This window comes from Atractosteus spatula, chromosome 17 (assembly GCF_055471065.1).
Source record: "Atractosteus spatula isolate fAtrSpa1 chromosome 17, fAtrSpa1.hap1, whole genome shotgun sequence".
NCBI classification, from domain to species: domain Eukaryota; kingdom Metazoa; phylum Chordata; class Actinopteri; order Semionotiformes; family Lepisosteidae; genus Atractosteus; species Atractosteus spatula.
In genome coordinates, this window is record NC_142722.1 from 8,202,729 (window position 1) to 8,342,824 (window position 140,096).

At 37.1% G+C, this 140,096-nt stretch overlaps 4 protein-coding genes across 8 annotated transcripts; 2 read left to right on the forward strand and 2 right to left on the reverse strand.

Annotated features, from left to right (window-relative positions):
* Positions 1-319: 319 nt before the first annotated feature.
* Positions 320-25,580, forward strand: fbxw8 (F-box and WD repeat domain containing 8). 3 transcript variants are annotated; one of them, XM_088936154.1, is made up of 14 exons: positions 2,728-2,778; positions 3,017-3,345; positions 3,503-3,607; positions 3,764-3,928; positions 4,666-4,754; positions 7,933-8,090; positions 11,711-11,907; positions 12,333-12,542; positions 16,275-16,402; positions 19,243-19,416; positions 20,244-20,360; positions 20,706-20,858; positions 23,448-23,497; positions 25,502-25,580. In XM_088936154.1, the coding sequence occupies exons 2-13, from the start codon at positions 3,085-3,087 to the stop codon at positions 23,488-23,490; spliced, it is 1,800 nt and encodes a 599-aa protein (XP_088792280.1). In that variant the 5' UTR covers positions 2,728-2,778; positions 3,017-3,084; the 3' UTR covers positions 23,491-23,497; positions 25,502-25,580. The 3 variants fall into 3 exon arrangements, with proteins under 3 accessions (XP_088792278.1, XP_088792279.1, XP_088792280.1); XM_088936152.1 differs by having other exon boundaries at positions 320-3,345; XM_088936153.1 differs by lacking the exons at positions 23,448-23,497; positions 25,502-25,580 and having other exon boundaries at positions 320-3,345; positions 20,706-21,310.
* tesca (tescalcin a) lies at positions 21,543-33,781 on the reverse strand. The gene is made up of 8 exons (XM_088936155.1): positions 33,449-33,781; positions 28,836-28,905; positions 27,402-27,482; positions 26,686-26,825; positions 25,912-25,973; positions 24,830-24,937; positions 24,107-24,154; positions 21,543-23,459 (listed from the first exon to the last, which is right to left on the reverse strand). Exons 1-8 carry the CDS (start codon positions 33,510-33,512, stop codon positions 23,382-23,384), a joined length of 651 nt encoding a protein of 216 aa, XP_088792281.1. The 5' UTR covers positions 33,513-33,781; the 3' UTR covers positions 21,543-23,381.
* Positions 33,782-36,342: 2,561 nt separating this feature from the next.
* On the reverse strand, positions 36,343-43,618 carry fbxo21 (F-box protein 21). Of its 2 annotated transcripts, none has more exons than XM_088935610.1 (12): positions 43,308-43,618; positions 42,325-42,460; positions 41,635-41,744; positions 41,115-41,236; positions 40,578-40,724; positions 40,186-40,322; positions 39,229-39,365; positions 38,788-38,967; positions 38,559-38,691; positions 38,135-38,325; positions 37,366-37,523; positions 36,343-36,837 (listed from the first exon to the last, which is right to left on the reverse strand). In XM_088935610.1, exons 1-12 carry the CDS (start codon positions 43,529-43,531, stop codon positions 36,605-36,607), a joined length of 1,908 nt encoding a protein of 635 aa, XP_088791736.1. In that variant the 5' UTR covers positions 43,532-43,618; the 3' UTR covers positions 36,343-36,604. The 2 variants fall into 2 exon arrangements, with proteins under 2 accessions (XP_088791736.1, XP_088791737.1); XM_088935611.1 differs by having other exon boundaries at positions 41,635-41,729; positions 43,308-43,568.
* Positions 43,619-44,537: 919 nt separating this feature from the next.
* nf2a (NF2, moesin-ezrin-radixin like (MERLIN) tumor suppressor a) lies at positions 44,538-72,874 on the forward strand. Of its 2 annotated transcripts, XM_088935612.1 has the most exons (16): positions 44,538-45,592; positions 51,970-52,095; positions 52,957-53,079; positions 57,204-57,287; positions 60,667-60,735; positions 62,191-62,273; positions 63,359-63,434; positions 64,127-64,261; positions 64,372-64,446; positions 64,973-65,086; positions 65,469-65,591; positions 66,016-66,233; positions 66,504-66,609; positions 66,810-66,937; positions 67,557-67,716; positions 72,234-72,874. In XM_088935612.1, the coding sequence occupies exons 1-16, from the start codon at positions 45,479-45,481 to the stop codon at positions 72,282-72,284; spliced, it is 1,785 nt and encodes a 594-aa protein (XP_088791738.1). In that variant the 5' UTR covers positions 44,538-45,478; the 3' UTR covers positions 72,285-72,874. The 2 variants fall into 2 exon arrangements, with proteins under 2 accessions (XP_088791738.1, XP_088791739.1); XM_088935613.1 differs by lacking the exon at positions 57,204-57,287 and having other exon boundaries at positions 44,539-45,592.
* The last annotated feature ends 67,222 nt before the right edge of the window (positions 72,875-140,096 follow it).

A 140,096-nucleotide genomic window follows, 5' to 3' on the forward strand; every position in this document is an offset into this window, starting at 1 on the left:
TCTGGTCTTCCTGCTCTGTCATCCCAGTACTGAGCAGTCCAGGCCTTGCTTATCTTCAGAAATCTACAGAAATCAGGCTACAAGGTGATAATCCTGCAGTCTAAATGTTTTGTACAGTATTTATGATAGTTCTATTATATAACATATCAAATATAGGTTGTTAATAGTTTTCTTAACTAATAAACTGTTTGGTGAAAATAAAGCATCCTGTCGCAGATAATAAACATCATTATATAAGTGTTATAATCAGTGTCTGAGTTACTATTGTGTTGAAGCTTCAAATAAAACATGAATGTAAATAAAAAAAACACTCTTTTTATATTATGTTTATTAACTTTTCTTCCTTCATAACAAGAGATGTACCCAGAAATACATGGATGTCTTTTACAGATACCGTATGCATGAACTCAGGAGACAGACACACATGGTAAATAAAGGCGAGCTTATCACATCACGTGAATCCTCTCATCAGTATGGCTGAAAGGTTCCCACTTGCTACAAAGTCATGTCGTTTAAAGTGGAATAGACAAATAATGTGATCTGAAGGGACATACTCCAGTATAATCCTATGCCAACTTGCCATAGTAGTAAAAAGGACATTTTTCCTTGCACAGAATGTTAGCATATTGTAAAGCCTTTTATTAGGAATATTATTCATTAGGTTACTTGGAAGGCCAGCGAAGTAAGGGAGGCACTGTCCCTCAAATGGGACCATAGACAGTGAGTGAGACTGCCTATGTCTTTATCTCACTCATGACACAGTGGAGAGAAACCTGAATTTGCTTTGATGACTTGAAGATATATGTATACTGTGTATTACCTGAAGCTGAAACGTTTTTGTCCCGTTTAAGACCTTTCTCCACAGGCCCTCTGTTATTCCTACATTCAACTCACTCTCCCAGGTTCTCCACAGGCCCTGAGTACTGGTATTAGTGTAGTCCTTCAGTATAGCATAAAAAACACTAATAGAGCTGTAACGTCTTGTGAGAAAAAAACTCTCTCAACAGATAAGAAAAGGAAATTGTGAGCAGTGAGGTTTTTGTACTTATCTGCAAGTAGTGGAAAAAATCTTGTCTAGGGTTGTTGTACGTCTCTATAACCTGATTTTAGGACATCAGTGTTGAACCATCAAACAAATCACTAAGATTAACAATCCCTCTTCACACCCATAGAGTAAAAACAGAATCCGTAATGCCTGGTCAGAAGTCATTAAATACAGAAGCTAGCCCTGTATTTACTCCCCTCAACATGCCAAACAACTCTCTATGCCTTGGCTGTATTGATTGGTATTGGGTTTTCACAACAATCTCTGACAGATTTTAAATTCTTAAGGAGCAAGACATTTGGATTGTGAGGTTTACAAAATGAGGAGGGATCATTGCGCACCAAGCTGTACTGTGGACTGAACACATGCACTTAACAGTTTTTTTTAAGTCTGGGAGATCTAGGCCTCCCTTGATACTTTGTAGGCACAACACTGCCATTTTAAGTCAGGGTCTCCACTTACACCATAAAAAAGAGCTGAAGCAGCTATTTATGTTTTTCAATATTTTGTGAGATATAACAGGAAACACTTGAGTAGGACAATTTATTTTCAGAATGGCTCAGCCAGGATATGGGAGTGTGTTCCACTCTTCAAGGTCCTGCCTAATTCTGTCAAAGAGGGGAATGAAGTTAACCTTACACATCTGACTAAATCTCATCTGACTAACATCTTGGTGTGACAAATATGGTTGAGCCTCATTCAAATTCTGAAGAGGCCAAGCTATTGTAGAGTTCATCTTGATTGGACTGATTGAGTTGACTGTTGTATAGGACCTTTGTCAACTGAAGAAAGCTGTCATTCAAACCAAATTTATAGTAATATAATAATAAACTATTCCTTCTCATAGTGCTTACATTTGCATAGAGTATAGAAAAGGTAAGACCATTCAACACAGTCAAATATCTTCCTGGCTATGTATTGCTTGCTTCTGAAATACCTGAAAAACATTAAGCCTTCAGACATTGTTAGTCGAGTTGTGGCCTTTAATGAAGCCAGTCTAATCTTCATTAATTATCAAAGACAGCAGCCCCTCAGGGTCTGTAGCTATTTATTTTGGCAGAAGCTTGAGGTCCACATTTAAAACTGTAATTGGTCTGTAAGAGGCACACTGTTCTGGACACTTCCCCTGTTTAAGAGGTAAGGAAATATTAGCCTTTCTCAATGATTATGGCAAAAGGTTATTGTGATATTTTTTAAAACAAATTATCAAACATAAATTGGCAATTTCTCCCCTTTAAGAGCCCCTTCAATGATTAACTAACGTTCACATTTTTATTTTTATGCAATTAAATAGTTTAAAGGGTAAGTCATTCTGCACTAAGATGAAAAAAGTCCGTTTAAAATATTTTTTTAAAATTTTATTCTGAAAAGGTATACACACGTATTTATTTTCTTATTCGCTTTGTATATCTTATCTGTGGAGTATACTATAAGGCTTTGGATGTGTTCAAGTACTCAACCTTCCTATGACCTCTTCAGTGTGGAACCCATGTGCTGTTATTTCAAGACTAGGAGTTCCAGTCGGGCTGTTTTTGTTGTAGGACTGTCACGTATAGATGCAAAGAAGCAAACGGGGTCTGAGAACGTTTTTTTCTTTCATTGTAAGTATGGAAGATCTGTGTTTTTTGTGTGCTTATTAAGCTGAAATGGGAGATGCTGAGCTGCAAGAGTTTAGACAACGATGGAAGGAGGAGTTGGAGAAAAACAACACGACCATTAGACAAGGAGCTGGCGTGAGTAAATTGGAGACGTGCCATTACCCACTACAGGCACTTTCTGAAACGACTTTAACTCCTAATTTTAAAGACTGCGGACACACCGAAAGTGCCCGAGTGAAAAGTAAAGCAGAGCAAGAGGGACCATCTGACTCCATTGGTGATGCTCGTGGGCATGAAACATCAAGTTGCTCACATTTTCTCAGCGAAAAAGCTGGGAAGTCGGCGAATGACGCTGGGTCTTATTCTTTCCTAGCACAAGGAAACTCCGATACAACTAAATCATATGTGGAGTACCCACCGTCTGCATCGCAGTCCTGTTCGATGCGGGCTGATGTCAGCAGGAGCGAAGACCGTCAGCCAAGCGCCCAGCCGTCGAGCATTAAGGATCAGCCCGGTTACGTTTCAATTGCGGAGGGCTTGCTGGATGGAAGGGCTAGCCCCTTGTTGGACAGAATTCAAGCGGAGACTTCACGGAGAAAAAGGGCTCATGCAAAGGGCACGGCAAAAAGACATGTTCAACAGCAGCCTCCGCAGAAGGTGCACAAGAAGGAAACGTTATTGGATCAGTTAATACAGGACTTGGTAATTATTATTTGTGATAGTAGTGATTAAAATATTTACAACTACTAATTGTATTAATATTTTTTTAAAAAAACGTTTCTTATTTTTCTCTCATTCGGAAGAGGCTTCGCCCTTTCTCACGAGTCCTTTCTTGTGTGTATTTTTTTTTCATCCACAGAATGAATTAAATGAAATTCCATTTTTTGATGTGGAACTTCCATATGAATTGGCACTGAAGATATTCCAGTACCTCAACAGGACAGAACTTGGACGGTGTGCACAGGTAAACCCGATTCCAGAAAATCTGAAGTGGGGCATGTAAAGCAGCAGAGTATGTACGTAGATGGTTCACTAGCACTGTTTGAGATCTGTCCCAGGCAATGTCCGTCATGTACTCCTGGTGTTATTGGAGCCTGCTTGTTGGTTCTTCTGGTCATAGGTGAGCAAGCCGTGGAAAGCTCTGGCTGAAGATGAAGTTCTGTGGTACAGACTGTGCATGAAGGAAGGCTACCTCACTGGGGCGAGTGTTTCTGACTCCCCCTGCTGGAAGGGCACTTTGCGATACTGCAGAAATGTGGAGCACACTCTGAGGTACAATTGGAAGGTAAGAATCATAGGTACAACATGTATATTGCAACGCTGATTGGTAAAATTAAAGTGTGGTGTTTAAGGGACTTTAAGCAGACCATACAAATCCGGTTTATACTGGACTTTGTAGCTTATTAGTAGTTCAGGTGGGTAGCTGCGTCAGCATGCGTAGGCTCTAAAGGAACAAGTAATAGGTTTATTCCATGCTGAAAAGAGTATAAAGAAAACACAACGTTTCGGCTGTGGAGCCTTCTTCGGGTGTAAGAAGGATAGGGCAGTCAGCAAAGATAATGTAAAGGAACAAGTAATAGGTTTATTCCATGCTGAAAAAAAGAAGAAAGAGAACACAACGTTACGGCCGTGGAAACACAAGCCAGGAGAGAGGAGGAGGCGCGAGCAGGGGAGAGACAGAGTGACCAATCAGGTGGTGTGAGGTCGAGAGAGGTGAGGAGAGGTGTGAAACGAAACATTGTGTTTTCTTTCTTCTCTTTTCAGCATGGAATAAACCTATTACTTGTTCCATTGTGGCTTATTTATTGGCTTTATGTACATGTTCTCTTTGAAGTACCTTTATTGCTCTCCCTGCTAAAATATCACAATAGCGAGCATTAGTACAACAAAGAGCTGGTTTCTGCCTGCCTTGAAGATTGAGCTCAGTTTTGGCTTGGGAATATTAAGAATCCACCTTAACTGTGTCTTGTTGTCTTTGTTAAATGTAGCATCCTTCACTTTACGTGGTCTTTTCTCCCGCAGAACCGTGTTGGATCCGTCACCCATCTGCAGTACGAACTTGGCAAAGTGCTGTGTGACGTCAGCTCCTGTGACGGTTTGGTAATAGCTGGGTAAGCGATTCAGCGGTTTCCTCAAACACAGCCTCTCCTTAAAAACTGTAGTGCATGAGTAAATATAATCAAGATTACTAAGGGTATGAATAGGCAAGCAGTTTGAGTGGAGGCTTGAGTGAACATGACACATTAGCATAGCAGGGGATAGGGCTGAGATTAGTCTGCCAGAACTCTCTCATCTCCCAGTTAAAGAGTGACCGCTGGTGAATTTAGACTCCTGTGTTTCACGATAATGTTACTGAAGTACCTACCTCTTCTCCACTCAGCACATCTTGTAGTGTGTCAATTTCAGCTCTGTGGGTGGGGATGGTTTGGCTCCAGGAATAACTATTAGGCGGAACGTACCATGTAAGAAGTGGAGCCACACTGAACATATTGGTATGGTCTGGTATTTGCTTTTGTAGCTGTTAACTCTGGTGTCATTAATGGAGCTGATCCCATTTATTGATCTTGTAACTGTTTTATTGAAATATCTTTTATCAACATTGGTTGTCACAGGTGCATCAATACAGTGTGCAAAATGAACATTGTAGGGTTTTGGTGGACTGGTGAAAAGAGCCCATTCTCTCCATGTTGGTACAGGGGTCATTGCTTTGAGTCCAGCCATAAAAGCATGTAGCAGTTTTAAATTGGGTAGGCATGTAATAACATCACTGGTTAAAAAGAGAACTCACATCCATCTTGATCACAGCAGACCTGAAAACCAACACAACATGAAGTGTAACCTGGAAGTCCCGCTTTGTAAAGAATGTTATGTGGCATGTAAAAACATTTATCTTTTTTGACCTACTCTAAAAGACATTTGTGTAATAGCATTTTGGTTGAGTAGTTAACCTCTGAATACTTTTATTTCCCTTAAATCTATAATGTCGGCTTAGGACTTGCAAAAGGTTATTCCTACCAGTTAGTTTCTCAGTCACTGAGGTGAAATTTTAAAACTTTGCTCATATTTAAAGGAGTATTATGTCATCTAAAATCTGTACATATTGGCTCCAGGTACTTCTTAGATATTGCTAGTCAGTGTATTAAATATTTAACTGACGTCCCCTTGAGCACTGGAGCAAAGCAGTTAAGTGTTGTAGTGCACAAGGTGACCATTTGTACTTTAAAATAAGATAAATGGAAACAATTATACAGATTGCTGGAAAAACCTAAGCATGGTGTTTATGTTGCTTCGCCTTATTGATTGAAAGTGAGGTAACCCCTCAGCTCCCCCAAATGGATGTAGGTCTGAGGACTTCCTGAACAAGCCTTGTAACCACTTTATCAAGCAGCTGTCCTCTAGAGACCATCTTGAGCATTATTAGTTATATGAGGCATCAGGCCACACATAGTAATTTATTATTATGAGAATTACCATGTTTGTCCTACGTACCTTATGTACCAAGTTGTCCAGGATGGAAACATTGGTTTTAGCTGTCATGGATTATTTAAAAAAATGTCTTCCACAACTGCAGTGGGATTTGATGCTGCCTTTGTCTGTTTATGTTTTAAAACGATCACATCTTTTGGAATCGTGTTTAAGGAACCAGTCATATTGGTAATAAACAAGCACCTATATTTTGGTCCGGGCTTTCATATTACACAAAACCTCTTATTCTTTCTTCTTCAGTTGAGGATGAATGTCTTCCGCAATTGTCATGTCTGTGGGTCTGAAGTTAACTGGTGAGCATAATCCAGGATGGACAGATGTTGTCACTGCTTGGTTACATATGTCAGAGAGGAATAAGTGGTCCCAGGCAGGCCATACATTGAGTAGTTTGGCCCCACTGCGAATGGAAGTGTGTCAGTGATCAGAAGTAGCATTTTGGTAAGAAATATTAAGAACAGGGCTGGGAAACGATGCAATCTTGTTTAACCTCTTTGGCGTTAAAGGGGTTTGTGATGGATCCGACAATCACCATTTGCATATCATCTCATGGGGCAGTGGGATAATGTTAATAAATTCTGGGAGGCATCCTTACTTCAGAAGGATTCTCTTCTCAGGTGGAAGGATTGTTGTGTATGCATCTGACTGTCTAATGCCATTCGTAGCCTCCAGAGAAACAACTTCTGTAAAATAAAACCAGTCATCTTAAACACAGCGACTACCACCGTGACTTTAAGAGCTGCCTGAACATAACAGTAGGACCCAAGCTGATCTCTGCGTGCTAAAACAAAGTGTCAGAATTGAAATGGCACGTATTTCAATCCTTAGTGCTGTTGACAGGTTAATTCAATTAATGCCAGGGTGGAATCAAAGTCCTGGACTGGATTGGTAGTATAGCAGTATGTGTTTACCTCGGTGTGTGTAGTTACTCTTTGTGTTTTGAGAGGTCGCTCGGGGCTCCCTGCTTCTCTTTCGTCCGTCCCTTTCTTCGGTCCGAAGGCACACGGGGGGGTGGGGGGGCAAAGGCAACCACAGCAGCAACACGTGTGGTTACAAAAGGCTGCAAACGTTGCGCCGGGAGAAGTCAACAAAAGGGATCAGCTGGCAGCTCCTGTTTCCTTCTCACTCCAGCAGCCCAGGGCTGATTTTGAGTGCCGTCCAGGAGGCGTCCTTCCGAGCCGTAAGCATCTGGCATGGAGGTGGCTCGTTACAGGCCCACTGTGCGGGCCTCAGCTGCTAGCTGGGCCTAGTAAAAGCTTTTACATGCAAACACTCACACATGCGCGCACATAGTAAGTCACCTCGTTTCATTTTCACCTCCAGTTTTCTTTTTCTTTGTTTTGTGGCTTGCTTCAGTTACAGTGTGAAAAATCTCTTCCTTTTTTCCCCGTGAGGTTTAGCTGAAGGCTGGAGGAAGAAAAAAAAGTGAGGATTTTTTTTTTTTATCCACGATGTGGCCTTGTTTTTTAATTATTCCTAGTAAGAGGTCGTAAGAAACGCTTGGGGGTTACAGTTCTGTATGTTCTGTCTCCTGTCGAAAACCAAGAATCCTGCTGTTCCTGGACTCCTTGTGTTCAGTTTGAGGATGTAGGTGGTCCAAAAGGCACTTTGAATTCAGCCCTTTCCGTGACTCCCCCAAACCAGAAAATGCGGCTGTTGAATTTTCAGTTTGAGGTGGAAAAAATGTGGTAACGCGAGTTAGCAGAATAAATGTCTGATGGGATTAAATTTAATAAATGTAACCCTTTTGTTGAGATTTGCCCAATTATGATCATTTGAGTACCTTTTAGTCTAACTGTTTTTCAGGTACACGTCAGGTGATGTCAGACTGTGGGATACTCTGCACTGGGACTCTGGCGCCTCCTACCTGCGGCCCAGTCATGTTGCCATGGAAACAGCATTAAGGCCACACATAAGCCATGTCCAAATAAACAGAACTGTGGCAGTTGCAGCCTATGAGGATGGTAAGATTAGGGGCTGTAGGTAGAAATGTGACCTGCTCATCTCTCACTGAATCCTTGCATATTACATGCATGCCGACAGCTACCTTTGCTTTATTTTCTTTGAAACAAGCTGAGGTCAATTCAGTGCTGAAAAGTAGAAAGAAAAACATTTTTTAGCTGTGGAGTTTTCTTTCTGTGCTTATGGGCCTTTCTAGTCCATATGATAATTTTTTTTCTGCTTTTTGTTGACTGTCATTTATATATCTGCATTTGCAGTAGACTGCTGTCTGACTCAAGTGGTAATGCATTCTTCAGGTCAGTAACTAAGGAACAAAAAATAGAAATTATGAGGCTGTAATAATTGCTAGAAAAAAATCTGCAACAAAACAAAAACAGGAAAACAATTTTGAGAATGGTTATTTAACTAATACCTGTATATTCCTGTGGTTTCCTAAAGAAAATCTTGTTCTAGATTTGCCCTGGTTAGTGACGGGCTGTGTTAATGTTTGCTAACCTTCTGGTTCCTCTTCCCTCCTTTAAGATGCTTTAATAGTATCAAATGTTGTGTGTGACACATCAGATTTATATCTCTCTCTGCAAAAGTGGGAGACATGCATGGAGACCTTATCACCACTCTTCATTTCCTGAATGAAAGCAGATGTTGTGTGACTTCCTGTTGACATGACCACTTTCACAATTAGGGTGATGTGGATGCTAAAGTTGTGTGTAATTAAAGAAACAGTTTCTTGCAATTTAAACCTGCAAAGCATCTAGGTTTGGAGTGCAATTATGTCACTCATCTTCTTACTGTAGTAAGATTTAACTAATCTAAATCTGTTTGGCATATATCTCTGTGGAACAATAATGTACCTTTTGAGTAATTAGCGTAATTGCTATTAACTGCTTTTGGCATCTTCTCTTTCCAGTTGTCAGCTTCCCAATTGGGCAGTTGTTTCTTTTATTTTTTCTTCAGCATTCATTATGATGGAAATTAAATTGCACTTAAGGACATCTGCATAACCACTAATCTCTAATTCTCAAAGAAATGCACTGGCACATTGAAGTAGTCACCCATATGGGAGGGCAGACAGAATGTTTGTAAGCCAAGCAGAATTGGCTGCACTAATGTTTTTTTCTCGTACTTTAGTGTTTTTTATGGTCATGTTGAGACAAATTAAGGGGGATTAAGCTATGATAACTGCAGTAGAAAGATTTTTTTTCTAATTGTTTGAAAACGCATTTATACATATATGTATAATTACAAACACATATAGATCTTTTAAAAATCTTATAATAAGTAAGAATCTTTTGTACTTCAGGGGTTTTCTTGAGCAGGAGATTTGAGTGGAGTAGTACTTAAGGAATCCAGGGATCTGAGCATTTATGGCTGACCAAAAATTGTATAACAAGGAGTAAAACAGTTAAATCAGGAGGGATGAAATGAATATTGTCAGTATAACACATGTAAGTGAATTAATGGAGGGCACAGATGTAGCTAAATCATGTAATGAAACAAAAGGCAGACTATAGCACAACTAGACAAAGATACTGAACCCCGAAGTGTGTGCGTCTAACGCTAGAACTCGGTAAGCTGTAATATGATATCCCAAAAGGGGTCTTGCTACTGAAGATCGTATACAAATAAACCTAGGAAACTAAGACAGCAGAAGCTCAAATGTTAGACAAATATTTAAAAAAACCTAAATAAATGACCAGGTCCAGATTATATTAGATTAAGAAACCAGAGTTCTTAAAGACACATTACATATCATTTACACATCTCTAACATACATTTTTTCTCAGTCACATCAAAAACTGGAGAGTATCCATGAGCCCGGAAGATTGCCATTATAATATCAATATATAGAGAGGGTATGTACAGTAAAATGTTGTGAGGTAGGTAAATATTGGCCAGGCATCTTAACATGCATATGGAATAAAAAAATACTCATATGACTAATATGAATACTCAAAAATACTAATAACTCATAATTTCATAGGAAATTTGGGAAATTTCCCCTTGAGTAGTTTATTTTCTAACAGACAAGTAGTTTATATTGTAACAAGTTGAATCCAGAGACTATTTAAAATGTGTTTTTTTTTTTCAGCAAATATGATCTACATTGGGGACATGGAATATTTCAGTTTAGGAATCTTCAAAATTTTAAAGGAAGTCAATAAGGTAGATCACAACAGTTATTTCAAACTAGGTTCAGCATTGACCATTGATTAACTGAGATTGGTTGAAAGGCAACATTGTACCAAGATCAGTAAATAGCCAATTTTACACAGAGCTTGCAATGCATGGAACACATCACCACACACAGGAACCCTTTAACCGAAGGTTTAATGCTGTGACAGATCCGCTCTGTCTATTGGAGGCAGTAATGGTCTGAATAGCCTGTTCTTGTCATCAGCTTCTCTTGTTACTAATCATTCTGGCCAGGAAAACAGGCGCTGGTTGATTTCATATCTTTGTGTTACTTGCGCAATGCTCTACCATGTGGGCAGATCACTTTATCTGCTGTGTTTAAACAACTCAACTGTTTATGTTACCAACAGATTGTAGAATTACCTTTTTATATACCCAACAAATGTTTTGTAACGTTTCCCAATCCGGATCTCTAATGAACACAAAGAAGAAGAGATCTCTGTACAGCGAGCACTGTGTGAGAATGGACAAGCGACGTCTCCCAAACTCTGAAACTCCTGCTGTGCAATATCCTGGCCTCTGATCTTGTTTTAGCTAGCTTCAAACACCTTCTTTTCTTTTGCATGATTACAGATCTGACTTTCCTATACCAACATTTCGGTGTCTGGGGGCTAAGTGTTGAGAATTGGTTTTAAAGCATGGTCTCTTGTTGGGGACCTATGAATGTCTAGTGAGGTGCAGTTATAATGCACAGCCTATTGATCAATGTTGCTGGAGAGAATTATTTGTTCCCCTTTGGGGACATAAAGCAAAGAGGGGCAATTTATGTCAACAATTCTTCCGCAGTGGGAGAGCTCATTAAATATTGATAGGTAAGCTGTAAACTTAGCTATAGCCTGTAGTTTGTAACTGCTTTCTCTCTTGGTCTGCTCCCAGACAGCATTTTCCTCAATTATCATGTCTTTTTTCACATATCTTTCTTTTAAATAATTCATGCAGCTCATCATACTTGTTAAGCTTTGTTTACTTGTTATTGGATGGTATACCGCTTTAAGTAGTACTGTCTCATCACATTAGGGGTGATGTACGGCTTTTTTACTTTATTTATCTTTCGTTCTGGTGAACATTTAAAATGTAGTAGTATAGTATCTCAAGGTCAAGGTACACCATGTAAAGAATAAAATCCTAAACTTGGTAGATCAACATTTTATACTTCAGGCTATCAGTGTAGATTATTAAAATAACTATGAAAACTGTGAAACTATGAAAAACCACACAGACCTTTATTATTATTTTTAAGGTGAAGTCCCTGATCTGTTGCTGTATTCATGTTAAAATGACTTTTGATAATGGCTTAATCCGTTTTTGAATGTATTACTTCCTTGTGATGTCTTGTAGTAAAAACTGAGTGAGGGTATATGTTGTTACTTGGACATCCTGTTCATTCTCACTTTAGAAAAAGGCTGAGTCAGAGCTCTTGTTTCCTCAGGGGCTGTGGATGTGTGGAGTACTGAAACAGGTCAAGAGCCCATACACCACTTCCAGCACCTCCAGAAGGTGCAGGGCCTGGCCTTGGGCTCGGACGGTGCTACTGTGGCTTCAGCCTGCGGTTCACAAGTGCGACTGGACTGTCCAGTTGATAAGGGCTACTGGAAGATGCTTTACCAGACTGAGCTTCAGAAGCCAGTGAGTGAATTCATAAGGATGAGTGTCAAAACGACGAGCGTCCTGTGAGGAATTACTGTAATACATTTTTATCCAACTTAATCTTTAACAAACGGGATCCTAATGAAATGAACTAAATGGGCCAAACGGCTACCTCTCACCATTCTCATGCAAAAGCCAAGCTGTTGAGGAAGTTGAGTCCTGGATTTGATTACCTCTGATTCATAGCTGATGAATTCATTCACATGTTGACTACACAATAAGCATGTTACACAGACTGAAATGGTTTGGTGGCTTAGCGTGTATTTAAGTTAATCAGAAGTCTGCCCTCATTTTATTTCTAAAGTTGAGTGAAATATTTTGACGCCCACAAATTTTACCTGAAAAAAATCAAGCTTTTCTCAGAATTTATAACTAAGACCCGTAGGGCTTTTCTCTTCTGACAGGTGGAGTTTCTCCGGCTCGCCCCCGATACAGAGGAAGTGCCTCTGGCTGTGGCGTCTGCTGCTGAAACAGTGTACCTGCTGAGAGCAGAGCAGGATCCCAGTGTTCTCCACTCTGTCTACGGCCATCCTGTGACCTGCATGGATGTGTCGTCCTCGCAGGCAGCCCTGGGGATTAAGAGTGGTGGGTGGGCCATGAACGATGGCAACAAGGTAAGTCTAAAAAGAGAACAAGGAGAAATCCTCAGGGCGTCCTGCACAAAGCTCCACTGGGCTGAGACTCCCAGTGAGATCAGGTAAAAATAACCACAAGAGTTTTAGCTCTGGGATCAAGTTCTCCACCATACCCACTGCACATTCTGTAAATCTGCAAGGTCAGGTATATATTCCTCTCTCTTCACACCATGCGTTAAAATCCTGTTACCTTGTCTTTTTTGTCATTAAATCTTTTTGTAGTCAACAATGCCAGTGTTACATTTTAAATGAATATGAAATAAGGGTTGTGGATAGACCTGGCCTTTACTTACCTAATCAGATCTCGGGTACCCAGGTGATCTGGCATCCAAGAAACATAAAACCTGTCTGAAGCTATGCTCTTGTGTGCTCGCAGGAAAAGATGCTTCTTTTTTCGGAATACAGTGTTTTGTAAATGAATTTTGGGGTAGTAATAGAAAATGAAACCCCTTTTCACAGTCAGAGCCCTGCAGCAAGACCATCCATTTTCACTTTCGTCTGTGTATGCTGTTAGAATTTGCTTTTTAAATTGGACACACGCAAAGCTCCTAATCAGACAGAGAGAGCACAAGAGCTCCAGATGGCTGCTCTCGGTATTAGACAATGCCTTGGCAGTGTTCACACAGTGACATCACATCAATTACTCATTTTCTCATTACTGGTGGTTGTACTGTAATTGCACCACAATTCAAATGACTTGCAAAAAAAGTTGGTGAAATAAGTTTTTTTGTCAAAGCTAAGATTGAAATGGATCAGATTTGTAATTTACATATTTCAACTTGTTTTTATATTTTTGTCTGAGTTAAAATAGTAAATTTAACTAAACTTCTTTTAAGTAGCACAGTTTATAATAATATTTCAGCAGAACTACAATGATTTTTTTCTTTAATTTGTTATGACTCGCACCTTTTGCTTTTGACTAATTTATGCATGTACAAAAGTCAGAACTAGTAATAATCAGCCAAAAAGCTTTTGTGGAAGCTGTTTCATTTCAGCGAGCAATTTTGTACTGTTAGGGGGATAAAAGGTGATAAAATTAAGATTGTGTGATGTGTAATGTTTTACAGTGATTGATGTGTAGATGAGACATCTAATTAAAATGTGCAAAGGAAATATAAGTATTGTAATGAAATTGTCTGTGGCTTCAAACTTGATTTTTGTGCTGCACAGATAACATATTAATATTAAAGCATCTGGTAGTATTGCAGCTACAAATGGACCACTTGATAATTTGTTAGCTTTGTAGCCTTTGAATGCCTTTAATGCACTATGATATTATTTTAGTACATGTAAAATAATGTTCAAGGCATATGTAAAGCTGGAGAGGTACCGTAACTTATCTATAATCAATTTAAAAAGATATTTTCTGTAGGTGTAGGTGTGTGTGTGTGTGTGATTGACGTGTTTATGACTTAACACTGCCTTTGGATAAAAATGGCATTTATTTTCTCTCAGTTTTAACATGACTTGAAAAAGGCTTCTGTTGTGATAACTTTAAGTTGAAATATGTCCTCAGAAGTGCCCAGTGACTGTTTATTTAGTTAACTAAAGTATGTGGCCAATTTATTTTACAGTGCCACTTCTCGGAGAAGCTGCTTTGAGCCATATCTGAGGCTGTAAATGGGGTATGTGAGTGTTGGCTCATCATACATCCCCACAGAAGGGATGGGTGGCTCAGGGACGTGAGGGACAGAGCAGCATTACCTTATGCTGAATCTCTGAGCTGCAGTCATTATGTTGTTTATCTGGAATGGCCAGCAGACTCCCCTGGTCTTAATTACTGTTCGTTTCTTACGGGAATACCTCTAGGGCCATACATCTGGTCTGTGGGTAGTACCATTTTGAAAGCACTAATTGAAGAACTTGCTGGCATCTCCACAGGCTTGTCTGTCTGCAGCAATGGAGTATCAGAGTAACAATTTCTAAAGCTGTTGCCTTTTTACCTCCAAGGAAATGCCTTTGGCACAATTCCCTAAAGGCACTATAAAAACCCATATCGTTTATAGATATGAGATATGGAGCCAAAAGGATTGATATTGCTTGGTTTATCTGGTTCTTTTTCTTCCTTATTTAACTCACTACAATAACAAGATGGCATCTGTTGCTGAACTGCCTGAGGCAGTTTGCAAACAAAACATTTTTGACAACAAAAGAAGAAATGCAATGTCCTGAGTCACCCAAAGGGAAAGACAAAAGGATGATATGAATCTGGACATTACGTTAGATAGGGTGAGGAGAAATGTATCTTTTCGTTATTCTCATAAAATAAACAAATCTTCTCAGACATGTTCGTTAAAAATGTTATTCCAAGTTGAAATGGTTTAAATCAGATTAAACCACTTAAAATGAAAAGTCCTGTTCCTGTAGAATTTGTGCTTCAGTTCATCCTGCTCAACATTTGGTGATTCACTAGAATAAAAATTTTGCTCTTATTTTGTGACCAAGACCCTGTTAGGCAGTCATTTAAAACTCCTGTCAGATACTTGGCTTGCTTTGAGGCATCACACAATTAAGCCTGTCTGGCCCAAATATGACAGATAAAACATCTGGCATAGTGTCAAAACTTACATCATATGAAATGTAAGCAGTTTTTTATTGGCTTTTGAATTATTCATTATTTTTTGTGCATCTACCTGTCTCTAGTCTCATTGTTTCATTGTGCTTCATCCCAGGTAAATTTAAAGAACAGCAGCTTTTGCTGTTTGTCACATCACTGCTGTTGCATGCCAAACTTCATACATTCCTCTCAGAATGCCTTCCTATCTGAATGGAAACAAGTCCGAATATTTCTTATCAGTTTGGAGATTTACTTTAGGAACTAATGCTATAGTAGAGGGATGAAGCAGTAACCAAAAATGTCCTCTCATGTGCAATACCCATCTACTCTTCATTCAATTAATTATTAGCTAAAGGAGAACGTGTCCTTTTTAGGATGGGCTTGTGGAGAATACTTTAAGTCATACCATAATAATGTAGCAAACTACAATATTTTTATAATTTATTGTTGTGTAGCTAAATATTTTTTCCACAGTAGCTTTCCCTCCTGCTAGTCTGCAGTAAACACCCACTGTGTCCCCTTATATAAACACAGCCTCTCCATGCTGGCACAACACGAATGAACACAGTAACTTAAATTTATTAATAAAGCAGCCCCACCTGATGGGCAATAAAAAGGTGAACGGGGGGGAGCGGTGAGGTGGGAGTGCAAAATGTTTTCAGAGGCTAGCGAGCTCAGGTGGAGAATGTTTTAGCAATTCTCTGTAGGCTTTTAACTCAGTACATCTCTGAAGGGAATCTTCAGGGACTTGTAATGGCGTAAATTATTCAGTCGTTTAGAGACCTTGGAATCCGAGCCTCTTTGGGTGTCTGATAATATCTCAGATTACAGCTCTGCACGCTTTGATGAATTTGAGAGCCTTAGTATAAGTCTCTCTTGTGCTGTTTGATCAATCAGAGATGGTTGTGGTGAACGCACAATGTGGAGTGCACAACACTACAAAAAATGTTAGTGGGGAAGAGACAAAGGAACATACCTGCCCTTTTTCAGGGTGGAAACTCAGTGGCTGTTGTGGTGGAGGGCCTTTTGCATTCTCTTCAATTCCCAAACATAAGGGAAATTTACCTCCCCATAATATGGGAGCTTCTTTGAGGTTGCACTATGAGCTTGAACAAGTTAGTGCTGAGGGTTGGTTTTTCATGTTTTCTCCTCAGATCCAGGTGTATAGCTTACAGACAGGCAAGACAGAGCTGGCGATGGGGAACTCAGCTGGAGATTTCACTTGCGTCAATCTGAGAGACAGCCCGCCACATCTACTGGTCTCTGGGAACAAGGACAGGAGGTACAGACTTTGCTTCCCTCTTCTGAAGGCCTTATATGATTATAGAAACTCACATAAGAAAGAAGGAGACTTGGCTTCAGTCACTTTTCAGCAAAATGATGTAGAAAAATTTTAATTGACCAATGAAACACCTTAAAAGGATTCATTTTTGGGAAGCAGTTCTTTTTATTTCTCAATATACGTCTCTAATTGTGTTCTTTTAGTATCCAAAATTGATTTTGCAGCATCAAAAAGCAGGGTTTAGTCTTCTGTGTCTCCGGCTTTTTTTTTGGCAAACCCTCAATGACTGACAACAATAAAAGAGAGGAATGCAAATGAAGAAGTGTGTCGCCACATTCAATTTCAGAGTCCCATTCGTCTTATTCAGATACTTTAAAGTGCTTTGTGGATGGTTGTTTGCTGTTCTTTTTCAATACCTGTAGGCATGTGCGAGAGCACAAAGGAACACTGGAACCCAAAATCTTCTGTACCGCTGCCCAGCGTTCCCATCATTGAACAGCTCACGCCCCTAACATCTGCAGCATGGGAAAAAAAGAAAGGAAAACTCATCTGCAGTAGTGGCTGGCTGCAGAACAGTGTTTGGCAGGAAGTTGCTTGGCATGCCCTGGAAATTAAACTCCTGCCGTGATTTCCTGAATCTATCAGATCTTAAAGAGGCGGCCAAAGCAGGAGGCCATGTGTCTGTGGACAGCGCCGGCCCAATTTTAATGGACCCCCACCTTACCAAACCCCGAGTGTCAAAATATAAAACTCAAACCAAAGTCCATTTCACTGATTAGATAGTTTGTGTGTGCAGAGTTGGCCGGGCCATTTGGCCACTTTATATAGCTCTACGGCCAAAAAAAGAACAGGGAAATGGAAGGAACAGTTCTGGCCTTGCATTAGTGTGGCCAAAGGCCAAGGCCTAATGCATTTCTTTTTCCCCAATTTTTTTTTGGAGTTTCCAGAGAGCAAATTAAGGAGCGACTCCCCTGATAAGGCTGTGCAGTTGGGAGTCTGGTTGGCTTTGCCAAGGAAACATCTGAATAAACAAGAATACATGCTGGGTGCTAAAGAGGATAATGATGGTTTGGGTGCTCAGCCTCTGAATGTACTTCCAAGACAAAAGAGTTTTTCTGCATTGTAAAGCAGCATGGAAGGTTCTTCCTTGTAATTCGGGTTTGGGTGTGATGCTTTCATTTGCTTTTGCTTTCTCAGTCTTAATTTCTTTGAAAGAAATTAAAAATTGGTCAAAGCTGTCAAAGCATTAGTTATTATCCATGACATAAATGGGAAAGTGAGATGGAAATTTGCAAAAGTTCTGTTTAATAAAGATCACAAAGCATTCTTTAACTGTTTGTGAATTAATTTATCATGAACACACCACCTGCGTCGTTGGATTTTTTTGATAATACAGTATTTGTTCACAAATATTTCATTAAGTTTCATAAAGAGCGTTAAAGATCTGTGAAATTATGTTTGTGAAGTCTTAAATTACCTTTGAAAGACACCATTGTGTATTACACCTACAGTTAATGGTACTAATTATTTACCCTTTCATATAATTTCAAGAACAGTGTCTTTCAGAAAGAAACATCTTCATTTAGGATGAAATTCTTTTTCTAGAGTGGTTATTCAACCTGTATGGGTAACTTTGCCACTGTAATATCTAGAACCAATTAAGTAGGGAAACAGTAATATCACAAAAGCCTGTCTGCTTCATGTTGTAAAGGATAATTATTTTGGAGAATCAAAAGTGGACTATTTAATGCCTGCCTAAACAGGGTTGTGTGTTTTCCAAAATTATGGCTGGATGACCATGCCAAGAACAGTTAAATACCTCCTTGAGAAGCATTTTGTCTTTTAAAAATAGTTGTTCTTCACACAACAGCTGTGTATCCCTTGACGTTCTTTAGGTAATCACAGTCTGGTTAGAATTCACATTCAGTTTCCTTCTCTGTTTTTTTTTATTTAAAGGAAAATTGAGTATTCCACGTTTTCTGAGCTTACTTTGGACAATCTTTTCATGGAGTCACCCTCTGGCTAAATGTGTTCATAATAAAAATTACAAGAACAGATGGAAGGAAACGGTTGAGCTCCTGTGGCTAGTTTATCTACACTTGTATTAAAGATAGTGGACATTGTCTTAATAAATGGAGTGCTACTTTATTGAAACTGCTGGCGTGTTCTTTATTAGCCCAAAGAGTTCAAAGGTACTGAAAATACAGCACACTCAGTTAATTAGACCTTTATTAGAAAAATGAAACCAGGCAGATGTGTGTTCTTAAAGCTCTTAATATTTCATACAGCCACTGTAACAAAGGTCTGTATGTAATGAATCTTTTTCTTTGCTCTTCTATAATGTTTCGTTTTCTTTTCTTAAACTGAAAATTGTGTGTTGAGCTGTTGTTTATGCATTTACTACATTTTGTGAGCACAGAATTACTTTGTCATAATAGTTTGGAATTGGAGTTTGCAGATTAAAGACAGTGACCCAAAACTCAGGTTCTTTTTCTGTAGTGTTGAAATGCATTGATTCTACTTTCCTCGTTCCAGGCTTTTAACTTACGTTGAACATTCCTTGTGTATTTCACGTGTAATTCGCTTTCCGAATGGAAGGAAGTGATCAGAACTGGTGTGACAACCAGGACTTCACTTCATTTATCAACCTACTGGAGAGGCTAATTGACAGGAAAGAAAGGGAAATAGTTTTTGGCAGCCGCTCAAACAAAACACCTAAAAAATAAAATACGAAGAAAAACATGTTCTGCTCCTCAGTGACCAGCTGGGAAAAGGATTCTTATTTTTTTTGGACTGTGCCTTTTTCATTCCACTCATCTGCTCTTGTTTTGTGGCTTTAGGGTGAGGGTGTTTGACCTCCGTACTGGGAGCTCTGTGACCTCTTTGTACGCCCATCATCTGGGCGTGTCGGCTGTGCAGACAGATGATTGGAAGATTGTGAGTGGGGGAGAAGAGGGGCTGGTCTGCGTGTGGGAAATGAGAATGGGAGCAAAACTCTGGGAGATGCACAACAGGTAAGACTGTTTTTGAATTGCAAAATCAATGCATCTCACTACAATGTGAAGTAGTAAGGTTGATTAAGAACATCCATATATAAGGAACCAGTTGTTAGCTTTTTATACAACTGCATTTCCACATCATAGCCATCAGATCTGAAAAGTTAAGCAAGGTGATGGTTGATAGGATGGAGGATGGTAGAACTCCACAGAAAAACAGGTTACCACTGGAAGTCACATTTGTAAACCAGTATCCCAGTAACAGAGGACACTGCTGAAGGAGGTGCCATCTTTTGTAATGGCCATTGGTATCCCATTGTATTTAATAAGAGTAAGGCTGCTGGTGAAGTAAATTTTTACTTTTTCACCTGATCTGTTGTGTGATGGGGTTGCTGGGGCAGATCCGCTGCTGCCTCTCCTCAATGGGGGCTGTGCTGGTACTAGATGAATTAGGACTTTTAGGTAAAGCACTTTGGGTTCCTTAAGATGAAAAGCTCTGTACAGTTGCAAGGAATCATTAATTGTTAAGCTTTCAACTATCATTAATGGGTTAACTATTAACTTATCACAAAACTCATGAGTAGGTACAGTAGTTCCTTGATAACTGTTAGAATGGTCTGCTTGTTTTGTATGTTACATAGGTCTTGCACAAGGCTCTTTGGTAAATGTTAATTTCATAATTGCACATCACTCTTATAAATTGTTTGCACCTTATGAAAAGAAAATCTTTTTCCTGCTGTTAGAACATCAAAGGATGCTATGATTGAGGGTCACGGTGCTGTCATTCTGTTTACCGCTGTGGTGGTTTCACTCTGTTATTTTTGTAACTTCTGGTCATACTATAGACATCCGGTCCGTCACGTTCGGTTCTCCACCAACACCCTGGTGACAGCTAACATCCCGGACGAGAAGTACCCTCGAGGCGCCTGCATCACCGACGACGACCTGACCGCGCATCGCAGGTCTCTGCCTCTTCGCTCGGCCCCAGCCTTCAGGCTGCTCACATGCTCCCTGCCTTATCTCACTGTCTCCTCTCCCGTCCTCCAGCTTCTGCCTTTCCTGTGGCAAAATTAAGTTAGCGGTCGTAATCTTTTGTCTGGAAACATTTCAGGGATGGGGCTTTATGCATTATGCCTGTGAACAGCAGGGTGTTTGCCTTTAAGCACAGGACGTGTGCTTAACAAAAAGGAAAAGAAAATGCTAAATTGTATATATCTCTACTGGCAATAATTGTTCTCGTATAAATCCTGGCTGTAACCAGTATCTCACCTTATGTAACTCATATGAATTATTTTCTTTACATGCAGGCACAGAGGAGTGATCTACTTGTATGACTTCTCAGTTGACATGTCGGTGCTGGAGCACGTCCTTCCCATCTGTCGGTCAGACTACACGGAGTCCACAGGCTACAACTACAACATTGGACTGGCAATGCCCTACGACATCCTGACGGAGCCCCGGTCTGTCGTGTGACGCACACAGGGGCGACACACATTGTAGCTTCACAACATACACTCACACAGTGCTTGGTGATGCGAGAATAATCTTAAAAAAACAAAATATATTTTTTTTAAAAAGACTTTATTCCTACCCTTTCTCTTTTAAACATCCAGAATTCACTCTGCATTTTGCTTTTTGTAGAAGTCTTCTGTTCTGGACCATTTCCAGTTTGCTTTTCTTGGAGGGGGGTGGCTTGTTTAGTTATTTTACAATCTGATCTGCTTTTAAGATATTAATTCATGTAATTATGAATGTAGTCAAATAATTTTAAGCTGCAGGGAAAGCTGTAATTTGTTGATAATGGTTCAAATAATTAGACCATATTAATATTAGATATATTTTACTTGATGTCTGTTTCATTTTATTATGTAAAAAAACTCTGTACAGTACAATACATGTATTTCTTCTTAAACATGTTTTATTTGGACTTTGTTTACCTTTAAAGTTCTTCAGTCAGGTTTAAAATTTGATTTATGTTTGAGGGTAATATTAGCTTTATGTAATCAGTGTGTGATTAATCTGATCAGAACATTATAAGATCATTATAAGATTATAAGTATGTAGGGGGAAAATGTAGAATTAAAACAATGTAATTCTTATATGAGTGTGTGTGTCAGAAATGAGTCACTAATCACAACAATTCAGGTAGGTAGACAACATGAAGTTTAATATTACAAGAGTGGAGTTTGAATTTAGTTTTCCAATTACGTGATTTAGTGAGGTGTTTCTCAAGTCAAAAGTCTTTCTGTAAGAGCTATAGTGACGCACGGAATTCATTAAACAGTACTTGGAAAATATTCTGTTAAGTCATTCAAATCAAAATACATGATTTTTGGAAATACAAAATACAAAATATAAAAAGCGCAGTTGAGCTGACTGAGGCAAAACCAAACATATCCTGATGTCTAGAGTAATGCCTAAAGTTTATTCTTCCATAGATACAACTTTGTTTTCCAAAAATCAACCTCAGTGTGTTGACAATAGTCTAATAATAACAATAACAATAATAACAATTACTGTTATTATTATTATTATATAGATACAACTTTGTAAATCAACCTCAGTGTGTTGACAATAGTCTAATGACACTAGAGGTCTCAGCAGCCTCAAACAAGCTGATCGCCTGGTCTACAACAGATGATACTGCGAAGGTGTAACCTTGTTGTCCTTATGGTGCTATAATAACTGACTCTAAAACAAAGTGCCCTTTACTTACTGTTATAAGAGTGAAGCTAAAGAACTGTATCTGTGCTGTGTGCTTCTTCATGTTGGCCTTAACATTGCTTTCATCCAACAAAATACAAATTTCTACAGAAACAATTTTGTGCCAATGAAGCAGCACCTATTCAGCTCTATAAAGTCAGATGTTTTTTAAATTATCATATCAATTAGTGTTCTGTACAGGTTGCTATGATGGTAAGTACATAACTCCTATAGAAGGCATAGACATTTTCTGTCTATTGGTATTCCTGTCAGGTTTCCTGACTTTTTGATATTCAATTACTATGCATTAATAAGACTTGTTCTGCTTGCCAAAATCCAAGATGTGGTGCTTGACCCTTAGTAACATCTAACTTACCTGGTTACTACCATTGAGGGGACATAAAATATAATTTATGAAACAGCAGAACAAGAGTGAGCCAATCTTTAGATGCATTAAGACATTCTTGCTGACCAAGATTTTGATGTTCTGTTCTGCTAAAAGCTACCTCAGAAATAATGTGTATGTGTAATGTGAGTTAAGGAATAATCTGTATGCCTTATTCTACTAAGAGGATGCTTATTAGGATAGGGCTCAGTAAACAATAATTTGCAGTAGTCCAGCAGGTATTTCCACTGGCTGCTTTGATAGTAACCAGGAAGCAAATTGTGCTTGGAAGACTGTGGTACAAGTGGTGTAGTTGCATTAGAGCAGTGTCACCTAGAATGTAGATAAGAGATTGTGGGAAAAGAGCAGTACGTAGACAGTTTTGAGCTGTTTCCTGCCCAACTTGTATTTCATATGTATCAAACTGTTCTTAAAACTTCATGTTTTGTCAAGAGTGAAACTCCATGTCAGCCTTAAAGCAAGTACTGGACCTGCTCCAAACCAAACAGTACTTACTTTGAAGCCAAATCCAAATTAGAGTTAGAACGTGAGTAGTACAGAATCTGAATTGGTTCAGGAAGGCAGGGCCAGGCCATTATGTAGACTGCTAACCTTCAATTGGGCTTTCAAGTAGTTTAGGATTCCCTGAGATTTAGAATGTATTCCAGCAAAGCCTTCTACTCACAGCAAAGACTTTAATAGGATTTTTTTTAGTACCATTTAGAATATAAATTTAGGAGACGATTTTTTTTCTGAGCTGCAAAAAATGTTTTTTTTGCAATACCAACTTCCATTCGTGTGAATAAAAAGCACAAGCCAGGGAAAGGATGTCCTAGCATCTGCTTATTGCACCAAGAGCTGTGTAACTGCCTTTCTTTTTTTTAATCGACAGTCTTCACTTGCAGAGGGTTGTGGTGTCCACATATAAAAAATGAATGTTCATCCTTGTTTCTATTTCCAGGCCATTCAAGATCTGCAGAGGAAAGACCAGATTCCATCAATAATGTACTTGTGAGTAAACATACATAATTGGCTAGGGGCGGTTAGTTTTTCTACTTAAAGAGAGCATGTTCTCACATGCAACATTCTTCAGTTAGCTGATTTGATCTGGCAATAGTTATTGTCTTTGCCATATGTTGTTCCAGAAGAACAGGTTTAAGGAGAAAATTACTGCTGAGTGGATTATAGTTGGTACACAAAAGACCAAAGGTTGGGCTAGGATTGTTTTACTTTTAAGTGTTTTAAAATAATCCTATTATTTTCCCTTGAGTGCTGATAGTTATGCTTGATCAGTTATCAGGCTTTGTATGGGCAGAAACAGAATGACATGGAAGGAAAAATGTACATTGTATAAAATTATCAGTATAATGATTTTCTGTGGCTGAGCCTAGGGCATCAGTTTAGCAATCAGAAGCTTCAGCTTTTTAGGAAGGTAGTCTCTTTCCATCAGTTTTAAAGAGCATCATCTACCTGCGGTTAAAAAGTCACGTTACATAAGTCAGTAACTGATTCGGTTAAATAGTTGCTCAGTTTGAAAATGATGAGATCCTTTTACTAAGCATTACAGACCCCTGCTCTGAGTAGCTTTCTTCTTATTTCAAACTTTGTACGGACACAAACCTTAACAAAGTGATCAAAGGTGATGCCCTCATAGAATTCATCAGGTTCCTGGAACAACAATAGAAAGAAATGTGAAACACAATACAGGAGTAGTTCAAAAGAGTATGTTCTTGTTTTCTGTTTTCTGTTTTATGGCTTCTTGTAGCCTTCCTGTGTGATTTTCCATTGTGGCTTCTGTCCTGGTGTTTTATCATTTAGATTGTCATTGATACACATTTACTTCAGCAAGCAGCTAATTTAATCTGAGTGGCCTCTCTAGCGGACAGAAGCTCAAGCTTTAATAAACAATATTAAAAGTAATTTTTCACCCATATCACTGTATAGTATATTTAGCAAAGAAAGCCAGGAGATTGCAAGCTGATAGTGTAATTTATAATAATTGCCTCTGGTACAGAAGACTGGTAATTGCCTGGTTTAAGGCAAACCTTAAACCCACCACTAATCGAAAATAAAAATATGGTTTGCAGAGAAACTCTCCACCAGATACTCGATTAAGAAATGTGCAGGGTTGATTGATTGCAGGGTAATATGCTGGTGGTAGGTCAAATATATGATTTTAACTGTATACCTTCATTTTTATTTAACACCAAACTGCCTTTGAATATAAGAGTGAAGTCAGACTATGGCAAATTTAGTAATATGTGTTCAACTAGCTGCAGGTACAGATGATGTGACCTTGGTGTTGTGTAACGGGGATTAGAAATTAAAATGGGAATACTCAACCATGTGTCCCATGGTGATGCTCGCAACTTCCAGCATTGCAGCATCTGCTATGGCCGAGGCTGTTTTTTTCTCTAAAGTGCTGCTTCGAGACAAGAGCTCTTCCACAACCTGCAGAGTATGGCAAGAAAAGAGTTAGCCAAGAGAAAAAAAAAACATACTCCTTTTTACATCCTCGACACATAAGCCATTATGAATATAACAGACATTTTTAACCAGTTCTATCAGAACTAACATTCTGGGTTTAGATCTCTTAAAAGATTTAGGTTAGTATGTGAATGCAATATACTGAAATATACTGAGGTGCTGACAGCACTGGCTTTTCGTGTCTCACGCTTGCTTTCGGCCTCGGCTACGTGTCGTTTTTCTGCAGCCTCTGTTCCTTTGAGGATCTGGCTACGCCATGCTGTACAATCACGCTTATTACATTGTTTTGTTTTTCGTGCATTACCTTGCTCTGCTAAGAATTAATTGTAATAAAGTAGCTTAGTGAAGTTTCTAGCCAATGTTCAGGAAGGATGACAACAGCCAAGTTCAGTCTCTCAGCTGGCAGTAATTTGTAATCAATCCTGATGCAATTTTCTCACCTAAACATTATGAATACTGTATGTGATCCCCTTCACTCCCTCGCTTATGTCTTTTGTATCCCTCCTCCACCCCTCTCCACCTCTGCAGCTGCCCCTTGGACACTCCTCACTCTGCTTGGGGTCCTAGTCTCCTCGTCCTGTGGCCAGGAGGCTGGCCCTCAGCCAAGTGGATTAAGCCAAATTTATTGTGACTAAAACATTCAGACCTTTCAGTACACTTCATTCGTGTGTGTTGTTATTCCTAGTGAAACCTGGTTGGTTGTCTATAAAAAGAAAGCTGGAACTCCAGATTTTAAATTCCCATGTACGGTTACATGCCAGATAAAGAACATACTGTATACTTTGGGATAACGGAAGATAGCAAAATCTTCTGACAACTCCTCAGCATTGATGAAGTAATTTTCAATAAATGGTATGACAGTAACATCACAGGGCATGAAGATAATTCCTCCTGCCTGTGGAGGGGGTGTACAGGAAATATTGTGAGTATTGCCGTACATGTTTGTATTCCTCCAAGGTGATAGTGCCATCATTATCGGTGTCGTACATGTTGAAGAGGACTGCAGAGAAAAAGAGGGAGATTTAACTTTAACAGCAGTTTTATATTTAGTGCTCCTATACCTTGGATTTTGCAAAGATATGGGATCTTTCAGGTTGTCTCTCAAATACGTCTATGCGCTGGAGTCTATAAAAAAATGGAGAGGAAGTGAATAACTTGTTTACTTGTTGAATTTGTAATCTGTTTTTTTCCCATTATAACGAAGCTCTCCACACTTCTTCCTCATAAATGCAAAGCTCATATTTTTTCTTGTTACAATTAGTTATGTTTCCTCAAAGAGTCTGAATAGAAAGATACCGGTGTTGTTTGGCTGCTGTTTCTTGCCCCAAGGACTGATAAAGGATGAGATTACAGAACTACTTGAAGCCATCCTTCGTACATAAGAGTGCCAAAACACCCTTCAGAATGCCAAGACGTTTAACCCTTTAATACCCATCATCGCAAAATTTAAAAAATACAATTGCGTCTTGCTTTTGAAGATGCAAAATACTTCAATACTGTGAAAATACTTAAGTTTAGAATCTGCATCACCACACCCACATAATTCAAATTCTTTCACAGTTTCTGCTACTGCCCAGCTGCACAGTAAGCGGACTACAAGGGAGTCATTGCTACGGTTGAATGATTTCCTGAATGTGGAGTAACCTGTACTAGTAAAGGCGGTTAGGTAACTTTTCTAGTCAGCCTGAAATGCACTGCGCCACTATACTTACAGCGAAGTTTTTCTTTCCTCACTTTGTCACGCTGTTCATCGTTCATGCGCAGCTCTGGGGGTCGGAAGTGTCCCATTACAGTAAGAAACTGCTCAAATGTGATCTCCTGAACTGTCCCTGCGCCATCCTTCTCGAAGTTCCTGCACAGGTGCAACTGAAGGTTAGTCCTTCGGTTGCCAAGAGAGGTAACAACCTCTCTTCTTCATTTCTGCAGATATGCAATAGTTTTGTGGCCTTTACCACATAGCTAGAATATATTTAAAGGCACATAAAATGGGCGTGTTAAGATATCATGGAGGACAGACAACGCAGTTCGCAGATTTTCCATGCAGATCTCAAAAGTTTCCTTCCTGATTCTGGCATTATCTGAAATGGTTGTTCATTTCTGTGTAACTGAGTAGAAATGATTAGTAATGGAACAGTTTGTTAGCAAGATCTTTGTTTTTACTTTTCAGATTGCAGCTGGATAGCTAATTTTACGTTATTTCATTTGTACATATAAAGTTGTGATATTTTATGAAAAACTGCAATCCTAAATGCTTTCGTTGGGGTTCACTCTCTTTTGGTTTGGCTGCTGTGCAGGAAAAAAAAAACTTCCTGTGCTGTGGTAATATCAATGCAGAATCTGAGCTGCATCCAAGCTTGTCTCTACCCCTACACGAAAGAGCTGTAATTTGAATATGTTAGTTCCTTTCAAGTATTAGTCCGCCACTTACCTTTTGTCAAAAAAGGCTTCAATGATTTGAGTTTTAATTGGATTGCAATCCAGATTTGGTACATTGTCGAAGTTCTCCCTCCTGCAAGTGAAAGATAATATACTCATTCTATCTGGAGTTCAGAAATTAGGTAGTAAGATTTAAGTAACTAAGTAACTTAGAAATCATCTATTAGTTATCTCAATAAAAAACAGTAAATCAATTAAAAATCAGATATTTCACTAATAGCAACATATGTTTCATGCAATAACTTTTTTTGGTGTCTCCAGTGTTTTGTGCTTTGTGAGCTATAAACCAAAAGTATTTTTACAGTCAACTTAAGATATCACATGATTTACAGTGGATCATCATCTTTTTTTTCTTTTACATAACCAGCTTGTTTTTACGCTGAGAAAAACAAATGCTAGTTTGTACTCTAGAGGATAGTCATGCAGGGCTGAGCCATGTACTTCTAATAACCTTCATTTTAAACCTGCTCCCAGCTTTTATGTGCTAAAAACTAGAAGCTGGCTTTAATATTTATTTTCAAGTATTGAAGAATTAAAACAAGGGTGTTAGTTTTTTTGACCTTATCAAATCTGTTATGTTGTGCCAGACTCTTCCTAGAAAACTCATGGCTACTAAAATTAAAACATTACTCTATGCATGTGCTGTTTAAACAATGTAGCACTTACACTTGAATGTGCAAACATGTCCGATATGCAGCAGGATTAATGTTTGATTGCATTAAAGATCTTGCATATGTCATTTCTTTCTATTTTTAAACCTCAGTACAAGTGTGTACAATAGATTAGTCCCTCCTGCAGCTTTCAAGATCTAATGATTACGGAGAAAAACGATACAGCCTCTGATCCTGTTGTGTATGAGATAATGATTTTTATGCATATCTAAAAACTTAATTTACAAAGCAAACACATCACAGTAACATTATCCTCATTAATAACATAAGGTAAGCCACAACAAAGAAGCCTTTAGAAATGTTTGTTTTTATGACATGGCTTGTAGACAAGATGAATCACAGGCTGGAAAAAAAGTGGTGCACAAGCAAGAAATCCACTGGTGGGACCCTAGATTTGGCCAGGATCCAGTGGCAGCTGGTAATCCAGACAAATGTGGAGGCATAAATCATTTTCTTGGGTCTGACTCCCCATCATGAGCTTCACTCAGTAGGTGGTTCAGTTGGAGGCATGTCAGAGATCTTTAGAGGCAAAACTGAGACATGACAACCAATAGCTGGGTGGACTGGAGTAGTGGAATACCTACTCTGTTGCAAGTTTTGCGTAGCTTTCATTGAATTGGTGAGTTTGTTGTTGGCTTTCAAAAAGAGCTTCTCAGCTGATTGTTAAGACACCATGCTCTTTGTGCGACACCCCCTTGTCTGCTAACCTTGCAAGGCAGACTGAAAGATGCTGAATAGTAAGCAGCAGAACTTACTGGAGAGTGTCTTCATCTTGGCTCAGTTGTTTAAATCGCTTGTGCAGAGTCTCAATTTGCTCCAGTGAAACTGGAACGAAAGGAAAGAGAAGTTCACGTCCAAACATGTCCAAGAATGTTAAATCTTGATCCCACTGAAGATCCCAAGGACTTTAGAAGAGTATGTTTAAACAGGATCATTTCACTGAAAATGTAGACTTGACCATTTTTAGGTTCAAAGCCCCAGGACATGAAAGCAGAATAAGTTTATGAGAAGCTTATCTAAAGTGGCACTCTCACAGGGTGCAAGTAGTATTTTAAATGTAGTTTGTTCAGACAGTAGATGGCAACCAGGTATAGCATTTTATTACTTAACACATTTAGAAAACTGTACCCAAAAACTGTAATTCAAGGATCATGTCATTTTATTACTGAAAATCTTAATTAATTTTATCAGTTGCATTATAACCAAGTTCTTTTTGACAAATCTAACATTCTTAAAGTTCAACATTTATAAGCCATCTCCAATGCATTCCACAGTTTGCAGTCAACTTTCTTGTTGTCATATGTTTCTGGGATTTAATGCGCAGAGTAGGTGTGTTTAATTTACTGTATTAAGACTGGTCTTTTTATATGTTATGTCCTAGGTTAGTGTGCGTGAAGTGTTGCGCGCGCTTCTGTGAAAACATTTCTTTTTGTCTGTACATCAAAGATTATCCTTGTTTACGATTAGTTCTGCAACCGAGAAAACTAATTTGGGTGGGAATGACCTGACGAGATGAAAATTTCAGCATTAGCAAATTGCATTTCATAATCTGTTAAGAGAGAATCAGCAATGAAGGAAAGGTGACTTTTAAACATCTGTTTCTAAGTTAAGAACCTTAAAACACATCCTAATTGTTCCATATTATCCTAAATCATACATGGGCCTCATTATATACAGTATCTACACATTAAAAATGATCAAGCCCAGACAGCTGTGCATAACATACTAGTTCCTGTTTTGGCAGTTATTAAAGTTAAATGCGGTTTCAAAACATTTTAACACCAGGTTTGTGAAATAATGACGTGGTGACAAAACAACCTGAATGCATGGGTGGAGCATGAATATGTTCACTTAGTATACTGCATTCATGTAATGCCATTTGCATTTGTTGTTTTACAGAGCAGCAAAACACAATTTTGACAAACTGGGTTAAGAATGGAAATTTCCTGAGTGATACTGCTTTACAGAAGGCAACTGACAAAGCTAAAGACCTTCATAATTTAGTTATTAAAGCCTTGAAAAAATACTTATTTTTCTCAGTAATAACAGTAATAAAATATTATTACACAGTGCCATGCATATTATGTAAATACCTGCATCTAATAAAATATGTGCATACTGTAGGTGCATTTAGTTTGGTTTTATATAAATTCTAAACATTACAGTTTTTACAAAGAGATTCAGCAGCCATATACAGTATATCGTAAGTGGAAAGAAGATGCATCAAGTTAGTACGCAAGACTCAAAATGCTTAGATGAATGTTTTCACTGTGGTTTTGCTGCAATGTAAAAGTATTTCATACCACCTACTGCAAATGAAAAACAATGGCCTGGTCTTCAAAGCACACTTCCTTTTTAACAAAGGCAACTTGAAACATTGAATGGTAACTGTTTTCAGTACTTATCAGATTTTCTGTAGTTCATTTTAACTTAAGTCTGCAAACAAATATAAAAGTATTTTAGCAACTCGTTGCAATAGTCTAAGTATTATGTAAGATTTGCTTTGTTCCCATTTGGTTGTAATCATGAGATCTTTCTACCACTTGTCTTTGAATTAGGTTTGCACTTAGTTTTAAATTTAATAGTCGGTGAATTTCTTTGGAGCAAAGGCCTGGACAAAGAAAAAACAAAAGAATATCACACCTTTACGTTGGTAAATATCTGGGTTGTTGCCCTGTGGATTTGAATAATTCTGATGATATAAAAAAATGAAAGTGTTCGTTCCTTCATTCTCTGTTATCGGAAGCAACACTGTATTCAAATTAATTTCCAAGAGTCAGGAGGCCTCTAGGATTTTACAGTCAAATGGAAGAGAAAGTAAAAGCAGAAGTGACATACAAGAAGCAAAACGAGGATTCTGAGAACAGGTGAGAAGATGTGGGGGTTATCTCTCTTTTCTTCAGTGATTAGTCTTTTGATTTTATTCTCTGTCACATTGCATTGTCTTCTCTTCTTTTGTTTTAAAGCACCTCGGTGATTGATTTGTACTTAGTTGGTGTACAGGATTACTATGAACCTCAGTTCCAAATGAGTGTTTCTGGGGGGTGTTTAAAAAAACACTACTTTCTCAGAAATATTTTATGTTATTTTATATTTCTTCTAGGTTATTCTGGACTTTTAGTGTTTTTACTCTGTTACAGTATATTTCTCTCTACTTATCCTTCAAGTCAAGTCAAGTTCAGGTTTATTGTCATCATACTCATACACAGGTATATGGTATAACAAAATGCTATTTAGCCACAGTAGCTCTCAGACGGTAAGTAGTACAAAAAACAACAACACAATTGTATAAAAAACAAAGATAGAGACAACAGGCAATGTGCAAAAGAACAACAGATAATGTCCTTCCTGTGCTTTGTGTAAAAAAGTGCTCATTGACAACAAATAGTCCTTAACCATCCAGAAGAGAAAATAGTGCAACAACGATTGGGAGTTCATTTTGTCCTTTCACCTGCAATGTCCGTTTTAAGGGTTTAGGTGCTTTGACAAAGCAGCCACTGACTTATTGGGGAGGTGGTATGCGTGTGTGGGGGATGGGGGTTACGTATCGAGTAACAGAAAATCAAAAACTGCTCCTTGACATATACGTTATCTCATTAGGGTTTTGGCACCTAACTGAGGGATGAGATCAGGACAGACATCTGAAATATTCTCACTGGGACATCAAGGTATACAGAGTCAGCCAAGCCATAAGGAAATTGGATTTCTTTGGCAAGAGCAGAGGTTGAATGCATGTGCTCTGAATGAATGAATAAGCAAGTTTAGTTTCAAAGTTTTCTGTTCCTATCCTCTTTTTTGTCTTGTCTTGTTTTGTATTGGCTGCATGCTGAATCAAAGACTGAGGGTCAAACCAATGAAAGTAAAGGGTGGAGCGGTGGCTCTGTGGCTAAGGATCTGCGCCTGTGGCTGGAAGGTTGCTGGTTCAAATCCCGCAGCTGGCAGAGGAATCCTACTCCGTTGGGCCCCTGAGCAAGGCCCTTAACCCCAACTGCTCCAGGGGCGCCGTACAATGGCAGACCCTGCGCTCTGACCCCAGGCTCTCTCCCTGTCTGTGTGTCAGTGTGTCTCATGGAGAGCAAGCTGGGGTATGCGAAAAGATCATTCCTAATGCAAGAAATTGTAAAGGGTTAATAAAGTGATGTTGTTGTTGTTGTTATTATTATTATTATTAATAAACATGGAATGTAAAGTAAAAATTCTACTTTTGCAGTATTTTCTACTACAAAGAAGGTGAGTGAAATTCACCCTGATGTTATTGTATTTTAATCACTCATGCACATCTATACCAAAGCTCCCTGGATAATTGATGTGCTTATGTTTGCAGTGCTAGCAAAGCGAACAATGAAAATTGGCCAACCACTTATGAACAAAGCAGACATACAGTAATTAGCAGGTGTATCCAAAACACTGTCAGACAACTAATCTGAACAAACACTCGACTGTAGTTTTTTACTGTCTGTAACAGTTCTTTAATCCTTCAGTGGTACTCTTCTTACAGGGAAGAGATATATGTGGTTTGTGCTTGAGCTAGGGCAGAAGGTTTATGTCAGACCTTCAGAGTGACAGCATTATTTTTAAACACAGAGGCTTTTCTTCAGGCTGCGGAAATTTATTGCAAGTGCCTGGCTTACATGTCCACTCACAATTGCTCAACACCGAAGGTCTGAAGTCAGCTGTGTCGTATGTCAAGATCACTAAAGACTGGAGTTTAGCATTACTATTATGTTACAGTATGTGACAAACGGATAATTTTATAGCTAACTATACATTATCCAGGTATATGATTACTAGAATTTTTATGTATTTTTTTGTTAAACGCAATGGTTTCACTTCCCTTTAAAACAGTCATCAGTTGTTGTAAACTCAAACTTCCTCTTTGTTTCTAGACTCTTACAACAAAGGGAATATTACAATTCAGATCCTTCATATCTTGCCTTCTGTCGTTTTCAGTCAAACCAGAAAAACTGCGCATCAAAGACCTCAAGAAGTCACGGGCGTGCAGGGATAATTCATCTGCGTTTGTATGTTCTCCAATGTTAGCTAAACGTTTTTACGTTTTACTGTAAGTCCAAATCTGACTTTATACAAGAAATCTCAATGATAATACCACAAGTTGAGTTTTCAAAGTAGCCTCGCCCGATAAATGATTGATTTTTCTCAATACACTTTCCTTTTATTAGATCCTAATCTTAAATGCAACAAATAACCTCACAATAATTGAAAGATTCTCAGTGATACTTGATTTTTATTCAAATACGCGCTGCTGCGAAGCCCTGTTACAAGGTCGAATAAATAATTTACGTTCATGTACAGTATTTACCATCCTCCAATTAATATTCAAAAATGATAAAGTATTTAACATACTCACAGCCTGTTTTATCAGCGAGTTGTCGGAATTCTTGCTCGTGGGGTCCAGAGTGAAAAGCTCCCATCACTACTGTTTACCTTTTCCTAAAAATATAGCGATCTGACATTTAAAAAATTAAAGTTGCCACAGAATGGTAGCGATGGTAGCGATTAAAGCTGGTGACTGTGAGCGCTCTAGTTCTACTGTATGTGTGGCTCTGCAGCCTGACTCACTCACTGGTTGCGTTTTCTACAAGGAAGGCTTGAGACATGAGGCTGGTGTTATTCTCCGTCGGCGAATGATGCTGTCGAATTTCCCCGAGGTCCTAATGTTGAGCAGAGCCGACACACACTGAGGCACGCAAGCCTGTGCAGAGCAGAAGTATCCTAGATTGTTATCCAATACTTTTTACGGGGGGAGGCGATAAATTAAAGGCACTTAATTATGGGAAGGAATAATAAAAAAAGAAGGAAAGAAAAACAACAACTTAAGCAACATAGTTCACCTAACATACATTTGAAAACATTTATATGCTACGGCAAGGTTCTGAATAATATGGCACCATAAATCTATCAGAGCTATGGGATTTGTTGTTGTCTAGATTTTGGCTCCCTGTTAAATACATAACTAGCAACACTTCTAAACATTAAAGTTTAGGACTATAACTTAAACTGGATCCTGTATCTTTTTGGAGTTCTCTTTTTAGTTTTCACCTGTTGGGTTATAGAATAGCAAAACGGGCCTGGAAAAGGGAATACTTAGTGCTGAGACACAGTTGTTGACAGCAACAGGTGTGTAAATGTAGAATTTTAAATGGGCTTTTTTTGTAGCAGTATGTTGTGTGGCATAAACTGTAAATGTGCCATCTGATTTCTTTAAAGGTGCATAACTTTTGTTCATATAAAGTTTCCATTGATAGTCTAGTTCGAAATAAGTAGCTGACTTATGTCAAACTCTGCAAATAATCATTAGTAAGGGTCACTTACTACCAGTATGTTGATATGGTATTGATATTCACCTCATGTGTTGTGGCAGGAGTCTCCAGGCAGTTCCCAGAGGGCATAGTGCCAAACAGTTTTTGTTCCACCTCCGTTACATAATCAGTTTAATTATTTAACAGCAATTGTAATACTTCTAAGCAAGGTCCAGGGTATTTTATAGGTAACTGTACCCTTTAGATTAGATTAATTGTATAATCAAGTGTGTAGGTTGAAGACTAGACCCTCCAGGTACTGAGCTCGACACCCTTAATTTGTAGGTTTTTACTTGAATTTGTAGCCCTATCTGGAAATGTTAACAACACTTAATATTTATGTAATACAGGTTCATGAAAATGTTAAGGTTGCTGAAGATATAGTGGGCTAAATAGGACCACTGTTGATGACAACATAGATCTATGCAAGTAACTATTAATACAACACATTTTTAGTGTTAATATTTCATTGGCAGCCACTTTGCCCTTCATGGCATGCCATTATGTTTATAACATAAACATGTTGCCATAGGCTCAGTTAATTCTTCACTTTGGGTATCAGTACTTGCCTATGTTAAACAACACTTTTGGTGTGTATAATCTTGTAGAGACTAGATGCATATCTGTTGTACGTACAGCCATTACTTTTTAAATGCACTAGTTTTTTGGGGGATTTAGCAGAGAAAAAAAACAGAAGCTTATTTTAAACAAAAACCATTATTAACAATTTTTTAGATATGCAGTTATACAGAAATCTGTGTAACTCTATTAATGTCATTTGAATGAACCGCTGTCACTGGCAAAGAGAAACTGAAATCTGCTTTCATGTCTATGAAAGGCTGGATGGCTTTATTCTGATCTTCAGCTCACATAACTTTGCAGACAGCTAGGCCATAGATTTGTTATGACTTGAACATGTACGGAAAATCATTTCTACTATGGTACCATAATAAATACTGAGTAAAGTACTAGTAAAATGTTCCAATGAATGCAGGGTGGTGTTGGTAAAAGCTCTGAAAATGTAGTGAATTCTCTAGGTGGCATTGCTTCTACTGTGCCTACATTTTGTTATTCAAAAGCCTATCTCCTATCTATTGATTTTTCTGAAAACTTGGCCACATACCTCCTGCTTTATATACAGCAATGACAATATATACAGCAAAGACACTGTAACACTGCAGGCTTCAGTCTAAGTCAATGGAAGAGCAATTTGGACGCAGATACTGTAGTTGCAGCATGGGCTTATGACTTTGCCTGATGCAAGAAAAGACAAAACTGTTCTTCCTTTGAACAGATCAATGTAACTGAAAAGGCAATTGCAATATTGCCCTGTGCTGTTTCCTCTACCACACTTCCATCAATATTTATGACTTACTATATATATATAAAAAAACTTTTAAGTGGTCATTTATTTCTGCATATTATGGCACTAGAGCAACCTGATGTAATGTCCAAAGTTTCCAAACTCCTTTCTCTCCTTATTTCTGGACTGTTGATAAGTTGTAAAAGTATATAATGGTAGTATTAGATATTAAACTTGTTCGTAATTCTCGATTTGTTACCCTCTTTGCTGCCACCTGGTGTTATATTTTATAAACTGCACTAAATGACAAAGGATTAGGCATTCTTAAATGCTGTGCAGAATACCCGGTCAAACATTTAGAAAGAATCAACACAATAAAAATGTGATAAAAGTTATTCTCACCTCAAAATGGACTTAACACCTTTAAAATGAACACCAGTTTAATATTTGCTGACATTAACTGAAATCTGTTTCAGAATTTTTTAGCTGACAAAATCATCTTGCGTTACAAAAGAATATATCAATGTCACAATTGTGCCCATTCAATAAATGGCTTACAATTCAGTACTATTAATTGGAAAGTAAATCACCTTTCATTTTTCTTTTGGCAGCATATGGACAAAACACAAAAGCCCTTGCTCATTTTTAACTACAGATCTTTACTTGTAAATTTACAGAAAAGTTAACCTAGGAAGGTCAAAATGAGCATATTCAAGTGTAATATCGCTGTCTTGCAGAAGCAACATTCTGAATTTCTTTCCTTGTAAGGGACTGGGGAAAAAAGAGGGATGGTTTTAAGGTTGGAAGGTAACGTATTCTTGGCTCCGACTGGTCTTGGCAAGTGGCTTGAAGCCTGACTAATGCAAGTCTCGGCACAAAGTGTTAAACTGCAGTGACAGCGCTAAACTTTCAGCGAACTGCATAGCTGTGGATCTGTTGCTTCCTCGTGCCCTGAGTTAGTGTTCAGTTTGTTATACTGCTCTTGTACAGTTCGAAGAGTCTCGGCTGCGTCTTCTGGATAACGTGTCTGGAGCTCCTCGTTAGCGGTGTAATGGGTGTCCGAGAATTCGGCAAAGTATCGTCCAATTTCTGGATGTCCAATTTCCAGTGGAGAGGGGTGGAATTCCAGGTTTTCTAGAGTGTAAGGAGAAAAGTGAAATTGACTGCTGAGTTGCACTGGTCCTTATTCTTTTATCAAATGTATAAGTAGCAAATTCTGTTTTTTCTCATTGCAGTAATAATATTGCAATGCTTAGGCTACATCTCAACTTTGACCCATGCGACATTCACACAGTGCTTGATGATAGGATTCCATTGGTGAGCGATTTATGCAATTAATGAATCATCCCTCCTCTCCTTCTGGGGATGTTTTCTCCCATGTATTTTTGATTTCCTTCAGCAGAAAAAAAGACAGCACATAAAGATAAGAATATTTTTAACTTCTTTAAACATTTTTTTCTGACAGCAACTGGCACAAAAAAAAAGTTTAATTCTGCATGCTTATCCTCCTTCACACAAGGATGACTGTGTCTGGAGAATTTTCTGACCCACAGATAAACTCCAATGAACTACAACTGGACCTTTTCAGCTTGGAACTCTCCTGTCCAGGACAACAGATTGCAAATAACATGGCAGTAATACAAAAGGAGAGACAACCATTACCCTGTGCTGCATATCGGCACGTGCCATCCTGGACCAGGACATTGTAGAAAGGTTGGTTGGGTCCTTTTGCCAGCTGATGGACCCTCATCGTGGTAATCCACTCCATGCTCATCATGCACTTGGGATCCCAGCCATAAATCACACAGCTGTACCCTGATCTAGAAGAAAAACATCATATCACAGGCTCAAAAATGACCATAACTACCAGGTGTTCAAGCAGGGAGCTGTGTCACTATGCGTAGGCTGCAAAGAAACAAGTAAAGGTTTATTCCACACTGAAAAGAGAAGAAAAGAAACACAACATTTTGGCTGTGGAGCCTTCTTTGGGTCCTTCTTCTTGACACGGAGAAGGTTCCACAGCCGAAACTTTGTTTCTTTTCTTCTCTTTTCAGCATGGAATAAACCTTTACTTGTCCCATATCAACAAGGTGGTTTATTATTCAGGTAAAACACTATATTAATTAGGTAAGCCCACTTCCTCCAAGCTAGTCTTGTCTTCATTTGGGCCAGTCTTCCAGGAGTATTTGGGTTATTATTGTATACTAGTGATCTTCCAGGCCTGCAATCCAGTAGGTTTCTCTTCACAGCATTAAGAGATTAAAACATGGTGTTAGGAATGGGATAGGTGGAAAGAGAGAAAGAAATAAAGAGATGTGTATGGATTGTGGTGCCTTTTCCCACCTGCTGTGCTAACAACAGTGCACCCTGGTGGTAGATGGTGAAAGAGCAGTAACGCACTCTGGCGTACACAAAAGGCGGCCAGGCCCACCGTTTGTGTTTCATGATGAGCCCCACGGAGAACTCCACTTCATGGTGCACAGGGTCAGTGCGCTTCTTGATCTCAGGCTCGGCGGGGTGCCTCTTATGCTGAATGTGCTCCAGCGTGTGCTGCACCAGGTACCCCACTGCGCCGTGCTGTGAGGGGTCCAGGGCCTGGATGTGCTGCAGAATATCCAGGACCTGAGAGACAGACCGAGACAGCGGTCACATCCTGATTGCCTGTCAAATGAAACAAGCCATTTCAAGATCTGATGGGAAGATTGTTCAGTTTTGATTAGTGGACTGTCTTGTTTCTTCAGTCATCGCCATATTTTTTCTTGAGATTTATCTACCCATAACTGAGAACTGTTTCCTTTGTGGTGCAAAAGAAAACGTAGGCGATGCCGTTCGGATTACAAGAGGATCTTTCCTACCTTCTCAGGCCAGATGCCCAAGTGGAAGTACAGCCTGGCCTGCAGGAGCAAGTACTGCACATTATCGGGGTTAATGGTGAGGTAGAGATCAAGGGAGTCTCTCAAAAGCTGGTAGGATTTCTCATTGCCTTCTCTGTGAAAGCACAGAACACAACACAGAGATAAGCTCAATAAAAGAGGGGGTGATGACAAGAAGTAACTCATTGTTACTGGTTATTGGTAATCTCACCCTCGCTTGCCAATGTTCAGAAGATTTCCCACCATTCTTAGCAGCACTTCTGTGGTGCTGACTGCGCAGTAATAGTCTGACGTCACCTGGTGACCAATGAGGTATTCACATTCCTTTGCTGTCAGTTGCTTTCCTTTCCCAAAAGTGTCAATGTAAACATAATCATAGATATCAGGCTTCCTAGGATGACACAAATGAAAATGTGTAAGCACAGATAGTCTCATATTCAGTTTAAAATGGCAATTTTAAAGCCACTTTAAAAAAAAACATCTTATTTTAGTACATTACCCATGTTTTATTATGTCAGATGATGTATTATTTTGAAAATTAAGTGAACTGTCACACAAGAACAGTACTGTGGTCAACAATGTGAACTGATGGTTTTTAAAAGATGGCCTGGATATGCTTTGTTGTCCAAAGGTATTCTCTTCATCCACTTACCCTTGATGTTGTTGGCACCATCGGAGCAGGAAGTGATTGGGGAAGTTCACGGGTTCTAATTTAACTCCTAACTTCCTTGCTAGTGTTAAGTACAAAACAGAGAGGCTGATGGGAATGCCAGTCCTACGAATTAGCACCTGGAAGGAGGCAGATCTGTTAATGGAAACCTAAACTCATGGCAATAAAAAACATATCTTCAGGAATAACAAAATAGATGTAGCTTCCTAGTTTAACAGTTGTAGATGAAGATTTTTATTTATATACTGAACTGAACAAGCCACACATTGATAACCACAACTGGAGAAGTCCATTTCTGTTTTTTCTTCTCATCAAGCTTTCATTTGGCACACACGCTGATGCACTATTTTTTTTTTTTAAAACAAGACAGGACCCATCTTCTGACACACACAAAAAAATAATGGTAAAAGGTTGTCATTGGAAATAACTTGAAAGTTTTTGTAAAGTACCTTAGTGTCACAATAATCAGGAGTCTGATTAAACTGAACAAAACACAAAATAATGGCATGAAATAACCCAAATTATCATAATGCCTGCCTCATTCAGTATTTGCAAACAGTCCTATCTAAATATCAAAACACATAACCAGTTCTTTTGATCCCAGCATTACTCATTGCAGGATCATACGTCTCCAGGCACGTATTCTTAATAATCTCAAAACAGAGACTGTATTGAACTTGCTTTAATGAGGCCATTAACCATTACACACTTTGCATCAGACATACAATTTTTATACCTTCTGCCACTTGTAATCAAATATAGTATCTGTTATTCAGATTTAATTAGATACTGCAGCACAGTAATGCGAAAACAGGCACCTTGACTAGACATGAAATTATTGTGTGGGATTGCTTATTACTAGGTGTGCATCTGCAGCATCAACAGATCACTTTGCTTTTCTGAAAAGGTTATTCTTTATGCATAAATCCTGGACTTTACCTGGTGAAGGTATGAGTTGAGAGGGTTGTAATAGTCACACTCATTGCCTTTATATTGAAGTTGATCGTAGAGGACAGAGTTTAGAGCACACACCACTTGTCTCTGTTGCTCAAAATCGTCAATCAGGGACCCATCATCTAAACACAGTCAGTGGGAGAGGCTCAGACTGACACACAAGGGCTCACCAGCAAAGCTCACTTTGCAATGCCAAAAGGAATAAATATTACATGCTAAGGCTCGTGCAGTTGTAATTACACTTTATCTGCATTTAAAATATTACATCACTAAAATGATCAATGTTTCCATTGTAGAGGAATCGCTGACAAATTGATTGCTCTACAGACAAAACACACTAATGACTCCGGATTGCTCTACAGAGAAGACATGCTTACCTTCAGTTGCTCTCAAGCTGGGGTGCGAAGGATTTTTAATCTGAAGTGTTTTCTTGATCTTGTCCACAATCTCGTCCAGCTGAGTTGAGATGGACTGCAGGGACACGTCTGCAAGAGGGTTACAGTACTGGTCTACCAGTACTGCACCTGAAAGAAGACACCAAGCCAGTCAGCAATGAAGAAAGCCACATTGCTTTCTGGGCTGGACCTATGCAGACGACTGACCTGGTAAGAAAAAATAACCCATTTTGCTGTGTCGCCCTATATGGCTGAAATGATGTACCAAAATAAAACAGAGTTCAGAACTCAGATAAAACCAGAAATATAGAATAAAATTCAAGTCAGAATATTTTAGAGTTTTGTGGTTCTAAAAAGAATAAAAAAAGTATTTTAAAAGTTACTTGCTTGGGTGCCAATGCTGTTTTAGAATGTAATGGCATAAGACATATTCTGACAAAGCCATTTGAAAGTAAGAGGATTCACATCTGGAATCCGCATTTATGTCAGAGCCCCGTCTGCTTCAGGCCCTGTACTCACCCTCTATAGTGGACTGTTGCTCTGGGGGTCTGGCAAGAAAGCTCTTCAAACTTTTCAGGATGTTTTGCTGTCGGAGAAAATACAGGATTTTCTTTGCATAGTACTTCAATGTCAAGTTCTTCCTGAAAGCCAGAGGACAGGAAAGGAGATGGAAAATGACAGAATTCCATGAAAACCTGAGAGAGCACCACCTTTAGGCTACTCATAATTTCATGCAAAAATGTTTATTGATGGATGTAGAAGCACTATTGAATATCTAGTCTTTCCGATCAGTTCTCTTCCAAAACGTTAACATTTTACAAGACAGATCTATACAATGTGTATTTAGTAAGTCTTCAGAAAAATAATTACATTCAACTGAAAGTCTGACTTTCTGTAATATCAGAGAACTCAAATATCATTTTTTTATTACCTGGCAGGAATTAAAAATAGGGAAAAAGCTAGTGACCAAAGTTAGCAAGGAAAAGTCTGGAGTGGAAAACGGGATTACAGGAAAGTCTCGGTATTATTTGCTACCCACCTTCTGTCTGAGTTTAATATTGAGATGAGCTCATCTTCGCAGAAATGTTCAGGGGCCCCCAAAGACTCGATCTCGGTGAAGCTGTCCCCCAGAACCTGACCAATGCAAGGCTGTGTTACAGATCACTGGGTTAGTGTTATAGCGCAAGCCACGTGCTTACCATCCAAGTAATGCGAAACACATGTAGCAGCGTAAGAGGAGGCAGTAAAAGACACCTTCTGTAGGACAAGGACACACTATTAGAGAGGAAAAGGAAAGCCAGTAAAAGACATATCCTGCATTTCTTTGAATACCACTGAAAGTCAGATGAACATGGAGAGTACATGTAAACTCCACCAAGACAGGTGCTCCAGTACAGGACTGAGTCCAGAATTACTGTGCTGCCCCATTAAGTAAGTCATTCTCCCTCTATCTCACAGCCATTCATGATCAGTACTTAAATTCTAAATCATTAACCACCAAGGAGCTCTGAATGAATTCTGTCTAGCGGGCCATTTCACATTACATGTGAGAAAATGTATTTTAATTCCTCCTGTTAAGTTTGTGTCTGATGGGGTGAAAAACAGACCTCAAAAACTCATGTAGCTTTATGTGATTAGTTCTTTGTCACCCTCTTTCAATAAACAATCATCTAAGCAATTCAGCTTAAAATCAGTGTAAAGCAACAATAAAAATACAAAAGGTACTTACTACTTCTGCAAAAAATCTCTTGGAAAACGACTCCACTGTTCTTCTGATCTGTAGGCCAACAACATACCGCTTTCTGTACTCTTTCAACCAGTCATGGGATTCTGTCTGAGGATAATGCTTCAGCAATCCGGGCCATCTAAGAATAAATTTGAGGTTACCTCAAGCTGTCAACACACTGCGTGTTTGCCAGACAACTGGAATGACAAGTCTGCGAGATTCAACATTTAATAAAAAGGGTTTTAATGGGGAGCATAGGTCTCGTGATATCTGTGATATAATTCCGTGCCTGTATATGTCATACATTCAAAACAAATTTATTGAAATGCTTCCCGCTTCTAGTGCTGTTAGGAGACTATGTGCAGAGTACCGTATAAATCTGATGCTTGTGTGTAATGCTTGTAATTCTGAAGTGCCCTAATCTTAAAATGATTTGTCTTTTAATCTACTTCCTGGCTCCGCAGATTTCTGTGCAATAGTCCACTATTAGTCAGGCAGTTAGTATGGATTTGCAGTTTTCTAACGAAGCTAGCGGCAGACAGAGAGAAGCGTGACATATTTTAGCCTTGCAGCATTCAGAATCCCCTCGGGGTAAACATAAATACATGAGGGATAGCCAATGAATGAATGAGAGCATACAAATAAATAATAAATTACGTCATCTAAAATATACTAAAATTATTCAAGGTCGAAAGATGTATTCAACCGTGCATGCTTTTTTTTACGAAACTGTAAGCAAGCTGAGTCTTTGATCGGGGCTGTATGATTTCACGATTGCGGTAAAATATTTCTCCATTTTCGTTTTTACATGCATTAGCACAAATTTCAGGCTCACACAGTTGACAGCCGCAGTGACTGTTCGCCGAATCCCTTCACGTCAGTTCAGCAATTTGACAAAAAAAAAACGTTCTACTGCTACAAATTTAAAAGTGCGTCAATGGATAACGTCTGATGAAAGTATTCTGGGAGGGTTTTTCTTTTTTCACCTGATTTTATATTGATGCTCCCAAACCTTTCCTCTTCCATGACAGACATCGTGCAATCGCTTGCAAGCGCAAGAGACATTGGCAATATCACGATTGTTCAAGACGGGGAAACACAAAATGTATTCCAGCAATTCAGCCGGTAGATCGGTTAATTTTTTCCCGCTTGCCTCGGACACCGTTCCGTTTAATCCCGAGTGCCCATCTCCAGCAGCCGAAGTAGCCATCTTCCCTGTTTACTCCAGTGACCTCACTGCGAAGACCACTCCAGTGCGGCTGTACAGCTGGGCCGAGCTTTGACATTCTCCGAGGGAACATCTCCAAAGTATCACTGATCCACAATAATGTAAATCAAAACATTATTATTATTATTATTATTTAAAACAAAACACAGAAATAATACATATGTTACACACATAGTATTAGAATAGTATTGGAAGATTATAAAAAATGTTTAGGATCCCATTCATAAAAGATTTTTAGACTGACCTATTGATTTAATATACATTTGTTTAATTTTATTTTAATGTATGTAATTGTTTTAAGTATAAATCATATCTAAAGATTTAAATTTAAATTTAAACGTATAGGTAGCAACACTTGAAGCCATGCCATATTTTAGTTAGAATTAATCATTTAGATCGACAAACCAGTTAATAATTCTGCATATTCAATACATAATGTTGTTATAAATAGTAAAAGTAAATTCATATACACAACAAGAGTTTCTGGCTCCAGAGCACAAACTCCTCATTTGACACGAAGTTCCAATGGAGTTTCTCGCTTTTCTTGGGTGTTGAATAACATAAATATTCAAAACAAATTAGTAGGAATGAAATACGAATGAACATTTATCTGCATGATATTAAAAGCCAGAACATTGGAAGAAAGTTATGTTCTTTTATGACGCACCCTAACGGATACAGGGGTTGGGCCTAAGTAAATTTTTCTCCAATCAACATCATCCATCTTCAACTATCATCCAATGAATAGTGAATGATGTGGCTGTTGGGCGGTGCTATGAGTGAACAAGTAACGCCATACGCGTCAATGAAAATCCTCATTTTGGGATTGTTTGGGAAAACGTCATCCACGAATGTAGCCTATAGATACGCTTTCCCGCAATTATGTATTTAAATTGGACAAAATAAGCCAATCGGGTTCACAGTGGTCGATGGTAGGGGCCTCCTCTGGAACAGGCTCACGGGTTGTGTTGTGGCTTTGTCTTGCATTTGCAACTTTGTAATCGTTCACCAGGAGTGTTTCGAAAAGTTACGTCTCAAGAGGAAACAGAATAAATAAAGATAGTGGTTGAGTCCGTCCCCGCCCCAGTGGAATATAATGTTTTACTGTATTCGAAAATCTGAGATGAGAAACTTCTGGAATGTACTAGTGGGAATGCATTTCTTCAAGAGAAAATAATTTAAAGCAACTGGACGTATCACAGAAGTCCCTCTTCGTAGCCGTAGTCTTCGAGCAGCTGTAGTTTCCTACCCTAGCTAAAGAAAGGGAAAGGGACATGAAATTGGACAGTTCATGAAAGATATCTGCATGGATTGGGATGTCAATAAGGAAGCTGTAAATTGAAAATGCACTCATAAGTAGGACTACAAAAAGGTACATGCGTGTGCGCCCGAGTTCGTGTTGCTGCTTTTAAAGGGACTTTAAGAAACAAAAATAAACACTAAATATTGAGTATTTTATTGTAACGTCCAGTCTTGAGTGACAGCATTACAATGAAAACCGTAACACCGGAATGAGCACGTCTGAATGTTGTGCCTGTGAAGTAACTGATGATATTTAATCTTCACACCGCATCAGAAAGCTGATGATTTAAAGTAATTCAATCAAGGGACTTTTTTTTGGCTGGGGACTTTGATAAATGTAGTCTTCTACAATCTGCCTGCGCTAAAACGATGGTGTGCTTCAGAAAAAAATGACCTGAGTTTGGATTTGGAACATCTCCACGTTGTAGTTTTTTTAAAAGAACTCTGCAAATTTGACTTTTTTCGGAAATAAGTTTTTATCTTTTTTTTTTGCTTTAGTTGGGGCTTATGAGGGAATGATGTTCTGCAAGCAAAACGTTTTTACGTGGGGTGCATTTTAAACTGAAGCAGTGCAAAAAATAACTACATGAAAACAATTTTAAATTGGATATAGAACGTCCATTCACAATGGCGAGTGCTATAGCATCCAGGATGGGTTTGAAGTCTCTGAGAAGAAAACAGATAAAAACCTTTAACGTAAGAATTATCACTATGGACGCTGAGATGGAGTTTAGTTGTGAGGTGAGTCTGATACAAGGCGTCTTTCGTAATTTTCGGTATGCATGCTTTCAACCAATAGCTGGTTCATTGCTCATCTTTATTCCAACACATGACTTAGTAGTTGTACGTTGCAAAAAAAACAAACAGCATGCAACAGGTGTTGCTAAATAATGAGTCTGAAACTCGTGCTCAGGATTAGTGTGATAGTGGAGGATTAATTATTTTGCTTCAGATGCACTTTAGTTATATACACGTGGTCATGCATAATAATGAATGAATTGCAGTGGTGAATTACATCAGATGAGAAATAAAACCATTATTACCGATACGTATGAATAGATATGTAGCTTTTTCTCCCTCCACCCTCTTTATGTAACGCTGCGTTTATATACACTGCGGACCACAGTACTAGAGCAGTGCTCGTGTTTTTTAAAACTTTGTATTGTCCCGCAGAAAGGTCCCGTACAAAGATCTGACCAACGCAGAGGTCAGCATTAGTACAAGCTTAACAATCAGCATCGTTGTTGAGGAATTTGTTTTTATAATCTGGACATTTAGAGCTAAAACCTGTATAATCTAATGCTCACAGCTTTGAAGCCCACACATAAATGTATAATACCATTAGAATAACAGTTTCCCATTGCAATAGTAATTGCTCCTATCTTGCAGTAACAGAGGACTTGTTGAATGCTAAAATTTTAAAACTCCAGCAAGGCTCCCCTGCATAAATTTCTGAAATGATGTGCTGTGGTTATAGCAGTGGCAGAGTCATATTTGCAGTTATACACAATGCCTTTCTCTTCAATGTGAGCACTGTGTTTTTCCCACAGTCCAGCAGTCATTCAATTAAGTGGATGCCCTTTTCTTAAGCTATACTTGAAAAGATACAGTTTTGGTGTCTTTCTTTCAACTGAATCGCAGGAACTCAGGGGAAACATTTGCTATAACGTTAACTTTTATTTTTATTGCCAACTTCTTCTTTGTAAATCTATTTTTGGAAATTATTTTCAATTCAAGACCAACATAAAGGGGTCTCTAGTAACAAAACTGAAAAAGACTTTTCCTCTCTGTTTCGGGATAACAGGAAATGAATTGCTCATGACTGAGGAATGTTTTTAATTTAACAGAAAACAGATGGGCAGGAGACATGTGACGAATTGCACAGAATAAGCTAAAGATAGAGGCCCATTTTCAAAACCAGAAATGTAATCACAAAAATGTACTTTTTTGCTGGATTGGGTGTTTATTGAATAATTTAAGGGGTTTTAACAAGCAGGGTGAAAGGAATAGCAATGAGGCCACTACAGTGTTTAGTGTGCAGGATGATTAGATTCAGGGTGGAAGACTTCCAGAAAGATAATGTCTGTGTATATATACTGTCAGCTGGTTGAGTAGCCAGAGTCCAGTATCTGTGGGCGTCGGGCCAGTTTGCTGAGCTCCATTGAAACACAGGAAGATTCAGACTAGAGAGGTACCCCTGGGCACTGCCACAGGGATGGGAGTGCACACCATTCAGGGGAGACCTCCCTAGAGCTTGCTTTGTCCAGCAGTTGGTAGCTCTAACTGGACTCGGGTCTACATCCTGACATCCTGGAGGAAAATATGCAGAGTGATGAACCCCACGTACCCTGGGGCCCACTCCACCCACTGGACACTCCACTCAAAGCGCTTTACAGGTAATGGGGACTCCCCTCCTCCACCACCAGTGTGCAGCCCCACCTGGATGATGCCACAGCAGCCAGAGTGTGCCAGTACGCTCCCCACACATCAGCTCTCAGCGGGGAGGAGAACAGAGTGATGAAGCCAGTTCAGAGATGGGGATTATTAGGAGGGGCCAATGGGAAATTTGGCCAGGACACCAGGGTTACACCCCTACTCTTTTCGAGAAACACCCTGGGATTTTTAATGACCACAGAGAGTTAGGACCTCGGTTTTATGTCTCATCCGAAGGACGGCGCCTGTCACTATACTGGGGCATTAGGACCCACATGGACCAAAGGGTGAGCACCCCCTGCTGGTCCCACTAACACCTCTTCCAGCTGCAACCTTAGTTTTTCCCAGGAGGTCTCCCATCCAGGTAGTGACCAGGCTCACACCTGCTGAGCTCCAGTGGGTTGCCAGTTGTGAGTTGCAGGTTGATATGGGTGCTGGCAGATATTAATATTAGATATTCAAAGTACAGTCTATTGATATTAGTACAGGCTACAGGAGCAATAAGGAGCCTTGTATTGAGTGTTGGCATCTTGGTGCCAGAGCAGGTGAATAGGCCAGTCCAGTTTCTAGACTATGTAGACAGTAGACACGGGAAACGGTAGGCATTAAAAACAAAGTGACTGAACGTCTGCGACGTCTTTTCAGGAATTGTATCCATTCCACATGCAATCCCAAGAAGGCTAGAGGAAAATACGGAGGTTTGATACGTGGCTGAAAGAGCAGTGCAGACAAGGGGAGTTTAGGTTTATGGATCTTTGTGGAACTTAGAAAAGTAAGACGGCTTGCACATGGACCCAAGGGGCACCAGTGTTTCGGTGGAAGTCCATATTTAGAGTAGTTGAGGAATATTTAAACTAGAGAACTGGGGGACAGGTTTAAAATGTCTACTGAGGTAAAAATGTCCTGGGCAACACTACGAAAAAATGTAAATAACACACCCATTCTTAAAAAGAATACCTTAGTGATAGAAGCATAAAGAGTAAAATGCAAGAACTTAATGGTACCGCATTAATAGGATTGTATGAGGACACAAGAATAACTGAAACATGTCTGGGGAAAATGATGAGGACATATTGACTACGCAGTTTGTTGGCATGACAGGACAGAAGTGGTTGTCTGGGGCTGTATTGCAAAAAAATAGTTAAATGGATTGGTAAATCAACAGTCCGTTGGGTTTTTGCTTTTTATTTTGACTGCAAGTCGGTAAAACCCAGGAGAAAGGCCTGCTCTTGTTCACAGTACCGCAACACAGCCACAAGATGGCAGCAAAAGTTCACTGTAGTTCATTGTTTTCTTATTAATAACAGATATGTGTGTTCATTTGTTTTTGAAAGGGGCACTATTTTTTCATTAGAAATGAATCCTGCAAGACAGATTGTTCAAACTGCTCTTGAGAGATTTATTTTTACACCTTTAGGTGAACATAATAAATTTACTCATTTAGTAACGACCAGATAAACTGGAATCATTATCCAAAGCTGAAAGGCATTTTATTGTCTCCACTGAATGATTAAATCACTGTAGTTATATCACTTTACAGACGTTTATCTTCATGCAGAGGACTGGGAAGACATCTGGCTGATGATGCTGAACATGGAGAAGAGCAGAGTGACAGCATGCAAGAAGCAAACACTTGAGAAATAGAAATATGAGATGGGAAATATTGATCCTAAAGAAGTTCCATATGAAAAATACTAAAGATTCTACACTGACACAATTTCTACTCAGTGTGAAGAAGCAATAAAACAAGGCTAAGGAATATATTTAAAGGTGTAGAACTTGCATTAAGAGATTTGCTAAAATTGGGCACTGTATTAGGAAACATTTTGTATACTGGTCATCAGGTTATGACAATTTTTTTGCTGGAATCAGTCTACATGCACAAGAGCAACTTCATGCACTTTTTGACTTAAAGGTATGTCCTATTCCATCAGACAAGAACTGAACTGTTTTAGTCAGGAAAGACTACAAGGGGACCTGATTCAAGTATCTGTAGTCTTCAAAGGCAAAGATAACTTCAAAAGATAACAGTTCAGCATTTAAAATTGAGAACAGGAGGCACATTCTTTACATTAAGGGTTGTGGGGGCTGTGAGTCTGGACTTGGGTATCTGCCTCTGAAAAGACCAAATGGCCTCTTCTCACCTCTATCCTGTCTAATGTTCTTATGTTTAAAAGAAAGAAATCTAAAAAAAACATGAAAATGCATAGGGTACAAAATGTGAAGTATTTGAATGTTCAGTGCTATGATCTTTGCTTTCATCTCTGTTTTAGAAAGGCTAACCTTGTCATTTGAGGTCTACAGAGGAATCTCTGAAGCCTAGCTTCTCCGCCTGCTGTGATCTCCTTCCAAGGACATCACAGAGCTAGGAGGGATGTTAAAAGCTATGGAGACAGCTTGAGAATCTTTCTTGTGGAGGCAACACTTTAGATACATTATTGAAAAATAGTGCTGTTTGTGCCTTTGCCATTTATTTCACTGCCTAATATGTGAGCTACATTTTTCTTGAGTGATACGAACTGTAATACAGTATACCAAAGATGATGTTCACTATTGAATCTAAATGTATTGTGTTTCTACAGCTTAGTTTTGAATAGTGTACTTTTCTTGTAATTTGATACAGCCCACTCACCATTATGCCATTTAATTTGATAATTCCTGCTGGCATTACACTGAAAAATCAGAAAAATATTTGGTCCTGTCCAGACTTTTTACTTTTGCAACTTTCCCGTGATCTTTATCTCAAGTTGCCAATTAAGCTGGATAAAAAGACACCAAAGAGTCATAGGAAATGCAGGCTTCAGTTTATTTAATCATGTAATCCTAATGCTGAAATTTAGTAATTTTCCAACTAAATTTTGTTAGAAGTGTGTTCTGTTATTTAAATTAATATAGAAGTGTTATGCATAATAGAGCTGACAGTCACTGGTGTTGGCTCTCCGAAATGATGATCTCTTTGACGTCGGTGAGCTTGCCTTTATTTTTTATGTAAATTTAGCTTTTCTGAATGTTAATTTAATCATAAATCAATAACAAACGTAATGTATAATCGATTCATGTTGTGGGTCAGAAATGATTAATTATTGAGTCAGAAACGGAGGGCCAGTGAGTAAAAAGGAGAGAGCATGGAGACAAAATAAGGTGTCAGCTTGGCTGGTTTGAATTAGTTTGTGAGATGTGCAGCATTGCTTGTGTCCTTCCCTTATCTGGTTTATGGCCCTTATCTGGCCGTGGTGAATTTTTGCAGATGTTTTTTTTTCCATATAAAGTGAAATAAATTAATTTGTTACGCTCTGTCTGGAGTAGAACACCACCAGCAGTGATGGCTTTGTCAAGACACAATGGAACAATGATGCCCTGCTTCTTAAATTCCTTTATGTTCGTGGCACACTTTGTCTGGGTAACAAAATGAGTAAACCAACAAAGGGACCTTATTTAATTTTCCGGCTTTCACAAAGGAAGTATTGCTGCTCTGAGCCCTTTTTTCAACATTTTCAAGTTTGAAAAGTTTACAGTATGAATCCAAATAACTTACACATTTCACCTGGATGTGGAAGAGAAGGTGAAACAAACTGGTCATGATGATCGACTGGCAGTTATTCTCTTTATAATGTATGTATCAGGTAGAAAAAGCCAGGGGTTAATCTAGTGAGAGTTTATATACTGTATATATACCTGGAAGCCTTCATTAATAAAAATACAGCAGGTCTTGGTTTCTACTTTAAACTGTACATGTTTTAAAGAAGTGGGTGTTTTGAAGGCACACAACACCCTTCTTTAATACCCAAAGTAACCCCTTTTCTGGTAGGCATAGATTAAGCTGTTTAATTGAGAATGTATCTCATCTTGTACTGGGATGTGATTCACTGAAGTTTCAATCCAAAGTAAGTTCTAGCGCCATATACTGTGAATTGACCGTGTCCCGAATAAAAGATTTGTCGATAAAAAACGGAATGAGTCACAGCAGTAATCTCTTTCATCTTGCATTAGAATATTTCTCATCCATTTTCAGTTTTTACTTTTTGTGTTATTCTATGATAATGGTGGGATCTCACCGCAAGCTTTAAAATGTACTTCAGAGGATTTACATAATGAGAATAATAGCAGTAGAGGTAGTCACTGGCGCAAGTGTAATTTTAAATGTTTTTTGCTTCATGTGCTGTGCAATGTCTGCTTTGTTAAGAAATGTAGTAATCACAGGTAAATGTTAAGAGCTAGTTAGAAATTTTGTGTCAACTAGCAAAAGGCTTTGGGTAATGTTCAATCAGCTAGTTGATACACAAATTACATACATGATCTCAGTTTGAGCTTGTTTATTAGGCCTTTTGTTAGTGAAAGTGTTATGTGTTGCACCACAGCAGGATGGTTCAGATCTCTGATTTTCTGTTGATAGAAAATGGGAAAGAAGTTATAGAGGCCCAGAGAATCATAACAAAGACATTGGTGTGGGTGTTGACTGTCGTTAGTGTTTTGTACAGCTGGTACAGAATGCTGTGGCACAGTGCATCTCTGTCCACTCAAAGCTTTGATGAAGTTGCCTTTGTTGTGTGCTGTGCTAGCTGACCAATACACAGGAATGCATCTGATGAAGTTCCTGAACAGCACAAATAATATGACAAAATTGCTGTTTTATGGGTGTTCTGGCTGACCCCTCTCCTGCTGTTTTTTGGATTCCTCTCTTGCAGGTCAAATGGAAAGGGAAGGACCTGTTTGATTTGGTTTGCAGGACACTGGGGCTCAGGGAGACCTGGTTCTTTGGGTTTCAGTATCAAGTGAAGGATACTGTGGCCTGGCTGAAAATGGACAAGAAGGTAGGCCTAACCTTTCATCCGTCTCAAAGCAAAGCACACAACCTCTGCACTGGATTCCTTGGATGCAGATGTTTTAAAGACATACAGCTACTAGTGGGTTAATGAATCTGCTCCTCCTTCACCTCTTAGTCAAAAGCCTTGCTCTTTTCAGCCTGTGTGTTAAAACAAATTTAAATATTCAGTCACAGCCGCTGGTGCTGTCACTTAAGAGGCCATTTTATATACTCCTTTAAGTGCTCCCACCTGTTTCCAGATGCTATTTTCAACTAGTTTTATGTTCCCACTGGACACTGCAAGAGCATGGGCTGAGGTACAAGGTGACAAATTCTGTTCTAAAACTATTTGTTATGGAAGAACTCATTTTGCTAAAACTATTCATATTCCACAACATTGGCTGCTTCTGTTTCCCTCATGATCAAATTAAAGTGTCTTTCTGGCATTTTATTATGCAATTTAATAATTGGAGGTATGTGAAGGCTGTTACATGTTAGATTTCTTACTTAATCCGGCATTAATTTAATCTGAACTATTATGCAGTTTCAGCCCTTGGTGACTACTGTAACTGGAGGATCAACTCTTTATTTCTCACATGGGGACAAGTTTCATCTCGCAGCATTTCGCTTTAACTTTGGGTTGTGAACACGAAAAGCTGAGTCAGACATAATGCACGTTTTCAACCCTAGTCTTGGAGAGCACCAGTCCAGAAGGAGGTGCTGTTCAGATCCAGAGTTGGAGATCCCTCACCTAGAGGTATTGAATGGAACTGCTTCTGTCTTGATCAGGAAAATATGCCCAAAACCTCCTCAAGCTTTTTCTTACTAAAAATTTAATATTAATTAAATGTTTCCACTGCTAATGTAGGTCTTGGACCATGATGTACCAAAAGAAGAACCAATCACCTTCAATTTCCTAGCTAAATTCTATCCAGAAAACGCAGAAGAAGAGCTTGTGCAGGAAATCACACAACATCTGTTCTTCCTTCAGGTTGGTGATGGTGGTCTTTCATTTACAAATTAAATTTGCATTTTGCTACAGTGTTACCAAAACTTTTAACTCAAATTAAAAAACATGCTTTGCATTTAGTCAAAAAAACAAATAAAACTTTTGAGCTAAACCATTCCATTATCAACACATTTTAGTGCTTCTCATCTCAGGCTAGTAATGTTCCTTTTTTGACCCCCTCCCTTCCAGAGTGGCACTATTTATGTCTTTGAAATTCTATCATCAGGAAGAGCCCATGCTTATTCATTCAGTCTCAGGCTGTTATTAATAAAAATGAGTTTTCCTTTCTTGTTACCATCTTTCATATTGCTTGCATCACAGACGCTTGCTGGAGATGGGATGATAAATAAAGCTAAAGCACACTGACAGATCTGATCTAGTCCATGCTTTCAAACCAGGAGGCTCAAAGGTTTAAAGAGCCCTAAGGCAAAAAAAGGAAAAACCAGCAGACAGATGACAAATCAAACAAGATTATTTCCAGAGCAATGAATGTATGGCTTCCTTTCTCTTATTCCCGTATAACATTGCCCTTATTAGAAACAAGAAAAGGAAAATCAAGGTCCTAATGTTGGGTGAACTGAGGATAACACTTAATCCCATTGTTTTCTTCTGACAATAAAACTGGAACAGCTGTTGTTTCCATATTTGTTACTTTATTCCACATTTCCAGTTCATTCAATTCATTTACAGGATGACAGTTGGGCAGTTCAAATCCAAACTAGACCTTCATGTCTAAGTTAAAGTCAGTTAATGTATACATAATGGTTTGGAAACATATTTTTGCATTTACTCATTCATTTTATAATGAACAATATAAACTAATACAGACCCATATGCGAATGCGAGCTCTGTGGTACTCTTCATGTAACAATATTTGAAATGTACAGATGTTTAAGGTTTTGGTTTAGATTTCTGTGATGAGAGAGGCATGCAATATCGACTCTTTATTTATTTATTCAGTAGAGGCTGGGCTATGTGAGAAACCAACCGTTTATCTTGAAAATGACCGAAAGTTAAAAGGCTGTCTTGCTGTTTAACAGAAATCGATATGGACAGGTTCAAAGCAATGAAAGCTACCTAGTGTTGCTGACCTGTTTTACATAGTACGTTGCCTACTTTCCAGTGTTAGTATGTGTATATATAAATCAATATATGCCAATATATTTAGTCATTTATGTATACTTTGATTTCCTTTGGATGCCTGCTCTTACATGGGTTTGTACAGTGAACAACGTGTGCATATATTCTAGTTTCCATTAAACTGCTAAACCATTTTTGACTTAAGAAAGAACTTGTCGTTTTGCATTCTGAGTGGTTCTGCAGAATGTTACCTGCTGGGGTCATGGTTTCATTTTGGCCTGTTTAATTCATACATGAAGCTGATCAATAATCTCACTACCAGTGTACAGAGAAGAGGAATCAATGTAGCATGATACAGGAATTCACTCTTTCTTGCATACAAATACTCTGGGGGATTTCTTGGTTGGCTAGAAAGGGCATTTCCCTTAAGGGAATGGGGCTTCATTACAAAATGATGCTGAAAGTTTATTAAATTGAAAGTATGTTCTAATTAGGTTTCAGGGGCCATCAGATTAACACAGTATTGCATTTGAGTCATGTCTTTGTTTTCTAAATCAAACTCTGTTTTCTAAACAAGAACAGTTCCTCTATACTGCAAGCCAGTTCCAGTGATACAGAAAATCTGCAAGCCAAAATAAATTATTCTGTGATATGCCTTCCTCTTTTTTTAAACGTATGCATACATTCTTAATAGGCTTGTTGGAAATGTTGGCGTTGAGCTGTAGAGTGGTTTAATGGGATTTTTTTAAAGTGTAAAGTTCTACTAGCTAGCTGAAAGCAGGTTATGAAAGTCTGTCATAATGCATCTGTGGATTTCATTAATGCAGAACCTTTAACCAACTGCCTGGTTGTCTAACTATTTTGACTTCTTTAATCACTTCGTCATATCGGTCGAAACAGCAGTTATATTATTTTAATGGAAAAATAGCAAGAATCCGAAAGTGGGTCAGCAGTGAAACTGAGATCAGACACGTGTTGATAACTGGATGTAGAGTATAAATTAGGTCTGATTTATGGTATTCAAATGTTTCACCACTTGGTCATCTCCTGGAAGCTTTAATAGAGATACAGACAGTGTACTTTTTTCACATGTGATATGTCATGAAAGGCACATCTGAGATTTCATTAAATGCAATCTGTCCAGGAGATACAGAGATGATTTATCCTTAATGCCGCAGCAGGCTGCTCTTAAGTCAGAGTGTTTCACGGCTAAGTGATAATACCCAACCATTTAGTTTATCCAGAACAAACTAAATTCCACAGGCGTAAATCCCCCAGGGCAGTTTTGTAATACAAAATATCAAGTTGGTTCTCCTAAAACTGTATCAAATCAGTTCCATACCAAGGAAGAGGCATTTATTTAAATGAGCCAGAAGCTGTATCGTTCTGCTCTTCTCCATTAACAAGAGTGCATGTAGCATTTAAAAAGAAGAAGTGCACTTATAAATTGACAGTTAAGGCGCATATGTTTCAATTGCCAACAAAAAATAAAAACAAAAAAACGCAAGGTGATTTAGACAGACATCGTTTCTGCTCAGATTCCATAATGAGAACCTTTCCTGAGCCATTAAGGGACAACTTACAACATAAGTTCTCCTTTTGTACAGTCCTCTGAGGCATAAACAAATATTGAAGCGGACTGAAGATTCAAAATTTCCAAATTGTGGACCACTGCCTTTCGGATTAATTTACTTTCATCAGGGAATACACCACAGATGGATGGGAAGTATGCTCTGCAGCAGCTGCTTTAAAATGATTGCATCTTTTGTCAAAAAAGAGTTTATTTTACCCCCCTCCTGTCCATTAGCTTCCTCTTGGGTGGTTTTTCCTTTCCCATGGTGCTGTCTGCCATTAAACCACTGTGGTGCTCTTAGCCTCAAACATGTCAATTGCATTTAAGATACAAAAAGGGACTCAAAATAGTCAGCCAGTTCAAGCAGTCTGCGTCTGGCACAGCTTCAAAGTGATTCTCTGGTGGCACAATATTTTCTAGGATTTTCATTTTTTGCTGACCATTTTTATGAATATTGGAGATATATGTAAACAATGTTTAAATGAGAAGTTACAGTCAAATCTGGTGTTGGGCACCCCATTGAGGGTTTCCAGTTTTGCATATTTAAAGGGTAGACATTGTGTTAGAAATAATGGATATTAATCAATGCTGTTTATTGAACAAATAAGCTACACTGGAAAAACAGCATTTTGAAAAACCCAGATTTACATGCATTATTCGTATTATGAATTTTGAAGTTATGAATTACTAGAAATGATTTACCCATTAACTGTCAGCTTCAAAACTGACATGCAGATGTTTTTGATACACAAGCTGACATTACAGATGTTCTTCTGTTTTATATTAGGGTCTTGTCACTAGTATGGTGTAGTGCATTGAACAGTGCTGAGTGAAACTGGTAGAAAATATAGAAGCTAATGTGTAGGGCAGAAGGAAAGATTCTGAATATCTCTCCAGATCTTTATTGTCTATCTTTTTTTGTGCACCTACAGTAACGAGCGGTACCATCTGACACATTCAGGGACTGCATTTACAGAGTGCTTTGAAATACGAGAGAGCAGTCTAGTGTCATATAAAGTTCTTCTTCAGTGCATTATTCCTGACAGCAGGTCTTATAGGTCTGTCAATGCAAAACTAATTCATGGGTCTTTTCAAAGTATTTCTTGCTTATTGTGGTGCATTAAGAAGAATGCTGTTTTTTTGACAGTTTGTCCAGCTACTGTTTATACCTATATACCAATTTGATTTTTACCCATGCTATTTAACAAAGTCTTTCCACTGAAATACAAAAATGTGCTATTACAAATGATGCCATTCAGCAAAGTGACAGTAATTTAGCCTACAAATATGCAAAGGGAGGAGTAACCTTTCTTTTCAAGCAGAAAAAAATAGATATTATATAGTCCCCCTGTCTGCAGCTTGTGAAATTGCACTATAAACACTGAATAATGGGTTGTTTGTGCCTCTAGACTCATAGCCATCAAATGCTTAGAACGTTTTCAATCTCATTTAGGTGAAGAAGCAGATACTTGATGAAGAAATCTACTGCCCTCCTGAGGCTTCTGTTCTCCTGGCCTCCTATGCTGTCCAGGCCAAGGTCAGTCTTTCACTCTAGAGCAAGGTCAGGATTCTGAATCAATTAGGTTTTCAATTTGTGTCTGATTCAGAAATGTGTTTTCTTTCCAAATGACAAATGTTGCAGCATGTGTCATTATAATTACACTTGTAACGTTTTAACCTCAAGCTATTCATGATAGCAAACCCACTTACGCACCAAAGAGGTTTTTAAGACAAAAAACTGCTGTAAGGAACTAGCAAGACAAAACCACAAGTCTGGTGAGCAGATAGACTGCTAAGGTCGAAATCAGTTGATCCAGTTTGTTGTTGATCACACACGAGGAAAGGTTCGTGTGGCAGTGTTCCAGAAGAAAATGTGAATTTGGAAAATACTGTATTATTATAAAGTCTGTATTGCTTTTTTCCAGTCAGTATTGGAAAGAAATGTGATTTGAAACTTTGTTTCCTTTAGTTTGGGATCTTTTGTCATGCATTATGTTTTTATTTAGCCTATTTGTTGCTCTGTAGCATTAAACCATGTTGCTGCAGGAATGGCATTTTGTCTGATGAGTTGAATACGTGGAGGCAGTTGAGCTATTAAGCACAATAACACTGATCTCAACCCCAGCTATCTAGATATGGCTATACCTGTCACCTGCAGCAGGAGTTACTTTGGCACCACAAGTGGCATCAGATCAACTGGTTTTCCTATCTTGAGCCCTTGGACCTGGGGGATCAGTTTATTAACACACGGACTCAAACTTGTGATTATCTTATGTCCTTGGCCGACCTGAACAATCACACAGAGCACTGACTTACAGTAGTTTCAGTTAAAATCACCCTAATCAGTCTGTCTGGATTTGATTAATCATAATCCTATTTAAAACACTCTAAACTTAGGATGGGATCAGTATTCAAGCGGTCAAGCATGTCTATGTCAAAAGAACAACAAATGCCTTTTCTAGTCTGGGCAGTCAGTTCATATGTGTATATATAAATTAATTTCCTTGACTGCAACCAATGGGGTTTGTATCTCAGAATACGATCTATTTACTGATGTTTCCTGCTCCTCTGGGGAATCTGTACTTTTTCATTTTTAGACGTGAGCCAAGACTTCCTTCAATTTGAGATCCAGTGATGTGTATCACTGCAGTTGAGTAGGAAGCATGTGGAAGTTTTTTTCAGAGGAGTCAGAAGAGATCCACTGTTCAGCCTCTGGCTCACAGACAGCAGCAAGACTCTGGGTTTGTGCATTGGTGTAGACTGTCTGGTATACAAGATGCAAATGTACTGAAGACTGAACAATACAGGCAGAAACTTGATTTACTGTATCACTTATAGGTTCAGCACTTGTGTTAGCTGGAGTCTAGGGAGGTCTAAAGTTGCATTCAAAAACTAAAATGCATCATGGTTTACCTCTAATCATTTATCTATATAGCACCTACTGAATTAGGTGAAAAATAATAATTCCCATTCTAACTTTATGAGAACGATTTAATAGGTCTTGCCGTTTGAATAAAAACACATTATTTCTTGTTGGTATTATGGTACAAGTAATTTGAATGTTCAGTTCTTATATGGTTTGATAATTGTTTATACATCTTAGTTAGCTAGAACAATATTGGTAAATGATTGTTAACGAGTGCAGCAGTGTCTTCATCTGGGTATGTGAACCCATAGCCTTCCTGTCTGGAGTTTGGAGTCCTGCTCACTAGTCACAATGATGCCCTTGCTGTTACCTCCTCTAATAATTGGCTCCGCCAATCACTCATTGCTTTCCTGTGAAGTAAATCTCAGATTACCCTTTATCAGTTTGTTGAGCTGTTAAGCATGGAAATTTACAAACAACAGTCTCAAACCGCATCATGTTTCAGTAACGGAGGGGATGTACTAAGCTGTCAGGCTCAGCTGTGCTCAATTACAGGAAAAATAAATTCAGCTGTGATATTTTTGCATCATTGCAGCTTATAGTTAGGATTGCAGTTGTGTGATTTAATACCGGGAGAAGTATTCCACTCCAGAAAAGGTGGCAACTCTAATTCTGGGTCGCACAGTTAGACATGTGAAAACAAATGATTAAAATTCATCTTGTTGGTTGCCATCTGGCAGAGCCATTCCACAGTGTTTCACACATCAGAAAAGAGGCCTAGAAGGCAAAATCATACAAAAGCATGAAAATAATGGTGGTTACACAACTACAACTCAGGAAACCTGAGCTTTGAAACTGTGACCAGCATCCTATACAATTTCAAGGTTCCTTGGTGTAATAAACATTATCCACTGGCAGTCTGCAAAATGTCAGGAAAACACATTTCTTTCCATCCCTATCAAACAGTAGCTTGGTTTTCCTTTTATTTAGTTTAGGGAAACAGACGCCTGGTACTCACAGTACTAGCTAACAAAGATGATAACAGAATTACAGAAGACCATATGGCAGTCTGTGCATGAGAGAAGGTCGCTCAGCTTGTCTTGCTCAATTAATTGATATTAAAATGGGAAATAATCAGCTGTGTTTCCCAATCCTATCTCAAAGAGAAAGCATGTAGTGTAGAATTTTGAGGTAGTCATTCAAGGGCATATGCCTATAACCATCTGCTGAAAGTATTATGGAGAACTCAAACCACCAATGATGTCTGTCTGAATTGAGAATGACTAGATGAAACCTGACTGAACCCTTTCCTCACAACTCTGAAGAAAGAATACAAGCCATTCTACCGAAAAGTCAGAATTTACTTCCTTGCAGTTGTGGCGAATGCTATATTTATTGCATGCAAAATTCATTACCATTTTTATTTTTATTAGTCATCTGAAGTCCTTATGCTTCGCCACACACAGAAGTCATGCTCACACAGATATTATTCTGAGCACATCTTGGCATGAGTGATTGATCATATTATAAAAATCCCAGACAGCTTGATTTAATGAGACTATTATCTAAAGCCTCAGGAGTTTAATACGTACTTAAAACATTTCATTGTCAGTTTCCTGGGATGGAAGACTGACCGTATTAGTTTTGGATCACCCCCCATGTATCTTGTTGAACTTATTCAGGACCCTTTTACGAAGTAACGCGGTTATGATGTGATGCGGAAGAGTGACTTTGTAATGAAAGGGATTTTGTAGAATGCGTTCTGTGAATGATGATGGGATGACTGTGTCCAAGAATTAAAATAATAGATTTTGTGTATATTGAAACTGACACATAAGGTGTGGTTTTGTCTTTCTTGTTACAGTAGAGCTCATAGTAATCATTATCGCCATCATTCTAATAAAGATGCATTATCACCACTGCTAATTAGTTATTATGACTACCACATCATTTGTCTGTAACATTATCAAGTTTGGAGAATTCTCCTAGTTTCTTAATTCCCTTGATGATTATTGAATGGTACTAAAAAGCCCTCTGATTTATTTTGCAGTATGGAGACTATGATCCAAATGTTCACAAGCCTGGGTTTTTAGCTCAAGAAGAGTTGCTACCAAAAAGGGTGAGCTGCCAACTCTGCTACGTTTCCAACTATCCATCCATTTTCTAACCACTTCTTCCAATTCACCCTGGACAGGACGCTAGTCCATTGCAGGGCAGGCAGACACAAACACAGACACGCACACACTCACATCAGGGCCAGATTCCCCAGAAGTCAATTAACCTACTTGCATGTTTTTGGACTGTGGGATGAAATCTAGTGGAAACCCACGTGAACACAGGGAGAACATACAAACTCAACACATGTTCAAAGTTTATTTATCAAATGCACATCAATACAGTGTACAGCAGTAATTGCTGGCAATGAAATTGCTCACCAGAGGACTACAATAAAAATTACCTGAGTTAAAAGTTACAATATAAAATTACATAATAAATAACACAATAAAGATTGAATAAAAATAAGACAGAATGAAATAAACCTCAATATGAATAGAACTGCTATGTATCCAAGGTGTGTACAATGTGGCGGAGCGGTGGTTCTGTGGCTAAGGATCTGCGCCTGTAGCTGGAAGGTTGCCGGTTCGTATCCCACGGCCGGTAGAGAATCCTACTACGCTGGGCCCCTGAGCAAGGCCCTTAATCCCAACTGCTCCAGGGGTGCCGTATAAATGGCTGACCCTGAGCTCTGACCCCCAGCTTCTCTCCCTGTCTGTGTGTCTCATGGACAGCAAGCTGGGGTATGTGAAAAGACAAATTCCTAATACAAGAAATTGTATATGGCCAATCAAGTGATCTTATCTTAACTCCCTCAACAAAATAACATAACTAAACCTACAACAACCACTCACTCAATACTCTCTACCCGCAAACAGTCAGACACACCCTTATATGCGAAAGGACAAATTCCTAATACAAGAAATTGTATATGGCCAATAAAGTGATCTTAATCTTAATTATGTCCAAAAAGTGCAATATACAATACGCCAAATTCAGTGAAAATAGTACATGTCCATGTGACCCTGACCATTTATCAGTGACCGTTAGGGTGATTTGCTGATAGTGACTGCAGCTCGGCTGTTTAGCAGCCTGGAAGTAGAAGCTGTTCCATAATCTGTTGGAATTGAATCAGAGCACCAGCCCTGGCAATACTAACCATGCATCACCCAGCCACCCCTATGCACAGTACAGTGTGTCTGTTTTCTGTTTTAAATTCTTAATAGACTTTCACACCTTATCCACAACAAACTGCTTGTAGGTAAAAATCAAATTAAAGAGATTACTTTGCAGATCAAGGCATTTGTGCTTGTGTTCTATCTTGTGTATCTTGTTTCTGGAAGTTTCTTTAAAAACCTGTTTTTGTTTCCTATATGCCAAATTAACCAACTCCAGAGAGTTTCCATTTTACATCAGTAATTACAATTAGAGAATATGCAACAAAATAGGCTTTGTTGTAGTTAATGTACCTTACTATGCTTTTTAAAGCAGATATTTAGAGGAGTATGTTCTGTTGTAGGTTATAAACCTGTACCAGATGACACCTGAGATGTGGGAAGAAAGAATTACTGCCTGTTATGCAGAACACAGAGGAAGAGCAAGGTACAGTTGTGTAGGCATATTGCATGTATGAAATACAGGAAGCATGTCATTTGCAAGTGTGTAAAGTCTCTCATATCTGCAAATTCAGTTTATACCCTCTAGATATTTGTGAGTGGAGGGAAGTAAAACATTTTTATTTTTCAAACAATCACGCTTTCCTTTAAAACCCATTAATCTCATTAATAAAAGTAAGCAGTAAGCACTTGTAAACTGGCACTAGTTACAGGAAACAAAACTTAAAACTGCCAGGATTGTACGAGGAACGACTCCCTTCATTATTTCTGCCTTAAGAGTTCCTTAGATTTGTCTTTAACATGACACTCTCTTAAATGGGAAATTACTGCTCAAATAAGATTCCTAAACATATTTTAAATGAACTTAAAGTATGTTTAGTTATATTGTGTAAACAAATCATGAGTAAATGTGACCAGCAGTGTCTAAAACATGCATATTGCAATTGAAAGGGAGAGAAAAATAATTAAATAAATTGTACAAATTGTAAAATGGAACGAACATTAATACTTAAAACAGTGATATTGCGGTGACATTCATTTGTCATAATAATCATTCTAAAGGAGGTAGTTTACCCAAAGGGATATAATCTGTAATTGCTGTGCTTGTTGAACAAAGTCACCATAAGAGGCTGAAACTATCAAGATTATCCATTTGACTTCTCTCAGCTGTTGAGGGTGCATTTTCAGGAAAGAGATTTGTTATAGAAAAATTTAAATGTGTTTTAATATTGAAATGAACCTTGTTTGATCTAACATATTTGTGGAGAAAGTGAAAATTGAATACAAAATAACACTTTAAAAGAGAAATGTCTTAGATTAAGCAATGAGATAGGGACTGGGAGACTGCAGAATTAACTGTCCAATTGTTTCAAATGTTGTAAATGTGTGACTTGAGGCACACATGCAGTGTGTTAAGGATGAAATCAGCAGTGCACTAAGCTTCTATATAGCAGTTCTAATTCCTCATCTGAATGCATAAAAGATTACATTCACTACAAATGACATATGAGCATAAGGTAGGGAATTCATACTCAAGCTTGGTGCACTATGTTCTGTTTCTCTTTTTATTAGGGATGAGGCAGAGATGGAGTATTTGAAGATAGCCCAGGACCTAGAGATGTATGGAGTTAACTACTTTTTCATTAGGGTGAGACATTCCTTAACAACATTCACTGATGTATTCTGACAGTAGAGGTCAGAATTGTCATCAGATCTCTTTGTACAATACTGTAAATGTAAGAGGCAGGAGGTTTGTTCTGGGAAATAATAAACATCATATGAATGGCAACATAATGTTTTAGGACCAAATGTTCTTTATCCTCTCAGCTTCTTTTATTGTTTCACTCATGCAGTTTATTGAACTTGATTTAAATATTGGATTTGCACCTCGCAAAATGTCTTTCTGGGCCCTCTGCTGCTTAGTATTGGTATCATTCTTCTTGGTGAAATACTAAAATCCTGTGGTCTGAATTACCGTTTCTGTGCAGATGATACACAAATTTATAGGATGTCCAAGCTAAACCTGATATTCAGGTAGCTGTTTCAGTACACTCTGTACTTCTGATGCAGAAGCTTTTGTAAGAATTTTACATACTTTAAATGTGCTGTAACACCACTAATGTCATGTTATTGGGTTCCTCCTATCGGATATGCCATATGTCGGTTAGTAAGTGTAAAAATATTTCAACAAGCAATGCAATCTGATGAGTGTATTTTAAATGGAATTGAAAACAGTCACCTTCCCCTTTGTTTTAGACCACCTTTGTCCTTGTCTTGATTGTGGAAAGTCCTGCTCTGAGTAATGACACCTCATTTATCATTTCTGCATTTTTTTCACAGAACAAAAAGGGAACTGATTTGCTGCTAGGAGTGGATGCTTTGGGTCTTCATATATATGATCCAGAAAACAAGCTCACTCCCAAAATCTCCTTTCCCTGGAATGAAATCCGCAACATTTCCTACAGTGATAAAGAGGTATTATTGCTTTTTTGAAAGATTAGAAAAAAAAATGGCCACACACTGCACAATTGCCTGCTGCCATATAGAAAACCAATGTAAAAGACCTTTTCTTCATTTCCTTTCAGTTTGCAATAAAGCCCTTGGACAAGAAGACAGATGTTTTTAAGTTTAACTCTTCAAAATTAAGAGTCAATAAGTTGGTGAGTACTTAAACTATGTGAGGACAAAAATTAATTAGAGCCATGATAGTACAGAGGTACTGTATTTTGAATTTCTAGGTGCTGATTATTCTTGGGAGAAGACATTAGTTGTTTTTAAATGCAAAGTTACTTTTATCTTGAAGACATTTCTGGTAATGGTGGTGGAAAAATGGTGAGGAATCTCACATTTCGGCATATGGTAATTGCTAGTAGATCCACATTTTGCAAAACCCAGAAATAGTTGTACAAAGCAGTGTTATCTTGTATTAGTTTGTGCACTAGAGAATCCGGATTATAAAATGGATTACCATTCTACAAATGGTGAAATTGTATTATTGACAAATGAATATAATTTAACAATATTTTAATTTACCAATAATGTAATACCTTTCTACACTTAGATTAGTTATCAGTTTTGGGGTGCCAATATTAAATCTCTGCAAGTCTATTACTATAAATGTGTGTGTTTCTATTAATTCCATTTTATTTTTAACTGTAAAGTTTCTGGTGACTTTTATCCTTGCAGATTCTCCAGCTTTGCATTGGGAACCATGACCTGTTCATGAGAAGGAGAAAAGTGGACTCTCTGGAGGTTCAGCAGATGAAGTCTCAGGCCAGAGAGGAAAAGGCTAGGAAGCAGGTGGGATAGGGGGTCAGCTCAGTACTGCAAACCACAAGCTGTTTTCTAAGAGTGCATTAGCTCATTATGAAATGTCTATGTGAGGATTTTGAGGGGCATATTTAGAAAGTCAAAGCCTTTTATGAATGAAGGACAGGTGCCATGACATTTACAGTATAAGACTCATGTACTGTATGTATGCATGTGTGTGTACGCAGGAGGGTTTATAGTTGCAGGAGCTTGCAGTTCTAGATGTGCCTCAGGACACTTTGAGAAGAGGCTCACCCAGTTCTGCTGGTACCCTGGACAAGACTTCCATGACTGTTACTTCTGTGGAGTGAACTGTCAGAAGCAGAAAGGCTTACAGAGCGAAAGGATGCTCTTTTCTCTCTCTCTCCTCCAGATGGAGCGCCAGCGGTTGGCCCGCGAGAAGCATCTTAGGGAAGAGGCGGAGAGGGCACGAGACGAGCTGGAGAGGAGGCTGCTCCAGTTGCAGGACGAAGCACAGATGGCCAACGAGGCCCTGGTGAGCTCCCCTCTGTTCAGGAAAAATCAATCTGCCGTTCAGCAATGGCAGTGTGTGAGCGCCATGTTAATGCAGTCCTGAAAGGTGTTTGTAAAATGTTTGCAAGTGATCACATGTACAGAAAACTAAAACTGCATGTTGGTGTATAAATGTGCTGTGGTTGTGAAGACCAACACACACTGTGGCAGCCTCTTCAATTTGTTTCTCTGTCAACATGTTAAACAATTATGAAAGAAGGAGAAACTTGGCTCTGTATGTAATGCTTAATGCATTGTAATGGAAAACCATGCAGAGCTTCTTGATCAGGCAAATGATTTCTGAAGAACAGGTATAATCATTTGGTCTTTTCTTGCAAATTGAAGTGATTTTGCTCTATCAAAGCTGCTGTTATTCCTCAGTTGTTGACGTGTTCTGCTCCCTTCAGCTGAGGTCAGAGGAGACTGCGGACCTGCTGGCAGAGAAAGCCCAGATCGCAGAGGAAGAGGCCAAGCTGCTGGCCCAGAAGGCAGCGGAGGCTGAGCAGGAGATGCAGCGGATCAAAGTGACTGCCATTCGCAGTGAGGAGGAGAAGAGGCTGATGGAGCAGAAAATGCTGGAGGCAGAGATGCTGGCTCTCAAAATGGCAGAGGAGTCAGAGAGAAGGTACATAGACAGGAAGGCAGCCTAAAGACCTTTCCTTAGAGATACAGCATGATCTTCGGTGTTTGCATGGGTTTAGTGACCTCAGTGGGGTGTGAAATGTTGCAGGGCATGTGTTATAAGATACCTCTGTTTTGTTCAGGGATCATAAACTTATGCTGTTTATATGTATATGTAACACATACAATATACTGCCATTGCAAGTTCAAATCAACTGTAAGTCTGTTTGTAAATTACAAACACTTTTCTCTGTTTCCCATTGGTGTCTCACAGAGCCAAGGAGGCAGAGCAACTGAAGCAGGATCTGCAGGAGGCTCGGGAGTCCGAGCGCCGGGCGAAACACAAGCTGCTGGAAATCACTAGCAAGTCTGCATACACAGTAAGCTCAACACATGCCTCCTGGAAGTCTCCTTCAGTGTGGGACAGGCTGTGCATTCAATATCGTTTACAAGGTTAAATCAAACGCCTGTCTACTGTGCTCTTTTGAGAGCTAGTTCACTGAAGCCTCAGTGCTTGTGGTTAAGTGTTTTAATGCTGGACGTTGGAGTTTGTTTTCCTCCTTTTGTCTTCCTGTTGTAGCCGGCAAATTCGTCCGCCAATGCCATGCCACCTGACATACCCAGCTTCAACTTCAGCAGCGAGAACCTCACCTTCGATTTCAAAGATACCGACATGAAACGTCTGTCTATGGAGATTGAGAAAGAGAAGTAAGTTTAAGGTCTGGAGCAAGGGATCCCACCTGTGGGTCTTAGGTTTTCAGCAGGTTAAGCCATTAGAGAAAAGATTAATTGTCCCAGTAAAGTGGACCATTTTAACTCTTCTGCCAAATGCAGCTCCAAAAAGCAGTGTTGTGTAACATTTGTATATAAAGCTTGTATCAGTAGCTCATTATTTTTTTTCTTTTTCTATAGTACTTACTAAGGCGTGCTCCCACATTCTGGTCCTCAACATTAACATTTCTGCAGGCTTTCTAGGTCTCTATAAATTATTAGCTGCGCAAACCCTCAGGAAGAGAATTACATCAGCATAGTGGCAGCTTAATGTGCCCACTTTAACACTCTGGCACAGGTCTTGAGCTAGTAATGGACTGAAGAGACCTGCAAATCTACAGGTATTCAAAAGAATTACAGCTGTGAATAAGATTGTTCATAGAATGCAGGCAATGCAGTGGTGCTTAACATGTAAGGAAGCTAATCAAAATGGCTTGTTGTTGCTAATTCATTGTTAGTAACTTCATCTCAATACTGTCTTATCTAAAGGCTTATTTAAAGGCTTAACACTGACAGTTCATTTCACTCACTCACCCAGTGCTTGTTGCCTTTACAGAGTGGAATACATGGAGAAGAGTAAACATTTGCAAGAGCAGCTGAATGAGCTGAAAACGGAGATTGAGTCTTTAAAACTCAAGGAGAGAGAGACTCCCTTAGACATCTTGCACAATGAGAATGCAGAGAAAGGGAACAGCAAGCAGAGCAACTTTAAAAAGGTACTTCAGCAAGTTCATCTCTGAAAACTAGAATACAACATGAAGTAAAGTATTTGGAATGTGCTTTGTAAAAAATTGTACACTACTGCCATATTTAATTTTTTCATATTCAGTGCATTCTAGTAAAAGTATTTAATGTTTTATAAATGTTGCTTGTTTGTAATCAAGAGGTTTTAAAGGTTTTCATTAGCTAAAGAGCTTTTATTCCTGTGTCACCATAGACAGTTTTACAAAATGGGAAGGTAAAATTACCTCTCATTTCATTCTTTAAAGTGACATATGAAAGACTAATATATAATAAAATATATAATAGAATTTTGCTGCATGGATCAATACAAATGCCTAAAGTTAACTGATAGATGGTGTTTGTTTGAGTTTATGCTTTTATTTTGTAGAAACAGATTACAAGGAAGACCACTGTAGACATACCATAAGGAACTTAGTTTTAATTTATTTTTTGCAATTATAGCTTGAGTACTAGAGTGAAAATGAAATTAATCAAACATAAATATATAAGCAAAAGAGTTCAGAAAGAACAGACCTAAAATATATGGCATTTCTAACACTAAAAGTTAATTTATAAAAATCACATTTAGAGTTCAATTATTTTGTATTGTAACCCAAGGTTATAAAATATTAATAATTATTTTAATATTAAAAAGAGCTTCCGTATTAAAAGTCCTGAGCACAGAATCATGTTTGTGGTATGCTGGGATTTTGCTAGGCTAGCTCTAATGAGATTCAAGCTTCAGGGCCACAGCTAAACTGTACTATGCTTGAGTCGGCCAATATTGAGTGGCAGGAGAACACAGCGTATTGAATGGGTATTCAATGCAGGGAATTTTTTCTGTAACACACCATTTGATTATTCTCAGGTCAACATGACCTGTGTCCATCAATTTACAGGAATCCTGGATGTGGTGAAAGCATATAGCATCCAAAAGTGATCTAATGTAACAGCTCTTGTGCATTAGATTAAAGAAATATGCTGTGAAAATGTAAATTAATTTAATACTAAATAATTAAATCGAAAGGTAACAAATGCCTCATATAACACAGTGCAAATTGAAAAATCTGAGAACGTTTGAGGCCGACTTGAATTTTGGTACACCCGGTGGTAATTGTGGCACAGTAAGGATAGCAGCAGTCCTGAACTGAACCACAGGGATGACTTTTTCAGGTAGGACCTGAGGGGGATTAATGGTTGATGTAGAAGCTCACTGGAACTGGACTTGTGCCAGACATGGCAGTAACCAGAGATTTTACACCAGAAGACAATTACCTCCACAATAATATTTCCTGTTATTATAGGCTGCAGCTCCTTGCCTGAGTGTTTGTGGAGAGCATTGCATTGATCTTATCACCTAGTCAGACTCCTTCACCTCATCTGGAAGCTGCAGGATACAGTGGAGCTTGCTCTTCTTTTTAAAAAAATTGTTTTTGACAGGATGACGAGATATTGCTATGCCATGTGCTCAGCGATAAGTGAATGTGTTCTGAGCTATGCACAAATTAGTATTAAAAAATAGCAATTCATTCATGAATAGAGATTTTCTGGACAGCATTAAAATAAACTTTGAAAAGTGTCTATGTCCCTGCGGAATCAATGTTTTGTAGCTTTAAGAAATTGAGTATTACAAAATGGCAGAGAAATATAAGTCTGATGAAATATGCAGTTAATTGCTGAAATACCTAATTTAGAGAATATTGATGGCAGTTTTCAGTTACCACCCATATCTATAAAACTAACTGTATACTAGGGCTTAGTGCATTGCCAACAGCTAATGATCTAAGTGTCTGATAGTGCTGTGCAGTGGTATTCATGTTCTTACTCATCTTCTGGGTTGTGTAATTGTATGTTGCATCTGTGGCAGGGCAGAGAAGTTCAGAAAAAAAATGTCGTTTTTAAGAGTTACTCAGTGAAAATTGGTTTTCTGTGGCCCACCCAAGGGGAACCGGTTTTCCTGCATTTAGCCAGAGACTAGTATTCTGACATCAGTATTTCAGGCTTTAGCAATTAAGGTTAAATTACTGGGCAGGATGGTTTAGTTTACTTAGCTTGTTTAAAACTAAACATGTAGTCGGATGTCTGCATATTAAAATTGAACATTGAAGTCTTTTTCTTTTAAATATATTGCAGTCTTCTTTTCAGTAAGTGTTTGTTAATTCAGCTATGGTTGGCAAACCTTGAATTTTCTATAAAATGTCTTTTTCAGCAGTAGTTTTATTTATGGTAATCTCTGTCTAAAATAGGTGTGTGCATCAGCAGTTACAGAAGAGAAGATGTTATATGTAATAAGGTATAGTTAATTTTACAGTAAAAAGAAAATTGGTGAAAGGTGTCAAATTGATTCACTTAAGAAGTCTATTTGATAATAAAGTGCTTGTATGAAATGACACAAAACTCATACACATCTTCTAAACCCTTTTTTGTATGAACAAATTTAGTTTTAATTTTTTAGAGCATAAGTCTCATAAGTTCTTAAGAATGATTTATAAAGTTCAGGAGTCCACATGAACTCATTTAAAGCTTTAGAGTAAAAAAATAAATTGGAAATATAAATTAAGTAAATTGCATTATATGAATATTTAATAATCTTAATATCTTAATATATGCATCTTGACCTATAGAGATTAATGAATGGATCATGCACTTAAGCCTCTAAGCTTAGAGGAACAATTAAACACAAACTGTGTCAAATACTGTGACTGCAGATATTGAATTTTGAATTGAATTTTTATTAATTAGCATCACTTACGAGACTAATCAAGGAAAAGCCCCTATAACCAATCCAAATCTTTATATCTTCGTGGCAACCAAAGTTGTATTGCTAAGGTAAAATTGTCCTTTCAAATCATTGACACAGATAACCTGACTGTAAAGATAATGCTAGGCAGAAAGTGAGTATGAAAAGAAAACTGTTTCATCCCACTGCCCAAATCGATAGAAGATAAAGAGGAGCTGGCACAACGTAGTCCAGTGATTAACAACGAATTACATTTTCAGTAAAGCTGATAGAAAATTGATCAGCTAGGTGCTGTGAAAACTCTTACCAGCATCTTGCAGGTCAGAGTTGCTCTGCCTTATTGATCCCCATAAGAGTCTCTGCCAAGTTAGAGGCAGGCACAAGATAATTATCTTTGCAACAGAATGCCTTGAGCTGAGATCACGGAGTTGATGCTTGGAGCATCGCTTCAGCAAGTTCTCCATCTCTCCAGCTCCTCCTACCGAGCGTGAAATTGAGGAAGATTGGTAAACATGGACTACACAAATCCCTATCTCTCCCAGAAATCGGGTATTTTGATTAACACCACACCATACTTTTACATTCCCCAATTGATTTGACGGAAATAATTTTGATCTGTGTTCCTTATTTACATCTGGACAACCTACGAATAAGCAAAATAAATATGCAATGCCTTTAACAGAGTAAAGCTCAATGCTTTATCGGTACAGTGAGCTGCTATTTCCATGTATCTCTAAAAACTATTTTAGTTGTATGTGCAGTTATCAAGTGGACTTGTTGTGTAGCAAAAAGAAATACTAAAAAGAATTCTTCATATTAAAAACAAATTTAATGTAAATTAAACATGTTTCCCAGGAATGCTACTTTAACCTTGCAATCTGTAAAAAGCAAGCCATCAGTACTATAAAAATAGTTAAGTCCAACCACTTCTAAAAGTAAATATAGGTATACCCATGGTCTCAGAGCACTTTGACATTTAAATATTAACTCCAGTTACTGACGTCTAATGTTTAAGAGTATCTTTCACCCAAAATATAAAGAGGGAGTATTGAACTCATTTGTTAGTACCAATGTATTCCAAATTCCCATCATGCTTGATGTAAAGAAGTTCCATTCTGTCCTCAGTTTTAAATGGACTTGTCCGTAGTTTCTATTTGTGTTGCGCTGTTGATTCCAATTAAGGGAATGCAGAACTATCAATGTAATGAAACCACTTTAGTAGAATTAAGATGATAAATCTAGAGGATGGATTTTGTCTTTTAAATATTGATAACGCCAGTCCTTGACTGATATATACTTGGTGTGATATTTTTTTTTGTTGGGAAGGAGGAGGAGATGAAAGAATGTGTCAGTGATCTGAAATGTTTCACCCAAGTTCTGCAAAATAGTTAACATCCTGCACACTAATGGGCTTGCAGGCTGAAAAAAGCTTTCCTGTGCATAAGTCATTTGTGCAAAAACAGAAGAAAATCTCCTTTGTTCTCCAGAAGAAGCTCTGTAGTTTTTCCCGGTGTTCTAAAAAAGTACAAAGCAAAATGGAAGTATACATTAATATTTTATCAGCCTTGAGCAAATATATTTTTTTAAAACTAGACCTATTTAGAAGCAAGTAAAACTGAGTAAATGCCAAAGCATATACTTGTTCCAGCAGCAGGCCTGAGGTTAAAGCTTTGTTTTGACATTTGAGATATTCAAATTTAGTCCATATGGTCTTAATTCTTATGTTATTTGCAGGTCTTTCATTTTCATTTAATTTTAATTGTCTTCCAGCTTACTTTGCAGAGCACAAAATCCAGGGTTGCCTTCTTCGAAGAGCTCTAAATGCCTAGAGGGATTTCTTTCCCTTCCTGGACAAGACAGAAGTCGCGACTCCTAAAACTCTTCAGGCAGAGATGTGACAGGACTGAATACAATCTAATGGTACCTCTAAATACAGAAGGAAAGACATTGACCAAATTTAGAGCCTTGTTTACATGGGGTTGGATTGTACACTCACTACAACAGTAAAGATTGCAGTATCTCTAGGATTACCAAGACTTAAAATGATTTCAAGTGTATCATGAAATTAATAGGAATGAAACCTTTTGAATGCCATGTAAAGCTTCTGCATGAAACTGACATGAAGGAAGGATGTTAATCTGTGCTTGCTCAGTTTTTACATACTGTATCTATAGAAAAAGACTTTTTTAAACTGTTTATGATGACATGAAGTTTGACTTTTATAGTATTATGAATTGGATCTGACAGTTTGTGATGGTTTAAAAAACATGTATAACCTTGTGTTTAATGCTTACAAAATGGACAGGAAAGATTTAAAATGCTGTTTGCAAAATGCAGTTTCTGTGTAAATTGAATTAATGGATTGATGGTGATATTTGGAAACATCATTAAAAACGGATACATAACAAAAATGCCCCTTTCTTTTTAAAAAAAAAATCTTATTGGTCAATAGGAGGAAAAGGAAAAATGACTTACATTTATTAGCTTTGTTATTTTAGTAGTCTTTTGTATCTTTGCACAGCTATCTGATATCAATCTTTTTTGTGGACCATAAAAAGGAAACAAAGACATTTAACATGCAAATGATGTAGCCTTTTAAGCTTTATTTAATTTGCATTATTTTTTTAAATAGAACATTAGGTGCACATGTACAAAGAGGCTTATTCTGTATGATTCCCCTGAAGCACCATTTCTACAATGCTCTGATGAATTCAGAAGAAAACAAATTACAAAGAATTAGCCAGTGAAAAACATTTCCATGCATGAGGCTCCTCCACCCAGAATCCAAAGAGCAAATGCAATGGGCCGTGGGCTGCTGAATCCCCACTTTCTGTTTATTTCCCAGCGTAATGAAGAAAAGATTAGTGTAGAAGATTCACACTTCTGCTTGAAGAGAATATCCCTGCTGAACCTGAAATGCTAGCAGTCAGGCAGGCTAGTCAGAGTGAAACAGTCTAGGAAAAGGTTGAGCCATATGTGGACAATTCTCAGTATAGCTGTTAATTAAAGTGAGCATTTCGTACAGTATATGTTCTGCATTTGTTTCATGTGCAGGAGTTATCCATGGAACTATAGAATAAGGGTCTCTTGTTCTTGCTACTTTAGTCCTTTGCAGACCAAGCCTTTTAAAATTTGTCAGGGACAAAGCTGTGGAAAATCATAAATTTTTATAAAGAGCATGTTGTGGCTTATTCATTTTCAGACAACAGAATCTTCACAGTGTCTTTTTGTAACTCTTGCAGATCCCACGACCCCAACACACAATGTTTTTTAACTTTATATGCAGGAATGTTTGTTCTATTAATCTCTGCAAAATATGTATTTTGTATTTCAGACATTTTTAATTAAATGAAATAAGTAGTCAGACTGCATTCAGATTGATATTTTGACACCGAATAAGCATAAGAGTGAGAAAAAATATTCTGAAGGTAATCGTCATCTGGAATGAAACAAACAGCAGGTGGCAGTCTTTTACCTATGGCGTACTGAATGTGTTATATAAATATATTAAATATTTCCCCCCCAAACCTCTTTCCTGTAAACAAATACTTAAACCCAAAAATTATGAATATTTTGTAAATGAGAGATGGATGTGTTTTTTCAGTAGCATGGGAACAACAAAAAATGTATTTATGCAGCAATCACATGTGTATTCTTCAAGGAACACTTGTTTCTAGTCTTGGTAAGCATATTTATCAATAGCTCATTTGTTGCTTCAGACACTCAAATCCTTGTATAATAAAATATAGCATCCGAGGAAATAAAACAAGAATCCTACATAAAATATTAATCCTAATCAGATATATTTTAAGTCATGCTGTCATCTATTTTATTGTATAAATTAATATAATAGTATATTACCTAAAGTGATGCAGTGAAAATAAAACATTACTGCAGTATTGTACAAGATAGTAATGAACCCTCATGCAATGCAGCAGACATACAGATGAGTCCCACAAAGCAAGGCAAGCAAACCTATAGTGTATATTGACCTTTTACTCACGAAGTGTTGTGTCCAATGTCTTACTTTTGTTCTAAAAAGCAGGGTCTGTCCTTTGTTTTTGCTGACAGATGTAAGACCAAAGTGACTGTGACTTGTGTGGTCTTGGATTCATTAATCAATGGGCGCACAGCAATATTTTCTTGCGGTGAACTTTCTGACCCTCTAGGTAATGAGAAACTCCATCTGCTATAGATATTCAGCACCTGCATCTTTCATGAATTGGAATCTTCATTCACATTAAAAGGTAAGCTCTTCTCCAAATTTATGAAGAGGTTTCCTGTCCCTTCTAAAACTTGATACCCATTTCCTCTCCTATCTTTGTGGAATACCAGTGTTTATCTGAGCCCAGAATTTTGAGAATAAATAGTGAAACCCTAATGGTGGTTTTGATCTGATTTTATAATGGTGAAGATTATAGGAACCACACCAGGAAATAGTGTAAAGTAGTATTTAGGTGTTTGCGAGTATTTGCGTGAAATCCGGTAACTGTACTTCCACTGGACAAAGGAGAAACACATAGACAGAGGTTTAGAAAAGCGTTTATGTTTAGGATTATGCAAGTGAAAATATTTAAGATTTGCACATATGTGAACAGTAATCACAACTGCAAACTTTATAAGGTAAAGAATGAGAAAAGTGGCATTATGTTACATTATTATGCTTTTTTCTCATTTATAATATAGTATTAAATAGAGCTAAATCAGGCATAATGTACTTATGCTCCTTAATTTTAATGTTTTTGACCTTACCTGTGAATGATGATGAAAAATCGTTGTCTTACTTGATCTTTTTTTTCTGAAAAGAAAACCACATTATTCTTATTTCATTTTGTTGTGTATTGTCGTTTATATGGCGCCAATTCAGTGTAATGCCTTGAAGGCTTTCTTTTCTGTCTAGTTTTCAGGCAAGTTTCAGACATACTGATTCGCTCATTTTTGCAGAATTCTTAGAAACAACAGCAAGTCGTTTGTCCATCGACAGCTAATCAAATCAAGGTGGATGAAGAGGGGAAGCGAGACCACTCATTCAGGTGAGGTAAAGAAACATTCTTCTTCAAATTTGGACATGCTATTCACTGAAGTGCTTTACTATGCAGTGTTACATTTTCTAAACCCCATTGTATGAATGAAAGAAGATGAGATTTATGTATCCCACTGACTTGCCTGCAGACACCTTTAATAGAGTTCAGTGTAATTAGGGATAAATGAAAAGCCCCAGTGGGTGGGATGCAGTCAGCATGCTTGTATTGAGTCTCAGCACCACTGCCTCAGTCATGCAATACTTTTGCTTTGAATACTAATGACTCTGGTGCTTTTAAGTTACCACACTTTAAAAAGGTCTATATACTCAATTCTTGTTTTTGCTTGTGGGTTAACTATGTGGAAAACAGTGCTGTTCACAGATCTTTTATGTTAACACAGGAAAACTTTGTTTTGTATAGAGAACTACCCACACAATGGCCAGAGAAAAATCAGTGTAATGATGGCAGCTGAAAATTGCATTAGGTCCATTCAGGCAGGGGTATACATTTTTAAATGAATGTTCTGTGAATATTTACTCTGGAATATACCACTAAGATTAAACACTGCATTTGCAAGGCTGCTTACGTTAATCATTTGCCAGTAAGGCATTGATAGTAAAAGCTTGAATGTACTGCAGCCTCTCCAGAGACCTTTAGAAAGCTAGTTGGACATTTACAGCTTAACAATCAATGAGAAAAATAAAGGTTGTTTTGAAATGTATTTGGAAACAGCCAAAGTCACCCAAGGAGCTCACACAACAGAAAGCTGTTGCTTCTTCTCCCAGGGGGTATCCAGTCAAAGGCTTATTGAAATTTATGTGGGCGACTCCTTTCTCCTATTCCATGACCAGACGCATTACATTAATGTCACCTGCAATGAGTTACAATAATGTGCAACCTTCAAGTGACTCTGACCAACGAGCAAGGGGATTGGTACAGTAGCTCATGTAAACAAGGATTTTTCATTTTAGGCAGGGATTAGAAATGAGCTGAGGAAATAGGCTTGTTGGCAGCAACGAGAATTCACAGCGCGTGTCCTGGATGGCCATGGTGTCTATTGGTTTTCATTCCAGTAGGACTCTTAAAGATCTGAATTAGCTGATTATTCACTCAGTTGCACCAGTTTAACAGTGCTCTTCAGCATCTAGTGCTTCAGGGACATGGGAAACACATTGGCCCTCCAGGACCAGGACTGGGGACTTCAATCTAATTCTGTGTGTGTGCTAGTGATTTTGTTTGAAGAGACTCTGTTCTTTAGAACACTCTGTCTTAAAAAAAATGCTTACAATCACTATTCATGGTGATTGTTAAGAAAATTAACATAATAAACATGAATGACACAGGGTATCCTTTCACTAATCTGATGTTACATGCTAGACAGAAATACAACACAGTCTTGCAAATGGGTCAGCTTCCAAAGGGTTGACTGGCAATTAGTCTGAGCTGCAATACACATTATCTCGGCCTACAGCCTGTAAGTGAGTGAAGATAAGGCAGCCTACAGGATATACTGCAAATGAAGGATTAACTGCAGGGTACCTTCCATGCTATATAGTCCTGTGGGTTTAAATTGCTTTCTCTCCAGCTGAGGCTACTTTTCCAATGCCTTTTTAAAAATGTTAATCAGTTTTCATCTGAGGCTGAAAAGTGCATTTTACAGACAGGAGAAAGCTGCACAGTGCTGCAGTGACTTATATCTTCAGCTTACCCCTCCTCTCTGCTCCCCATGTAAATTCAGTATGACTTAGGTTTTTGTTCTCCAAGAGACAAATGCAAGTAAAACTTGGCCTTAATCAGTCCAGATGAGTTGCTGGAATGCTGTAACAGTCATTAAGAAAATAAATTGGTAATGTCTTGTTGCCTCTGATGACCGTCTAGCACAAGAACGCCCTTCGAGCCTTGATCATAACTGGCTGGCCTACAATGATAATGATTGTCCTAGAAAAGGAACATCTGTTGAGCTGACTGGCTGTGGAAACCATTTTGGGACATCCATCCACCCATTCATCCGTTCAACCACTCATCCATCCAAATTAATTTTCACTTTTTTCAGATTGATCAAAAAAGAAACGAAACTTGTACTAACAAGAGGTTTTTTTGTGCTGTGCTAATTCGCAGCTGTATGGCCTGTTTTTATATACTGTATTTAAGCAGGTTTTAGCCCATAAAATTGACTTTACATCCTGAGGGGTATAAACGGATGACTGTTGGTACTGGTACTGGTATCTTATTTTCTAAAATGTCTAGAGCCTGGACTATGCTAATTAGTTTAGGTATGGGCGACAGAGAAGGATGATGTGATGAATGCACAATATGCAATACTGTATGATGATGTAACTAACATGGGTTACAAAGTACTGTCCAGTGTAAGAAAACGTGTACCATTTACAGATATAAGTCTAATTTACTTTTGTTACACACAATGCATACAAGGCAATGTAAAATAGCAGTGTGGAGTATTAGCCTGAGGATCATGGATTCACATTCTAGGTCAGACATTGAATTTTGAGCAAAGTACATCACTCAGATTGTTTCAGTGAATACCCTGCTGAATATATAGGCCATTTGTTCTCAATTTGTAAAATAGACCAACTTTACCCCATAAAATGAGTAAATAGTATGAAAATTACTTCTTGGACAAAAGCTAGGTAAAGAAGGCCATAATAATGCTTTAGAGTATTTTTTCTATATGCAAGCAACAAAATACTTTATTTTTTTAGAAGAAACTGTTCTTTAGATTTCATTTCTCATTTTTAACTTTGTAACGTTTTTGCATATATTTTGTCTTCTGTCTGGTTGCCTTCCTTAATTCTTCTTTTTGGTCACATCTGTAATTACAGTTTCACCTCATTCTCTTGATTACCACACACTCAAACAGTAATTCCAGGATTGGGGCATGAAAAGAGCCCAATTCCAGGATTTGGTCTCTGTGAGTGAGTTTTGGTTAAACTGCAGTACATACGTATAAATGTCAGGAGCTTTCTCACTGAATTAGGTGCAGTGCTACAGTGTCATGCACAGTTATGCATCAGGGCTGCGTACTCTCTGCCCATACATTTATATATAAATATAGTCTTAGCAATTACACAGCAGCACGAGCATAATCATATCTGATGGAATGGCTTCTGGTTTTATTGTTATACATAGTGGTGCGTGTATACAGTAACTTAAAAAAATGAAGTACTTTTCAGGAAAAATCCAGGCTTAGCACACATTCAGCACATTAATCTCTCCAACTCTTTACAGTCCACCGCCTTTGCAAATAATTTCTGTTCCCCCTCCCTCACCCCTTGTGTCTTCCTTGTAGAACCAGATTAGTTTCTCATAGCATCTCTCTTTAAGTAATCTTTCAGGCACAAGGTGATAAATTGTCTTTGTTTTAACTGTGTCTGCTGGCCAGACTCACAGCTCGGCAGGAGGCAGCTAGAGGATTTTTATTTTAGCCCAGTAATTGAAATTGCGAATCTTCCAACGCAATGCTGGGGGAATTCATTAGATCTGAATGAGAGAATCTCTGTGACCCAAATTTTCTTACCTGCCTGCAACAGCGATGGCGGCAGAGGAGGGATTTGACGCGTTTGATTTGATGCCAGCACCACAGACTCTCTTGCCAAGGTCAGAATATTCTGATAGAAATAGCAGCTGCAGATAAAGGCACATTTAAAAATACACAAGCAAACACAAACAAGTAGAAGCTGCCTTTAACTGTTTCCCAGGCAGAGACAGAGAGATTGGTATGCAGATGTATTCATAATTCGGAATGTGTCTGTTGCCAGCCATTTGGTTTACAATGAGAACAATGATCAGAACATGAAGATCATGATGTACCAGGATGTCATAGAGAACACGAAGCACTAACTGTTACAACCCTGCAAATTCTGCATGACTGTTACAATCCTGCTAATTCAGCATCACTAGAGGTTGAAGAAACAGGTTTAAGGCAGAGCTTGATTGTTGCAGAAATATTTATTATTCAAAGGACCCTGTATTCCCGTAGCAACTTTTCAGATGTATGAAATTATAATTGTTAACTTGATTTAACTGTTTTATTTATTTTCTTAAACTGAAACCAGGTGACATGTTACTCAGTATATTTATATATATTTTTAATTAGTCTGACTAAACATTTAAATTCAGATGATAGCTGTTCCCCTCAACTGGTTTTCCGGTCAGCTGAGATGATGTCTTGTCTGTTTCAGATAAATTTAATAATAGAAGGAGAACACCAAGATGTTTAAAATAAGGTCAAGCACTTTTCCTGTATTGCTATTTCCAAATAGCAAGTCTATTTTCAGCAAAGTGTTGCTATGACTGTCTGATGGTAAAATGTTGGCCATGAAAAATATTCTTCCCATATTTATGATGCATTGTGTTCAGCCTCTTTATTCCCAAGTCTGACTGCCACAGTGAGTGTATCTCTCCTTTTAAATGCAGTTTTCACAGCACAGAACACCAAATTCAAACAGCCAGGTTTCTTGAGGGTCTACTGAGCTATTTTCATTTTGCAGCAAGTGATTGTATGGTTGTGCACAGCACATTTTTCACTTTAAAAAACCTAATTCCTTCTCCACTACTCAGACTCTGACAATATTTGCACGATGCTTATTATTCTCACCATATCGCCTCCTTCAAAAGACAGATACGCTGTGGTCTATATAATCCTTTCAGCTTGTTTTGTTTTAACATAGTTCTGAACAAGAATATGTTAATTTTTCAGATTTCAGATTGTGCATGTGTTGCTTTTTTTTGGGGTGGTTAATTTGTCTGAAATTCACAGTTAGAATTGAGTACATAATACTAACATCTCAATATATATGATACATAGTACAATATGTACTATGTATATATATAGTATACCAGTGAAACTGTAAAATATTAATCCTTACAAAGGTTAGTACTGCATACAGAGTACACATTCTGTTAGTAACTTATTTTCAAGCAGAATGAAATACAACTGCACAATGATTTCCCTTATTTACACAGTGCAGGGGTTTGATAATCTTATAAATGAATAAAAAATAAAACATAATGACAGGAAGTTAATGTATTTCTGTAATTTAATGGACATTTAATGAATGTTGGCAGTATTGAAAGAAGTCTCACCTATCACAGTTTCTTAATTACTGTAAGATCCAACATCCTTCAAGCTCTTCTTAGAACGGTGTGTTTGCAATCATGGTAACTGATTTATATTTTCTAAGCGAACATTTAAGAAAATAACATTTTCATGCAGATTGTGTATTTCTTAACATCATTAATATTAGATTATTATTTTGACATTTTCGTCCAAGGCTGTCTATTTTAATGTCTGGATTTTTCTTTCCTTTTTTACCCTATTAATGCATCCAAAGAACATACAGTAACCTGCTAGGTATTAATGAAAGCAGCAAGTGATGTTTTTGTTGTTGTTTGAACTGTAGATTTTGTATTGCTGTTGTCTCGAAACAGTGCTTTCATCAGTATTGATGATAATTTATTCAACCAGATCAGTCAGTTGAAAACTGATTCTCATTTACAATGATGACCTCGATATAGAGGATTGATTTACAAAACTGCTTGACTCGTTTGGCGAAACCACTAAGCCGTTTCAGAGTACACACATTTCTGTAACTGAAAACAAATTGGCATAAGCAGAATTCTAAGTACAATTTAAATAGCACTTATGGTGACTGCTACAGAATAGAAGAGCTGCTTAATTAATTAAAGGACTATTCATAATAAATATTCAGCAATTAAAAATTAATAACCGTGTAAAAAGAAATTAAGTTACATAACCAGCCTTGATTTATAGCATTTCATCAACCACAACACAGAGCAACAGCAGAACAGCAATATTGAAAAGGCATGTTTAATTTTTGCTGTACAAGATACTTGGTAATATGAAAAGAGAATTAAAGAACATACAGTATCTAGAGAGCAGTCAGCTCAAGAAGAAGCAGATTTCTGAAAAGAAATTAGATGTCTGGTCTACACTGAATGAACTAATAATGCTTTAAGAACCCTTTGATTTCACACAACAGGACCAAGAAATCATAACTGAAAATGAAAAGGGATTTTATTACAGGCATGTAATAAGCATATGAAGAGTGCTGGTTGTTGGGAATAAATTACATGCTTGCATTATGGATACTGACATCTAAAAAAGCTTTTGCAGAGGTTCTAGAATCAATATCCTTCTGGGAAGTGCTATTCTTTTCCAATTTGAGAAGAACAGAAAAGATCTTCATAGGCAAATCTTTGTGAAAATGAAAATATGTAGTCTTTCTACAACTCATTTTATTTTTCAGATTTCTTATCTGAGAGTATAGTAGTTCCAAGTCTTGACTAAACTTAATTCAACTTGTTTTCACTGATATGTTGTTTTTGTTTATGCTGTTGCACTATATACGGCAAAACAGGTAGCAGATACTGAAAACAATCCACATGAAGCCATTATTCAATCAGCCAAAGACCCGAGAGGCTCTTTTATGACAACCGACAGCATACTGTATGTACTTGGTTGCCTTGTAAGTTAATCCAATTATATTTTTATTAAATGCTCATGAGCAACTACTACTGGTGTTTAGACATCACATACAATGAGTGATGAAACTAAAATCAGTACATCCTGATATCAGATTTCAAATTTAACAGCTGCTGATCTATAGTTTAGGAGTTATAGTTTTCATGTACAATTTGTTTTTGCATTGTTAATTATTTCTCAATATAGGGCCTTTGTAATAATCCATTGTTAATTGGCACCGATTTATGCATTTTTACCTTGCACTAATTATGATGCCATTAATGGATTAGTTCAGTACCAGCTGGCAGAGGCCTCATGTGAGGGAGGCTTTAAGTACTGTAATTGGAAATCGGAGGCTGTTTAGATTTTTAGATTTTTTAAAGGAAAGACTAGAGAAAAGCAGCACAGAAGAAGTCCATTATCAAGAGGATTGTTATATGTGAGTTCAAGGGTCTCTCTCCTTGAGAGGATTATGAGACTTGAGGTGACTTTGCTGGTATTTAAACTGACTACTAATTATACCCTTAGAAACACAGATGATAAACCAGTTTCCCTACAGAGAACACTTTCATTTTTACAGTACAGCCTACCTGGAAGAAACTCCTGTGTATTCCAAACTAACATTCACACATGGTGTTATTCAGGAAGAAGCCCACCTGTTTTTTTTAGGAATAGAGGTAATAAAAAGTAACTTTTGTGATGATATGGTTTTTAGGGATGCTCCAGTATGATGCACAGCAATGATTTGTACTGAAGAAAAGGACAGGCTTGTGTTAAAAACCTTTATATACATTCTGGACAGTTAGAAGAGGTTACTTTTGAAGCAAATGTGAAATGGATCTGCAGTTGCAGGGCAAGTCAAGCTTATCACCAACTCTTTCAATAGATCTAATTACTGAAAGCAGAGTGGATTGAAGACAGGCTCCAAAAGACTTGTGCACCCTTCACCTCTATATCATCAACCAGTCCTGGATTTTCTTCTCTAGCCTGTAGCCTCTTCATGTTGACATGCTTCATTTTTATTTAGTGTCCTTGGCTGATGTTTGTTATTGTCTTCCACTTATTTTTAGAATATGTCTTGCCAAATTTACCTTTAGGGTAGGAGGCTTTAGAAAGTACCAGCAGGTGACAGCTGTACATTACTTTTTGTCTCGCAGAATTCTTTTCCATCTGGTCCAGATTAAATCAAAACCTTGAACATACTTCATATCAACTAGCATGCCTGCCGGTTACAAAAATGAAAGAAAGTTTGCAAACGGGAAGAGACCTTTCACCTTATCCTTACCCAGGCATTTTTTGAAAGACACCAGGATATTAGCTTCAACAACTTGGCTGTGTAGACAAGCACTTGATTTATTCAGTTTCTGCTGACAAAAACAGTTCAAATTAAATTTAGGTGAAATAGCAACTTCATAATGTGGGCAGCAACAATAAAGGAAGACAAATAAATGTTATAAATCAAAATATTAAAGATCAGTTTCATTTGTGTTTGATAGACCAGCATTGCCCTTTAAGGCTATCTCAAAATAACCACCCATGCTATCTGGTTATGGTGCTTTTTAGCTTAATTCAATTCAGCTTGGGTCACCTTTGAAGTATATGGAGATGTGAGGGCCACTTGGTAACCCTAGCCAGAGTGGAAAAGTTCCTTGTTTGTTCTGTGCATCATGGTTTGTCAAATTCTGTGATCTGAGCCACTTGGTAAAATAACTTCAAAGGCAGCATCTTGGGGCTCTGGAAACCACACTGTAGGCTTGAGGGCTCACATCCCAGGGGGTATACTGCTGTTGCGTACCTTAGAGCAAGGCACTTCAATCAGACTGCTCCAGTAAATGCTCTCTGCAGTACAAATGGGCACTCTTCAGGCTGTCACTATAGCTGACAATCTTTTTTTAAGTAACTTATCTTGTTAAATATAGAATAAAATACTTCTTAGCAGCAACATATCCAAAGATACCAATAATAAATTCTTATGTTTTCTTACAGGTGCCTATGAGAATTATTTTTGAAGGAAGCAAAACTTCTGTGAGTCTATTAATAAAGCTGCATATTGCGATATTAATATTTAAAACCGTGTATTTTTATATTAAAATTCCCAAATGGCCAAAAGTCATATGACATAGGAGCTCTTGCAGGTGAATGCTAAAGTCTAAGTTCAGAAACGTGAATTAAACAGTGGTGATATAGGCCCTTTTCAAATGCCATGTCACTGGGTTGAAATTGTCAGGATTTTTAAACACGGCGGACTGACTGCACACTAATGGATGTATTTGTCTGAGCGCTCTGCTCTGGAGAGGAAAGTGTGTGGGTGGAAGTGAGTCCTGTCTTGCAGTATTAATGCCTTCCTTGGGGAAGCCCCTGGTTTCAAGATGAAGTCTCTTACTCTCTCTCTGTGCCCCCAAGTCCCCGACAACAAAATGGGCAGAGAGGACGCAAGGCCAAAGCCAGCATTCACTTGGGCAGCTGGTAAGACCTACTTCTGTCACTTACAGCAGAAAATCAACACGTTTTGACTGGTAAATATTTTATGTTGGGCCTTTTTTTCACTTTTCTATTGTTCAGGATAATTTAGACAAAATGCCTTCTTCTATGAAGAAACAATACCGAAAGAAAACTAGGCTATGTAAGCATGGAAAAACACTGCGAAGTGTACTGCAATTATTCAAGGCTTTATTTAGTAGTTCCATTTGTTATGAATTTATACAATGGATTCATCTTTCTCCTCAATGTGAAAGGAATAAGGAGTGATGAAAAGCATTTTGCTTTTAAATTCCTCGGAAACTCAAGTTTTAAGAATTTATATTCTTAAGTACCAAATAAATTTCTATTCTTGTTTCATTGATGTAACACTGTGTAACTGTAAAAAATACACAGTACTGGTAATTATATGTAAACTTATAAAATTCAAATTCATTTTTAAAATATTTATGGATAATTTTTCATTAAAGCAGTAAAAAAACTATAATAATTATAGTTGAAGGCTCCTGCAGTTTCTCCAGAACATAATTGCAATTCTTTTATTTGAACACATTTTTGTGATTTGGATGTTCAATTATGTAAGTGCAGCAGTTCTGTGATAATTTTGTTTTTAGTGTTTTAGCTCTCATCTATTTCATTTTTAAAAGACTAAGTGTTTAATTTGAAAAAAAAAGGCTTTGTCTAAGTCAGACAATACAACAGATGCACTTAAAGCACAGCTTGAAAAGAAGAAAAAAAAGATTATGCTAAATCAGCTTTCACAATATTTTCATTCTCTGACGTGGCTAGTCTCTGAATACCCCAAGCCCAAAGGCAGACTGAATATGTACAGATAATTCTAATTGAGAAAAACATTTATGATGTAAACCAAACCTTCCCTACTGGCTTCTTCATTTGACAAAGAGCTTGGGGACCTCTCCCTGTTTCAGATTTGAATGCTGCGATATTGCTTTCAAAAGGCAGTGACAGCCCAATCCCCTGAACTGGAGCAGGGGTATTGCTTATGCATGCATTCCAAGGGAGCTGGAAGCTTTATTAAACCTGATGTGTGGAGGAAAAAAAAAAACGCTCTCTGACATTTTTCACCTAAGTATCAGGTTGAACTGAAAACAAAATTAATAAGTTGTAGAGGAAAATGGAACAAAAAGGCATTTAAATGCAGGTCACTGAGAGCTGAACACATGTAGAAAAGGGTATTTTACTGTATGTTTAATGATATACTGTACCTTTAAATATACCATCTAGGACTTATGTAAATATATCAAATACTACATTAGTTGTGTGTTCATACTTTCTCCAAAAAAGATTTAAGTTAATTAATCAAATATATAGATGTGTCAAATATTAAGTCAAACTGTTGTCTTCCTAGATATAGAAAAATCTTTTATGAAACCATTCGTCCATTTTGAGGATGATCTGAACCAGATTATTTTACCCTATGTCGTCCAGCTGAAGAAAACAGAAAAAGACAGTTTTACCCACATGTTTTAAATCACTATCATTACTGGCTTTTTCTATATACTGTGTATATATCTTTCTTTTTTCACACACCTCTTCTTACATTTTTCTTGCATTTATTCTACACAGGGACTGTGCTCCAAACGGCAAAGAAGGATAACAAGGAAAAACAAGAGGGAACGAAAAGAAAAAAAGATATACTACTTGTCTGTCATCTGTGCCATGCGTTATTCTTTTATGCATGGACTGTGCTACAAGCTACCAGAAAACTGACCCCGGATTCCTAACTCTAGGTCCCAGCTGCTCCGGATGACAACTCCTTGGCCCCAGGTCTGTCCAGCGTCCTACTTCCATCTTGGCCAGCAGGCGTCCTACAGCTTTTACTATCTGCCTTTACTCCTAATGCTATCCCTGGCCTCCAACATAGCCTTTTAGGCCCTGCTGTTCCTGATGCCATCTTAGCCCCAGTTGATGTCCGGTGTCCTACTCTACCTATGGCTTGGTCAGCAGGCGTTCTACATCTTTTAAGGCCTGCTTTCTGTTTTAATAACATAATGCCTGCATTTCCCAGTGCCACAATTCCCAGTGTCCAACAGAGACTGGCGATCTTCCCTCTCAGCCCCTGTTGCAACTCCCTGGCGCTGGATCTGTCCAGTGTCCTACCGTTAGCAGGTGTCCTACAGCTTTTAATGTCTGCCTCCTCTTTTTCATGTAATGTTCGCATTTTCATGTTCACTTGTTTTATTTTGGAGTGTTCTGAGCCCCCTTTCCATTGGCCAAATAAGATAGAACTATAATTAACCAAACTTTTATAATTAAATACTCTATATAAACATTCACAAAGCATCAGATTCTTGAATGCTGTTATTCCTTGTGGAATGAAACATATTCAATAAGAAAATACTTCCGTAAATACCGCATTCAGCATTCAAGAGAAAAGTATTTAAGTACTAGAAGTATGATTTTGCTGTCATTGTTTTTACAAGCATGCATAAATCAGTAGTAGTAATGTGTATCGTGTCTGAGATTAAACATTAGCAGCATCTGAGGGGTGAAGAATTACATATACAGCATTCAGAGACTAAATGGTATATTGATTGGAAAAGTGTTTTATTAGTGGAAACAGTAAATTGTATGTTCTAACTATTGGCAAGATACAGTTTTGTCGTTTACCATAATAGATTATAGAGAAGTATTAGGTTACAGACCGGGTATGTGCAATGCATTTTCATCAGGCCTGGGAAGGAGTAGTAACTGACATCCTAAAGAGGCAGAAAACTCAATTAGATTTGTTAAAACTTTGGTTGCAATATTGAGGTAATTGAAGACAGTTTATCTATTCATTTCTCATGCTGCTGAGCCTGAACAGATGCACACAGTAGACATTTCTTTTTAACACCTGAATGAGTTTAATGAGGCAGTTCTTTCATTTTGACCCATCAGTTCTCGAGTGGTGTCAGTAGATGTCTACAGTAGCCATGCTCTGTGGAATCATCTCATTTGCATTGTCTGCAAATACACTTCGTGCCTGTTTCAATTAACTTTAAAGAGAAACTTGCTCTAACCAGCATCCCTATGTATTGTTATACTCTTTAAGTAACAGGCCTGTCAATTTTTGTTTTAATGCTTACATCCCAAAAACTTTTTAAAGTTGCAACTTTGATGTCATGCCATGTTCATTTTTAACACACAGTTTCAAAATGCATGGTATTTTGGTGCTGAGTTATGTCTTGAAGGCAGTAGCCTGTGAAGGCGTTATTGACTTTACTGAAATACATTACTGTATATTATTTTAAAATATTATTCCTATATTAAAAGTATTTCATTAAAAATCCAGACCTAACTATAACAAATGTAGTTATAAAGTGTATAAAGTGTTATTTTCTTTTTAGAACCATTTTCTTCTGGATTTTGGAAGTGATGTCTTTAACTCAATTTAGGGTCTCTGACTGACAGGAATTCTGTCTTGATTCAGAATTCAGGGTGAGCGGTATTGGAATCAATGATGAAGTCTGTCTTGATCTGAGTTATAAGACTGTAAATGAAAAAGATATTGAGCTGTAACTGCTCTTTCATTTCTTTGAAAACTTAAGGTTAAAAAGTATTTTAACTATTAGATCCAAATTTAAACATCTTTGCATCTTGAATGCAAATGATGCCTGAACCTGTCATACTCTATCACCGTGCATCTTACACAGAAAAGTAGAAATTACGCTTGGGAAAAAAAAGCCAACCTGCAGATCTTCATATGGACTAGTTTAGCAAAACATCAAAGGCCAAATTCAATCCTTTTTCAATTGCTTATGATGATGATGATATCTGACAATCTGGATCAAAATGCTTTACTAATAGCCAGCATCACAGTCCATCCAAGTAGCTTGCCTCACATTTTATTTAAAAGGCTTTCAGAAAAAAAAAGTTTCTTAAATAGATTACATGGACTGAAAACTATTTTCTTGCGGAGCAATAATGACTAGTTCATTGCATTCATACGTTGACTACAGGTGTCTAATTTTCAAACACTGATGGGTTAAGCCAGCCTTTAAGCAAAGTCTCAACCTTATTTGACAGCAGCAGTGATGTAGAAGGGGATCCAGCATGTCCCTTACTTCCAGGGAGACCTGTATGCCTCATATCCAATCATCACAAACGCTACCAACATCAATCATCTGCTGTCTACCGTTAACACTGGATTTGCTTGTGGATCTTCCAGCTCATTAACCGCTCAGAGCCCATCAGTCAATGAAACTCAGACAGCATATGACTGTCACTACTTCCAGGGCAATTTTGAATTTGGTTTGCCTGACAGCTTGCTTCATTACCTTCATCCCCACAGTATGTTGACCAATCTGTGCTATTACTGCCAAGTCAGGAACGGCACATATTTATTTTCTCCAAACATGTCTTAGCAATACTCAATTTTTGATTAAATGGACTTGATAAATAAGGCATTATTCCTCTCCCGTGAACTTGCTTACATAAAGTATGTATGTCAAGCCATTGTGATACTATGTTGGTATGTATGATGCAAGATGGCTTATGGGAATAAACACTAAACAAATGAAAAAAAAAGAATTGTTCAAGTTATTTAAAAAGACTAGATGAGCAATTCATAGTTTCATGATGTTATTCTTTCTACCTTTTAAAATAAAATTTTAATGAATTGATCACAGCATAGAAATTTCTGGAATGCATCACAGCATATTTAAATGTTCTCTTTGTTAATGTGAGGAATGCTATCAAATATTTTAGTCTTTCAGATATCTAAAAAATCAAATAATGCCACACTGAAATAAACAACTTAATTTAAACAGATTTTCTGAAGCGAGATTCTTAAAAGGCATTGCAAGCACTTTATGGTATGAGTGGTTGCAATAAACTTTGTATCTAGTCACACAATTAAGGCTAAGTAAAATCTGAAATTCAAATATTGCTTGGTGTTTCTTATGAAATATTTTGTATTATTACTTAAAATAAAAAATCATCTGAAAAAAATGAACTTTAAACTGTATTAAAAAGAGATCGACCTTGTTAAACATAATACATTCATGAAACATTTGCGTAATAAAATATTTCTAATTGAGATTAATATCAAAGTTGAACAGCTCCATGTCTGAGAGGTCTAACTATCTAAAAAATGTCTCAGACATATCATCAATTCCACCTGTGAGGTTTGCTAGGGTGGAAAGATCCTTACTTGTAGCTGAGTCAGTCACTGACTTATGTATTGATGGGCCAGATTTCTTAGTTTAGCTCTTTCAGTATATTGAATGTTCAAGGGATTTAAAAGAGACGGTAATCTTACTCTTAGGATGTGTCTAACGCAAAACATTAAAGACAAACATTTTGGATGTAAATATATGTAAAACAAATCACAGTGAAATTAATTTTAATTCACTTTATTTCAATAATATTCATTTTAACAATACACATACTGTATTTCTGGAATTCAGCACAACATATTTAAATGTTCACTTTGTTAATATAAGGAATTCATAGAAATATATTTCTAACTGAAGATGGCATATACTACTTTTGAGATCAGGTTTTATGATGTCATTGATGTTTAGCCTATGAAATATCCATTATCATACATTAATCCTAAATGATTAGTAATTTGCTCCATAAAATAAATAAACATTGATGCATATTTAGACTTTGGATTTGCTGATAGAAAATTCTAAATCAAAATTAAACAATGCAGAATTACATAAAAGCACTGTGAATAATTCACTCTAGTTCCACATTTTCCAGTTTCAGTCAACTGTTCCTGTCTGCCAGGAAGTGCAATTTGCAATTTGCTAAGCTTAACCATCTGGTGTGCTTAGATGTTCAGTTTTTAGCCCTCACTGAAGTGCAATAGATAGGTACTGTACAGACCTTAATGCTATTCACAGATTTGTAAGATGAAAGTCTTCAAGTCAATATTGATATGGCAGCATTCCATTCTTTAAGAGATTCACAGACAAGAAAGCAAACATGCTCTACATAATTAGTCCTTAACATTGCATTAAGTGAATGAACTTAGTGTTTTGATTTTGTTAAGGAAAGTGTCAGCTATATGCTATAACAAAGGTGTTTCAATGTTTAGAATTCATAGCACACTATATAAAAAAAAAACAGGCCACCATTATGCAAATGAAAACCGACAACTACAGGTCTCCAACAGTAAAATAAGAAATAGATTTGTATTACTTGTGTCACTTGCAGATTCAAAATTACAGAAGATGAATTCTCAATCTAATACTGCAATGGTGTGAGTATGCAATACTCGTACATGCCGTTGTAGTATACACCACTACTGTTTAATGCAGACCTTCTCAAAGATATATTTTGTACTTTGGGAAAAATATGAATGAGTTTTGGATCTCTATTTAAATATTGCTATATGGACTCAAACTACTACAAGGACTTGGTGACACAAAATCCTCTAGTCCGTTTCACATATTTGAAAAGATAGCAATGAGTCAAGAGAGTATTAGAAGCAACTTGCCTGCTATAAAAAACACATTTTTTGTGAAAGTGGAAAACGGCTGCTGACAGGTTCCTAGTTTTGCTCAGCTACTCAATGGAAAAATCGACAGAGCATGCTGTTGTTTAAAAATATGCATTGTTTGCATCCTACCTTCTTATTATTAAGAGATTCACACACAGGGGCCAACATACATATACAAATATCTTCCTCATTAATCATGCTCTCAAAATCACAAGATAGTCACTTTACTGACATGCTATCCATCACTGTTCTGATTCAATTTGCCAATATAGATTGGAGACACAATCTGTTGGATCACACCCCATGAATTTTCCACCTTTAATATGTGTAGCATATTGTCAAAGTGATTATTAATGTGTGAATTCATTCCTTCTCATTTGAAGAAATATACTTATTTTCTACAGTATGAGTGACTATTTAATGGGGGATTAACCTATACCTGTAGCTCATTCTATTATTAGCACAATCCTGATAAATAACGGGAAAAAAATACATTTGATAATCCTGATGTTTGAAACTTGATTTTGATTTTGTAGCACTTTTGTTCTTCTGAAGAAGGAGAACATCATATTAGTAATTCTGAGGACACAACCTTCCTAAACATTTTGGACTATACATCAACACTGAGCAGTCTGTAAGGAAACCAAACCGAAAGAATTAATTACATGTAAGTCAATCCTACAAGCACAGAGGGAATACACATACAAATGTCTATACTGTATGTTTAATAAGGAGAAAAAAGCACGCAAAAATATTAGCTAAACAAAAGCTCAGGATCAGCATGCTTACAATATTATGTTTATGAATCATTTGAGAATGTCTTTGCTATAATTCCCCCCAAAAGATTTCGTAATCTTATTAAAAACAATTGCAAAATAAACACTGCACACAAATTGACACCGTCAAATAGGTAAACATGATGTACCTGGAGGGGTTATACCTAATAATTGAAGCACATGTAAATATTCCTCACACACTGGTAATGAAGGATAGTAGGGGAATGGTTTGGTGCATGATGTAAGTTTTCCAGTGAAGCGCTTTTGCCATAAATCTAAAATGGCACTTGGGCTGCAGTTTAAATGTGATGTTTCTATCACAGCTGTGTAAGCCTGGATAAACATAAATCCTGAGTGCATCATTTAAAATGTGATGTCTCCAAAAGGTCACCTTGATGAAAAACATCCCCCCAAAAAAACTTACAGCAGTCACACGTGTCTTGCTCTGAAGCAGTATAATGGAATTGAGCACCAGGTATGGACAATAAAATTGGCTATGTGTAGAAAATGACTGATCGCTGAAGGAATGCTACCTTACATAATGCATTACTAGTGGATAATTGTCTTTGGTGGCAAATCTGATTGCCAAGAGCTTTTTCAATTCTCAAGGTCAAAGCCTCTGGCCCACAAAGCAATCTGTTCAATTCAAGATATATCAATGTCCCAAGATGTACTGTAAAACAAATTCACAATCACATGTCATAATGCACTGGGTGCTATTTAATGCTTTCTTTAGTCCTTGTGGAACAGTATTTGATTTGAAGAGCGCTGTTAGTTATACTGGATTATAACATAAGTACTGGGCCTTTAGTAGCTTTTGAGAAGTAACACAGTGGCAAGTTTCCAGGCACTCAAGTGTAGCTGTATAAGTTAGTTTGGTACTGTGTACCATGCCAAAACTGACCCAGACCTTCATTCTGAAGGCTGATATTTATTCCACAGCAAACAAACCCTTTGCAGTAACATTGTTAATTACAGTACGTCTATGAACTCTCTGTTTACTGTCTTCCCTGGGTGTGTTTTTTGGCCAGCAGAAATGCCTAAACAAGTGCATTTTTGCAAGCTTCTTTTTATTCCGTAGTTGACCCAGAAATATTCTGTCCATTTAAATGGAATAATCATGCTAGAGGTGACAATTCTAATCCAGCAGGTGGAGTATTATTTACACTGACACACTAAATTCTGAAAATATCCTCCAAAGCCCAGTGCTGACAGGTTCAATTCCAAGATGTGGCTCCAGCATGAGAGTAGGTGCACAGGTACATCTAACATCTTTGATGTTAGTGCACCTGCCATCTGTCTCTTGTAATAAAAGGCATGTAAAATTTAGATTCACCAAGGTGTTCATTACAGACTGGAGTATGCAAGTTTTTTTTTTCTCCCCTCTGTGAAATGAAAGTGAAACAAAATAAATAACCAAGCAGGTAGGCCATTATACCCTGAGGTACCTTTTATTTCATCTTGGAACTACAGCGTCATCACTGGCACAGCACATCCAAATAGTTTTTTGCATTAGAAATCAAAGCATCTTAGAAAGAGACTAGTTGAGATGGCTAAGTTAAGTAATAATTATATATAGTATATACTGTATACAGTATATAGTAACAATGAAATTGCAAATATATACATATAATGCACACCTTATGATCTTACACTATATATGCTGTATCTCTGTAGTATAAGAACATAATAAAGGCTGAAAATGAAGGCAGGAATTAGGTCCATTTTGCTAATTTGTAGTTCAGTAGTGTTAAGTAGCTCAGTGAAAATTGAAAATTTTGTCTGTCCATTTCTTGAAGGAGCCCAGAGTCTGGGCCTTAACCACCTACCTGGAAAGCATTAGGAAGCATTTCTTATTCTGTCATAAATATATTCCCTTTTAATTTCTTTCTGTGACCCTGTATCCTTGTCAGTGTGTAAAATAGGCCATTAGATAGGTTATTAGAAATTCAAAAAATTATTTTTATTGTTTGATTACCTAAACTGAACATAATACTCTAAATGAGGTCTTACTAGTGTGTTGTAAAGCTCGAACATAACGTCTCTGGATTAAAATTCTTTTTGCTATAAACCCAAGTATTTTGTTTGCTGTGTATAGTTTCCAAACATTGTCTTGATAAGGACACAGACATATCTAAACAAACACCCAGATCCCTTTTATGAGTATCTTCCAGCAGCTGGGTAATACTGTACAATGTTTGAATACATACAGTATACTGGTGTGACTGTGTACTGTATGAAATAGCAAGATAGACAAATGTGAAATGAAATGTGTATTTTAAATAGGTTTACATTTATAATGGTAATAATAATTTGCATATTTTGTCTCCTGTAAGTTTCAGTAATTTGATCTGTGCAGCACAGTTTCAAAAATTTCCTGTCAAATAAATTTGTAATTTGAGCACTTCTGTGGTATCAAACACAGTTGGAAATTGTTCATCAGCAGAACTTTCACATTATGTGGTTTAATATGCTTAGCTCTCAACCGTAAAATTGCAGCTTTCCTTCAGATTAATTGCTGTTGCAAAAATTTGCAATACCCACTTTACATTTTTTAAAAATATCTTCTTATTTGAAATACCAGAGAGAGTATAATATTTTAATAATGAATTTGTGCATGAAAACATTTTGCAACTTAGTCATTAAGGCTGTGGTACAGGCCTACATCATGATTGCTGATGTAGGCTCTGATGCATCAAAAGATCATTTTGAGAAAAGCGATCAGAACAATCTCATGTATGCTGTATTGAAAGAATGTTTTTTTCTTCCTCCAAAGTCAAGCTATGTCTTTACTGGAGACCTAAAGAACTGCAGATGTTCTCAACAGAGAAGAAAGCACATGTGTATGGAAGAAATTAACAATCCACTCCAGTAGGTTTATCCAGTTTTTTAATCCATTGATTAAAATGGATTCATTAGATTCAACCGATTAAAAAACTAGCTGAGGTCTTTGGATTAACAAGAATGCTGTCCACTGCCTTGTTTGTAACTTTTTGTAATGATTCTACAAAGAGGGTAGAAACAGTATTGAAGTATCTATAGCACATGTCTATCACATTTGCTGCTAGTGAATAGAAACATGCAATTAACACACACTTCTTTTTAAATTCCCCATTAATATTAATAAACGCTGTATCCTTTCTCGATAATTGAGTAATATTCTTCAGTATCATTAGTATGTCAAGGATTTTGTCAATTGATAAATTACTTCATTTTGCTAGAGGGGAAGGGGGCGTCACTTCTTGCTCAAAACTCTTTAGAATTTTAATTTGTGCTGCTGAGGCATCGACCTTGAAGAAAGTCAATCCAGTGAGTGGATGTGACCCTTAACAATGACCATCATTTTGGTCCCACCCTGCATAAGAGAATTGAAGAGACTAATGTCCATGACCCTAAGCTGCCTATAAACAATAAAAATCCAAAACACTTTACAATGTGGCCTTTTAAATCATGAGATATAGTAGGAAATCATGTGTATTGTCCTTTAATGCGTCTAATAGTAACTTAAAATACATTTTATATTACATTTATTGGAAACGTGGGTATGGTTTCATATGTAATTACATTAAAAATAGACATTACTGGTAAAGTGTTATTGGAAAAATCACTTGCTGTCCAATGCAATGCAATTCATTTGAAAGGCCAAGCCTTCTCGAGATCAGATGTCCCACACAATAAGTAAATAAAGAATTGAAGCCAAGAGAAATAAAGAAGAAAAACAGAGCCGAAACAAGAGACCGCAACTGAGTTTACTTTTTAATTTTTAATAAGGAAACTTGGGATATCCATATATATTTTATGATTAAACAGACTTTCCAACTGCAAATAGAATTAACTGCATAATACAATATCTTGAGATATTCCAGGCTCTCTTTGACTCTTATCTGGATAAAATACTAATGCTGCTGAAGTAAAACCAAACACCAAATAATTCCAGCAGCATTATGAAGGAACACATATCAACAGGATGTCTTTGTAATATGTACATGTGCAGGCTATTGATTTGGTATTGTTTCTAAAAAATCTTGGATCTTTCATCCAGACACACAGTTGTTAACCGTGTTTTTCTCCTACTGTAACCCCATTTCATTATACCTCTTGCTTTAAATCAGTTTTCCTTATTGGATTGATTGTAAAATGTATATAAAAGGACACTGCATATGTTTTTACATTGTTTTTGTTATGTGATGTAATTATAATTTATAATATTATTCTCTATGGATATAAAAAGGATTTATGTAAAAAATAGGATGATAAAGGAATATCATTATCTAATTATTTAATACTCTGACATACTGTATTTAAAGTCCAACCTACATGTCATATCTATAATATATATACTGTATATTATCTGAAGGCTGTAATTAAATTATTAGTTTGTAATTTGTATTTGTAAAAAGTAAAAACAAAGCTTCTGTATTGCCTATGTATAGAGTGATTTACACACTGCTGAATGTAAGTTACTCTGGTACATATGGCACAGTACATAAACTGACACTAAAAATACAGCAATTACATCAAAGAGCCGCAGTTAAAGTTCTTAAATTGACTAATCTAAAAATCCTAATAGAAAGCATGAGCCTACAGGGTCATATGAGGCAGATGGTTAAAAAGAGACATTAAGCAACAACAGTGGTGATGCTGCAGCTATGAAAGCTGTTAAAGATGATAAAAAAAACATTGAATGTTCAACACATTTCTCATATTAAAAAAAATATAGATAAAGATATTTTTTGAAAAAAATAGCAGTTCAGCTTTTGGGGGAGACCCCATAATTGCACATGGACTTGTTCAAGACCCATTAGCGGCAGATTTAGTGTCACTGCCCAGTGAGCATCTGTCTGCTCATTGTGTCAGTTAAAATGAGTGATTGTTATGAAGTCAGTCTGAAGAACTGCTGAAGAGAATCAGTTACATTCTCTCTTCTTTCCCCACCAGTAATTTATAGGTAAGCACCTAGCATCCATAACAAGCCTTTGACATCCTTCTTCTCCTTCGCTTGGAAATTAGATTCCTTTAATGTCCTCTCCTCTGGGAACAACAGATTACAGCAAAGATGGCCAAAACACTTATTATGCTATTGCAGAGCTGCAAAACTAGCATTCCAGCATGTTAGACAAACAGCATTCATGTCACAAGAGTTGTTACTTTAATAGATCATGGTCCAAAGTTTTATAATTGGCCAAATTCAGTATTGGGGAAATATTTGACAGATGACATTTAATGTAGGCAAGCACAAGGTGTTGCATGCAGTCAGCAAAAAGGCAAGCTATAAATATAAAATGGTGAAACACCAAGTTTGAAGAGGCTACTTATAAAAAAAGACTTTGGTGTTCAAGTAGATAGTTATTTTTTAGAAATAGGGAAGTGATCAAAAGGCAAACATAATGTTGATATATATAGTTAAGAGTGTACAACTTATTTGAAGGGGCACTACATTAAAGTTGTACAATACATGAACTCAATTAGACTGTTTTGGGGCTATTTTGGTCACTACAATACACAGAAAGATTGCTGCTTTGGAATCAGTCCAGAGAACAGTGACCAGATACACTCTTGGGATCAAAGGAATATGCTAAACTGACAGGCTAAAACAAGTTAATCTTTTTAGCCTTGTTAGAAGACTATGAGGGGAATTGGCCCAAGTATTCAAAATTTCATATGCACTGCCTAGTCATCCCAATGGACTTCTTATGGATGAATAGTGAAACACACATACCTCAGGACACAAGTGGAAGCTATGTGGAAGCGTATTGAAAACTGAGAACAGGGGGCAAAAGGTTATGAAAGTCTGAACAAGCTACCTAGCCACAGGTGATACCATGGCTTCTTTCAGGAAATGACTGGATAAGATATTCAGACCAATTAGCTCCTAAAAAAACAAATGACCCAGATGAGCTGAATGGCCCCTGATTTGTAAAAAATCTTGCACAATAATGTTTTTAGGTAAGTATAAATAACTATGGCATCAGCATACAGGTGGGTTCTACAATAGCAGAGTCCAAAGGAGTTTAAGTATATTTTTCATGTGTTCTTAGATAAAGTCATTTAAAACAGACAAAATACTCTAGTGGGTACAAAGATGGTCACCTCATCTTACAAAATACAAGTGGGATAATTGAAGCATCTCAAACTATCTCCAACAATCAGATAGTTGTTATCTGGATAACGATTTTGAAACGTCAACCATGTCCTCACCAAGTATTTGTTTTAGTCAAAGACATGTTTTTTTTATTTTTTAAGTGCATGCTCATGTGCACTCCATTTGTTGAATATTTATGAAAGAACCTGTGATTTACAACTACTGTTTAGGATGTTATACTACCTCTGAAGTCCTCATAATTACAAGGTTCAAGGCTTAGGGTTGCCAGTGGGTTTTGTGTTCACCATACTTAGGAAGGAGAAGAAATAACAGAGAAATGCTTAAGATTTCACATAATTACCTTAATAATACCCAAGCTCCTTGATTCTGGCAGGTAGGTATCTCCCTATAGGTTGCAGTTTATATAATGATCCCTTCTGCTCCTCACATAACACAGAGTGAAAAATTATTCTACAAATCAAGTAATGTCCAAAAATGATGATTTGCCTTTTGTAACTACTTTTTAGAACATAGATGAGATACTGTACTTATAAGCACTGTGCAGAAACCTGAGGCTATACATGCTGCATCCACATACAAAATAATTATAAATAATTATTAATATGCTCGTATTAATAATTCTACAGTTATACCACAGCTTAACAGATTATCTCTTTTTCACGGTGTAAAAAAACAGTACTCTTTTTACAGTGCAAATACAAAGATGTAAGGGTGAAGGAAAAAAGTGAACAAAATCGCTTAAAAAGTAAATAATGACACCAGAGCTTGGTATCTTGCTGGATGCCTAGAATAAGTTAATGAGAAACGACACGTGAAACATCAAATCGAAAGAGTAAGGCTACAGGTCTCACCTGTTGGGGTCAATTTGCAATCTGGTTGGGGTGTCTCTGAGAAGGAGCTGGATTATATAATACCCCTGGGTGTGCAGTGCTATCATTCCTCTCAAAAGAACACTCTCCAGAAAAAGCTCCCTCCAGGACTGCACAATAGAGAGAATCTCCCTTCAGATTTGAGAGAAATCTCAGAGAAGGTCATGAGCTGAATTTTAATGGACTGAATACTCAGAAGTAGGGATTTTCCATTAAGCTCTCTGTAGACACAAACAAAACACCACTCAAAGCTGTCCACGCTTTAGATAGATAGATCAGAATGCATATATTGTTATACTGACACATCTAAACACACTTTCCATATATATAGTGCATAAAATTTAACATCAGCATCTATTTTAAGATTTTTGTTCTTTAAAACATATACAATCACCAACTGTTTTTTTCTTTGTAATTGCCAATTGCATTTTCACATCTTGGCTCATAGCCACAACATCTCCCCTAGGTTGGAAGAATGGAGCCTTTTTGAGATGCCTTTGACCCTCCTTTATCCTTTGGGTGTCTTTTGACACAATGCGAGATCTGCAGCAGCACGCAAGAGGATAGCTTCAACTAGAGGAGAGGTTCCTCTTTTACTGACACTACCACAAGCTGTAAGCACCCGGGAAGTCATAAGAGTCTGTGTTTCACTGGGAGGCAACAACATCCAGCCATAGCCGACCAATCCCAACACTACCACCGGTAATACTGAGACTCTGGCTGGTTAGTGACCTGACCCTGGCTCAAAAGTGTGACTTCTGGATCACAGAGCCCAACCTGAACTTTGAGTGAACACCTTTTGCAGCACAGCCATTCTGAAGCCACCTTAATATTGTTAGAAACGGTATCTTGGATATATAGAGACACCCCATAAGGTAGAGAAAGATGTATTTGATTTGCAAATACAGTCCATACGCTTCAACCTTGCAATTCCCCCCACTCAGCTTAAATGAAAGTTCTTAACTGAAGTTCAAGAGGGATAATGACAGATAAAGCCAATGTCAACCAGCTGTTTTAATTCTCATTCATTACCGACTTTCACTATACGTATCTTTCACACACCTCTTCTCGTCTTTTTGTTGCATTCATGCTACACTTGGACCACGCTCCAGATGGCAAAGAATGAAAGAGAAAAAGATGCCACTTGTCTCTTATCTGTTTCATACATTACTCATTTATACGTGGTCCAACTTCCAAACTACAAAAAAATATATTTCTAAAATAAATAAGATACTCGTCTCTCATTTTCTGTTGCGCATAAAAAGGAATGCATCATTTTTCCCCATAACCAGCAAGCAGTTAGATGGCATTATCAAAAAAGCCCCTGTTCTTGTTGCCCCTACTGCTGAGCTTCCATTGAAACTTGTCTACCTGTTTGCTTCTCTTTACATGCCCTCGTTAAAGTCTAGCTTTGTTTTTTTCCCCCGTAAGTTGTCTACTATCCCTGCTACTTCTGTCGTTTCCTGCTGTCTTTTGACATCCTCGTCCTCCTGTTCATCAGTTCAGTCTTTCTCCTGCCTCTCTTCTGCTTTTATCCCCCAAATCCAACGTGGCTCAATCGCAAAAGCTTTGGTGTCTTCGACCCCAGGTTCCTAACTGTCAGCCCTGCTCCTCTTGACATCCTAAGTCCCATGTCTGTCCAGTGTCCTACAGTACCTCTAGCTCAGTTAACCGAGTCCTATAGTTTTTAATGTCCACCCTTTCCCCTGCCACTATCCTTGGCATCAAACACAGCCCAAGGTGCTGCCCACTGAGACCCCAGCTGGTCCATCGGCCCCAGCTGGTCCATCGGCCCCAGCCATAGGGATGTCTGGCGTCCTACCTCCAGCTTAGCTAGCAGGCATCCTACAGCTTTAATATCTGCCTTCTCTTTTTAATGGCATGTCCAAATTGCCACACTGTGCCTGCATGCTCCTTTTGTCCCTGTTTCTGCATCTGTGGTTCTGGGGCTTCTTTCTTTTTGGGGGTGTTCCTAGCTCTGTGGTCAGGAGGGCTACCCCATAACACCGAGTGGGTTAAGCAAAAACTTAAATACTCAATAAACAATCACAAAGCATCTGATTTTTGGATGTTGTTAATCCTTGTGAAATAGATGATTTAGTTAAGTGAAGCACTCCAGATTTTATGTCTATTGATTATGCTAAGTACTACAAAAAATAAACATTGATTTGTTCTAGGAAACCCAGTACTGAAACTAGAGGAATGCAATATTTCTGAAGCTGTGAAAGCAAATAATAAGTTTATCATGCCATATATTGTTAACCACTCTGTTCATTTGCTTTCTTTCAACTGTTATCAAAACGTTGCATTTTCATAGCTAGTACACTGTTGCCTGTTTTTCTATCTATTCTTCTTACTGTCACAGATAAATAGGATATTCAGAAGGAACTCTACATAACTGTTTTCATAGGGATACAAAAAACATTTTCTTATCTCTAAATAAAAAATGAAAAGTGCTTAGTTCTCAGCCCGTTGTTTAAAATCATTTCTGCTAGTAATAACATTTTGCTTCAAATGCAGGTGTAAATGAGACATTATGTGGGAAACATTGAAAAACACACTGCAGATACTATGCAAATACAGTACTAATTACCATGCACAATGCAAACATTTGCTGATAGAAATGAGCAGGAAATTAACTGATATCATTTGGCACTTACTCAAAAGCTACCACTGAGGAAGAAACACTCCCAGTTTACCATTACAGTCAATTAAACTTCACATTGAAGATAAGAGCTAGACAGTATCTACAAAAGCACAAAAAGATTAAACATTTTCCAGTCACTTTGAGGCAAAAACTGTTCTGAACAAAACCTTTATGTTTTGAAGGAGTAACAGGTGAAAGGTTTTGAAATACAAAAATTGATGAGAACAGAAAGTTGTAGAATCTGTTAGAAATATTAAAGTTAATGACATGACTCCTCTAAACAGCCCACATTTTGGCAAGCCACTCAGTTTTTTTAAAGGAAACTAGTGCAAAATGGCAAAAATGGCAAACTCCATAATTGAATGAATAAAAACTTCTGGTTCTAAAAGACAGAGACAGGCATATTATGAATAATTCGGCAAACTGCTTAGTACAAAGTTGACAACATCAGACAGAGCTGTGTTTGGGATTGTAACACCAGAACCTTTTAATTCAGGGAAGAGACTGTAAATCTCCATGGAGACCAGACATCTTTCAAGGTTATGCTATTAAACATGAAGGGTCCCTTAGTGCTGTTTTCCACCTGTCAAGTTGTGTTGAGCTTAGGATACCGGAACTACAAAGCTTCCTGTGAAAAGATTGACCAGGCAAAGGCAGCTACATGACAACGGAGGTAGGCAGCCATCTTGGTCAAGTCCTACGATGGTAATCAATAACAATCATATTCTCAAAGTGTCTGTGACGGGGAACATGATCACGATTTCTATTAACGCAAAATGAAATAAATATTTCTGCTAAATATGTTATATTTAGCTTTTCTGCCATTTTGTTTCAACACAAAATTTTAAGAAAGGTCAAGACATTGAAGTGACAGACTGAAATCCCTTTAGTTCCTACAGCTGACAACTGAAGACCTGGAATGTTATTAAGCATGGACGTTAAATCGATTTTTTTTCTTCTGCATTTTCTTAATAAGTACATCAACTCCAGTTAAGAAAATATATTCTTTAAGACAATGCACAGTACACTATCAGAAGCAGACATTCTGCAAATTTCAGAACACATTCTAGTGGATCACAGATTTAAACCACAAACTAAAAGAATTATAATTAGCACAATAATACACAGTAAAGCTAAAATGTTTACTTTACTAGCCTATAGAACTTATTTAATACTGGACCTGGAAAGAAATTAGACCACCTTAGTCCTTACATTTGAGGTGGCTACTGTTTCAAGCAGTTAATTTTCAAAGTTTCTATTGTGTTTAATAATTTAAATTCCATTCAGAGGCAGTCTTCGTGATGACTAACAGTCACTTTGAAATTAGATCAAAGTAATTAAATAAGAAGCTAAAACCCGATAAGAATTATGTTAGAGAAGAAATGCTGAAGTCCCAGCAGACGAGAAGATTCCTTTCCTAAACAACACCTCTGCTCAATCTCAATTTAAATAGCAGTAATGAGTTGCTATTAGTTCCACAGTGTATCCTTATCAGAATTCTGCTTTACCTAGTAATGTAAAGACTCTTATTCTTTTAATTAATCAATTTAAAATAAAATGCAAACCACATTTCCCATAATTAGGTAGCATGTCAGGTACAAACATATTTTCTCTAGCATTTTTCTCTAATGGAAACAATAGTGAAAATGTTTTTTAACCACATACTTTCTTACAAAATTCTCAATAACTGTATATATTAGCTTTTAACTAATAACTTAGATAACCAGTGTGACATAATTGGAGATAATTTATAAATTTATAAATCTAATGCCATTGGTTTTATTGTACTTCTTTAGATATTTAGATATTTAGATATTTAGATATTTAGATATTTTCCTTTTCTCTGTGATCTGTTAAAACGCAATACCTATTTAGTTTTCAGTACTCCCCCAAGAAGAGCATATCCACCAAGTTTATAATGTGTACCATATGTTTGAATATGTTCTTTTTTGGTCGGACATTATATTTTTAATTTTACACTCTCTGATGCTTTCAATCAGATAGAATAGAAGTTAGATCCTGTATTTACCCAAGATTTCAAAATTATTAAGTAGATGACAAATTTTTTATAAAAGTAAAAATGGTCACATTTATTAAAACTGTGTGCACTTAAATTTTCCATGAAAACTCTTGTAATTCCTTTCAAGGAAAAGTATATAAATATTTTATGTTAATACTTCCCATGGATATTAGAGTATATTACATATCTAAAGTTTAATAAGAATAAAGGAGATCTCTTTGAAAATTAACACATTTTGAAGCTTAAATCCTCATTTGTTTACAAGTAGGAGCACAAATAAGATGTCACTGTTTCTTACAGTTTTGTAGCCACAGTGTTATCATTTCAGCAAGCTGGTGTATGTGACTTTTAACTCAGACGAAGGTCATCATAAACAAGTTTCCCTTGTAACAGAACTCACCAAAGCCTCCTTCTGGGAGCACTAAAATATTCAATTATTGTGGAACTGCAAGTGTAATTAAAATGTCTTTAGAATAATCGTAACATTTCTCACCTGCTCATACAGCATAGAAGGCTGTATTTGCCTTTCCTTTTGTAAGTGAAGTAATTATTGGGTAATGATTAGAATTGAAGATGTTTACAAGTTGATCCTGAGCTCTAAAATTTGTATTTCTGACATATTGTTTCTAACAACAAAATATGTCTTTTCTTCTGAATGCTATCTTGACTTTCATTTTTTCAAACCTTCCTTGTGGCTTCTGACAGAGCCATTAGAAATGTGTTCAAATTCTCTTACATCAAATAAATGAGGTTATAGGTACTAAATGTTTCCTGAAGCTGCCTTTGCAATACTGTCACATCTGTTTGAAGCTTCATAACTGTGTCCTAATTTCAGAAGTATGATAATTATATATATATGAGGCAATACTGAAATATACATTAAGTGTATTAATGTAACATTGGCTGGGTCACAAGTCCACACAATTTCTTTACAAACAAGAACTAGGAACATTTCATTTTCCTTGCTGACATCTATGACAGCCAGGCAGATTAAAAGGAGAATAAAAACACACAAACAAGCAAAAAATACTACTACCTCTCACCCAGAGGTAAATAAAAAGAACACCAGAGAGAGAAAGACTGAAGGCTTGAGTTAAGCAACTCAAAAATACTGTGAGTGAAAGAAAAGGAGGTGAAATTAGAGAGAGAGATTACAGAAGAAACAAAGCTTCCTGTTTTTTTTTTTTAACAAGCATTCAAGTATTGAAGGTCTCTACCCTTTAAGCATAATACTACGTGACACTTGTCGGCAGGTGGTGAGTCATCTTTTACAGAGAGTGCTGGACTCTCTTCTTCCTTTACACAGCAGAGGGCACCTCGGTGGGGGGCAGCAGGCAGGATTCACATTATTAGTCAGAGGCTGGAGGTAGAGCTCTGACAGCAAGGCCCTTGAAGTTCCATACTCCTTAACTGCAAAGTCATCTGCCTTAATGACCGCCGTTGTCAATGGCTGTTTACGAAGGTGAGATGTGGTTCAATGGCCACCAACTGGCACTGTCTGAGACCACCTGGAGATCCAGCCAGGTCACAACGCCACCTAAATGCTGATACCTGTCTTTCACTCTGGTACAGTAGGTGTTGGGGTTGCCGTAAAAATAGCTTTGTCTGCTTCTGAATGCGCAATCCTTATGTAACACAGCACCTTCCTGTGCATTAAAGGCTTCCAGGTGAGATAAAACACCTGTTGATATTGCGCATGTGTCATGGTTCAGTGCAACAGACTTGGAGTGGAACATTCTTCACATGCTAATGGAAAGGGGGGCACTGTACATAATGAAGAGATACAGTGTGGTCCAGAATTTACTATTCTGTACTGCACTATTTTTGGGAAAAAAACAATAAGGTCTTGGTTGTGTGCCATCGCTTTCTGGCTCAGACATTGCTTTCGCATGTCAAGTTTCTTCTTTTTCCTTCTAAGGTGATTGTGATCTCAATGAGACATATGGTTGAGGAAAACCAATTAAACTGCTTTAACACCCTTCAAAATGAGCAGAATGACAAGAAGGCACTAACATTACAGGTGAAAGATAAAAATCCACATTTGACAGAACAAAACCAATTCAAATGGATAATATTTATTTCATTTACAAATATAGCACCATTATAAAGTTAGCAGGAAATACTGCCATATATTTTTAGGAAACAAGTTAGAGCTAATATGCATACTGCACCATGGAGAATTTTTTCTAAAAAAGCTTTGGAAAATGAAATTTGGTATAGAGATATTGTTTTCCATTAAAAAGAATATGGTATCAGATTCTTGCTGACACTGTACACTGTAGAGGGAAGCCATTAATTCAGCATTGGTTTTTAAGATGGAAACATTTTCATGGCCATAGGATAGAACGCTATAGAAAGATATAGTAAATATATGAAAGGATATTAAATAGGCAAGAAATTAAAGATCAAAGAGCAAGGAGCATAAAAATGAGAATTTAATGGTAACACACACTCAGCTCTTAGCTCACTCTGAAAAAGCTTGGCCACTGTCGATTTCCAAGATTCATTTTCATGTTTAGTATTTACTGAACTTGTGGTTTTATATTTGCTGTTATGTACCATCGGCTTGGCTATGTTTGAAAAACGTTTTTCCATCCACAGTCTTATTGCATTCATGCCGATATTTTGAGAACAACAAATACTCAGGATGACATTGTGGGTTTAATTTTCATCTATTCATTTCCATTTCGAATTCTTTGACAATCTATAAGGATTGTGTTAAACTGTATGCCACAATCACTGTATGCTTCTTTAGCCATCTGCAAAATTTCACATATTTTAATCTAGGATTGCATGTGCATATGTTCTCTTTTTCCAAAGAAAAATAGGAAGAAAGAAAGAACAGCAGTGAATAAGTACAGTTTAAGACTTCAACCTGGGACACTGCCTATTGCAATATGGTAGCATCTGTAGTACAGAAACTCATACAACAGTAATCCTGCACACACTTCAGCACAGCCTCCATCACAATCTGTGGGATTCCTGTAAAAAAGTAAAATCATGGTTCTGTTTTCCTTATTCATACACTGTATAAAGTGGAAAACCTCCCTCGAACATGGTGATATTGAACTACAGAGGTTGGGGACCATTAATATTCAAGGCCACAACTGAAAAATAAGTTGGGATGGGACTAATTCAATTACCCTCAGTGGAGTTTGTCCTTCCAGTGTGTGACAGAGCTATTAAGAGGAGTATAGCTGAGTTGGTTCTGTGACCACAGCTTCTCCATCAGAGCAAACGTGATCTGGCAAGGTGAATGAAGATGAAAATCTATTTGTTTCTTCCAGTTTCATATCAAAAGATATCACACATGAAGGACATACAAGACAAGTACTGTATTATTTATACAGTACAAAAATGACAGCACATCTGAGCTTTTAATTAGGTGCTGGAATGTTTATACTCTTACCTTCAATTAGGCAATGGGATGTTAATACTCAGGTTAAAGGTCTGCACAAGAACCTAGTACTTGTCTCTCATCATTCTCTTTTAATAAGTGAAGTTTACCCTTGTTAAAGAACACATGATGGATTCTAGCAATGTCCAAATGTTTCCCGTAATAATTAATTATAGTATACCAGCAAGAAGTTCTACAAATCAAAAATAAAATTATGCTCAAGTGATACATTTTCCTTTTTTGTTCCTAAGTAAATCAAGTCAAAAGCTCTTAATTTGAATTAATAGCAGTTATACACAATGCAATCAAAATTAAACATTTGCACAGCTATTGACAACTAGATACAACAAAGCTCACCAAAGTCCAACTGAGCAGAAAGAGGATTTTAATTGCCCAAGGCGTTCTTGGCTGAAAGGAGTGGAATCAGCTGTTCCATTTCTACTCTTAATCATAATTATACCTGTTTTATCTTATTTTTCACAGATGAAAGAATGTGTAAATACATATTCATGAAGAGTTGAATGCAAACTAATTGTGATTAAAGTTCTATACACCTGAGAGGCAGAATCCCAGTCCTATCATGCAGATTGCTTACAATGTAAATATATTTTACATTGTATAATGTAAAGATTCTACCTAACATTTGTACCTACACAGCCAATGTAACTATAACAAAGCAGGGCCCCAGTTCCCCTCAGAAAAGGCAGCCTGAACAAAAACAACTTAACCAGCTCAAATAAGTATTTCAATCATTTCAGTCAAAACATAAACAAAAAACATAAAATGAACATTTATCCTGGAACTGAGTGTGTCTTAAATATGAAGGCTATCATCAGAGGAATATATCCTGAATAGCAAGCTTTAACAGTGTGAAATTAGGCTGGATTCTTAATCACAATACAAATCCATTCTTTGTAAATATGCCTTGTAATATTGTTTATTTGCACGGATTCAGTTGGTATGCATGTGCAAGATTTTCACTGCAGGTTTGATCAGAGCTGCTGGTTTTACAGTCATACTCCATAACACATGCAGATTTTAAAGTAATGCTTTGGCCCCTCTTGGGAGCCCTTTCCATTAACTTTACTTCCATTTGCCTCAGTACATGCTGCGAGCTAAGCTTTAGCAATAGCGCCATTTAGAAAGAGGTGGAGGCAATTACTTTCCATTAAAAACAAAACACCTTTTCATTAAAGCAGCTCCCTTGCATCCCAAATTGGAATGCAAATAGAGACAAAACATGGAGACCCAAGCCAGGAATGACCACCGATTGCCATGAATGTGACCAACACAATATAGCGAGCCTTGAAAGAGAAACCACTCTGCAAAAATCGTAAAAATTTAAGTATATTAAAGTGTATCCTGGCACATGAATTGGTCAAATTTATTTAAAAAACGATTCTTGCCAGATATTACATACAGTATTATTTTCTTGTTCACAGAGTTAAATACTACTTTATTATCATAGGGTGTATTTTCCATAACACTTAGTGGTGTCTTAACCTCGGTACTTAAAAAACACGATCAGTTGTATTGTGAAATCACCAATTATTGTGAAATAAAACATTACAAAGGATACAGAGCCTTACCAATAAAAGCCAAGCTATTTACTTTTTTCATTAAGAGCCAATTGTTAGCAATTACATTTAAAACATCATTACATTTTACATTATAAAACAACATATAAATGAATGTTTCAAAAAACTGAAATACAGAGGTTTCTTTGTTACTATGACTGTAGTCACCTTCTAAAATCTACTAACGTGGTTTTGGTGAGTTTTGGACGATTATCTGAAACTACTATTATTATTTTATAATTTTATTTTGGTCACTGCTCTTGCTTATTCCTTTCCAGACATGTGAGCACTGCCTGAAACTTACAATTATTAGATTTTATAGCAGACTTTGCAATTAGTTGTACACTGTGGACTCCTTTTAACATGTGGGTGTTCATCATCTTTGGATCCAACATGACACTTCTTGATTACTACCTTAAAAAGCACAATGAAACATTTTATTGCTCAGATTCTTCAGGCAATTGCCTTTTATGACTGACAGGTGAGCAAGTCAAAGCTTCAGGGTTTGGTGGCTAAAGAAATTGGAAAAGAGAAGCTGACATACAATAGGAGGAAAAGTTTAATTTGTTCCTTCTGAGGCAAAAAAGGAACCCTTGAGCTCTGCTGCTCTACTCTTTTAATGCTTTTATTGAGACCGTATGCAAATGCAATTAGGGGCTTTCACAGACTGCAATGGACACATTTTAGAGATTTTGATCACTTTGATCTATGCATCTGTGAATATTCATTTATTTATTTTGCATATTTCACACCAGAATAAGATATACTATATTAGTCAAAATAATGGTGCAGAAAACTTATTGAGAAAGACGCTATCTGATATACAGTATACTGATGAACAAAAGAAAGGTGTACTCAGGTCTAATGGATTTAATTAAACATTTCAAACAATATCTCAGAAAATCTGAATGAAAATATAGACTAAGAATAATTAAATTTTCAGCATGAAATGTGATATACTGTCAAAATGGTAACATTACAAACTTACTGACCTGAGCATTAATGCAATCCTGGCAGCTCTGAACCATTGCCCTGATTAGCCTTGACTGCAGTTGGACGTTCTGACAGTTTCTGTTTTGCTGCAGCTAATTGTGGCCTATTGTGGTTGGCTCCTGATGATGACATTTCTGAGTTGGTGCCAGAGGTGTTCATTCAGGTCAGGAGAAAGTTTGCCATGGCGTAACCGCTGCATTGTTTTCTTGACGTCTTGCCATTGTAATCCTGGCACTGTGTGTTCTCCATTGTCCTGTTGGATAGTTGACAGGATTTCATCAAGGTATCACTTAATCGTCACTAAAGGCCATCTTTTATTAAGGGAGATTCTTCCCCTACACTTTTGAACGATGTAATAGTAATACAAAAACAATGGTTTAACAGTACAACCATAATACAACATCTCCACACATTGTCTTCTGTCATTTCTGCTAAGAGCAAAACATCTTTTTTGAATAAAACATTCGAACATTCTCTGCTGCCAGCTCAGATGTCCTCTGGCCCACTGAAGACAGCAATTAAGTCTCTCAGCTAAAATACAATATGTTATCACTGAAATGTTTCTGTGCAAGCAGGCCATTTTCTTTTAGAAGCAGTACTACGATATTCTGCTGATGCATTGGTCATTTCTCCACACAAATTCTGACCTTGAAGCCATCGGAGTTGGAAAATGATTATGCACTCCAGGACATGGTCTGTCTCCAACAGCACGTTTTGTAGTTTTTCTGGTCTTGTCTGCTGATTCTTGTATTAGAAAATCCCCTTCTTTAGCTAACTTCCGATACAGAGAGGCCATCTTCAATCATACCAATAGCAACCAATCTTTACTACTAAAGGGGAATGGTTGTATCATTCTCTGTTTTTGCATTAATTAAAATCATGCCTTTGGAAATGGACATTTATACAGATTGTTAATCAACTAATTTTGGCACTTTGATCCTAACTCAAATACCAAACACTGAGCACCTGCTGTTTCAATCAATTCATGTCTTGAGCTTAGTATTTTGTCATCCCAAGGAACAATGCTACTCAAACAAACCTGCTCACTGTTTAGAATGTAAATACCATTATGTATGTGTTCACTGATAGCTACTGATGTAAAATGTAAGTTTTCATTATTTATCAGGGTATCACATTGTACAGAAAAAAGCTTTTAGAGTGGAAAGTAAAAGTTAAAGCAAAAGTTCATTCATTGAGTATGGCTGTGGAATCTACTCCTATCCAGTGTTTAAAAAATGTGTTGACTTTTTCCATTAGTTAATTAAACATGATAGCTATAAAGCCTTGTAAGGAATCTACTTATTTTAAAAACATTTTAAGCAGTTTGTCAACATTTGAAAGGAATCTAAACTCTTAAAATATGAAGGATGAAAATCATGTGCTGCTTTTTACACTAGATCTGCTTCTGCAATTTAAGTAAAGAAATAAAAAGCCTGCTTAGTTATTCACTGTGGAATAATTATAAGGGAGAAATGTGATTATGTTATTTTTGATTAAGTTTGTTTGATGCATTTTGCAGTATAAAAAAGTATGAAATTATGCTTTTGAGATTGTATTTTGAATGCATAGTACATTGGGAACATGCATTGGGAACAGTTAATACTGTATATTAATTAAAAAAATATAACTATATATAGATCCATACTGAGTTGCCATTTTGAGTACTTTTTATTCATACAGTTGAATACATAACAGGGTTTTTTAAATATGGCTTGCTTAGATTAGATTATAGTAGACATTGAGGCTGCCTCTGATCTGATATAATTTCATACTAGTCTAAAAAATAAAAGAGCACAGTAAATTGAACTTAGAGACAAGCAATAAAGATTTTCTGACACCTTTAATTAAGACTATGTTAAATGAAAATCTTGTCATTTCCAAAAAAAGGTCATTTAATGAATTACTGTACATTGTAACACATATTTTATCAATGCCTGTAGCTAACAGCAGCTGAACATGGCTGAAAGGTGTATCAAATACTATACCTTACAAAGATTAAATAAATAACTTGTGAATTTCATAAACTGGATTTACATTAAAAGAAGACCACTGGAAAGAAATAGACTATAAAACAGAAGAATGGATTGTAATTTTCCAACTTGCAATTTCCAGATACATCCAAGGATTGTTTGCTGATGGATTTGGTTTCTCTTTTTCCTTTTTGAAAAATGTTCCCTAATTCTAAAATACTGTTCATAGAATCCCTGGAATTAAGTATAACAAGTACAAGCACAGCACAAAGTTACTTTTGGAATAGTAAACTCTGTGTCTCAAAAATCATTATATACATTTCGCAGTTATTTGTATGTACAGTACATAATTAGTATTTTAAGTATTTTCTGATAACTACATCACAATGATAACTTCATATTCATGAAGGCATGCTGTGATGGAGACCTACCAAGAGGCCCATTCCAAAGGCGTTTATGTTCTGGTTAATTTCCTATTTACTGGACTGATAAAAGTCAGACTGGAAATAGCCCTGTCTTGCAGACAAACATCAGCTACAGTATGTGTCTTAACGTGTACTTGTTGGTGCCTATCAGTCATAAATACTGGGCAATACTGAAGGGGAGTTTTAAGTCTTAAGACCTACTGTATCTACCAAAAGGGAAGTGTTACATTATTTAACCTCTCAACTGATCTAGAATGAGATTCTTTTCCGTAACAACAATTCATTATTCAACAATACAACAAATGTGTACAAATAATCCAAGTTATATAATAATATATATAATAATCATGTATATTGATGGAAATTTCAACGACGTGTATACATTGGCATCTATCCTTTTACATTTATATGAATATTGATAACGGTACATAAAGCATGATCAGCAAATTGAACAGCAAATAAAATTAAAGTTCAGTTTAGTCAACTACTCTACTCTGATTTTGTTTCTCTTAGTAAATAAAAAATAGGGCATACCTATTATGAAAGGATCTATGCTTAGCTATGCTTAATTTACTATAAGGCAAACAAACAAAAGAAGTGTGTCAAGTCTTTCTGAAGACTACAGTCCACGTTCAATATATTCAGAGCAGCATAGAAAAATGTTTAGCAGCATCTCAGAAATGGTTAAATTCTATGGCAACATTAATTCAAAATAATGGTCATGCAGCTATACTACCAAAACCTGAAAGTTCAGCTCTTAAATCTAATGTTACTGCAGGTATTAATAGGAGTCCAGATTCTTACCTTATGAATTCAAGTTATCAAAGTCATACTCAGACATAAAGAATACATCTTAAAAATAGGCAGCATACTCCTCTTTAATCTAATTCACTTTCAAGACAATTTTCCAAATATCTGCTGCTGAATGACCTTGGCTGTTTTCGTCACGTAGCTGTAGCAACATCATCTTCCTTTACTTAAGCAGATGTACTGCCAAGTCAGATGAGTGTTTCTGAACAGTAGCTTGATTTATTCTTGGGCCAAAGTGTCTATCAAAGTACTCTTGAATTCCACCATTTTGATGTTTTTAATATATCAATGGAAATACAAATAAAAGTGCATTTTTAACGATATCATCCAGTAAAGTGACAATTATAACCAATGGTATAAGGTCATTGTCTGAGAGCAAACCTGAGAACGTTTCTAACTTCAAAAATCACATTTTCCTTTTAAGAACAGGCGTTGTACATAGAGCCCTACTGGATCTCTAATCTGTTCTTTAATATATTTAAATACCTTTTTAACAAAACTCTTTCAAAATTCAGTATGAATATTCTATTTTCTTAGTTCATTTTCCTTATACTGTAAATAGAGGAGTAAGGTGTGAAAGATCCTTGCTTATGGCAAGACTGGTTAAGGGAACCTTCACACATAAAACATTTTAAAGGCTAGAAAGCTTCCTTATGTTTATTTAAAATAAAACAGTTTCAGAAAGCAAAAATATACCAAATGCGGTGTGGTTGCTCTGTGGCTAATGATCTGCACCTGTTGCTGAAAGGTTGCCGGTTCGTATCCAGGGGCTGGCAGAGGAATCCTACTCTGTTGGGCCCCTGAGCAAGGCCCTGAACCCCAACTGCTCCAGGGGTGCTGTATTAATGGCTGATCCTGCGCTCTGACCCCAAGCTTCTCTCCCTGTCTGTGTGTCTCATGGAGAGCAAGTTGGGGTATGTGAAAAAGACAAATTCCTAATACAAGAAGTTGTATATGGCCAATAAAGTGATCTTATCTTAGCTCCCTCAACAAAATAACATAACTAAACCGACAACAACCACTCACTCAAAACTCTCTACCCCCAAACAGTTAGACACACCCTTATATGCACCAATTGAACCCAATTGGAGAATGTGCATTACGATTAATCAGAATCAACTTGTGATAACACCCAAGGGAAATATATTACACTTCTTAGTGCTTAATTAGTTTCTTTTAGTGGCAAGTTGTGTGTTACTTGTCTTTCCCTAGGTCAAAGTGTCACAAAGGAAGGAAGTGATGTAATGACAAAAACTTTTTCACATGCCTATTTGAAGACACAGAACTCCCATGCTATTCTTGCTAACCTTAACACATAATCCTTATTTAATCTAACTTTACTTATGATGTCAATCCCACCAAAACACAGTTATAATAGTAAGTTTTACATGTTAATGTATGGATACATAGCAAAATTGTTCATTGCCCAACTTTTTAGTACATAAGTGAATTAGTTAAGTCAGTAGATTAAGCTTTGCTTCAGATTCACAATGCAATGCTTTTTGTCAGATTTATTGATCCCCGCCTCCACAAGCTTTCTAACAGTACACTATTATCTGCAACACACACTATTGGAAGTACAGTCAACACTGACCTTCACATACTCTAAATGACAACAGTTATTGCATACATTCACCTTTAATAAAAGGATTGCCACCCCTTCAATTAGTTTCAAACAAGCAATTGAGCTTTCTGTGGGATGGATAGAAAGAAGTCAACAAGCAACAGGCAGTGTTAATGTGAAAAGGTGCACATAGAAAAATCTATACTGAAACAATCCAGTTTTAAAATATCCCACATATCCCATGGTTTGTGTCGGATACAAGACATGAGTTTTGCAATGCAGCTCAATGGGAATCACGTGTTATGAATCTCAAAGCACTTAAAGGTTAATTTAGATAATGCACTAGGGATAGGGTTGCTAGTCAAATGAGTGATAACTTACATTTGAGCAACTGGGAGGACTTAAGAATCGCAGAAGCACATGCACTGTGTAATTCCTTCTGCAAATAAGTCTTGCACACAATCCAGGAGAAATAAATGCCCAAATGCAATACACTACCTGTAGAAAGGATTATTTCTCTAGCACAGTAGCTGGGCTGGCACATAGGCAAATACCATTTTTGTGGCATTTTAATGGTACAGACCCCCAAGTCTATAATTAATAAAAGCTTTTGCAAATAAATGCCATCAGCTTGCTGCAAATCTGATTGGTCTTATTTGCATCAAAATGGCATTGGCACCACGGGGGAATATGCATTGCCTTTTACTGCACAGTTTCTCTCACAGCACAAGTTGGTATGGCTCACATTTTATTTAACGTCCAATGGCGTGTGACCTTTAATGGTAATAAATGATGAAAAGCTTTTGCAACATCCTCATCTTTAAATGAAATCAAACTGCAGGTGAGTCCTGTTTGTTTTCCTTTTACATTTTTTTGCCATTTTCCCAGGTCTCTTCCATACTCATTTCATTTGTACTTTTGCTGACAAAATTCTTTCACCAATCTAAACTATAGACAGTGATTGTGTGCTACTTTAAGGCAACAAACCTGAGACTCTAAGGCTTCAAGAAACACAGGAGGAAGTATAACTACACTTTATATGAACATGTTATTAAATTAGTTCTTTTACTTTTTGCAGTTGGAGCATGTTTTAATCACTCACAGAAATGAAAGAGGCAACAGTGACAAGGCAAAAGTAATTGAACTATTCCGAAAGTGATTTATGTAGTATAACGCCACCTAAAGTAATAGGACCCCACCTGTCGAATTTCCTGCTATCTGTGAATGAGATAGGGAAATTTACCATACTGTGCAGAGAGCTTTTTTTTCATTCAAAGTCTAACAGCTGAACAGAAGAAAAGGAAAAGCCATAAAATCTCTTTATAAATGCCAAGCATGCTTTCAGATTGAAAGTTGATGGCCAAGGAAATCCACTGACAGCTGGTACTGAGAAAAAAAAAGTCTCAGGGCACAGATTTATCTGCAATTCCTTGGGTATCTGCTGATTTCAAGGCAATGACAGCACCTGAAGAAATGAAATAACACAGAGTGCCAAGGGGAAGGAGCACTCATCTGTCAGTCTGGCACCCATGCTGGCAACCCCTGTAGTTTGTCCAAAGTCTGCCTTTCTCTTTTCACTGGTGCGGGCATAGGATGACAAGAAAGTCTTTCTTTTAAAGATCTTCTCAGGATTCAGCTCTTGCTTTTGATAAATGGTTCCACAGCTCCAGTCTCTCAGGGTAGTACAACACCCTGTTTTCTTGTGTATGGAAACAATAAACTGGTGAACATCTGGAGCAGAGAAAAGTAAACTAGTTACCTTAATTGATTTTGTGCAGTTAGATCATCTCTGCAAATGTTGTAGTGGTTTCCTGTGGTCTTTTTCTTTGTTGTAAAACCAGGCAGAGCTAACAATCTGGAGAGATATATTATCTGTACAGTATACTCAACATGCTCAAAGTGCAACACTTTAATTTCATCTTTGTGTTCAACCAAAACAGTCAGACTTTTTTGGTCAGTGTTCATACAGGAAGCAAACACAAGAGGCTAAACAATACCTTCTTTCAAATAGTTCTTTAACTGCACTTTTACTTTTACTTTTACAGAGCTGGGGGAAAATACATTATTAGACACTGTACTGTAGTAAATGAACAGGGACAACAGTGACCTATAAAAAAAGGTAGCACTTGGGATTTAACAACTAAACACAGGAGTGCTGTCAGTAATGCCAGAATCAACTGTCCAGACAAAAGGGAAACAATGCAAATCATTAACATCAGTTCAAGAGATTCATTAATCATGAGTCAGGAAGCTGTCCTCTAAGAAGTGTTTTGCTTACAGGGCTTAACGGCTTGTGCCAGATGTCCACCAGCAGCTTATGTACTGTAGCCTTACTTTAACTACCAGAGAGGTCGAGGAATTTACTTGGCACGAGTCTGTATACATTGAAATACAACTCACTAAAATGAATAAGTCATTAAACTAATTAGCTGTTTCCCCCTGTGACTAAGGCTTTGCTGGTAATCACTTTTGCGTCTGTGAAGTATGAAGAACTGGGAAAAAAAAACAACAGCACTCTTGGAAAACACAGACAGGTGTGGTCTTCAGTTCATTAGCAGAATTCTGCATTTGTGGCAAAAATGACTTCTACAAACTTACAGTCAAAGAGTCATGGTATCTTATTATGTGGTCTTCTATTTGAATATACATCTTTGAAATTCTGAAAAACAAATTATTATATTAATATTATTGCTGTTAAAAAACTATTATTCACGTATAGCTCAGTTTGTCACTGAGCTGAACAAGCCTCTGTTTTAGGACATTCTTAGGCAGTGCATACAAAAGGCCAGACTGAGCAAGAAATACCTGATGTTTCCTGATATTGTAGATTTATTGCGAGATTGTGCATTCAAAGGTTATAATAATAATAATCACCAAGTGCAGGTGGCCTTGGCAGCCATGCTGGCCATTCTTCATAGCGGATCATGAAAGAACTGTAATTGGAAGAATAATGGAGAGCATTTTTCAAGCTTCGTTGCCCAAAGGAAAAGTACCATGTTGCTTTAACCACTTATTATGTTGATTGATTTGTGGAATGATCTTCCTAGAAGTTATGGAGACTCTAAAACACAGACAAGCAGAAGCCTTGTATGAATATAAGTCTGAAATTGTAATGGCTGATGTCAGTGAAACAGTTGAACTGTAGTTCCCTTAAAGACACAACTTTCTAAGTAAACTTAAAAATATAAACATAAAGCAAAATGTTATAGATAAAGAAAAACCAGGAAAGTGAAAAGCATACTGGAATTATTTTAAATGGTTTACCATGTCTATTGTGAACACCCTAACAGTCATGTTAATCTTATTTCTAGTCCAATTTCTAGCTCTTTCCCACCAATTGAAACTTAGTAATAAAAAACCAAAATATTCTATGCTTCAAAATTACTTTTCTGTTCCAATATACATCACCAATATGAATACTCACACTGCAGAGAGAAGATTTCATTTATATAAGGAAAAACTTTATTTCAGTACCATGGACAGGGTCTGTGTGTGACAGTATGTCTGCGGTATATGAGAAGAAATCGCCCTCAGTACCATGAGAATGGTCCATGACCTGGCCTGTATAAGTACAGAAACCTGTTCTAGATTCTCAGTGATAATGTGGAAGGGGACAATGTCAGCCAAATAATCATCACATGTTTTTACTGCATCAAAATATTTTACCCACAGTTGAGGAGACTGAATTAAAAATCCTGAGACAAAGAATGCAATTGAGTAGATGTTTCTTTGGCTTGAAGATTGATTGATTGGTTGATTGATAGGCAGCTGTAAGCAACTTTTAACATTATCTAAACACACTCCTGTCACAAAATATCCCCAATTGTAAGCAGAAAATATAATCTTCCACACATGGCATTTGTGACAGTGTCAGTGCTGTACTCCAAGCAAAATGATAGAGCTCTCCCTCGAGAATCTTAAAATAAATTTATAAGGCAGTGCATTGGTCTTTTAAAGGCTCTAAATTAAAATCAAAGCATTGTCATTTTGATAAGAGCACAATACATCAGAAGGCTGAATGAAAAGTTTCTCATGTGTAGAATGACTCAGAAACGGAAGCAGTTTTGTTCAACTGGAAAGGTTTTTATCTTAATGTTAACTGGGGCCAGTTAAAATCCCCACTGCTTCACAGCAATATTGCTCCTAGGCAGTTGAAAAGAAAGCCATATCAATTACATTTCCCCCCATTGTCAACATGTTTTGGCAGCAATGTATTGTAACTGTGAATTCAGAATGTACAGACGAATAAAGGAATTGCAATAAAGAAGGATAATTAATTGATAGTGTGTCATGGTGGCCTGCTGCCTCACGGAGCTTTGACCCTGATTTCAGGGTGCTATCTGCATGGAGTTTGTGTGTTCTTCCTAGATCTTGGGGGTATTCTCTGGATGTTCTTGTTCCCTCCCACAGCCCAAAGACATACTGTTAATTGTTTTGAGGGAAAAAGGCCCTGTCATGAGTGTGTCCATGTCTGTGTCTGTGCGTGCCCTGTGATGGACAGATCTCCCATCTAGGGTGTACCCTGCCTTGTGCCCATTGCTTGCCAGGATGGCCTTCAGCTTCCTCTGGACCCTGAATTGGATGAAGCGGTCAAAAAAATGGATGGATGAATGGAATTTATTGGTATGTTTGAGGGATAACTACCTTACCACATGGAAGACGAAATCAGAACCTCCCCATGATAAACCACAGGCCTGTGAAATGGTGATGTTACTTGTAGTGGTTGATAAGATATTCTGGGGAATAATGGACTAAAGCCCTGTACATGACTGGAGGAAATTAGAATTTATTATTTCTCCAGAATTCTACAAGGAGCATCAATGACACTAGGTTAATTCCCACAAATGTAAAAAATATTTAACAGTTATTAGCTGCATCATTAGAGAACAAAGTCTACATAAACAATTTACATAAATTGTGTATGTTTTATTTTCCTTCAACTAATTATATTCCTGTCAATTAAATACTTAAGGTTTAATGTATTCCAAAGAAGTTTCAATATTCTGATGAAGATACACCACAGTATGTTGCCAAAGCCATTTAAATGAAATAAAATTAATATTCTTCCCTGCTGTGCATGTCACAGCTCAAAATATGTAATAAGACTACCTTCAACAGTGGGGCTTACTTACAAATGACTCCAGACATTAATGTCAGATGTAATTTTTACTAAATGGACAGAAATGTATGATGTATTCCTATTTTACATTTCGTATGAGTTGTAATCCAGTTACATTAACACCCTAACTCTTTGTAATTTTATCAGAGAGGCTTCAGGGACAGCAGGAGTTCTTTGAATTTTGTATAGTCCAGATGTTGCCATTTGAAATACCACAGTGACATGTAGAATGAAACATAAAGACTCGTCCTGAAGAACTGAGGGTTCCGTCAAGCTCTGCTGGAAATATTAAGGCCAAAAAGAAAAGTGAAACTGTAATGTTTACAGAGCAACGAAGGCCTCTAAATAATACTTAAAATTGCTTGCATTGTCAAGCAGGGTTTTTAAAAAAAAAAAATAGATTGAAAATTGTAAAAGATTGAAATGTGCTCCTGATTTTCTGGTGCTAATTGTAAAAGTTTAAAGATGTAAAGAAATAAAATGTTTTATTTTCAGTTAAGAAAAGGAGATTGTTAACTGTTTTAGAGTAGAAAACAGTAAGCCAATATTTATCTGAAGTAAATTGCCTTAGAACATACCTTTTTTTCTTTTGGTCTATTATTAAATGAGTATTATTACTAAATAATAATAATGTCTCTGTTTTTGAGACATAATAGTGGTTTGTAAGTCTACTAAGTCTAATGTTTCTACTTGCAGAAGTGTTAACCTTATTCTACAATCACTAATATTACCAGCAATATGTAGGTATACAATACTTAAATGCCAAATACCTGTTATTAATAAAAATGAACACTATAAATACAAAGCTCATATATAATTTTCCTTTTTGTTTTGCTGCTGCAATGAATCTTTTAAAAACAGTGGCTTTACCCCATTTTGACGTGTCCCTCAGAAGATAAAACAAAATTCCTCTACAGCCCCTAAACATTAGACTTGTTTATAACATGTTCTCATTAAAAACATTAAAACACATTCATCTCAATCCATTTAGGTTGATTATGGAAAGCAATACACTATGAATATCTAAAACTGGGAAGTATATTTCACGACTTAAACTGGAAAAAAAACACATTGCATTTTACTTATCATTTGCCAGAGTGGTGCAATCAAATTGTATTTACTGAAAACAGAATCTGTCTTCTGATATGGACCTTCAGCTACAGCTAGAATGACACACACAGTATGTACTGATAAAACCTAGGTTAAGCAGCCCTTAAGCATTTTGCTGAATTGAGTGAATGCCCTCATGTGTCATGAGGTTTTCCAGTTACATATTAGAACTTCATAAAACACTCTGAACCCCTCGGGCATTTCAGCAAACCTTTTTACAGCACTCTGCATTATACACCACTTACTGTGAGCAGGAAAAAAAATGTCAGAGTTAAAATAAAAATGTATGAAAAAGGACAGAGCAAGTTAGGGATTTAAAAGATAGAACTTCACTCCATCTTTCTTACCATTCTCCAGGATCAAACTGTCTTTCAAGTTGAAGTAAGATTAGCAAAAAATGCTTAGCACTGATTGCAAAATTTGCCTTTTTTGTTATTTCACATCATAATGTAGAACAGTATATACTGCTTGATGTCTGCTCTGGGAATTTCTGTTGCTGTCAATGCTGAACATTTTACCCAAATAACTGTGTCTTGAAAGAAGCTGCATTTGAAAAGACATTCTAAGCTAATAGCCAACATGTGCATGGAATAAATTGTCCATTGGAGAAAGTTTATACATGCTTGCATGTGGAACAGTGATATGCTTCCAGGTATTTTCCTTCATTAAGATTATACATGCCTTTTCAGTACAAACCTTCTGGAATGTGTGGTTAGGATGATATATTTTTTAGCAGAAATAACACATGAGAATCACAAAGTCTGTGTATAATAAAGGTAGATTAAAGACCTTTAAGAAATAGCATGGCAAACACATATAACAAGAATATATGGAATAGAAAGGGTTTAAGTAATTGTAATGAAAAACAGGCATTTTAGAAGCATATGCATTTATAAGCACATTCTTATATGTGTGTCTTTGCATATTAGATATCTGATACATTGATGAGAATGAGGTGATTGCACAGAACTAATATGCAGCTGTACACAAAGGAGTTTAAGTGTGTCTAATTTAAATCTATGATGATATTACTTCATGGTAATAAGCATATTGTGAGATTCAATGTTACCTGGAATTAGTTACAAAGATATACGAGTTCTGGGGGGAATCTGACCCAGTTTCAGGGAAGAGAGAAAAGCAAGCAGTTAAACTCAGAAGAGGTTTCTATCACTATCAAGTAGCCCCTTTGGGAATGTTGAACAATGGATTTATTGAATTTTCATAGTGTTGCTTTAGCAGAACACAGTCTCTACAGTACAAAGAATTTACACTTGAGGACTGAACTTCGGAGACATAAGCACAATAATAAGAAAGATGACACAAAGGTTATCACAAGATCAATCCCACTTTTCATTTACTGTGGGGAACTTGAAACAGTACATAACATTAAAGAGCTTCAGTAACATTCTAATTGGCTATAAGCAGCTGCTATACTAAACACACGCCAGCTGCAATTTTAGGACTACAACATTGTAATCACCAAACAATAGCAACCTATCAGAATAAAAAAGGGTTAATATTGTATAATAAGATGGAAATGTGAACAGGTAGATGTCATCGTATATTCCTCTGATTTCTAGTTCTTCAATATCGAATTACAGTTATTTAAAAGACACACACTAGATGAGCAGTTCTTCCAATATGTCTGAAAACGTGAGTGTGGCATTCCTAAACACTAATATAGAATGGCAAACTTTCAAAATGATATTCAATGGAAACAAAAAGATGATCTGTGAGAACTGGAAAAGAACAGGAAAATCATCCTGTTAATAAAGCGAGTATTAAGCAGGATAGCAAAAAAACATCCACTGTATGTAACATCCTTTTGTAAAAACTCCCAGGAAAATCTAAAAATTGATTTCCCTTGAGTGAATGGAGAATAACTGACTTTGGAATGTGTGATTGTGCCATTTAATATATCTGCTTAAACTGAAATGGAGAACCTGTCACAAAAAAAACAACTTTGTCATCACCCATGGACTAATAAGTGAACCATTTTAGTTGGCTACAGTACAGTTATCTATTCTGGAATCACATCTAAGACACAGGCGCACAGGCAGAAATCACTGTTTGACCTTTTTATACTTCTTAATCCCACTTCAACGTCTCTATTGTAGCTTTGCAACTTGAATAAACACTAATACTATTACTATTGATTTCCATTTTATTTTCATGGCATTATTAATATCTTTTCAGACACGAATATTTGTCAAAATAGTGCCTTGATTAATGAAACCTCGCTAATGTACAATATTCTCAGTAAGAACAATATTTTAGAATGCACGAGGCAGAGCATGTCAGATTATTGTAGGGGGTTTAATCGAGGCAAGGATTACCCATCATATATCTACAATACCAGAAGTACCATTGCCTAAAACTGCCAGACAAGAATGTGACTAAGCTAAAGCGATAAAGGTTATCTGAATTTCCCAGGGCACGCATTTGATTTTCCTGAAAGCCAGCACACAGTCAAGCTTGACACAGCATCATAACATGATAAAAAAGTTCAGACACCAAGACAACGTGAAGAAAAAGCTCACCTTTGTGGTGCATAATCACGCTTTCAATCCAGTATGTGTGAAAGGAAACACTGTACAGAAGAAAAGCCCTTGCAAACTATCAGTTTACTGCTGATACTACTACTACTATTACAACAAGGAGGGACAGCTGAGATAACTAAAGTTCTATAATCAGACCTTTTTGAGAATCCAGCAATCAAGCAATTTTTTATGTGTATAATGTTCATATTTAAAAAAAAAACATTTCCATATTTCAATAGAATGTAATTGAAGTCAAAAATGACCATCACAGCATTTTGAAATATCTAGGAAAAAGTACAGATGAATTTAACATCTTTTTTTTCTCTAGAATTTAAAAAGAGCATTTTTGACAATAGGTTAAATACAGTAGGTCTCCAGGACTGGGCGGAATCTCTAGCTCTGGAGCCACTGGAAAGATAAGGCTACACCTGATTTATGTATTTCTTAAACAGTGCTGTGTGAAGATGCTATTAACTGAGAGCAATGACAACGGCATGGCTCAGTGAATACCCTGCCTGGGCTCAGCGCTTCGGGGAAAGTGTTTTTTTATTTCTTTCTGTTCATCTATAAAGGTATGTCTGATGGTGAAAGACTGAAGAAGCAAAACCATGATCATTAGTGTCAGTGCCTAAAGAGGTTAAAAGCAAAGTGGTGCCCGGGTAATAAAATAAAAGAGAAAGAAATGGTCATTGTAAAAGGTCGCAGGTTTTGAAGAGCATGAATGAAAAGAAGCTTATACGGGCAGATTCCTTGAGTTTGTATCGCATTCATTTAAAACATAATGAGTCAGCCATTCATCAGTTTGCTTTTCAATTTGAAGAAAATAAGACATAGGAAGTAGTAGTTTAATGATCCAAGAATTCCTCCAAACCATTTCTTAAAGGATCACACGAATAGGTCAGCTTCGAAAACTAACCCTACAAACTCCAACAAGTGTAAAGAAGTACAGTATGTCCTATTTTGCATTGTTGCAGATCTTGAAAAAATCTTTAACATGGTCAATGGCTTTCTTAACTTTGAATAGCTGGGTCAAATTCTAATGTAATGAACTCTGTTTCAAGCTATTAAGAATCAGTTAAACTGTCTGAGTATGATACCCCTTTCAAACCTGGCATTTATCAGGGTTAGGGCTAAGGATTCCTTAATTTCTTGAGAGATCTTCAGTGATTTTATTTTTTAGTGTTTGGCAGTTTCATATATCAACTGCCATTAAACTATATGCTTCTCCGCATCGGTTCAATTTATTGCTTTTAGACCTTGCTGGTACAACAGAGAGATCAAATGCAATAACATTACTGGGAAAAGAAGGGAAAGAAAATCACAGAAGACCAATGTTGTGAATTATATTCATTCACTAGTGCAATTACTTGCCAAGCCCTTCAGGTTTCCTTGGTTTGACCCAAGGACAAATTAATCAAATAACCACCGTGGCAATGCAGTTCCGTATGACTTGATTAGGGCTTTCCGGATCAGATTGTTTAGCAGCCAAGAAAATAAATAATGAAAAGGAGGAACTCTAAATCAAATTAGGCGCTGCAAGAAAACAAAACTTGATTTTCGTTTAATGAAACATTGCTTGCCTGCACATAAATCATCTCCTGACACTCAAGGTTTATACAAAAGGAAGACCCTCTTTGTTGACATACATACTGTAATACCCTTGGCAAGTTTGGAGTTCTAATTAAATTTGTCATAGCTGACCTAATGTGTGGTGAAGTTTACAGGTCCTACATTCAGCCTACTGATGGAGATGGCAGGAAATCCCCTGATTCCCCGAGACAGATATAGTACATATTGAAGCACTGAAACATTAAAAGTGTGATTAAGGTTCTTGTTTAAGAATTAACATGCACAAACAGCTCTGGAACATATCTAGCTCAGATGTACTTCTGTATGCACCCAGTGTGAATTGTTGGTGGGACCAGTAGGAAGTGTTCACTCTGTGAGGGTCTGAATGCCCCAGTATAGTGATGGGGACACTGTATAAAAAAGACCCGTCCTTCGGATGAGACGTAAAACCAAGATCCTGACTCTCTGTGGTCATTACAAATCCCAAGGCGTTCTTCTCAAAGATTAGGGGTGTTAATCCTGTGTCCTCGCCAAATTTCCCCTGGCCTTTACCAATAATAACTATGAATTGACTAACTGATAATCTTTCACAATGCAGGCACAATGTTTAGCTGAAGAGGCTAAAATCACTGAAGAATACCCATCTACAGCACCCACTGCTTTCCATACATATAACACACATTAATTTTAGAATCTTATGCAGTAGCTCATTTTTAAAATGCATTAAGAACACTTAATGTCATAGATTTAGAAAAAGACTAAACCATTTGGATAACGGACAGTTTTAATTTAACTATGGAATGGTTATTACAGTAAGTTAGGTACAAGCTAATGCCCCCCTAGACTGCTGTTGGATTTCATTTCAGAAGAGTTTCATGAATATGAAAATTCATTTAATTATTAAAACAAGATAGTTTCAAAGACATTATTGAAATAATTCATGATTTGAGACCTTGTGAATAGGGACCCTAGGTTCAAATTAGAGTCTTTAAATGAACATGGATTGGCACTTTTGACTTTGTAAGGATTTTTCAATGAAGTGAGATGAAAGCTGCAAATTTTGCACTTGAGGACATCCTTAATGTGGCTAATCCATTCCACAATTGTATCATTGGTTTAGTATGAATAGCATTCATCTCACAGGCACACTTTCATCCTGGGGATATTATTACCTTATAAGTGAATGACTGTTGGCACTGCTTGAAACGCAAAGTGATCAATTGACCTTTCACTCTTGAGAAGTGCTACTCAATACTACAATGTGTCAAGGCAAAAACAAATGACAATTATAAAAAATAATTTTCCATTTTCTGTATGTGTAGAAAAAATGGCCAACCTATTCAAATCTATTAAGGAACAAGTAAAGGTTTATTCCATCCTGAAAAGAGAAGAAAGAAAGCACAGCATTTCGGCTGTGGAGCCTTCTTCCAGTGTGAGCAGGTGTGAGAAGGCTCCACAGCCGAAATGCTGTGTTTTCTTTCTTCTCTTTTCAGCACGGAATAAACCTTTACTTGTTCCTTTGCAGCCTACGCATGCTGACGCAGCTCCCTACTTGAACTATCTAAATCAGTGTCTAGACAAATGCAGGCAGCTATTTGGGAAGTACATAAGCACAGAATCCTGGAGTTAAATGAGCAATTGTGATTGATATATACTGCACTGTACATAAACAGAGGACACCTATTTACAGTAGACTGATGAAAGTCTGAAGCTGACAGCAATGGGGTTATAGAATATACCCAGACATTTAATAAGTACCAGACAGGTAGATTGCTTGGTAAAGACCATACAAAGCAATTGATCCATTGTGAATATCAGAAATTAAATATTAGAAAAATGTAACATAGTGCCTGGGATTTATTGAAGACTAAATTCCTTCTTGAATTCCATTAGAAATGACAAACTACAGTATATTCCCTGGATCTTATTTGACTTATAATTATAAACAAAGAAAAAAAAATACTGATGCCTTATGTGGAAAAAAAAACATAGTCAGCCACTAATCTTATCAGAGTAGTCTTTTTTTACATGGTCAAAATGACACTAAATAACATTAACCAATTTCTGTACATTAGAGGCTAGTTTACACTCCATGCAACTCTGAGAAACAATTAATGAAAATTAAGGAATAATACTGTGGCTGTATAATTTTGTGTTTACACCAGTGCTGGTGCTTAATGGTTCTATAAATCTTATGAGCATGTGCGTAACCTAAACAGATACATTGGAAACAACATTCATTAGTGTCTTTTATACAAGGATATTAACTTTATCACTTCATAAATATTAAAATCTCTTTTGGGATTAACTAAGAAGTCGCATCACTGGAACAAATTAAACCATTTTGCTTTGATGCATCCACTGGCTAAATACTAGCAGGACAATTAATAATCTCTCTGACATGTCTCTGCTATACTGTTTATCCATTGTGAATAGCAATAAATGAACTTGGACATTAAAGATACACTATTCTAAATTCCATTTTCCAAAACTGCATCCCTATAAAGCTAAGAAAAAGCTGTAAAGTTCCTCCACAAATGATGAAAAACACATTTTATAGAGAGATTATAAGAGTAATGGAACATTGAAGCGGTTTGGATCTCGCAACTGAAAAGTTTTAGCCTGTAAATCCCATTACTATGTCCCAGTATACAGTACAAGGAGTACATTGCACAAAGAAAATTATATTGACACCTTAGAACCTACAAAGGTACCAGACAATTAAAGCTGCAGCCATTTAATCAATCAACCAGCTGACCAATCATAAAAAGTACACCAGATGAATGGCAAGTTATACAGAAAGCAATTAGCGAGTTTTGACAGTGATTTACATAACAGATATAAAATGGATTAATGGATGTTTCAATGGAAGCCACTGTAATGTTCAAGCACTTGCATGAAGTTCAAAACTTTGCAACTGCTTGGTAGCTTTAACTGTATTTCTACCTGAGCCCTGAGACACAAGGAACCATAAAGCGATTTCTTAAAACTTTTATATACTGTATCACTTTCAATGAACTTTTGCAAATCAATAAATAAAACTCCAACCTAATGTTCCAAAGGATGTTATACTGTACATTGACCCTTATATGTCCCTAATAGCCTCAAATTCTGCATTTCAGAATTTGCTCATGTAAAAGTCATGAGACGCTAATGGAATTGCCCTTTTTTCTTCTTTTCTGCTCTTGCTGATGTGCTGAGCCTGCAGAAATCCCCAGTACCACTGCAGGAGAATGATCATGTAGATAAAGATGAGGGGGATCCAGACCAACACAGCTACAGCAAAGCCAGCTTATAAAGCCTCCTTCCGTCTTAGAAAAAAAGGATAAATAATAACATTATTATCAACATGTCAGAGGAACAAAGTGCTCTGCGTATAGAAAGGGAATCACTGCCACACACTTACTATAGTACAACATCCTGCTTGGTAAAAGGAAGGAAGTTTCTTTGGAAAAGAACCCAGTGATATATATGTGAAATAAGAGGAAAGCAGTTTCGTTGATAAAAATGGAATTCCAAAATTAGAATTTAAATGTGATCTTCAACACTCTCAAAAATCATCATTTCCATTATCATTATTTTTTTCTGTTCCTATATAAATGTTTTCTGTTTTTTTGTAATATGGCAAAAGATATGCTTTCACTGTAGCTTTGACAGTGGAAGGTAGCACATTAAAACAACACGAGGTTAAGGAGGATAAGGGCTGAGTTTTTTTTAAGAGGTGCAACTCTATCTTGTAATTCCTTGAAGATTCTGATGCTTTTGGGGGGGTACTCTTGCCTGAGAAATGCATTACAGATTATGAAATGACCAAGGTACTAGGCATTTCAGATTAGAATCTGAGAAACTGGGCAGCCCGCTGTTTGGTAACACACTGGTGGCCTGGAGCTCATTTACTTTGAACATAGAGGCATAGAGGTCTTGGGCTTGAAAATCTGTTTTTGTTCCACTGACATGCCCTCTCTAACCATTTTGTCATTCTATATCAAAGATGATGAAAGGGCTGACACAAAGCCCTCTTCAGCTACACTGCAAGGCATTTTTTTTGCTTGCTTATTTCTATTACATTGAGTACAACAAAACCCACATGCATTTTGTACCCTTGGTGATTTACTTGATGAAAACATCTTCACCTTTCAATGGAAGCCAATGTCACTTATTATTAGTCTATTAAAAGGACTTTAATGGGAAAGCATTTGGTTATTTCTCTCACACATCGGGCCCAGTAAATTTGGACATTCACCCTGAGGTCTGCTTCTATCTGTACAATCCTAATACTCAGAGTCACCAATGAAAAAAATGTTTTTTTTAATATATCTCTATAAGTATGTCACAAATATTGTATAGGAAGTCTGATGAAGTGTCAGTTTTAAAACAGATTTGTAGCATACAGAGTGAATGGGACATTGTCATTTTTACCTTTTTCATTACTTTTGATATTGTGATACTGAAATTTTCTTAAATCTTAAAAACAGCCAAAAAGGAAAGAATACACCTGTAAAAGTAACAGGCCATGCAAATGAACATTATTACATTATTTACTCATGGTAACATAATGACCAGAATAAATGTAAAGATATAAAAGGGATAACATAGAATTCACTAAATGTGTACTTAGAATGTACTGTATATTGAAAAATAACAATCACAGCAATAGGGGTTTACCTAAGAGGAAGAACTGGACCTGAGCAAAGAGAGAAGAGCACTGTGTCAATCTATCAAAATGTTATTCTTTTTTTTTTAAAAATCACTTGTCATTTCTGTGTCCTCTTTCTCCTCCAACCTAATAGCTGCCAAGTCGTTTCTTTGTGTCTGTGAGAAACACAGCCCGCAGACTGAGACTTTTGATGTGTCAAAACAGCTTTCCTTAAAATATTTGTAAACAGGCTCGAACTCTCACTGAAAAAAATAGAGCCGTATTGCCCCAATTTCAGAAAACTTTGAAGTTACAGATTGGTTTTTCTATCTTGATTAAAATTCAGAAAGTGGATACTTGTTATAATCAGATTTTAAGAACGGTCTTCAAAAGAAAAGAAAGAAAAACAAATGCTTTTTTTCTGATTAATGCACTTTAGATATGCTTTGTCACTGCTCAAAAAGAGGCATTTAAGCTGATATTGCATACTGTTCTGGAAGAGAATGCTAATAAATTGCTTAACAGCATCACAGACTTTATTCTAATTATGAGCTTTGAACTAATAAGCAAATATCAAACATAAAACTTTGATGTCCTCCTTCTCCAGTAGTTACTTGTATTTCATTTAACAGCTGTGCCACCAGCTGTTGGATACTGATATAATGGCCATTCTAATATTCCGTCTACCCAGGGAAAACTTTATTCAGACATGCAAGTTTTTAAGCTTATGGTTCATGAAAGTGTTCCATTTCATTAAAAAAATATATTTAAACATAAAAAGCAGACTATGATGAAGTTGTCAATAAATTCCTGAAACCTATGAGATGATTCTTGTTCTTCAATGATAGAGTCAGCAAATTACTTTGTCTTTTCAGTCCCTGTTCTAAATCTCAGAGGATAATATGTTTTGACTGAAAAAATCAGGTCATTAGTTGAATGAACACAGCTTGTGAATACATACAAAGCCTGCCTGTAAAACAGCAAAGGCAGAGTTTTGAAAGTGGCCGCTGGCTTTCAACAGGAACACTAAAGACAAGCAAACTGCTGAGCTGCCCATTAACCAAAATACACGGATCAGATACCTGTAATCCATTAGCGTCTTCTTAATACTCAAAATCCCTGTTTACATTCAAAATAAGCAACCCCACATCATTAAGCAATCACTTAGTGCAAAAAAGTTCCAAAAAAGATAGTTGGCATTTCAGTTTTTAGTGGTGCTTTTCTTTCTGAAGGAAACTAATTTGCATCTATAATTGGCAAAATTCAACAATATACAGTCCCTGTACACAAAATGATTAGACACTCCCGCAGTCGGAGGAAAAACATCTGATTTTTTCACTTATTGCTAGCAGTCTCTCCCCACTCTAACTTGCTTCTGGCCTCTACATCATTGAATTTAAAATAATTTAAATTCACGATATTAAGTTAATATGCTTGAACAGATCCTCCAAGTGAGGCTTCTAAGAGAGATAATATTCGTGTGGAACCTATAATAACAGTCGCACTGTCTCAAACAAGAGGACTAATTAATCAATAATTTGATTGATAAGTTAAATAATTATTTATTGTGTTGTTATTGAATAGGGTCTACTACTGACAAAAACAGAAGGTCAGTACCCGATAATGAATGATTTAATTTAAATGTGATGGAATCTGATGGAATTAAAATTCCTGCTTTCTATTCCTGATTTCTATTGGAATTAAATGTAAAACAGCCCCATCTTTGCAACTGCATTGTCTCATGCCTTAGCTTTTAGATCTCTTAGACTATAATTGGCTCAAAAGATGCTCTTTGTTCTGTTCTATTTAGCTATATTACCTGAATTTGTACTGTTCCTCTTCAATATTCACCACGAGAATTCATTTTGAATTCATCCACCCACATCATCAATTTAAGTTAAATTATTTAATTACTTCCCATTTTTCTGGCAGTTCAGAAAAATACAGATAAGGATGACATTTTACTTTGACAATGCCAAAATCCCCCTTCATACTCCCCAAAGACTGTTAGATAGCAAACAAGATGGATCTGTTTCAATTTGCTATATATCTATCTTTAAAAATGTATTGAATTAATTCATTTTATTTCGTACTCCTCCCAGTTATACATATTTTGCTATGTTTTCATTATACCCAGGAACTTATTCACATGGGACATAAAATAAATGAAAGTAAAAAAGCATTCCCATTTTAAATTTGAATGAGGCTGTAAAGGGTAGCAAAGGTTTGGTTTACTCTGTCTTAAACAGTAATTTTTAAAGGATTTTGGGGTCCAAAATGACTTTGGGGTTACACCCAAATCCTCAAACTGTTATCTCTTCAAAGGTTTAGCTCTATATTTTCTGCGACACAGGAGAGATGAGACCTCAATTTGGCATCTTCCAAAAGGTGAATTCTGCCAAAGTGGCAGTTCGCTGACCTAGTCCTGCCTCTAACATACCAATGACACCAAGGTGATGGTCTCTTAATAAGGAAGCTCTTTTTTTATTTTCACCAGTTTTGACATTCAACAGGTTAAGAAGCACATCACCAATGCTTGTGCAGCAGTCAAAGTAACTTGAGTGCATCACAGTAGGTCATGAAGGAGCAAAAAATTAAAATCATGCCAGGATCATATTCAATATCCAAAATTGCATACTTTTATTTTTTCTAAAAACATTTGCCTAAATGCAGTAATATGTTTCTATTTATGCTCAATACATAAATGTATTATACATCTGAAGCACTTCACAAGGAAAGTTAATGACTTCCTATATTAAATCCTAGAAGCCTTTTAGTAGTGGAAAAAACATAATGAAGTTTAAACAATGTTTCCAGAAGAACCACAAAATGAAGGCATACAGTCTGGAAGCAGAGAGCTACCATTTTGCTCATGTAAACAGAACTGTTTTCCATTAAAAAGTTCTTGGACAGTAGAAATCATGTGGTTGTAATCTAAATTAATGTAAGATAGCCGTTGTGTGGCTATTATAAGTCGCCAGGTTGCAATTTCATTGCTATCTGGAGGTGTTAATGAAACTCACAGCTGATAAGGCAATGGCTCTTGACAATGCTTCATTTAACTGAGGCACACCATCGGCATGTGCAGTAAATTAAAATTTGTGCAAACCTTGTCTAAACAGCCAGAAGACATCACCGGAACCCTGACAGACAGCGGGATCATTAATTATACCTCCTGATAATGAATGTTTCATTGGCAGGGGGAGGCAGGAACCAGGCACATGGAAATACCTCCTACTTCACACTTCGTTATTGATCCAAGGTGTCAATATGTAAGCTACCTGGAATTAACGATGACACCCACGACCATCAAAACAACTTCACAAGCAGCTCTGATGTATTCACTGCTGCCATCTCATTTCCTGACAGAGAAAGATGAGCTCTTTTCCTAGCCACTATTTTCTCCATAAGGCAGGGGAAAACAAACCAACGTGTTAACCAAAATACCCCAAACATGATCAGCAGGTCCATTCTAACTGGTGTGAGTGCCACACCTCAGAACTCTGATGGGATCAGATAATATTCTACCGCAGTTTTCCTTGTATGAATACACAATAGCTGCTGCTCATCTAAGTCCATATGTTTTTTTATTTCCCAGGAAGAACAGATACATGTTTCCATTGTTCTTAATCAGATGAAGCTATCCAGCTATAAATTAACATCTAAGCACATCAGCAAAGATGCTTTTCTTGACCATGGTTTTGCTCCTCTGATTACCCATGAAAACTTTAAAAAACATGCATGCAATTTATATGAGTGGATATATTCGATGGTACAGTATGAGAAGTACAAATGTTGTGATTTTTCTTTTCAGATGTTAATTTACTATAACTGCTTGCTGATAACGTTCTTATCAGCTGCCTGATTACTTAGAACATAAGAAAGAATACAAATGGGAGGAAGTGAGTAATCTCTGAACGTCTTTAAAAAAGGATCTCTATGGGCTTCGCTTCATGTACAGCATCCACACTAGCAGAATTACAGCAAATCTTTGCCCACCTCTGTTTAAAATAGCTCATTAGTATTCACCCCACCCTCCGCACACACATTTGAAAAGCTTGCAAATAAAATAAATCTTCCCTGCTGTGAGATGGAACGCTGTCCAATCCAGAAAAACTGGAAAAAAAAGCTTTGTGAATGTTACCCCAAATATCTTCAAAGTGAAGCTTGCAAGCTGTTTTGCATTATTTTGATTCACAAGAATGAGCCCCAGCCACCAGGGAACTGGTTTTGTTTGGATGTTTATGTACTCAAAATCTTTTCCAAAGGCTTATGCCTCACATTCAGGCTTTTCACCTCCTTAGTGGCATCACAACATTCCATCAGGGTATCCCAAAATAACTGAGGAGCACTTCAAAAAGGCTATTAGCATACTCCGACAGCCAGGCCATGGAATGCAGCGCTTTAGTGAGAGAGGCGATAAGAATAAAACAAAACAAAAATGCACAGGAAAAATGCCAAAACAACAAGTCAGAAATTCTGTTACAGTGAACTATCTAAGCTAGGCATGATCCCAAATGTGGAAGTGCCATGGAATATATTACTGTATAGCAGTCTGATAACTCAGCAAATAAGCATGCATGTGCTCAGTCTTCAGGAGGTTTTCTTATATGACACAGTAGCGTGAAAGTCTTAGTGACCGAGGCTCGGTCCTCTGGGTTCTGGTGGCTGGTTCACTCCAAGACAAGACTTCTCCATTACCTCCTGACAGGGTGCCGGACAGGCTGCTGGTACAATGAACCAAATAGAAGAGCTCCACAGTGCAGTCAGGGAGCTGTGATTAAACTGTGTCAGGAGGTCATGGAAAGGAAGTGAAAAATGTACTGCTCAATACAAAAATAAGAAAGATTATCCCATACATAATGAAGACACTGGATACAATGACTAAGTACAGTGTAAGAGTAATTACAAATATTAAATTAAATGTTTATGGAAAAGTAAAATATTCAGAATCAAAGGAGGGGTTTTACATATTTGTCATCCACTTGCTAACATTATCATTTTATTTGTGTTAAACAAGTCACGCTGTATGGTGTTATTTAAATAGAGTTTTCTAGTGAGTACAGAGAATTCACAGAAATGACCTGCAAAGCTTCAGTGGAGATGCCAAATTTCACAGAAAGAAAAGACATTTATTGCTCTGTGGGTTGCATTGTGCTTGTCCTACAGAGGTGAAATGCAAAACAGCTTGAATTTTAAAGTGACCCGACAGTGCATGGTCAGTCTTTCTTCTTTATAATTAGCCTTTGAAGTAGAATTATAATTTAGCTTAGGCAGAAAATTAAGTTAAGGTCAACAACTAAAGCCAATCAAGGCTGGGTGCTAGAAAAAATAATGTATTAATCCTTTAATTTCTTCAGTATTACGTCTCCCCCATACTCAAAAACAACCATCCCCTGACCTCACTGTGCAGTGAATCGGCCAGGTTAACACTACTGAAACAAGCAAACACTAGAGACATTCAAAAATATGTATACACATATTTTATGTTTATACATCAAAAAGTATATAGCCCTGGGCTACAGTATATATAACTGTAATTATTATTTCAATTTTTATTTGTGCGCTCTCATTTTATTTTTAATGGAGGATGTTTTGTACATTAGATTTTGGCACAGTTGTCATAGTAATGTGGATAACAAAATTCACTGCAAGTGCTGAATTAGAATGGTAAATGAAAAATGATTTACTTGTTTAACATATTTTGACATTTTTTCAGCCCGCCTGTCTTGCAGATAATTACTGTGCTCAGACAAAGAAATAGTTGTGTGTGCCATTTCAGAAAATTGTTTGTTTCCTAAAAAATATTTATTTTCATCTATTAATTTCCCCCAAAATGTTATTTGAGCCCAAATAACTAATTGTCAGCATAACAAAATTTTATTGTGAATATTTTCTTAACATAAGTTAACACAGATTAGCATCACTACCTTTGACAACGATACCCCCTTCTACCCTGATCTCATCAGGGTTCGGAAGCTGAGCAGGTCCAGACCAGGTCAATAATGACATGCAAGGCTCTACAAAATAGCAGGATGTTGCTGTAAGTAGAACAACCAGTAAACGGACAGGAGACACTGTGCTGTAGTAGGTGAGTTTCAGATAAGACACAAAACTGTGATCCTAAATACTTTGTCATTAAAGATCACGTTGCACTTGCCAGATGAGTAATGATATTAATCTGGAAGTCCTGGTAAAATCCTTTTTGGTTTGCATAATCTGTTTTACCTAAAAATCCCCTCTTGATTCACCTGGTGGTGTAATGTCTACCTGATCTGCTTTGTAGAGAAGCTGATGGCATTTAATGGCTGCCACATGTCACCCAAGTGGTACTACACTAAAGAAGAAGACAAAGGGAATCCCCTCCTACACTGATAGGGCTTTGGGTTCCTTTGGAATGAATAGGGATACATAAATGCAATTGTAATAGTGTAACTTTACCATGAAAGTAGGATGTATTTTTTAACATGTGAAAGGTAAATATATGTAAATTCAGTTTTGGATTTTACATTTTGATCATTTATAATGTCAGTACATTAATGTAACACTGACTTTCCATAGGGAATTACATTCCCTCTACCTGTGTTTAATTCAGCTTGTTGGAAATGTGAATTCTATTGAAAACCAAAACCTCATGTCTGCATGAAGTTTGCAGACTTGTCATCTTTGTGCTGCTCTGCTTTTCTCCAAAACTGCAGACGGGTAGAGAGCTGGTTCCGCTACGATACTCAGTCTCCTGAGGCTCGTGGCTGGGGCTGACTTTTAAATCAGGCGAGTCGGGCTGTCATCAAATCAGTGATGGACAACAGTGAAAACCTGTCACCTCCCAAATCATGCATCGTGTGCAAGGCTGGAGTTAAAGTTAGCCTTGGAAGAATCGTGGCATTGCGTCACAGTAAATGCTGTAGGTTGATGTCCTGTTGCTTCAAGTTTAAAGATAGGTGTGCTGCCATCTAGTGATTACTGGTGGCAAGTAAATGATGACACCTTTTTTGGCAATCTGGCTCCAGCCCAAGCAGCATGAGACTACAGCAAAGCCAAACTGGGAAACAAATGAGCAGAACAGCAAAACTGCACACTAAAGAGTTAACATGAAAAAAGGTTGCCCTGAACAAAGGGGCAAGCTTCTGTAGCTGCTCACTGAAAGCGGCTTTGGCGTTAGGTCTATATAAAGCTCCATGACCTTCTGCTGCCTCCTGTGGATTCTGTAAAATGTCTGAATTGAGGAAAGGGCCACTATGGGTTTTGCTCCCATCAGGGGCGAGATTGATTTGAAACCTTTGTTTTATTTCAACCCTGCAGCTTACCGAGAACATGAAAATCAATGTAAATTTGAAGGAAAGGAAAAATATCAGATTTTTGCTTGAAAGAAGAGTAGCTGAATATTGGTAAACATAACCACATTGTGTTCACAGTTCATATGCGGCACAATCCCGATGCATATTCTGTGTAAAGAACCTGAGTATCACTGCATGTCTGGATTGTGTGCATCCATGCAAATGATGGGGTTGAAGATAAGCAGAGCTATAGACAGCACATTAGGTGGCCTGCATTATTTAAAGTATATGCATTCATTTTAATTAATGAGATTACATTCATTAAGTGCTGCAAAGGACACAGAAGAGAAAGATATCACCAACAATCCTTTCTGGCTATTTTCAATGCAATTTAATTTCTCTCCTGAATCCACAGTGAAGCACAAATCAGAGGATGCAAGTGGAAACTACAGCAAAGTGCACTGAAAACAAGCACATGATTACAGAAATGGTTGTGGGAGTCTGGAGTAAATCTGTGGAAAATGGAGGGCATAGGACTGTGTCTCAAAATCCTGTGATATCAAAAGTCATGTAAGGAAAAATGGCATTTTTCATGGAAAAAAAACATCAGCAAATGCTGTGTTTAGAACTGACTGAAAATGACAAATGAGCTAATGCAACAGAGCAAAATGTATTTCTGCTGCTGGCTTTGTAAACTCCTCTAGGTGTGTGCATATATATATATACACTGTTTTGGTTATATAGAATATTGTTAAGTTTTCCTTTTGTGTTATTTTGTATTTACTTGTGAAAAGAAAATAAGGTTCTTCAAAATCGAAATTGGTTGTGGGAGACTGAGGCAATCTACCCAGCCATGTTGTTGAAGCTAATATCTGCTTTCTCTCAAGAAACAACTGCATGCAATTTTCAAATCAAGTAGCTTCAAACTACCAAATGGGTTAGGTGGACAAAATGTCCTCCTCTCATTGGCAAGCTTTCATACCTTCTTAACCTCAGCCCAGGTCTGCTGACTTTTGAACAGTCCTGATCACTCAAACTCAATTTGTTCAGAAATGTGTTAGAGAATCATTATAACCATCATTGGCATGATCATAAAAACAGAAAGCATAATGAAGCTGGAATGCAATTCATGATTAATACTCATACTTGCTCTCATATTATGAAAACTTTATAAATTTTGATTTCTTTTTACCAAAACACAAAAGGGAATTTTATACATTTGTGCTATTCAGAATTAAGATAATGCTTTTATAACTGTAGTACAATTCCTAAAACATAGGTTAATTCCATGCTGAAAAGAGAAGAAAGGAAACACAGTTTCGGATGTGGAACCTTCTTCCACTCCAGAAGAAGGCTCCACAGCTGAAACATTGTGTTTCCTTTCTTCTCTTTTCAGCATGGAATGTACCTTTACTTGTTCCTTTGCAGTCTATGCATGCTGACACAGCTATCTACAGTACTTGAACTACAATTCCTAGAATACTACAAGCTATTTGCAATAATCTTGGATCCAGGTAAAAGATTTCTCTGCCTAACAATATGAGGTATGTACAGCTGATTCTGCAGGTACTATAGACACTACTGTCATATGAACGTCTCCCTGGATACCTAGGTGTAGGAACTAAGTGAAAATCCCATGCTGGCATTAGGGAATAAGTGCTCAAATAGACATTCAGCAAAGCAGACAAGGATTACAGTAGCAAAACTGGTTGTCTATTTCTGGAGCTGTGGAGATCAAGAGTTATCAAAATGCTGCGTTTACTAAACTCAAACTAGGTGAGTGAGTAACAAGCAAAATCTCACAAAATGCATGGTAGAAACCCGAAGAGAGGCTTTCAGTTTGCATGGTTTTGATTACTGAGCAAGCAGCATGTCATGCTAACACAGCTGCACCCAATTACAAGTGCAAGGTGATGGTTTGTTAGAAGGGGGAAATTCAGAATATTAAAATCTTAAGGTTTATGAAGCTGACTGAACTGTCCATTGCTGACAGGGGTGTAGAAAACAAAAGGAACAGTCAATACACTCTCTGCCAGACGAAAACTGCAGAAATAAGTTTCCATGAAGTCAAATAGTCTGAGAAATTCCAAAGTAAAATGCCCCAATTTCCAATTTTCAAGGACTTAACTAGAAAGTCATCAGTAGAAAGAAATGGTAATGATCAGATTTATCTCCCAATCTCAAAATGTTTGCCATTTTAATTTACAGCAAAGTACACCAGAAAGCTTGTTTTAGGACAATATAAAAATGAAGAATTTAAGACATGGAGTTTCCTAATCATGACAACAACTGAAAAAACTTACAGTACAATGGTTTGCATTGTTCTGTAGTAAAAAATAAAATTTAACACTATTACATGTGATGAAAAGTATTCGAAGAACAGTTATATTAATTTATATGAAGTTTTTCTGACTCATTTACAACAGAGTTGAACAGAGATGAACAATTCTAAGCAGGAGGTTTTATTGTAGCTGCAATAAATTCACTGCAAGTCAATAAAGTGAAGGGTAAGAGTTTACAAGGCTTATTGTTTCCCTGTATTCTTTAAAAATCCAAAGTCAGCGATACGTTTTAACCGAAGTGATTTATTTGAGGTGTCGTCCATTTGTTACTGAATGGTCTTTGCATAACCATGAAGGTTCATCAAACAGAACAAAATACAGACACAAGCCAAATCGCTGATGTGGACATACAGTACTGTAAGGGCACTAGAACAATGCACTGAACACATCGTTCCATTGAATAAACTACCGCTACAAACACTGACGGTTTTCAGACCGTAACCTTCTTTAGGTAAGACAAGGAACGATGTTGGCAAGGTCTGCATGCCTTCAGAACTTGAATACTTCTGATACACGCGTTCCTTTTACAACTCTTCTATTAAAAAGGCTTGTAACTGTTCTTGGCTTTGGGGGGGAAAGGGCAGCAGCGAAACACGTTGAAATTGCCATTGATAAAACTGATCGGATGAGCTGAGGCTTAATTCGTTCAACTGGATACTTCACCTGATCCTGAAAGCAGGAGAATAATGTAATGAATCGCACCGCGTGCTTCTGTCGGTTTGAAGAAAGTTCGGCTGCAAAATGTATCGAGGAGAACAACTTGCCTTTAAATAATGTTGGGACTGTATACTGCAGGAGAATAGAGAAGTGATAGCAGTACTGAATTAAAATTCCAGTTGTTAGTAACATAAAGCTATAGAAGAAGCTATTTACACACAGTCACAGTTTGTCATTTTCAAAGTCTGTTAAAATCAAAGTTCATGGTTTTGAATAAGGTCTATGCAGTACATGTAGTTCGCTGAAAGGGAGAAAATTGATTGTTACAGAAGGCAATTACTGTAAATGTAGTCGATAGTAAATTTAATTTCATGACAAGAATAATGCAAATCGACTTGCATATTCCTTAACATGTTGCGTAATTATTTTCCTTCACTTTATAACACCATCATAGATTTAGTGGGTGCATTATTTAGCATTGGTGTTATAATGCCTATTAACAGGAGACGAATGGACGGGTGAGTGGGGGTGGTGTATGAGCAGAAATATTTAGACTCCGGTCTATCCCATTTTTTATCCTAAATGAAAAATTGTTTCTTTCAATGCAAATAACAACTTGCATATAATACTGTATATCTGTTTTAGCAAATGAAACGTTATTCCCTAACAATCAGACGGCAGGAAAATTCCAGAGCCTACCAGAATAGCTTGTAATAAGGAACCATGGACCTTAAATTCTAGCTGAAAGGTGCCTCTCGAGATTCGTTGAAATTG

Coding starts and splice junctions, on each gene's coding strand:
- tesca (XM_088936155.1), bottom strand. CDS start 33,512: ATGGGAGCTTTTCACTCTGGACCCCACGAGCAAGAATTCCGACAACTC. Junction 25,974..26,685: donor GAGGAAAGAAAAACTTCGCT/GTAAGTATAGTG, acceptor TTTTCTCTGCAG/TCCTCTTCAACATGTACGAC. Junction 23,460..24,106: donor CCTTTGATCACTTTGTTAAG/GTTTGTGTCCGT, acceptor TTTCCTCTGCAG/ATCTTGAATGGCCTGGAAAT.
- fbxw8 (XM_088936152.1), top strand. CDS start 2,692: ATGGGAGATGCTGAGCTGCAAGAGTTTAGACAACGATGGAAGGAGGAG. Junction 8,091..11,710: donor AGTTGCAGCCTATGAGGATG/GTAAGATTAGGG, acceptor TTGTTTCCTCAG/GGGCTGTGGATGTGTGGAGT. Junction 20,859..23,447: donor GACATCCTGACGGAGCCCCG/GTCTGTCGTGTG, acceptor TTCTATTTCCAG/GCCATTCAAGATCTGCAGAG.
- nf2a (XM_088935612.1), top strand. CDS start 45,479: ATGGCGAGTGCTATAGCATCCAGGATGGGTTTGAAGTCTCTGAGAAGA. Junction 53,080..57,203: donor AACATCTGTTCTTCCTTCAG/GTTGGTGATGGT, acceptor AATCTCATTTAG/GTGAAGAAGCAGATACTTGA. Junction 66,234..66,503: donor GCAGAGGAGTCAGAGAGAAG/GTACATAGACAG, acceptor GGTGTCTCACAG/AGCCAAGGAGGCAGAGCAAC.
- fbxo21 (XM_088935610.1), bottom strand. CDS start 43,531: ATGGCTACTTCGGCTGCTGGAGATGGGCACTCGGGATTAAACGGAACG. Junction 42,461..43,307: donor GAGCATCAATATAAAATCAG/GTGAAAAAAGAA, acceptor ATTTATTCTTAG/ATGGCCCGGATTGCTGAAGC. Junction 41,237..41,634: donor ATATTAAACTCAGACAGAAG/GTGGGTAGCAAA, acceptor TCTGGCTTTCAG/GAAGAACTTGACATTGAAGT.